Consider the following 144179-nt stretch of genomic DNA (forward strand, 5'->3'; position numbering starts at 1 on the left):
TTTTTTTTCAAGACTAGATATGGGTGGACAATAGGCTGTTTTTTAGCTTCTAAATCGCGTCTTCATTTCCAATGGAAATTAAATCTGTTCTTTTGGAATGCCCTGGGCTTTTTATGACTGCTGGGGTCAATGGGAGACGTAATACTTCTATAAGCTTATCCAATAGGGCTGCTTGTTGCACTGGAGTGCTGTCTGTGCGGAGGAAGACCCTCCTTTTCCAGCGTGACAAACCTGCCTGTAGAGTGGATGTCACATAGGCGGAGTCAGAGTACACCGTCTCTTCCTCATCCTCAAATCTCTGCAGCGCTTTAATGAGCGCCACAAATTCTGCAGTCTGTGCTGAAAAATTCGAGAACAGTCTCATATTCCTCACTACCTCAAATTCACCTTCTCAATTCAGCTTTATTACTACTGATACAGTATGCCTTTCCCCAGTTGGATGGTCAATTCTTGAAGAACCATCAATAAAAATGACTTCCCCCCTCCTGAGGGCATTTTTTCTAGCCTGAGGATTATCATTGTAACATTCAGTATACGTTGTGCAATCTTGTACATAATCATCCTCTCCTATTAGTTCTGCTATAAACGGTGCTGGATTTACTGTTTTAGATCTAACAGTTTGATGAAAGGGTTGGAAATCATCACCTCATACCCAGATGCTCTTTGTATGGGCAATGTACTTTTGGGTTTCTCTAAAATGTGTGAATAATGCATGCTCGACAAATAACGTTATTGGGGATCCCATTGTTATGCTTGAAGCCTTTTCAATTGTGAATGCAGCAGCAGCAAAATATTGCTCACAGGCATAGTGTCCCTTCATAACTGGATTTAAAATCCCACTATAATAAGCCAATGGTTTGTGTCCATGTCCTAATGGCATCTTCTGTGTGAGGACTGTGGTCATAACTTCTCAATTTGAATGGGAAAATAAATGAAATGCTTCATTATAATCTGAGATCCCCAACACAGGGGCTGTACTGATTCCTTTTTTAATTCTTCAAATCCTTCAGTCATTTCATCTGTCCATTTTATTGGGCTTTTATCCACCTGTGCTTCTTTAAGTCTTTTTAAAAGTGGTTGACTATATGTACTGTAATCAAAAACCCAGGCCCTGCAGTAGTTACCTAAGTCTAGAAACTGTTGCATTTCCCTCGCTGTTTTAGGTCCTTAGGTCTTCATGATTGCTTCTCCACTTTCAGGTGTCACTTTTCTCCCTTCATGAGAGATCAACCGTCCTATGTATAAGAGCTCTTCCTGATAGTATTGTAACTTCTCTTTATCTACCTTGTATCCTTTCTCTGAGAGCATAGTCATGAGTTTAACTGAGTCTTCGCTACATCGTTCTTCTGTCTCACTGCACACCAAAATGTCATCCAAGTACAGCATTATTGCAGTTTCCAGTTGGACATTACCCAGGTCCATCTGGAGGACTATGTTAAAGATTGAGGGGACTCACAATACCTCTGGGGCAAACAAGTATGTTTCAGATGTGTATCGCTATAGGAAAAAGGAAGCCAAATCTTGTGATTCTTCATGCAGGGGAATAGAAAAGAATGCATTTTTTTAAATCTATAACTGTGAAATATTTAGCCATAGATGGGATGTTACACAGTATTGTCGCAGGATTTGGAACTAAAGGAAACTTAGCTTTGACTGTATTGTTAAGGAGGCGTAGGTCCTGTATAAATCTCCACAACCCCCCTGCCCTTTGATTTCCTGACAGGGTATTGTAGAGGTGGAGCCAAGTACCCCCACTCAAAGCTCTGCCCCCATGATGCCTATATGTTGGGAGCCAGAATGTGAGACACGTGCAGTGCCAGTGAAAATACCTATACCGAAAAGAATCCTGGAAGTGAGGTACCCATTGAGGAAGCCATATATGCACTCACGACAATATGATGGTCATTTGAATGAAATCCCAGAGGAAGTGTGAAAACGAGCAAGAAAGAAGATTGGTGAAGTAATGCGAAGCAGAGCTGACGCATACAGAAAAGGGGCTGAAGACCATAAATATTCTATTAGATCTAAGGAGGAGATGTTAAAGATGAGTAGCATTTCGGGCTCGAGATGAAGATGCTCATGCTACAGAAACGATGAAGAAAATGCAAAGTCATTTTACAATTGTACAGACGCAGTAACGCAAGCAGACAAAGTATTCTCAAAGGCTCGCTACGTAGTGAATAGATTGTGGCGATGCACCAACGTATATGCATAGGAATGTATACACTATGGATGTTCCATAATGCACTTTAGCAGAGTCTGGACCCTTTAATAGAAAGGCTTTTTCAGTGTGGTGCAGTTGGAAAATGACTTAATGATGGAGGTGAATTCAAGAAAGGCTTGGCTGGCCTAGCACCAGGAGGTCAAGGCCACTGTGAGCTTGGATGTTCATGCAGTGTGAAAAGAACAAACTCCTGTCTGAGGTAAGGAGCAAGAACATTGAAGACATCAGAGGTTTATCATTTAATAGTATTTCAAATACAGAAAAGTTCTGACACATGGTTTCCAGTCATATGGTCAGATGAAAATAGATACTGAGTTGAGTTACATCGAAACCAAGAGACAAAGTATGCCTATACTTCCTTTTATTGTCAGGTACAGAGAAGATTTCCAAGGCCATGTTGAAAGGCTAATTGACTGGCAGGCGGCAAGAGTGATGATAGATGGCAGGCTAATTAGGTGGGAAGCTATGGTTATGACCAGCACCTGTGAGCCAGCCTCCGTGCTGCTAGCGTTTGTGGAATATTACAGAGGAGTACAAGTGTGCAAACCAATTGTAGAGGGCCATATAATAGAGAGCCCTATAGTTTATATAACCAATAGGACGTTGTGTATTTGATGACGTTCGTAGTGACTTGCACTAGAGGAGGTCTTAGTTGCCCCACCTGATGTTAGAGACCCAATCACTTTCCCGAACAAGTATGGAACGGATACCTAGATGTTCCCTTTAAGCCTATCACTTTCCCAAGTAGGTTTTTGTAGTTTGCCATGTGGATTGATGTCAATGATGATGAGTCTTTGCTATATATTGTGCATTTTTATGATACTCGCTGAGTGAGAAGATCGAGCGGATGTTCGTTGATGTTCGTTATCCTCCCTGTTTTAGACAATTGATATTAAAACAGACGTACCTTGTCAACTTCCTGAGTAAGTCTGATTATTGATGTTTGAGTATATTCTGAATACCCATCCATCTCAAAGTATTGCTACCTTGTCTTGAAGGGCCTAGTGTTGGGTGCACATGTTCAGTACACAGCCGTGTTACATGATAAATCTGATGGCACTAATATGCCTTGCTTCTTTAAAGCAGAAATGGTCTCAAATATACCTTCATCTGGCTCTCTGGATATGGGATATTGCTTTGCTCATGGCAAAAGGGCTTCTGGTTTTAGTTTAGTTTCAACTGCACCTATCCCTTTTAATAGATCCAAGTCATATGGGCTTGTGGTCCATAAAATCTTTGGCACTTTCTCCTGGAAGAATGACGGTCTTCTTTTTACTAACACCATTCTCTGCTGTATTTCTACATTCTCTACTTTAATCCAATAAGTGAGACTTATGAAAAACACTAGTACATCGTCAGACTGATCATCTGTAAACAGTTATTTGTCTGTCAAATCTGTCAGCCTATATCCTCCACTGAGGGCTATCACTGTTCTCTATCCTCTTCCATCACCTTCACCATCTGTCCCATGAAGCATCACTCTTTCTTCTCTGACCACTCCTACTTCTAACTGCAAGGGGATAATCTGTCCTTCCTAATTGTCCATGGGAATCTCTGGTCTAAACAGGAATTCATCAGGTATTCTAAATTTTGTATCTACCAATCTGGGTAACCCATTCAAAAATACTTCTGGATCTAAAGGAACTGCTCGTAATGCCTTCTGGCCTGTAAAGGCTAAGAAATATTCCCCCACATTCATATAGTATATCCCTGGAGTAGAATACACTATTCCTTTGTCAGTAAATGATATCGTCATGTCAAGCTTTGTCATCAGGGTAACAAAAGGGACTGCCCTCTGTGTGGGAGGATGAAGGGCTGGGAAGTTATACAACAAAAGGGTATCCTACCACAGGACGGATTTGTGACAATACATTGTTCATGGTATGTCAATTGTAATTTTTAGAAGTCAAATAGCTTTGAAAAATGTGCTATATGCACCCAAGCTTGACACCATTTCTGATGGGCAGGATCAATCTGCACAAGTATCGACAAACAGTTGTTTGCTTGTGATCAGGTCATGTCCTAATATGTTAACTGGGGTCTGCCTAGAATATAGTAATGGCATTGACATATAGTGTTCTCGTATAGAGATTGGCAATTTATCTGTGAAAGGAATTAAATACATTGCCCCAGAGAATCCCTGGGCATTCATGGCAGTACCTGACATTAGGTATTTTCCCTCACAGATACAGGAATGAGTGGCTCCAGTGTCTATGAGAAATTAACATGTATTGCCTCCTATTGTTATCCTGACCCTTAGTTCCTCTTGGGGGTCTGGTGTCACTGATAGTACTGAACACATCGGGTCACTCTGTGGGCTGTCCTATTTTGGGTATAAATGAATCCCTGTAGCTGTGAAAGGATTTCCTCCTATCACAGTCACACTCCCTAATTTGGGTGCGGGTGCTTGTTGGGCTCATGGGGTCATGTTCCATTGCGGTACCACAGCCTCCTGTGTCTGTGCTTGCTGTGGTTGTACCTGTTGTGCTTGCATGGGTACTTTCTGCAGTTGCCCTTGTGGTACTTGCATTTTCAGCAGCACTGGTTGCATTTCTTGGGGTGCTGCACATATGTCTGAGCATGTGTGTGATCTTGAGCATAATATTCCTGTGGTTCTGTATTATATTGTGGAGCATAACCCAGCCCCCTCTTGGAGCTTGCCAATTCTGTTGCATGCCTCCTCTGCTTCTGCATGTCCTGGCTATGTGTCCTATTCTTCTGAAATTCCAGCATTGTTGCGGCTGTCTGCCATTAAATCCTCCTCTTCCATGAGGGTTTTGAAATCCACCTCGTCCTACTCCTATAGTCTCATTCCCTCCTCCCCTTGGCCAAAGGTTGTACCCACTTTGCTCTGTTGGATACCTTGCATTATTTTGCTGCCCTGACTGCATTTCATGTGTCACCCCTTCTTCATTACTCGTCAATAGTGCTCCCTTTATGACTATTTTTGACTCTTCTTCTGGACTAACTTTGCTTCCTCCTGCTTTCTATTCTCAGCTATATTTTTAATCTTCTCTTTCATTCATTGGCAGTGATGCATGATTGTCAATTGTATTTCCAGGCATGGCTTTGCTTCCATTCCCACCTGTTTCTTAAATTGCTGTTGCACTGGCTCGAGCAGCCCCTGACATAAAAGTTGGTAAAATAATGCTACCATTTTATCCCACAGTTCACGGGTCTCCTGATGCCATCTATCTTAAATATCTTGAATATAAGCAACAGGGTCTTCATCCTCCCCCATTTTCCTGGTCATAATCGCACCCATGTCTGATGTATTGGGATATTGTGCTCCATTGTGTTTTGCACAGTCACACCTGCATATCCTGCTCGTTTCCAAATGTCATTAGCTCTCTCCCCTAGAATAACTGCTAGTAAGCCTTTTACATCACCTATAGCTAGCGACATTCCTGATGTTATTCTCTCTACCTCATGAATCAGTTTTCCCGCACCAGAAGCCAAACTCGGCAACGTACATCTTCAATTGTCTTTATCCGTCTGGGGCCACTGTATATATTGTCCTCCCCCTTGTCCAATAATGGGAATTGTGAAAATCCCGGTCCATAATCATACTTGCCTATACTCCTTGTCTTCCTGGCAGGGTTTGTCTCGCCTGTTTGTCTCCTTCCTGGTAGTAATCTTAATCTGTTCACATATGGCAGGGATATATCCCCTGTACTGCACGATCATACAGTATATTGTGTCGGTTCTGGTGTTTTTTCTTTAGGGTCCTCCAGGTCTGACCATTTTACCCCTAATTCTACACTTGATTCTCTTAAAAACCTGCATGCGCTCTCTCTTCACGCCCTTTCCTTCTCCTCCCTTACTTCGTCTGACATCATTATGCCCCAATTTGTGTGGCTGTTATTCCACTCTGCATCATCGAGATCTAACCAGTTTAAAGACAACTCGCCTGTTATGATGTCATCTAACCTACCCTCAGTTTCCCTTAATAGAGATCCCTCTGCGTTCTCTTGGACTTTATGCCCATCTTTATCCCTTAATTGCCTGTATAATTTCCCAAGTCTCTGCGCTGTATCTTCTGTGTCCTGCCCATCAGCCCATGCTGATCTCGCCAGACCTTGCAGCTCCCTCTGGGGCTGATGTGACCCTCTATCTTCCTCCAAATGCTCTCATGTATCAATCGGCACTATGCTCCTGTGACATAAATATTCTATCTCATTATCTTTTTATCCCCTATGTTCACTGCTTCTTCTCTTCTCCTCATCTCCCTCAATTCATCTTCCTCTCACCTTCTATGCAACCTATGTACTTTCATTCTTTGGACTTCTATCTCGTTTCTTCTCTTCTAATCTTTCCTTGCCTCATATTTTCTTTTTTCTTCCCTTCTCTTGCATTCTTTATCCCTCTCTTCTTTGTAGGCTCTTTCCTCTTCCTTCTCTTTTGTTCCCGCTCTTCTCTTCCCTCTCTTTTTCAAACCCCTTCAATGCCCTTATCATCTAGCTTAAGTAATATTTGTCCTCCCATCCAGTCATTCTGTGCTATTGTAATAACCTTAGCCTTATCCTTTATTTCCATGTTTCTTTGCTTCTTCCTCTGTCTCCATTTGTCTGTCTTGCCTGTCCTTTCTCTCATCATGCCGTTTACTTTCATCACATGTTGATATATCTTTGCGTTCTCTGTTTTTGCTCTCTTCCGCATTACCCTTGTTGCAATAAGCGGGGGGCTCATATGTTGGATTAACATACTCTGCTGCTTTTAATTCTTTTAAAGGGTAAAATCTCTTCTCCTCTGTATCTACGCTCTTATCTTCAGGAGGGGAAAGGGGAGTCGAAGACATTTTATCCTCTCCTTTATGCTGATTGAGCATCCACTCCCTCTCGACTTCTTCACTCTGATACATCTTACGTAATTCTAAAATGGCCAGCCTTATGTGCCTAGCAGTTCGGGCTGGGCTGCTAACTTCGGTGGCGGCAGCTGCTGACTGATTTGCACATGGCTGGTCCCCTTTTGCAATGGCGCAGACGGGCTAAAAAACGGTGGTGTGGAATGTTGCCCAGAGCAATTGCCAGTGGTTTAGATTAATTCAAAACCTTCCACCCATCACTTTTGTGGTCAGTTTGTTTCTCCTTGTGAGAGAGGGTATGCCCAGACGTGGGTCCCTTGCTCGCTGCGCCACAGGGAACAAGGCTGCACCTCACTGAGGAGGTCCAACAAGGCCGAAACATGTCTGGGGTTGCTTGGTTTTCTGTGCAGAGGGGACCTGGCCTAGCAGTTCGGGCTGGGCTGCTACCTTCGGTGGCGGCAGCTGCTGACTGATTTGCACATGGCTGGTCCCCTTTTGCAATGGCGCAGACGGGCTAAAAAACGGTGGTGTGGAAGGTTGCCCAGAGCAATTGCCAGTGGTTTAGATTAATTCAAAACCTTCCACCCATCACTTTTGTGGTCAGTTTGTTTCTCCTTGTGAGAGAGGGTATGCCCAGACGTGGGTCCCTTGCTCGCTGCGCCACAGGGAACCAGGCTGCACCTCACTGAGGAGGTCCAACAAGGCCGAAACATGTCTGGGGTTGCTTGGTTTTCTGTGCAGAGGGGACCTGGCCTAGCAGTTCGGGCTGGGCTGCTACCTTCGGTGGCGGCAGCTGCTGACTGATTTGCACATGGCTGGTCCCCTTTTGCAATGGCGCAGACGGGCTAAAAAACGGTGGTGTGGAAGGTTGCCCAGAGCAATTGCCAGTGGTTTAGATTAATTCGAAACCTTCCACCCATCACTTTTGTGGTCAGTTTGTTTCTCCTTGTGAGAGAGGGTATGCCCAGACGTGGGTCCCTTGACCGCTGCACCACAGGGAACCAGGCTGCACCTCACTGAGGAGGTCCAACAAGGCCGAAACATGTCTGGGTTGCTTGGTTTTCTGTGCAGAGGGGACCTGGCCTAGCAGTTCGGGCTGGGCTGCTACCTTCGGTGGCGGAAGCTGCTGACTGATTTGCACATGGCTGGTCCCCTTTTGCAATGGCGCAGACGGGCTAAAAAACGGTGGTGTGGAAGGTTGCCCAGAGCAATTGCCAGTGGTTTAGATTAATTCAAAACCTTCCACCCATCACTTTTGTGGTCAGCCTTATGTGTGGCATGGAAATAAGTTGTCATATGTCGCAATATGGTTTTCAAGAGCAAACCCTGCTGAGACCACGGCATGAGTGTCTTATTAGTCATGCCTCAGACTCATTCCAAATGACATTTCCTTATCTTCGCTGTGTATCTCAGCAATGTCATACGCAGATGTAAAAGAGGAGTGCCCCCCATGTTGACAAGTCGATTTTGACCATCAATAGTTGCCCGTTCTTTGATTCAATTCTTTAATTTATCAAATATACCACACAGATCAATTGGCGCAGGCATAAAGTGGAGGAAGGATAGCTCAGTGGGAACACGTTTGTCTTGGTAGCAAAATGACACAGCGCACAGGTTCGAATCCCGATCCTGTGCTTAGAAACCACTTGCTGGTATTAAGTGTGTTATAAATGAACAACAAATACAATAAATCACTGTTTATAATTCCAAAAAGAAATATTTTATCTGATTATTTTTTTATTTGAAAATATTATTAGTATTTTAAGAGTCTCTTCTTTATTTATATATTAATTTCCTTTCATTTTTACCCTACTGATTGACATCAATCTCTTGGTCCAAATGTTCACCAATCTCCTTCATTTTTTACTATTGTTTTATATTTGTTAGTCTAACCACAACAAAAGCTTTTTATTGCCATTTTGATAACCTCACACATTTGCACTTTTTCAATTTTTCTGCGTACGCCTTCTTTTACTATTTTAGTAAATGTATCCCTTCTCATTTTCACTCCATTTTGGAGTTTGATACACACCCGCGGGCCTTGCCACAGGAATCCTTAACACCCATATTTGGAGTCTTTACTTTAGTGCGTACTCTTCTGCCCCCTTGGATCAGGAATCGAGGTATCTACTTCTTCTCTTTATTATCTCCCAGAGGAATTTCATCAAAAGGGGAGCCTGCAAACTGAATCTTCTTGCACGTGACTCTGCGTGCCGATCTCCACAGGAAGCTCTGCAGTCTTCTGGCTAATGGTAGGAGCAGCCAAGCGCCCGGAGGTCTGGTTCTGGCCTAGGTCGATTAGACTGTAACCATCCGCACCGCTACCAAAATGTGCTGTAGCACCTTGAAGCGTTTTTTGTGGTAGATGGAATTACAAATAATGATCTCAGACTAAATAATTGGACAGACTTCAGGAATATTGAGTGCTCGCTGCTGCGATCTGAGCGTGATCTGCAGGTCGCAGGTTCGAATCCCGGCAAGGCCAACTCAGCCTTTCATCTTTCTGAGGTCGATAAATGAGTACCAATTTTGGTTGGGTGATATTGTATGTAAATATGTGTCTGTAAAGTGCTTTGGATTAAGGCGCTATATAAATAACACATCATTATCATCATTATTCTCATTTAATAAAGAACTAACAGGCATCGGACTGATGCATGCACAATAACACAGTAGCTTGATTGCATAAAGGTCTTATACCCCAATATATCCCATCTATGATGTCATTCTATGTGGCAAATTACAAAACCTACTGAGAGAAGGGATTGGTTAAGGGAGAATATTTACATATATAACATATATACGAATTAATACATCATTGGCTGTCCCTTGTCTGTAGGACACACTTTAAACTGCCTGTAAATATGTATAGTACTGAATATAGCGAACAAAATGGCAGTGGATTGGTCTACGCAACATTGTATGTTAGGTTGCCCTTAGACCCACTGATTGGTTGACATGCTATCCCAACCTTGGACTTTCGGCTCTTTAGCAGCCCGTTTGTGAAACGAAACTTAGGTGTTTGAATCCCGTCAGACTACTCACCGTTTTCCCAATTAGTCCATCATCTCTCATCGGTTGGCCATAAGCCAAAGTCTTCCATCTGTAGTTGACCTTGCAGCCTGGTCACTGTCCTGGAACATTCAAGGGAGTGTGAGCACACCACTATCTTTGTCTGAGGCTCTAATGAATAGCCCTTGTCTTCAACTTCTGAGTCAAATGTGAAGAGACCACAAATCTGTCCATTTCTGCCTCTTATTTACAGTTATTTGATTCAATTATGCAGAGTGCTGTTACTCCTCTTGGCCTCTAGAGACTGCTCACTCTACCTTGCATAGACTTCATACACTATTAATTGTCCAATACTTTGGCCGTTGCAAATGTTTTCTTCTTCTTTAATCTAAGAGAAATGTGCCCTTCGTTCATAGTTTACCCTAGTTAACTCCCGTTGTGCCTTGCAATTATTCCTTGAAATAGCATCCTTGATCCTATGCCAACATAGCCTTCCTGTTATTCTGCAAACAGAGCTTTCCAGCCTCTCATGATTCTGAAACATTGGTCTGTCTCTGAGGTAGCATGGTTGAATTTGACATGAGCCACTGTCCATTTTCCTATCATGGCCGTCGTTGCCAAGTTATACATTCCTCTATAGCAAGCCTCCGTATATGTTTCCTTTCTACCTTGAGTTACTGCATATTTACAATTATTGACTAGTAAGTTACTTCATGTTCTTTGGATTCACGATTACTTTAGCCTTCGGTACATATTGCTCCTGGTGCTTCAGTTACATAGTTACTTCTTAAGTATTTTTATATTGTTTCAACATAGGTTTAAATATCTTCTCCAAGACATCATTCTTCACTCATCAAATTTCACTTTAACATTCCACGATGTCCATAACTGCGTGCTGACATCCTTCCATGCGGCATCCTTCCACATTTTCAGTGTGAGGGTACATTATTTATGGCTGTCTGAGTGCATAACATCTCATACACTCGATGCGGTATAGGAGCAATACAGGGGATACCATTTACTGCTCTACTTCTACTATTTCAATATGACGGCAGGACGGGGCGGGAACTGGTGAGAAAGCATCCACCTGCTCCTCTACAATAGATGTAGCTAGAAGAATCCTTGCTGTAGTCAATCCATCGCAGGGAGAATTCAAGTGGAATAAGGATCCTGGTCTAGGGAGGTGGGGCCAAGATGGATGAGGTGCCCAGTTCATTTTCCTGAAAGCTATCTATGATGTTCGAGGAAGTGAGACTGTGACCTAATGTCAGCTGTATGTAACACTGAGATCCATACAGTGAGTGATCAAATGAAAAAAACAGGGGCACGTATTATTCAAATGTGTGGGTTAAGTAAACAGTTTGAAAGCATGCTTGAGACACCAAAACACGTCAACTATGCAACTCGAAATAATACAAATTGGGGAAGTGTTTAACCATTGCAAATGCTCGGGGTACTGTTTAAAATACCAGGTCGATATGACCAATGCTATCCAAGAACTACACTGTGGTGTCATGGAGGCCATGAGGCCAAAAGCTAATTTAAGCTACAATGTGGGGGTTCATAGTTTATAAATATGTAACAAACAGCCAAAACCATGGTAAGGTGGAGGACAAGTGGCCGTAAAGACATTAACTTCCCTCAAACAGTAATGAGATGTGGGCAATGCACATGGATTGTTAGTGTAGGCAAATTAAAGTGGAAATAGGTCTGGCATGAATAGGAAGAGCCAGTGGACAAAGAAAATAGAAAGGGATCATTGTTAGGAGGTTACGTCATGCTCCATGTGAAAATGTAAAGTATAGGAAGGGGAATGTGAAGAGTGAAGATTAACACAAAGACTTAGAATATATAAACAGGAATTGCACACATTGTTAGAGGTGGGATGGAGGTGGAAGTGTTAAATGTCTAAGAAGGGTTGAATAAGGAAGTGTATTTGGCCACTAAGAGGAAATCCATCTGTCTCTCAAAAAGGTGTAGAGTTCTTCATCAATGTTGTGACCAACTGACGGCTTTGCCCCAGGTCGATTATGCGAGATGTCAGAATGTGTATCCACATTGCCTCCTCTGGCATGTCTGGTCACTTTGTTAACTCCAATGAATTTCAGAGGTTCTGGATTTGTGTACTTCACATTTTATTCATTGAAGGTTTGAACATTCAATTGCACATTGATAAGCCTTGCACTTGCTACTTTTGTTGTAGCCATTCTGATTGTTATTTTCTGACAGTCGACTGGAGGGCATTTTCTTTCCTGGTTTTATCTAGCTGGATGCAAGCAGATTTTACAGGGAAGGAGACTTCCTTTATGTTATTTCCACACTACTTCCTAGCATGTCCTTGAAATCTTTATCGGACAACACTACATTCCAATGTTAGTTTAGAATATGCCTGATCAATTGTGACTTTTGATTTGAAGTTATCATCCTGATCTTGGGTTTAGTGATTTAATGTGAGGCTTTTGGGGTTTGAGTAGATCTTTGCATTGGTCAATTTTGCCTTTAAAGTCCAGATTCGATAATCTTTTGTGAGTACCCGCAATGGAGGAATCTGAGTGCAGCTGTTATTGCATTTGCGTTGAAGCCTCTGCCATTGAAGCAATTGCACTTGGTGTGCAGAAATTCTCCAGCGGTATTACTGGATATCAAATGTTTAGGATGATTAATTCCTGCATGGAGTATGGCAATGTAATGTGTAGGCATGGCGTATATTGTACTTTCTAGTGTGCTATTCTTCACATCCAGAAAGCTGGTGCTAGTTTTGTCACATTCCTCAGTGAATCCGAAAATGCATCGGTTGTTTGTCAGAGCTTTTTTCAAAATTGGTCAAATTTTGCACACTAGCATTGCAGATAATAAAAGATTGTCAACATCGCATAGCTGAAGTTCAACTTGTTGTTTATGTTCTTTATTTTCTGTTGATCCTATTTCTTTTTCCACAGCCCCTTTGTATGTTTTACTTTTTCAAGTGTTGATTTAATATTCAGAGCCACAATATTCATGTTCCAAAAGGGGCATGGTCAGTTTGGACAAGTACCTTGATGCACAGGTAAGATGAAAGTCTTTCGAAATGGAGGAGTGCATGGAATGTGGAGGAAGTAGCTAAGCAGGCACAAGATGGATGAGGTGTCTAGTTGCTTTGCCTGTTATCCGTCTATTAGGTTGGGGGAGGAGGGGATGTGATCTAATGTGAGATCTGTGGGACACTAAGATCCACGAAATGAGTGCTCAAGTGAAAACCCCAAAAAAAGGTTATTAAAAAGTGGGAGTTAAGTGACCAACAGACTGTATTGGGGAGCACGAATGAGGGCCCTAAAACATGGCAACCATCCAACTCTAAAGAAAGAAAATGAGGGTCATTGTCTCACAGTTGCAAAAGCAGTTACGCCATTCAATGTGTCCAATGCCAGCCAAGAGGATACTGTTGTGCCATTTGTATGTATATTACAGGGTCTGTGGTAGCAATCCTGTATTTATGTTGAAGTTGGACTCCTCATGGGAAGAGCACTTTTTGGGCAGCATATAACTTGGGAGCCTTTTGTTGAATCCCCACAAAACGTTTCAAAAGAAATATACATCCAACTCTGAATTTTCCTGGATAGTTTTGGGCAGTTACACCAAGTTTGGCAACGTTATAAGTGGGTCCCAAAACATACCTTTTCCCATTCCTTCACTATAGACTAACGTTTAGTCGTGCCTAGAGCCTGAACTGTTGGATGGATTTGAATGAAACCTTTGCGAGTGGTAAAAAGCAGACGCCTGGTCACCAAACCATGCTTTCACATATTTGGTAAGAATCCATCCAGTGGTTTCTTTTAAAAGTATCTAAAAGTAGGGAGAAAGGCTCCTCGCCAATCTGAGGTATTCAGCTTTGGAGTAGAGTGAGCGCTGCTTCTGTTCCCTCTCTAACGGCAAATACGCAAATACGTACTTGTCCTCGTACATTACCACTCACGCTACCCGGAGGTAGATATCAAACACTTGGTAGCCGCCGCTGCTGTAATACTGAAGTAAGAGGACATTCTGGCAGCACAAGGGATTCCAGAGGATCTGAAAACCGATATTGGACCTCCCTTCCAAGGTAGTGAACTAAAACAATGCCTCGAACATCTAGGAACTCCTCCCCGCAAAAACACCCCTTGTTAGCGCCATGCAGATGGTGACGCTGAGCACTTCATACACATCTTGAACAAGGTTATACGCATCGCAACGGAGAGCCAGGAAGACGTTGAGCATGAAGTATCCAAGTTTTTACGTAACTATCAGACTACCTCACACTAGTCTACAGCGTGCAGTCCAGCTGCCCTTCTCAAAACTGCAAAGTCAACCCAACGATTGCCACACACTACTCGTGGTTCCTTGCGCTGCTAGACCAAGCAGCCGTGCAAGCACACTGGCAACTGGCCAACGGCCGGGTGGAAACTACCAGCCAAGCCCATGAACCGGACGTTGAGGTTGGACATAATAGTCATTGAAGAGGAAGGGCTGACATGCTATTCGAGATGACCCTGTGGACTGTCAAGCACACAAGTAGGGGTCGACGAGGAAAAAGGTCCCTCTTAGATTAAACCTGTAATATCTTAAGAACAAACACCACCCACATATCCTAGCCCTATTTAACACCAAACTATTTCTGAGAATATAAACAAAAACTTTCAGAGCGAAAGATCTGCACCCATTCCCATACAAGTTATGCTTCAAAAGCCGTAAAACAACAGCATATGATGCTGTCCACATTCAGGAATGCACACGCGTCTGGATGCCCTCCTCTAAACAACCTACAACCAACCCCTGGAAGACTCAGCCCCAGCTGCCAGTGCCATCAGGGCAGTCTCATGATGCGGCCCGGGGACAGCATGCACAGAGCACGGACAATCTGGGATGACAGATCCACAACCTAAAAAAAATAACTCATGAATGGTCTCCCAAACCAAGCACAGGCACCCACTGCAAGCACCAGAGCACCTGGAACCAGAGAAAGAGGAAATAAAGAATATGGTGAATGCAAAGGGGCACCAAGAGCAGGACTGTCATAGGGTCTGGTGGGGACCAGGGATACACATTTGCTTACGCCCCTTTATTATTTGCTTGCATTGGCACCAACAGGACGCGCTAGAACTCTCCTTTGAATTTATGAGTGGAGGAAACAGATTTTGTTTTGCTGTTGTTACAGCAAATAAAAGAAAACAAAGTCATGTCCAAGCCAATCACCAAGGCACTGCTACTAGCTGCATATAAATATCAATCAATTAACACCGTCAGGGCACCATTAAACAACCATTAAGCACCGATAACCAGTTCCTAGGTGCAATTGGAATCAACTCTTTGCGTCTCAGTGGTAGTGCAGAAAATGGTATTTGCCACTTTTGAGAATGTAATTTTGTGCAGCATCACATGTATTGCATGCACTTCCTAATGCTTTCGTGAGAGTGGGCATGTATATCATTTGGACCCAAATTAATCCTTATTCGCACCCAGGGAATGGTGCTCAGCCAATCACGTGGCTGGAAATGCGGGCAAGAACACATGTGTACAGCCAGCATTTTTAAGCCACCCGATGCCCTTCTGTGGGTGGCACCTTTTTTGATTGTAGGAAGGCAACAGGGAGCTTCTCCCTGTTGCCTCCCCATGCTCCTACCCTCCCCTGGGCCCTCTGAGATATCCTGCACCCTTGCCCCAAGCCCTTCCCTCCTTCCCAATTTATATGCTGGACCGGAGCTTTTGCTCTACAGTCTCAGTGCTCCCTCCCATCCTAGGTACCCACTATGAAAAAAGAAGGGACTAGGTGCCTTTTCTATTTACTATGGAGGGGACATCTTATTTTTCTTTTCATGGGAGATTGGGCATGGTTCTCCCATGGAAAAAAATGAAAACATATTTGCACCCCAGACGGAGCCCCTGGGTGTGAATAGCAATCACCCCCTTGTTGGAGGTGTACAGGGCCGGTAGTAGCTCACATCCTTGGCCGAGACACCCTTGTTAGGAAAGTTTTTCCCTTAGGTACAATGTCCCCTCCATTTGTGAACCCCCAACATTTTTGCTTTTGTTTGGCTTACCTAACCTGACTTTTTCCCGTGGGGCACAGCCTTCAGCTGCACTCCTCTGGCTTTTCGCTCAGTTATGAGGAAACTGATATATGCTTCGACTATGTTGCCATTTCTTGGTAACTTTTTATCTATGTGCCAAGTACCTCCGGTACCGCACATAGGGGCCCTTTTGTTTACTGGCCCTAGCCACCCTCTAAGGATTTTTTGGTGTTTGTACAAGATTACCTAGGATGAACAAGTGGCAGCAGTTTACTTTTCAAGTATTTTTACTTTGTTTTTATGGACCATACTGCGTTTACCGCCTGTGCCAAGAAGTTTTTTGTTCTGTCGTTTCGCCATTTTGTCCCTTTGCCTCCACCCAGGTCGAGAGACCCAGTTATTCCTTGTTTGAGCATGCAGCCTCCTGTGAAAACTGCAACTTTTGCAGGCTCCTGCATGTCACATGTGCTAGTGCCCAAGAAGAGGCTTGGGACTGTCTGGTCCCAATCCACACTACTGGTGCCAGTATGTCTGGTAGGCCTGAATGCCTGGAACCACTGTCGGCCACGATTGGCCCAAGCCTGGCGTGCTTGCAAGAGAGTTGATCTTCCATTAGCTATCTGAGATTTGGGCGTGAAATGAATCTTGGATAAGAGAAGGAGCTCTGCATCCATTCCAGGTCGATCAACTGAAGCTCATACTGAACTACAGAAGGAGCCAAGTATCCTTAGCGAAAGAGCAGACTAGAGGAACCTCCGGAGACGTGCTAGGAAGGTTTGGCACTCTGTCCCCGCTGTTGTCTCGTCAGACCCCTGCTTTTGCATCATACCAAGAAGGCCTACAAGGGCGCTTTGACCCTTTGGAGTAGTGGGACCAACTACTCTCTGCACCTCCTGCTTACCCTCGCAAAGAGCCTCTTATTAAGTTTTCCTGGGCCATCCAGTGAACTAACCAGCTCCAACACAGGGTAACACACAGGAATGCCGCTCTCACAAGTTGAGACATGAGACTTTGGGAATCACTTACTTGTAGTCCTGGGTGCTCTCCTGCAAAAACTCATTGTCCTAGCTCTTTTGGGTCACCATTTATGAGAGTGTGCCATGCCAGAAGCATGTGTGGACCCTGTGTTGCCCCGCTGTGGTGACTGTTGCTGTAAGTACCTGCAGACATGCCCCACCATGTCATGTGAATGTTAGCATTTGCCACACTTAGATGGAATTCTTAACCTTAGCCTCCGTTGCAGCTATACAAATGTGAATGTTAGAACACTTAAATGAAACTGTGAATGATGACAAGTGCAACACTAGAATGGAATCGTGATCACTAGCCTATCTCACATCTAGTCAGAATATTGAAAATTAGCAAGCGCCACACTCCGATGTAATAGTGAATGATAGTAGGCATCACACCTAGACATAATTGCAAGGACAGCAATGCTAACTAACCAATCCACTAACAATTTCATCCCTCTGCATACTCCTCTCAAACTCTAACCAAACACAACCACAAGCCTAAAACGCAGCAAACCGCACAAACTTCACTACACTACAACAACAAAACAAACCGCACATAGACTTGCACAACAGCACACGATGACTATCGACCATATAACACCCCAAGCCCAGCCAACGGACCCAACGTGCTGAGGCTGCCAACAGCACATCACTGCTATCCAGCACTTTTCCAGTTCATTCCCACTAACCCACCCCCCCTCTCCCTCTTTCAGAGCCGCCAGAGCGCCAGGGGACCACTCCGGTGGTGATAGTGTGCGGTACAAATATCCTTTAACATTAACATTAACATTGAGATGTGATGCACCAGAACTATCCTTCTCTTTTCTTCGAGAGCTGAGAAAAGGCTTCTGTCCTGCCACGGATGATCGTCCCGTCCCGCAGCTGCTCTGAGTCAGAGCATCCTGTAACTGCAGGGTTGAAAAGTGGACTAGACTGGCAAAGCTTGCTCCGGACTGTATTGAGGGTCGGTGAGTACTTTCATCACTTACCGGTGGCCCACTGGCACTTCCATCTGTTTTCACGCAGGAGAATTGCTTAAAAGATACTCACTTTTGCTGGGCTAGCCTGCGCTCCCCAGGTATTCCCAAACTCCGAAAGTCGCTCTATCTGCAAGGGTAGACCCTCCTCAAGGAGTAGAACTTTATTCTTCATCATCTCACCCCCCTTCCTGAGCAGGTACAGATTCCTGAAGCGAACCTGCTTTTTGCTTTACGCACAACCACTCGTTAAAGCATTGCTGTACTTTGAGCACAAGGCTCCTCACTTCTTAGGACTGACTACATAAATTATGGATTGACTACGAAGAATTGCCCAATGCGATATCTATGTTTAACTTACCCCTTTCTGTTACAGGTTGTGGTTATTTTCTCACCTTTCATCAGCATTAGGCTAAACTCATTTTGTATATATGCTACATAGTGAATAAGCGTGTGTGCTAACTGTTTTCTTGATACTGTGGTTTAATTGTGCTTTGTTGTAAAGGCCTATAATAAATGTATTTTTGATATACATCTGTCTAAGAGTAATCTGTGGAGTTTTACTGGGTGTGCTCATTATGGGCTTCCGATCACTCTCACCCCTCCTGAGACTTATGGCCTCATTACGACCCTGGCGGAACGGGTTAACGGGCTACGCAAAAGGAGGCGGACCCGTTAAACCCGTTCTGCCACATTACGAGGTCCCCTCGTGGGACCCGGTAAGGAACCAGGCGTCCTTACCGGGTCCCGCGAGGGGAAGAGGGAGCAAACAACGGGCCACTTGTAATCAGCCCGCTGTTTGCTCCCTCTCCCATTCCCATTCAGCCCTATGGGGGCTGAAATGGGAATGGGGAAGGTCCGGGCCCAGGGTTCCTGCAGGGAGGAATTACCGGGCCCTCCGAACGCAGAATGGCCTGGTAATTCCCCATTCTGGGAACCCGGACGCGATTTCAACGGCAGCCATGCCACCAATATCAAGGCTAGTGTGGTCCAATGTGGGTGGTTAGGAATTTTGTTGGACTGTTGTGTGTCAAAACACATGTCGGCTGACCAACAATCATTTCAATAAAGAACAATTTACACACACTACCACTAACAAGGATATAAAGAGTATTAAAGTATTGCCAAGGGCAAGATAGCCGGGTACAAACAAACTCTCCTATTGACAATAGGTGTTTCTCAACGCATGACCTTGCAGCAGACTAGCTAAAAATCAGACCTCCAATAACTATGAAGTGGAGCGCAAGTGGATTCTAAAACCTAGTGCCCAAACACCACTACCGCAGAAGAATAGGTGGATTCCAAAATGATCAATGTAGCTGTGCTCTTCTGCAATGTGGAGGGTCCAGTGCAAGGAAGGAGACACGCAGTGCGCTAAGATTTGAGAAGGTGGCAAACTTCATGAAACAAAACACAGTTTTGCATAGAAACAAAGGTGATGAACTGCTAGATTTCATAAGAAAAAGAGACCACTCACAAAGAAAGCGTGGCCCCAGGATATGAATCTGCACACGGCTGTTGACACTTGCAGCTTCACTCCACTGAATAGTGCCCCCAACCTGATGTCCACAAGGTGAGAATGGTCGGTAGGAGGGCTCATGCTTAGTGCCTTTAGGCATTGAAAGAGACAGAGGAGGTAGGTGTATCCCTCTCCAGGTGCCCTGCTAGATTCAGAGACCTAGTTGGCCACAAAAGAAATAAACAGGCTCACTTGACACTGCACTATTGCTCTGAAGGCAGAGCAAGCCCTTTCCCGGCACCCTTCACCACCCGCCTGTTTGCACCACGAGACCCAGGGCAACTGTCCCCCACTTGATTCTGCTTGTGATGGTCCTGGCTAGAGGGGTAACATATTTGTCAAGCAACACACTTCGAGAACGATTTCAAGAATTAGGTCAGGGGCCAGCAACCTTCGGCTCTCTGTGTTTTTTAGACTTCAGCTCCCATCAACTCAAGCCAGCATAGTCCATTGTGAAGGATCATGGAAGTAATATGCTATGTTATGTTATGATATTTTATTTATATCGCGCTCTTAGACAAGTGTTTCAGCGCGCGACCAAGCAAACGGAGGGGAACAAGGGAGAACAAAAAATTAAAACAACGATCTTACTAGGCCCAGTGACATTAAGAACGCGCAAGTGCATGGAGAAGGGAAAAAGGGGGAAGTGCATGGAAGGGGGAGAAGTGGAAAGTGCAGAACAGAGGAGAGAAAAGAATAAAGAATAAGTTAAATTAATAAATACAGGCAATGAAAAGGTGGTAGTGCAGCCAGCAAGTGGCAAGTGCAAAATTAATCAGCTACGGTATATCTGATAAGTGCAGAAGAAGAGTGGGGGGCTATATGCGTCCAGATACAGAACCCAGTGCAATGGGAGGCCCAGAGGCAGTGCAGGAGGGAGTCAGGGTGAGCAGGAACCTGGGCCCGAAGGACAGAGGGTGTTGTTGAATCCTTGCATCCACTGGGAGCCAATGAAGGGATTTCAGAGCTGGAGAGATACAATCCCAGGGTTTGGGGCCAAGGACAAGTCTTGCAGTCCTGTTCTGGATTAGTTGTAGAGGGCGGAGAGTGGAGGCAGGTAGATTTAGAAAGAGCCTGTTACATTAGTTCAATCTGGAGAGAACCAGAGCTTGAGAGACAGTGAGCTTCTGGGTGAAGGAGAGGAAGGGCAGAGTACCTCTGAGGAGGTGAAGTAGGAAGTTAGACTTTTTAAAGACGTCAGAATTGTGTGCTGAGAAGGAAAGTGTGGAGTCAAAGATGACCCTGAGGTTCTTGGCTTCGCAGGTGGGGGTAGGAGGAGGGCCAAGGTAGGCTGACCAGAGAGTGAGTAGAAAGGATGGTGAAGGTGTAACGATGAGGAGGATCTCAGTCTTGTTGGCATTTAGACAAAGATTGCTGGCTGTACACCAAAGGTTATGTTATTTGGCATTTATATAGCGCTCTATTTATCATTGGTGTGGTCTCAAAGCGCTTGCGGGTTGAACGCCATTGGGGCCGTAGTCCAGGTCAGTCGAGTGACTAGGGTAGCTGCATTCTAACATTAGGTGCCATGATAGTGAGAGATCAGTCGGATGTGTGCAGATTCGTGGATGGTCTCTGAGGCTGCGTTCTGGTGGCATTAGGCCTGTGTAGGGCGTTTATGTGAGCAGCTAAGCCGATTTGTTGTGTGGGGTATAGCTGCGTTCTAGCAGGATGTTGAGGTGCTCATGGAGTAATGTTTTTATGTGGGCAGTTAGACCGAATTGATCGAAGAGTTATAGCTGCGCTCTGATGTGTGTTGGTGTAAAGTAGAGCGTGAGCAGAGCGGTAGGAGAGGTGAATGTCTGCAGTGGATGTTCTATTCTTATGAGCCCACAGTTTCATGGTTACATGTTGGGTCTGGGTGAGCTGGTAGCCGTCGTTTTCACGTTTCAAGGTCATTGCACTCTGAGGTAGAATTCACAGCCAGGAGCAGAGTTGTCCAGTTCATAATTCTGTCTTGGTGACTCATTGGCCGATTTCTAGGTCTCTTTGCTCGGGATCTTTGAACATTTGTCCGCAGCCTCTCATTACTCTCAATGTAATGGCATCGAGTCCAAAATGTCTAGTTGCAGAACGCCAAACTTGGTGAACTCTGTGTGAAGAACTTTGCTTGTGTGATTAATCCACCTGTGAAACATTTGCCAGTGCAAAATCCACCTGCTCAAAATCTATCTGCGCAAACTCCTCCGATGCATATTATTAAGGTGCACAAACCTGTGCGTTCAAAATCTCTCTGAACATCTGTTGGTGCTGTCGCCGGATGAGACATCCGGAGGAGACACTTGGCCCAAAACAACAGAACCCCAGAAATAACCTGGAAATTGCAATGAGCCTACTATTAGCCTCTGCGCCGCTCTACGCACGGACTGTGTTCACTTTGGCACTACCTGCGTGATTTGCCAATCCGAGGACTGATTGCGTATTGTCTGGTAGCTTAACAGAGACGCCTGCGAGGGAGATAGGTTGGCAGGTAGGAGTTGAGGGGGCGGGGGAGCGTAGAAGGGGGCGGGAATGGACGTCGGTAGTGCGAGGGAGAGGGCGGGAAGGAGGACGCGAGAGGGCGGAGTAACAGAAAGTGGGCGGCTGCGTGTGGGCTGCCTCGGCTTTAAGCAGGCGGAGCCCGGAGTACGAAGCAGATAGAGCGGCAGAGTCTGGGATCACCTGCTCCGCGCAGTCTGGAGGAGACGGCCCGGGAGAGAGTGGATGCCTATCCCCTGAGCCTCGGTGGGACCGCCTGTTGGGAGTGCGCATCCTGGAGGAGACACGCTTCGACACCCAGGAGACTCTGGACACTCGTCCCCTGAGCCCGGGACCGCCTGCTCCGCATACAGAGGCTGCAGAGGAGCTATATCTGCGTCCAGGAGGTTGTGGAAACTCGTCCCTTGGGTCTGGGACCACCTGCCCTGCAAGCTGACAGCCAGGACAATCATCCCCGGAGCCTGGGACCACCTGCTCCACAACCCGATTCCCCGGGGAAGACATTTACTGTGAGATCACCCCCCTCTAAGAGGCTCTGAGATTCCGCGCTGCAAACCCCAGGGAGCCAGGAAGGCAGTCTTCATTTGAATCAAGGAGCACCGGCCCCACAACCAAGGAGTCTGGAGGAAACACACCAGCTGCGGCTGGGATTGTTCATTGACCATCCTACATAGTCTGCGATTGTGCAACCAAGGGAGACTGCACCCTCATCCTCTGGGACAACTACTCCACATCCAAAGGAGTCTATTGACCTATGACCTGAGCCTGAGACCACCTACTCAACATCCAGGGACACAGTGGGTTCTGGGACATTGGTGGTTCCATTAAGGCAGCGGTTCCAACATACCGGCGGCTCCAGGACACCAAGTGCCGCAGGACACTGGTGGCACCAAGACAATTCTGCTTCAAACACTACGGGCTGCAGTGGCTGCAGGTAGCAGGAGGCTCTAGGACAACAAAGTCCCCAGGCTTGAGGACGCCAGGGGCCCCTGGCAGCATAGGCTCCCGGACACAAGCTTCTGCAACCTGAAGGAAATGTGCTTGATGGCACCCCTGTCACTGCCGAGAAGGAAAGGGGTGCAAGACTTCTGAGAGTGGCCAACAAGGTGACCCCTATCCCAGAGAGAGGTGTGTCACTCACTCCTAAGCTGAGCGCCCAGGCAAGCTTGACGCCCACCCGCCAGCGTCTCCACCGCCTTCATAGAATCATCACAGCCATATCGCCTGAAAAGATGTCCCTGCTGGTGCAGCCTCTTCTACATGGTAAGAGACCCTCACGGGCAAAGGGGTGCTGGTGTCAGGACTCAGGGGTGAGAGGGGCAAGTGTCTGTCTCCTGTGGGGGTCTAGTGTCTAAACTGAGAGCTTCTCCCATTGAGATCAGCACTACTCGTGACCTAAAAGAATAGCCACAGCCATCGCGCGGCTAAAACAGATGTCCCTCTCCTAAAGGTTCTGGCCAGGTGCACTGAAAGTGTCCACAATCTGCCCTTTGCCGAAGAAACCCGGTCTTGTCCTTACACAAGTGGGAAAGATGTTGGAGGAAGGAGCGGTGAAGATGTACCAAGACTCCTACAACACTGGGACCTCTAGGCCCGATCGCACCCAACTTGTGCCCTGGCATGGTTGGAGAGTATGGAGGGAGGAAGGTCCAGAGCCCTTCTTGACATCATTGAACATAGTGGGCCATTGCACGCCCCTCGATTGCCTGACATTGGTGGTCAATCTACCATAAAGTCCATACAGTCAGCAATTCACATCCTTGGCACCCACTTGCTACCAAAGAGTACAACTGGGGGAGCGGCTTTCCGAATGTTGCCCCTACTTAAGAACTCTCAAAGTGTCCTCTGTCAGTCGTGAGATGCTCAGCCACCCCGGACTATTCAGAGACAACACTTTGCGCCCTACTGCTTATAGTGGTATGTTTCCCATTCCTAATGCATAGGTATTAGTGCTAGAATACAAAGTGGAGTGAGCTAAAAAACCCGGAATGGCTGACCATCTCACAACGGAGATGGGATGAGGACTTGAGAGCTCGGCTTTAAGGTTCCTCCGAACCCTTCACTCCGGTGTCTGCTCCGATGCCTGCATCAGACCCCCTAATCCCTCCAGTGGTCCCACACACTGTTTGGCTCCACTCAAGATTGGGTGATACCCAAAGGTCCATCTGCAACCTCACTTTCAATGAACTGGTCAAGATCCTAATCAAGTCAAATGCTCGTCCCAGCAACAAAAAGCCTCTAGAAACCCTATGAATAGGCAAACAAAGCATGTTGCTGAAGTGGTGTAACCAAGAGACTCCCGTATATTGTATCCTTTCCTTAGGGGCTGGGAACCTTCTTGATGTCACTGCTGAGACTGTAGATGTAGCTTGCAAGGTCATCACAGGGTAGAGCAGCAGCAACAGATATAATACATCAGGCCAATTTGGGGGCACGTACTCAGCGAGGGGAGGCCTCCTGTGTTACCCCTGCCCTCGCCCTGGGCATCTGTGGGGGCAAGACGTACAGCAATGCTGGTCAACTGTGGGGGCAAGGCATGTGGCATGGGGAGTCTCCCCCATCCAGCAGCAATGCCTGGCATCCCCTGGTTTATTTATGATGGTGGCTTTGCTTTCAACGAGCATAGTAACCCAACCATGCAGAACAAGGCCTCAAGCCACTACCTTTGAGGCGCCTTTAAGAATCTTGTAAAATGTTTGTGCATTTATTCGCAGCTGGCTTGGTTATTCCAAGTGTCTCTACTTACCCCTTCTCAGAAGTACCTACCCAGCCACCATCAAACCTTTGATGGGGTGCATCCGGCCTAACACCAGAAGCTGGACCGTGGGTACCCAAAACTCCCACGTTTAGGCACCTTCCATTGCTAAGTAGGGGTCGGGGAAGTGCTGCATGTGGACAAAATGTACCCAGGGACCCCACCACTTTTGAGCGGGTGGCGGGGGGGCACTTGTCCTAATCCTCTGGTCATTTACCCCTCCGGCGGGGTCTCACTTGTCCTCTGTTCCTGAGGAGCGGAGGAGAAGTGAGACTGCTGGCCGCATCCCCAAGTGGACCTGCCAACATAAACCTCTGTAGAACTACCGGCAACTCTTCCACACTCCAGTAGAGCTATGGCGGCCCTCCAAAGAGGTGGCATGTCTGAGATCCAAGGTGAGTTGGGAGGGCACCACAGACACGCAGAGTGAGTGCGGCAGGTGGCTGACCTCGAACTAGCGTGAGGAAAATGAATGCCTGAAGGTCCAAAGAGAGTGCGGGGATGGGTGGGTGCTCGTCTCAAGGAGGATATAGGCAAGAGGTCACAGACCTGCAAAGAGAGGGAGACCTGATGCCACTCCTCAAGGGACTGTTTAGGGAATATGGCCTGCCCTCCATGGACACAATGGGCGAGGGGTCTCAGACCTGCACAGAGAATGGGACGGTGTCTGACCTCCAGAGACAGTGAGGTAGAACTGATGTCGAAACTCCAGAGAGTGGAGGGAGAGGGGGGGCTATCCTCAAAGGAGAATGAGGCTACTGTTCGACCTCTTACCTCTTAGAGACGTATGGGGGGAATAGGTGACACACCCTTTCTGGCATGGGTGCCGGGTGGTGTCTGGCATCTGTGGGAGTTGAGGAGTGAGCTGTCCACTGACTCCTGGGTGTTTTTAACCTGCTGTTGTCTAATCTCTGGCTGAATTCTCGCGGATAGTTGTGGCTGGCCTCTGATTGGATGGGGGTTGTATCTGACCTCTGGTTGCGCTGGGATCGGATGTCTAATCTCGGATAGGTTTAAGGGCGCTTGTGTCCGCCGCCCTCTAGGTGTTTGGGAGTTGGGGCTTTCGTCTGACGTCTGTTGGTAGTCGGATCTCACGGGGTGAAGTGGAGACTGTTTTTGATGTGGCTGCTGGTGGACGGGGGTGGGGGTTGGAGTGAAGAGGCCCGGCGCCCTCTGGTCCGGGACAGGTGCTGCCTACACCTTTGCGTGTGTCCTGAGAATCGCGTGCAGCAGAATAGCGGCCGAGTTTGAATAACTGGAGACGTTGGGAGGCGTGAAGGGCGGGTGGGGAATCAGGTGTCTGGAGACAGAGTTAGGTAACTCTGGTGCGGGTAGAGAAGGGTAGAATGCAGAGGGGAGAGGCAAGAGAGGCGGGGGATGGGGGGATAAGAAATGGAAACCTGTCTGCAGAAGGAGAGGGATAAATGGGAGGACGCCAGAAGGTGAGAGGGCGTGGTGACGGTGGAGGCTGAGGGATACAAAAAGACGAGATATTGGATTAAGAGGGAGCCAGCGAGCGATGGAAGGAGGTGGGAAGCGGGGGATAGACAGGAAGAGACCACCAGGAAGATATCGGAATCAGGGAATGAGCCTTGCTTTCCCGCCTTCTCCCACCCCTTGGTCAAGCACACCCCGACCCCCGCCCCCCCCCAGCCACCCCCCCTCTTGCTGCCTGTATCGCGGGATTATAAATAGAGCTGTGTTTCGTTGCCAAATTGGAGAGAAATCTGTTCTGTAATTTTCGTCTTCCGACATCAAGATAAAACGAGATGTAATTATTTCTTTACGGAAAGCGTTTATCCCCCTCAATATAGATCCCCCGGTTAATGCGCCTGTTGCAAAGCGTTTTCTTTGGAATCCAGTGGAATTACCACATCCGAGCACGATGAAAGATGTGACGGGATGAGTAATACAACAAGTATTGGCAGTGCCAACAGTTCGGACTTTTGCGTAGGCATGGGAAAGGCACTTACCAGACACTGCCGTAGTGGTATTAACTGCCATTTATGGTAGAAGGTGCACATTGGTGCCAGTACTTGGACATCTAATAGCAACATCTGACTGGCAAATGCAATGTTGGCTTTGCCAATGCTAGGTTTTAACAGGAATTCACAGTGCTTATAAACCGAGTGGCTGAAGGCAGACCTAGTTTAGACATTTTGATTACACCAGTAGCGTGATTGCAGCTTCAATTAAAACATTAACTCTCAAAAGTGCTTAAATAAACCATGGTAGGTTCTTCGAGTGCAAAGTTAGATGGTAAGGCTTGATTAAAGGGAGCTGAAAGGTTTCACTTGAAAAAGTGTTTTGGGCAGCGAGGAGCAGGTCGTGTGTGGAAATGGCCATAGGGATTAGCATTGCCATGGGCAGTCAATGGGTGGGCAAATAACCAAACAACACCATCAAGCTTTGTGTCCCCCCTTATATGCCATTTCTCCCTACCTGTAGTCTAATGAAATAGTTCTGGCTTGTAGGTGGCTCTGCCATGCAGGGCTTTAAGTGGGATGGTGCTGGCCGGGATCGATTCCCGGCAGTCTCGAAACAGGTCTCACCAGCCAGGGCCCTGTTTCGCTCTTTACTCGGAAACAAAAGGAGAGACCAGGTACCCCAGCCCTCCTCCTGTTTATGAGTAAAGAGCCAGCACCCAGCAGGCAGCCCTTTCACTCAAGTAGCTGCCTGATTAAAGGGTTGGTTACGACCCCCCGCTCTCCAGAGGAAGTCTTTTAACCAAGCTGCCCCTTGAATTAAGGATTAACATAGAACCACAGGTGTTTTTCAGCAGAATTTTTGCCGAAAAAATGTTTCAACGACTTTTTGGTGGGTGGGAAAGGGCATTTAAATGGTTGGGGGGTTCAGGAATTAAAAAATATGTAAATGACAGGGCATGGGGGAAGCCCCATCTCCCCCCCAATTTTTTTTAAAAAAATGTGAACACTTTTTGGGCCAAAAATTCTGCGGAAAAACACCTCTCATAAAAACGGGTGTCGATTAAATGGCATAGAACCATCCTTAGAGATAATTGCCAGAGAGGACCTAAAGAGGGAAGAAGGTTGAGGCACAAAACTCTCAGCAACGAACCTGCGGTCTGGTTCAGCAGAAATCAAGACCCCTAGTTCACCAAGCCTGTGGGCAGGGCCCATGAGCACCAGGAAAAGGCATTGGGAGAACAAATGGATAAGAGGGAGGTCCATCAGTAGTTCAAGGGGGTGCAGACAAGGGCATGACAACCAGGGGAAGATCATATGTGTTAAAAGGAGGCCAGACCCTGGAGTAGGCAAGCTATATTCCCCTAAGAAGCCGGATCGCTAACATCTCTACAGATGTAATGGGGATCCAGGAAACACAAAGTGCCCTTACTCCCCCCAGGTGAGCTCTCCAGGTGGAGTAGGTCAACTCCGACCCTGACCCTTCCTAAATAAACTGCAGTACCATGACTGGCTGCAGGTAAGAGGATTAAGAACAGTCATAATGCACCAAGGGCAAAAGGACTGCCAATATCAAGTGCAAGAGTAAAAGGGTGTCTGGGCGCCTCGATATCCAGAGCCAGCCCGCTCCAATTCTAACATTTCAGCATCCAGGCTGTCGACTGGAGGTGGCGTAGATTGGCTGATGGTAGAGAAGGCAATTGCATAGGGGCGGGCCCCAGATGGAAGGGAGCAAGGCCGCCGCTAGCTGAAAGAGCAGGGGAACCAGGGCTTCCTTGGCCAGAGAGGAAACACCAAGATTACCTGAGCATGTTGTCTCCTGCTCTGGGTGAGGGGAAATGAGGGGGGGGGCAAGATAAGAGCTGCCGGCCAATGGGATACGAGGACATCCATGCAGGTCACTAAGGGATCCCAGGACGACGTCTGGGGGAATAAAATCCAGGATGGTACCTTGGGCGAGTCAAAGCTGTGACAGATTTCTCTGAATATGGAGACCCTTGAGGAGTACTCCATTGAGGAGGGGAATGGTCTTTTGAGAGTGTCTCCTCATGTATTCTCCATCCTCGGAATGTTGGAAGCCTATAAAGAGTTTTCTACATGGCTGAAAGCTCTCTCCAGTTGGAAGACCAGTTCTCTAGTTTCCTGACCTTTTCCCACTAGATAGAGAACGGGCCCAGGGAGGCCCCCCACCTGCCTCACTTGTAGCCATAACGAGCATCAAGGGCTGGGGGGCAGTCCAGGAAGAAGCCCTGTATGAGGCGAGGATTGTTGAGCCATCAGGCCATGCTCTCCCTGAAGTGGGGAGGAACCCTGCTCATCTTGGAAAAGTCAATTGAAGCCGCATCGCAATGAGTCTTCAGGTGGATCTCCAGGGGCTTCAGATGATGTCTCGCCCAGGGAACTACAAACATTGAAGCTGCTACATCCCCTTGAACTATCAGCCACTGGTGAGCCATGGCAAACTTCTTCAACATGCTGGAGAGGTTGGTCTGCAGCTTGAGCGCCCTGTGAGGGTAAGGGAGATTCCCCAGGTTCTGGTGTTGAAGAAACCCCCAATGAACTCTCCTTACTAGGTGGAAACCAGAAACAAATTCTCGATGTTCAACACCCATCTCAACCTCTCCATGAGGCTGTGAAGAGTAGTCGTGTCCCACCACGCAAGCGGTAAAGTTGGAGCATGGATGTGCCAGTCTTCCAGGTAGGGGTGAACACTGATGCCCAGGGAGTGCCGCATCGCAACCATGGGTTGAAGGATCTTTGTAAACATCCTTGGCACAGAGCAGAGACCAAAGGGCAGCACCTGGAATTGGAAGTGATCCACGCAGACTGAAAATCTAGGGAACCTTCAAGATCGAGGAACGTCATGAAGTCCACCTTGACAATCACAGGGATAATATCTAGCATGGTTTCCATCCTGAAGGGGATGTCCTTCATGGACCTGTTGATCCACTTTAGGTCTAGGATGGGCCACCACTCCCCTAAGGCCTTTGCCAGCAGGAGGAGGATAGAGTGCACTCCCTCTGGCACCCGGCTCTGGGGACTCAACAGATTATCCCTTTCAGAAGGAGCGGCAGGATCTCCTCTTCTTCTCTGGGTCCCTTGTCCATGGAGTGACCACCACACCTGAGTCGGGGGGGAGTGTCATGAACTCAATGGAGTAACCTCGGCAGGCAGTGTCAAAGAAACAAGCATCTCCAACCTCTTCATCCCAGGCTTTGTTAAACAACTGGAGGACGCCCCCCACAAGCGAAACTGAGATGTAGTGATCCGGTTTCCAGGAGTCGGGGTGTAGGTGAGGCTGGCGAAAGAGCCTTGGGTTTGATGAGCTTGGAGCCTCCTCTTAACAGAACGTGGCACAAATGAAGCCCCTGGGGGCCTGAAAGAACTTTCTAGAGTGGTGACCATAAGGTGCCTTAGTGTGGGCCCATCTAGGTTTGGGGGGCACAGTGAGGGTATTATCTTCCTTAGCCTATTTAACAGAACCATTAATCTGGGATGGCCTTTTGACATGCCTCTCCGCCAGTACTGTTCTGTGGCTGACACCCCAAGCCATGCCCAATGCAATGGCTCTCATCATTTTGCAGGCGATGTTAGAAGCCAGCCTGATCTTCTTCTCAGTGATCTGTAGAAGGTCCTTGCAGCCATCACTCTCCTCTAGAGTGAACACGAGGGCCTAAAAGTCCCCTGAGGAGGGACTGCATGGCATAGTTGGAGTATACATCTGCCCTTAGTGCACACTATGAAGCTCTTCACTGCTGACTTCATTCTCTTGTTCACGGGATCGGATGGAGCTTTGGTCTCTTCAGCCACAGAGATGTGGCATGTGAAAGAGGGGGGGTGGAATCTACCTTCCGAGACGCAGGGAGTTCCTGGCCGAGCCCATGCCGAGAAGACAGGTTGGCTGAGCTCCTGGGCATGTCTGTCTTCTTAGGCTGCTTACAATCCCTTCTTGTCACATCCCCGATACTCTGTAACATGGGGAGCCCAGTCTTAGGGGTAGACACATAGATACTGTATACATCTGAGAAAACTTTCAGGGATTACAGCGACAGTAATGTCCTTTAAGTCCACCTAATGCAGGAAATGCATGGCCGCCTGCTCCAGGATCTCGCTCCTCAGGAATTGTCCTGCCATCGCCCCTTCACCCTCAGTCAACACTCCTTGTGGGGCTGGAACTTCCCCTAGTGGAGGGTCAAGGGGAGCAGCTGGCTGCAAGATGAGTTAGGCTGGAGGAGGGTTAGTCCTGCATCGATGGTCAGCTCTATTTTAGCAATGGTGATGGTTAGGGCAGGATCCGGGGGTGTAGGGCTCACTGACAGAAGGAGCCTGGTGGGAGCAGGACCCTCTCTCTCGGGGCATCTCCTGGAGTGCCTTCCCCTGGAAGTGTGTTCTGCTCTCACCTCTTCTTCGAGGAGAGACCTGGGAGGACCGGCGTGGCATTTCATCCATTGCACATCAGTCGCAAGTGCTTGTACCCAATACTACTGAAGTTCCTCCTCAAAAATGAGTGGACAACTCTTAACTGCAAAGAACTGGTAAAACCGCGCCATTCCTCCTGCTCTGATTTTCCCGGGCACTGGCTCTGTCCCCTAGCCCTGCTTTTGCACTGGCTCTGGAGACCTGTTCCCCAAACACACAATCATGTGGATAGTTCCTCACTGGGTTTGAACATTGCACTTCGCCCTGTGATCATTGTCCCAATCCGCTGTAGTGTCGGAGGGTCCATGGCCCAGAGACGGGCACCTGCAAGGCAGGATGTCTTACTGGGCTACCCTGCCTGCTCCATGCTGGCCGTATGGGCATCCATAATGTTCTTAGCTCTGGTGATCCTGGAGACAATGAGAAAAAGTACTGCATTAGAATACCTACCCATGAGTCATCCGAGGTGTGCTGGGTAAGTGCTGCCGTTGTACCCTTTAACTTGCTGGTGAGGAGTCAAAGGTCTTCCTTACCAGGAGAGGCTTTGCGATTGGTTAAAAAGATAAATTAGGGTTGTCCATTTCGAGAGGCAGATGCCTCCTATGGCAAGGGCTCGGACGAGGTAGTGGGATGAGGAGGTAAAAAGCCATAAGCGGGTGGCCGAGGAACACCGGGCAGTCTCTTTATCTCCCCTGCGAGAGATAAGTTCTGTAATTACAGTAACACCTACTGGCCAAAGCTGGTAGTGCTGCTGAATAACTTGTATGGAGAAGGATAGACAATGAATGCTCTTATAGCATCATCTGCTGGCTAGGAGTCTTCCAAAGTGGTGGAGCCCATAGAGCACTGATCTGCAGACTGCACCTTAAGAGGTGATTTGGACCACGGTTCGTATGGTCCCTTTCTATTGGCCATGCTGATTATGGTTGATGGGAGTTGTAGTCCAAAATAAATGGATGGTCATCGGGTGCAGACAATGAGAGGGAAGGTGGGCACCACCTAAAGATTCAAATGGTTACTACACCATCAATTAAGTAATGGTGCAAACCAGAAACCACAATAGGCAATACGGCAAGACAAATTAAGGGAGAAAAACGTATGAAAAAATGATTGCACACATACACACAAACGCGTGCTGAATATTACACAATGTTTATAATTGAACAGAGTACTACAGTATATATAATTCCATCATCTAATGGTCTCTTCTTCTTTAGATAGTCCATCATCCAGGTTACACAGAGACAGAGGAGTACTTGGCCAATGCGTTTCGGACTTGGTGGTTCTTCATCAGGGTTCACGCTAGAGAACATATACATCAGCTTGTGATAGCGGCTAGGGAACTATTATCAGTCTCCCCGTTTACATCCAAGGGGAACTGGGCCCTGGAAATCCCCTGCCCCAAGATCGGAAGACCCAGCCATAGGACAACGTTCACTGTCTTTATTAACAATTCAAATGACAGGGATCTCAGCATGAACAATGCAACATTCTCCAAGTGCTCTCATCTGTCCGGAGCCTGTCCTCTGGTTTTGTTACCACATGATGTCATGAAAAACGAGGTTACATCCCAAACACCTAACAGGGGAAGGGCTTGGTTAGTGAGGTGAACTATATACACATTCTATAGGGGATTAGTGTGCTTATTGGGTAAGCCATATCTGGTGGCTCCTCCTGAGACCACCGCTATTTGTTACAAATACAAAGTTACACGTTAGCAGAAGGTGATTGGCCAGCGCAACATAGTGTAAGCTCCGCGTGAATGGTGGCTAGGGATTGGACAAGAAGGGGACTTCTCACCCTTGGAGCTTTGGACATTTACCAGGCCAAGTGCTTCTATTCAAGGTAGTGGGAACTACCCCAAAGGTGCTGCATGTTCCCTTAAGTTGCCATCTCCGTTCTCCTAGGCCTTGAGACAGAACGTTTGGCTTTGAACCTGTATTACTTTTTGGATCCTCCTGCCTTTGGTTCGATGGGAACAGCCTCCTTGGTCTGGCTTGAATGAATAGGCTCTGTCTTGTAGGTTCATTTCACGTGTTTAGGGACCACGAAATAGTTTTCTCTTGCCTGTAATTGTGAGGATTTTCTGCTTATGTTCCCGGCAGATGCCCTATCTCTTCTGTTAACTTGAAACCTTCCTCCTCTCTGTGTCCTTGGCAAGGCTGTGCACGGTGTCCGCGCTGGAAGCCTGCTCTGCATGCTTCAGCAGGATCCGCCTGTCCACTCTTCTCTGTGTTCATGAGTTTGTCCTGCTTTCCCTTTCACTCCAATCTACCTATGGCTTCCATCTTTATTCGCCCATGTTATTTGCGGTTAAGCGTCAGTAAGCAGTTCATACGTATTCGTATGCGTCTTGAGGTTTCCGTGTAGCAAAAGGTATACGTGTGTCAGTCCTCTAACTATGTGAGTCATAAGCATATCCTTTGTGTATATCAGCAATAAAGCTAAATGTCTGTGTAACTTTGTGCATAGATGTTTATATGCTTCATGTCTAACGTATCTATGTCATGATGTCAATCATGACGTCATCAGCGTTCTTCGAAGTTGCAGTCAGTCAACTTGTTCAATTGATGACAGCTGTATCTCTTCAATACTGTCATCTGGGTAGGGTCTGAATGGGTGTCTAAATGAGTAGCATTTCTCACACCTGCGATACATCAATGAATGGGAGGAAGGGCCCAGAAGCGATGTACATCTCACGTTCCTCCGTCACTGGGCTGAGAGTGGGATGGGTGTATAACGAGGACCACGTTTCGGTTTCCCTCTTCAAGGTACAGACCCCTGCCGGGGACGGAGTGCAGTGAAAATGTCATGATACACCCTGCACGTTGACTCCCAATGGCGCCTTGATATTGAGCCCCTATGCTCCCACGATGTGGATAGTTTCTCAAAGAAATTAAAATGGTTGGGCTTCTAAAATCTATGCTGAGTGTAAATCTCAGACTGCCTCCAATGGGCTCTGTCAGAGGTAATATCAGTTTCTAGCATTCCGCTGCGTTTTTTATTTTGCCTGTAGAAAAATAACCTGCCCTACACAATTCAGGCTCTTCTCAATTGAAGCAATCTAGACACAACTGCTAGGCCCCTTCCACTCAGCACGAGAACCCAAGTAAACCGAGGCCTGTTTAAACCATGTTTATCTTGACTTGTGAGTTGGAACCTGAGTCCCAAAGAATAGCAAACTCAGGGCTCATGTTGGGGCGCATCACCTCTATTTGGAAGGACTGGCAAGGACGCCTAAAAGCAATGGATGGAAACACTTGACCCACTGCTTCTTAGTCTGTTCCCTATGTTGCTGAACTCTATGAAGAAACTCCCCAGGAGCGTTCTTCTCATAGTTTTTCCCTAATACGTTGGCCACAGTGTGTATCCCACACAGAGGAACACCAACCCTCTGAGCGCATCCTTTACACAAGGCTCACCCTCCACAGTAGGGGTACACTCAGGCCTTATACCCTAGTACCCCCTATCACTCTACACCCTCAAGGAAGAAGCTCTTGTTTGGCCACCAGACAGCTGGCAAGATCAAGGTACACCCTCATGAAAGAAGCTACTCTGTGCCATTGCATGCCATGCCTGTACAGGCACACGTGTGTTCTACGGCATGCAATATAATTATAATAATTTAGCATTTATATAGCGCTACGAACCCTCAGGTATCTGAGCGCTGCCCACTCTTTTATCGACCTCGGAAGGATGAGATTGGCCCTGCCAGGATTCGAACCTGCGTCAGCAGGCTCTGCACAGATGCCAAAGCGAGTGCTCTACTCGCTGTGCTATCGGACCGGCACATCCCAGGTTAAACACAGAGGCTTTCTTGTGCAGGAAAGCACTATATCACACAGAGACTGTCTGCACAAGGCTGACTGACAGCTCTTGATGATGCAAACGCCTTGCTGGGAGTCATCATTGAAGTCAGTGCAGTGACCTTAATGAAAATATGTGGGGTGACATGGCATCTAAAGGAAAGGGGTCCCTGCCAAACTCGAGGGACGAAATGGTGTGCCATGAAAGTTGGGGAGGACAAAACCACGTGCTCCCCTCACCCCTAAAATCACACCCATGATTGGATTATAGCTGGCATCCTTGTGTTTGGAGCGCGTATGTTTACCAATGATGGGATTGGGCTACATTTTCCACATTTGAAATCTGACAAAAATGGTCTTCTGATTCCAAATCTGAGCAAACTAAACGCCCATGCCCAGACTGTCACAAACGGCACACAGTGATCCGCTGTTTCCAGGGCTCACAGGCATCCCACGTTCAGAAGCGCTCTGCACCTGCTTGTTAGTTTTGGCTGTACGTTGGCATTGAAGTGCCATCTATAAGCGGCAACTATTGCATTGGAGTACAGCTCGGAGGGAGATGGGATGTGAGGAAGTGGAGACAGGTTCTGGGAGTTGTATCATTATTTACCCATCCATTCACTGGCCATGGTAATGCCGATGGCCATTCCCACCCACCACCTGCCCTTTCCCACCCAAAACACTTCTTCTTTGAGCTAGTAGTATCTTCAAACTTTGTGCTGCAAGTGCCTGCCAGTGTTATTTCAAGGCTGTCTTCAGAGAATGATTCACTTAATTGCAGATATAAATGTGATACTGAGGAAATAAAAATGCCTTAACCAATTGTGACTTCAGCCACTTCATTTGTAAGCAGTATCCACCCGTGCCCTTGCACTGAAGTCCTGCTGAAAACAAGCAAATGCAATGCCAACAGTGTTGGCTTTTGTATAGGTATTAGACAGCCATTTCCCACACACTGCTATCATATACCCAGGTACTCACTCCATTTTGCACCATTACCGTCTTATGGCCTGGTAGTACCATTATGGCAGTGCCTGGCAAATGCCTAGCCCAGGCCTACATAAAATCCAAAATCTTTGGTTTTGCCAATGCTTAATTTTTTAGTTTCTGGCTGCAGACAAGGCAAGTAGTGCATACTTCTATTGTCCTTTAAGAGGTGTGACTGGTGTGTAATTAGAAATGGGTGGGATGAATAAAGCTGCATGTTCTGTGACACAATTATTTATTATTATGATATTTATTGAGCGTGGACCTGGCTTCGAGAACAAACAGAGAGCTTTACAGAGGTATAAAACAATAGAGATACATAACAGAGCGCTTTACAGAGATAGACGACAGTAGGGAGCGCTTTACGGAGGTATACAACAGTACAGATGCTTAACAGAGCACTTTACAGAGGTGTACAACAGCACAGATGCATGATGGAGCGCTTTTCAGAGGTAACAACAGAACAGATATACAGCAGGGTGTAGAATACAGAGAGGCACAGCTGTATTAGGTGGCAGAGAGAAGAGGGGCGGGAGGCGTCTAGCGAGTGGCACGAGGGGGGTTGAGGAGGAGAGACATTTCGTTTCACTGTTTCTTTCCAGGGAGAATTTTTTTTACACACGCATAACTTTGCTTATTGGCTAATAGGAGGCTTCCATTTTGGATAGGGAAAATAAAGCTCGAATCATAATCTTTTTGCTTATTTATATTGTCAGGTCAAGTTATCTCTCTAAACGGAATGGTAAACCCATTGCTTTAAGTGGGATTGAAAATCGAGGGGGGGGGGCTCTAGTTAGGGTGTGTGGCCTAAGGATACAACCACTACCGAGAACCCCCTTCGATTAAGAGTGGGGGAACGGGACGGCTCGTAAAAGAGGTGGAGCTGGGGCACACTGGCATCATTTTTTTTAAACAAAAGAAGGGGCTGGGCGCACCAACAGGTGTGATACCAGTGTCTTCCAGCTCGCATGCAGCAGGCAGTCCTTTCATTCAAGGAGCCCGCTTTAACCACGGGCTCCTTGAATGAAAGGTCTGCCTGCTGCTGGTGTCTATATATTTGAAACAGTAGAAGGGCTGGAGGGCACAGTATCTCCTTTTGTTCCGAGTAACTAGTCATCACCCATCCTTCGTGCTGGGTGATGACTAGTTACTCGAAACAAAAGGAGAGCTGAGCAGTCCAGTCCTCCTCCTGTTTCCAGTACATACACATCGGCTCTCACTGCCTGGTTACACCCGCTGCTTGTAGGTGTCAGTACTTCGGTTTGGAAAAAAGAAAAGGCTGCATGCAGCTCGTGTAACCGTGCAGCCTCTTACACGGGCTGCCTGAGGTGCCGGCTGGCTGGGGCTAGTCGGGGGTGGGCCCCGGCTTGGAAGCCCGTTCTGGAGACTGCTGGGGCCCGGCCCCAGCTGGCCCCGACACACTTAGAGCGCTGGTCAAACCTGTGACTTGCTATGATTCCACCCCTTGACCCCCATCGCTCACACCTGCTGCCGCACACACACACACAGTCATGGCATGCGTTTCTAGTCACACACACACTATCTCAGTGGTGCACACACATATTTATTCTAATGGTCACAGAAATTAAAAGACAGGTGCACACATATTCTGGGCACACACACACCTATATATGTATATATCGCCACACATTCCAGGCCATGTACATACACAGAGCCTCATTCTTCGTCTTGCACAGACACTTAAGCGGTCACGTGCTTGTGCGCGCACGTGCATGCACCCACTTTTGTTCATGCAGACACATGGTGTCATGCACGTGCATTTGTGGTAATCAAGCTACAGTATACATCCCTGGCCAGGTGCACTTTTTATGTATGTATTTTGGTATTATATTCAGTATAACATAAAGTCAATTTTAAATACAGTTCATCATCTCAAAACTCGCGTTCTCCATGTTCTATTTCTCTCCTTTTCTCCTTCTCTCGTTTCCCCTCGCATCTCTTCTCCCCCTCAAACCTCCTCCCTGCCTCTGGACCTATTCATAGCCCTGGACTCAGCAGGCCTCGCTCCACGTCCGACCGCAGGCTAAATAATGCATGATGAAAGGAGGAGTCAGGTTACAGCTGCGAGAGCCAAGCTGCGCAGCTTACCAGGCTGCCATTACTGAGTGGGAACTGGGGGAACTCATTACAGACCCCGGGGGCCGTACCGGGGGCTCGTACAAAGAAGACGCCGCCCAGACAGAACCCGGCGGCACCAAAGCATTCACGCCATGCTTCATTCACATGACTCACAACAGAACCAGGATTCACTGGGACTCACACACAGAACCAGCACTTCCTGGGACGCACAGAACCGTGATTGCCTAAGACTCGCACGCATAATTGGCGTGGACCGAGAAAGACACAAGGCGAGCTGAGTCCCTGGAAATCAAGGGGCGAACTAGGCCCGACTGTTACTTAGACAGAACTAGAACAGATGAGGACGCACAGCCAGACAGTACCAGCACTGACTGGGATTTGCAGACACTCCCAACAGTGACTGGAATCACAGACCAAAGAGCCAGACGTCTCTCCCAGACAGAAGCAGTGCAGACTGGTACTCGGACAGAACCAGGGTTGAGTGGGACTCGGAGACAGAACCAGAACAGTCTGGTACACGCAGACAAAATCAGCATGAATGAAACTCATGGACATGACTAGCGCTGACTGGGATTCAGAAACAGAACCCGCGCTGGCTGGGACTCACGGACAGAACCAGGGCTGACTGGGACTCACAAACAGAACCCGTGCTTACTGGGACTCACAAACAGAACCAGGGCTGGCTGGGACTCACAGACAGCTGGATTCAGCACAGCATGGTACTCGCGGGCCGAGTGTGCACTGAATGGAACTCACAACCAAACCCAGTGCACACCGGTACTCACTGACAGAATCAACACTAAACGGGGCTCGCATACATAACCAGGGCTTACTGGGACTCGTATAACCAGGGCTTGCTGGGACTCGTATAACCAGGGCTTGCTGGGACTCGCTGACAGAATCCACACTGAATGGGGTTCGCATACCTAACCAGGGCTTGCTAGGACTCGTATAACCAGGGCTTGCTGGGACTCGTATAACCAGGGCTTGCTGGGACTCACTGAGAGAATCAACACTGAATGGGGCTCGCATACATAACCAGAGCTGACTGAACTTAGATAGAACTCGCTCCTACTGAAACTCACACACAGTTCCAGCATGGACTAGGACTCCTAGGGCCTCATTACGAGGTAGGAGGAAGCCATGGTGGTATTAGCACCATGGCTACCCCCTTACCGCATTCCCGGTCCGTGTTCTCGAAATAGGGAGTTACCGGGTCATTCCAACCTTGGAGGACCCGGTAAGTCCCCATTCCACGAACCATTCCCCATTCCCATTCGAGCCCCCATAGGGCTCAATGAGAATCGGGATGGAGCTAATAACGGGCCCGCTAATAGCTCCCTGGTCCCTTAGCGGGTCCCGCTAATGGACCTCGGAATAGGGCGGTAAGGGTTTACCGGCACCAGTCTCCTTACCGGTGCCCGTTAACCCTTACCGCCCACCTCGTAATGATACCAGCAATAGCTGAAACTCACAGACAAAACCACCATTGAGTGGGACGTACAGGTGGACATAACCAATGACACCACCAGCCAGGGCTGAACTGGTCACATAGACAGAACTAACTAGCACTGACCAGAACTCACAAACAGAACTAGCGCTGACTGGCAATCACAGGCAGACAGATCCAGAGCTAGCTAGGGCTCACAGACAGAACCAGCGCCGACTAGGAGTCACAGAGAGAACCGGCGATGATTAGGACTGATAGTCCAACTCTGCAATCACAGGCAGACCACACCAGCGCTCACTGGTAATCACAGGCAGGCCGACCCAGCACTGACAGTCACAACCTGCACTCCCAGGCAGACAAAACCAGTGCTAACTGGGTGGATGGCTTAGATTCAATCAGGAATACTGGCATTGCTCCGGGCATCCTTTAACACCATTGTGCAATTGCAGGAGTGGACCAGCCATATGCAAATCAGACTCAGTGCATAACAGAAGGGGACCAGCTATGTGCACCAATGGCAGGAATCCAGCCCAAACTGTTAGGCCATGTCCCCTCTACCTGGAAACACATCCAACCCGGTCACGCTTGGTTTCCTATAGCACAGTGAGCAAGAGATACCTTTCTGAGCATACTCTCTCTATAAAAGGAAGACAAACTATGCGAAGGATGGAAGGTTTTTAATGCATCTTGACACCTGGCATTGCTCTGGGGACCTGATTCTCAAGGTTCAGAAATGAGCCTTGCATGCATTGTGCATCTCCCCGCACTTTTCCAAAGGTTTCTTTTTCTGCAGATTGCAAAGTGCAACCTGTTATATAATTCCACATGCACTTTGATATGATAGGTTATTTATAACGCGCTTAATACCCAGAGGTTTCTAAGAGCAGACCCGGGGATCGAACCTGTGGTGTTCAATATTGTCTTGCTTCCAAGGCGAGAACGTTGCCCATGAGCTATCCACCCGAGGCTTTGGAAAGCACAGACATGCCCTCTGAGTTGTGCAATTGTGCACATGGGGCGGAAAGGGATATTGGAATGTGTGCATCTAATTTGCACACTTTCACATGCCCTTTGTGAAGATGATGCAACATGTTTTGCACAAGTAAAGTAGATGTGCTAGCACATCACCTGGAATGCACCAAGCAAATGTTGAGAATCAGGTCCTAAATCTCTATCACCTTGGGCATGCTTCTTTGTAGACATGGAGAAATGCATTTGCCAGGCATTGCCATACTGGTATTAACTGGCCTCAATTGAAGCAGCTACACAATGGCATTTGTACCTGGGCAAATAATCTCAGTGTCTGGCAAATCCCTAATACCTATACACAAGCCAAAACTGTTAACTTTGCCAATGCTTGTTTTAACAGGACGTCAGTGATGGACACACATAGTGCTTATAAATCGAGTGTCTGAAAGCAGACCCGGTTAAGACATTTTTATTACACCAGTAGCGTGTTAACAGCTTCAATTAAGTTAATAACTCTCAGAATACTGGTTAAAAAAACACTGGCGGGCACTTCAAGCACAAAGCGTGCTGGCAAGGCATGATAAAGCACGCTCAAAGAGATCCCAGGTGGATAGTCTTTGGGAAGGGAGGGTCAGGAAGCAGGGGTGGACTGGCCTGTAGAGAACTCTGGAGCTTTCCCGGTGGGCTTCTACACCCTGGGCCTCTTTTGTGTGGTATTTACAAATTTTCTCGTACGAAAAGCATTGAGCTTGCAGAAAATGTGTAGTATGGGAGCCACTTTGAACTTTATTTCCAGGGCTCTTTTGGTCACCAGTAATTATTTCCTGGGCCTCTTTTGGTCCCCAGTAATTATTTCCAGGGCCTCTTTGGTTCCCAGTCCACCCCTGGCAGGAAGTGGGTGGAAATGGCCATATGGATTAGCATGGCCATGGGTAAATAATCAAACAACACCTACAAGCTTTGCGTCCCTCCTCATATGCCATTGTTCTCTAGCTCTACTCTAATACAATTGTTTTTGGCTTATATGGTGGCACCAAAGTGAAACCTAATAGCCAAAACTCAAATTAAGCTGGTAGTAAAAAGGATAGGGATAGAGCGTGGGGATGGAGAGAGAAGGGGGAACATTGAATCAAGAAAGAAAGACAACAGCAGTGGCAGAAAGAAGGGGAAATAAAAAATAGTTGGAAGAGAAGAGGGGAAATTTAAAAGAGCTAAATAGTATAGAAATTTGAGAGGTGGAAAAAGAGGAATCAAGAACAAAAGAACAAAGAACATGAGAACAGATGAAAACATTAATGAGGAATAATGACACCAGGGATTTGGGGTTGAGGTGCCTGGCACCCTTATGAAGTAAGTAATAATATACCCTTAACCATACATAAAAAGTATTTTAAACTCCCCGGGGGGTTCACCCTTGTACTTCCACATGGCGAGTAACCTCCTCAGGGACCTGCAGTATCTGGATAGCGGGCAGCTGGGGGCAGTTCATCCTATGTATGCGGTACATGGGAGCCTGCTATTTTTAAAAAAAACCTGCATGCAAACCTGTACAATATGTTCTTACTAGTCTCGTTGTGACCTCACAGTCCAGACGCGACGTCACAGTGCCTTCTGCTGGACGCAGCACAGATAAGAATTCCAGCTGCCATTAGAGCTCTTAATTACCGCCAACTAGCTTTTTTTCAGAGTCCTTTCTTCTAAATGTCTTGATAAAGAACTGTCCATGGTAGTCTGTTTATGTTGTGCATCACTGCAGTTTAGCGCAGAAAACCAAGAGTACATCTCCAAGTTCTCTCATCTCATTTTTTTTAAACTACCAAAGGGCTTTTAAATGCATTCTATTCAGCTTCTCAAAATATGTTTTGTAACACATTGAATGCTTCATGTTTTTTTTTCTTTTTTTAACAACTAAAAGGGTTCTATATTGATTATATGGATCAACAACTGGAAGACTGTTGTAATGTAAGTCAGTCTTGTATTGTATCACTGGCCAGCAGTGCATGCTGATGGAATGTTGATGTATGCATGATGGGCAGCTCAGGAGAATGTTGGATGAGTGTTCTATAAATGTCAGTTGGGGGCCTGAGCTGGGAGTGAGAGGATGGCCGGTGGGTCTGTTCCATTAAGGTCCACTTGTGTCTTCCTGAACCTGTGATGTACATACTGCAAGTAACTGGGACTTATGCAAATGTACATACGTTCAATAAAGCTTCCAGGACTAACCTGCGTGGCTCCACAGCTGGTCTGTGTAATTGAAGTTAGAGCCCACCCTACGGCATAACAAAGACCTCTTGCATCAGAGCAAGGAAGAAAGAGCAGAAAGGAGTCTCCATGCATTGTCTGGGATAACATGCGTCTATGGTACATGAAAAGGATACGGCTAGCCCCCTCGGAGTTGTGTGGCCCTTGCCCTCCTTCCTTCAGTTGGTCGTGGATCTCCTGGGTAACTTGCAATATCTGTATAACGTGAACGAAGGTACTTTATCCTGTGTACTATTTACATAGTGCCTGCCGCAAGCTGAAGTGTGACTAGCTCTTTAAAAGTGAGGTGTCATTCCTCCCTGGCCTGTGAGTTTCCCCTCTGACATGAAATGACGTTTCAGGGAAGGTAGAACTTGAACATGGCGGCAGTGGGAGTGATCTGGCTGTCACACTTACACCTGAGTGGACGTGTGTTTGTCATTGTACTATTTTCCAAAGAAAGGCTAATTTGAAGGGGGAAAGAAAACTCTCTCTGCTTAGATGGAAAGTTATGCCTCTGCCCGGCGTATTCCCAGCAAGGGTTCATAGCAGCACACGGTCACTGGGTCCGATATGTATTAATAGACAGTGCAGGAAATGGGCAGGAACAAGATGGAGCGGCGCTCTGGCAAAACATGCCTTGCCGCAGTCCTCCAGACCCAGGGGGGTCCCAGACACGGCTCTCGCAGATCCTGTGCCTCCTGTGCCTCATGGAGCAGACCAAACAGGCTGCTCGTTAGGAGTGTTCAGAATGAGAGTTCAGAACAAACACAAAGAAACTGCGTCAGACTCACTTCACAGGCTGTTCAAACTGGTATATGTGTCCTGTATTTTACAGACATCTCTTTATTAGGGTGACCAATCAAAACGGAAGAGTCTATTATTTGCTTAAAAGGTTTTCTTAATAAGGCATGTTTAACATTTAATATTGTGGACATTATGGTGTTCGCATAATGCTCTCTGCATTGATGCAAATCGTTAGTATTGGGTTCTATATAGAGATACTGTGTAGTAGCGCTATCTGGCCTGGGTGCGCGCCCCTTGACCACGCCCCTTTGCCCCACCCATCCTCCCAAGGCCCCGCCCCTCCCAAGAAGTGACCGCTCCCCCAATAAATGTTTTCCATTTCCAGCGCTATTAATAGAGCGCCAATCAACAAAGGATAACATTGACTAACATGAAAGACTAGAGCATCTGACAGCAAATGACCATAGTTTCCAACATTAAAAACGAGAGCCTACCCCACACCGGCACATAGCCAAGGGGGCCAATATTGACCAATAGAGCCCAAGCTAGAACGAGGTTACGGGGTCTCGTTTTGAAGAACAGAGCCAGCACCTGTACAAAGCGTCCAACACTGAAAAAAGAACCCGCGCTAGTACAAGTTTACGGAGTCCATTATTTAATAAGAGAGCCCGCACCGGTCCAAGATCAGTGTCCAATAGTACTGAAGTCTAGAGCCTGCGCCAGCACAAGGTATCAAGGTCCAGTATTGACGACTGGAGACTGTGGCAGCACAGGGTCGCAGAGTTGAGTACTGAATAACAGACTGCGCTAGCATGAGACGGCAGGGTCCAATATTGAACAATAGAGCATATGCCTGCATGAGACGGCAGGGTCCAATATTGAACAATAGAGCATATGCCTGCACCAGACCGCAGGGTCCAATATTGAATAGCAGAGCATGCGTCAGAACAAGATCACAGAGTTGAGTCCCCTGTCGGTGGACGCGGGTACCTTTATGCCCCTTCCCCCTCGGCCCCCGGTTCCTCTCGCCCCAAAATATCATGAGCTTCTGGCAACGGGCCAGCATATCATCACACTACTGGCATGCCGAGACATCCAGACCCGCCCATCAATGAGTGGTGAGTGCAGTGACGTGGGCAACACCCAAACGCCCATCGTCGCTGCCCACAAGTTGGGCACTCCTTTCAAGATGCGTATGCACAGCTCTACACTGTGCAATGCACAGCTGGGATGGATGCACAGCTCTACACCGTGAAATGCACTTCTGGAATGGATGCACAGCTCTGCAGGACAGCATGTGTACACACTGCACAGCTGCAGACCTCAGATGATATGGACACACACTGCAAAGTTCGGCATAGCAGGATCAGAGGTGCAATCCTCGACCCCCCCTCCAGCCTCCACCCCCTGAAATGTTGGGCTACGTTGACTCCACCTGGCTGACCTACAGAGCCGTGGCCATACAGAACAGGACACAGATGTTAAACGGTGACTGTGCTTCCCTGTTGACAAAGGCCCTGCAATTGCGGACGAAAAGCATGTCATTGTTAGCACCTGCATGCACATGCATACATTTTTAGGCAATTGAAATCGTGATGCGCGGTTAGTACTTGCATGCCAGGGGAGTGGTTGGAAGGGCATCTGGTCATTGCATCGAATGCCATACCATTGAATGCCATACCATAGGAAAAAATGCATTGAAAAAAAAGCATCAAATGCATTTTTTTAAATGGTAAAGGGTTTCATTTAATTATAATGGGTTTTAAGGTTAAAAAGGGGTGTTGGGGGAACCCCCTTTAAAAAAAAAGGTTACAAAAATGCAGTCAATGCTTTTTTTTCTCCGATGCTTTTTTATTCTATGGTATGGCATTCAATGGTTTGGCATTCTCACAACAGTCCTTAAGTGGACATTGTAGACTTAAAGGAGAGCGTTAACTGCTTGTAACATTGAAGCTGCACTAGAATAGCCTCCGAAGACGTTCAGTGCCCCACACACAAATACGTTCGCCCTTCATCCACTGTCTCTGAAGTTAGCGCCCCTGCCAACATTTGAAGGGTTACCACCCCCCCCTCCTGCAACCATTCCCACCTCCCGAAATGTAGGTTTCATTCCGCCCCAGAGCAGGTCGCGCAGCTCTGCTGCACAGTGCGCAGTTCCGAAGGCCGCACCACTCCCAAATGTTTTCTCCAGAAAGCCAGCTGCTTGCAAGATTTGTTCTGACTTTATCTAGGTCAGGAAACATGCAGAGCTGTTAATCTTGGAGGGAGGAGAGATCGCGTGGAGGCAGGCGCGGCACTGCTGCAGGGAGGGTGGCAGAGAGAGGAGATGGTCAAGGGCCACATAGGGGAGAGAGGTCGCTGGAGAGTGGGCAGAGCACAAAGACGCGAGTGGACGAGAGGGACAGGGAGAGGGGAAGCGAGTGAGGTGGGCGAGAGCTGGGAAAGAAAGAGGTGTGGTAGTGGAAGAGAGTGAGGATGTTTAAGAGGTGTGGGGCTGGACAGGCGAGGGAATGACAGAGGGGTGGGCGCGAGCCCCACAGCGGGAGAAAGGGGTGATGGGAGATCACTCGTAAGGCGAGAGAGAGCGCAACAGAGAGAGAACAGGTAGACATGGGGGAGTGATGGAGGGGATGGGAGAAAGGAGGACAGGGCGAGGCAGTGAGAGAGGCCGCTGGGATGTGAGAAGGTGTCCTGTGCAGGCGGAGGAGGGGTGTGGCAAACGAGGAGCAGAGAGGTAGCGAGGGAGGCCGCTGCGAGGGAGGTGTGACGGTGAGGTAGAGAGGAGAGAACGAGGGAGCTTGAATTCCAGACCCTGGGATCTGTTGGGCCAGCAGTTCGGTGTGGTACTGCCGGGGGTAGTGATCAGGGGGTGAAGATAGCACCATTATTAACCCCATACATTGAAGGTTCCAGATAGAGGCGCCCACTCTACTAAGAAACCGCTCTGTATTCACACAACTAATGTCCTAAAATGATTAGGTACTGTTAAAATAATGATGCTAAAAGACAACGGACCTTTCATAAGTATAACTGTTAACAAGTTCTGACCACAGAACTGTCCGACCTCAATGGGGGCTAACCCTGACCTAGAAAGTGATGGCGTGCACTGTTTATTGATGAGTTGTGTGCGGATCAGCACCATGGACAGCTCCCTGGCTGTCTGCAGTGCTGAAAAGGACTGCACACATGGATTCCCACGGGGGACTTCTCAGGCGCTCGCGGCGCTGATGTCTACAGCCCTCTGCTTTTAGGTTGAGCCACACGGGTGTAAGTGGACCAAAAACGCAACGCGTGTGAATATAAGCCTGGAAGTGTTTTTGTGCTGGGGAGTGGCATGCGGGTGACACGGATGGATGACAAGTGTGACAAGACAGGCAATACGGAATGTCAGTTGCAGAAATGAGGAGACTGACGACCATGATGTGAGGTGGAAAAAACTTTGGCCACAAGCTTTATTTTAGTACAAGCCATGGTGCAAAAGAAAAACCAGCCATAACATCACATAAGGATAACAATACTATATTTTGGGGACAGAGGGAACAGGTGAGCGGGGGGCCCTAATCCCAATTAGGGGCCCGCTCGAGGCTGATCCCCGCCGCCATTCATATGAAAGCTTGTGACAATTGTTTGGCCACAGCGTGTGAGCTGTGACATGTTCATAATTGCTTGTCTTTGGAGCAGGTTCATCCTGCTTTCTCTTGTCCTTTCCAAGTGAGGTGGGTAGGTGTGCGCTTGTGTGCCTTTTACTGATGTCCAACCTGACCAGGTTTAGCACTTGCGCCCTCTCTTGCTCACAGGGTGATTTTCGCTGAAGTTATGGCTCTTGATCCGTATTTCTTGATAAAACAAAACCCCGCATTGTGAAGCCATTCACCTTATCCTCCGCGGGATGTGTTCTTGGAGCCATTTTGATTTTTTGGTCATGTGTTTTGTACTTTTCCACGGATGGAGGCGTTTTAGCCTCTTGGTCCACTCTTTGGAGATGAATTTGGCACTTTCTCCACACATGATCCACTTGAGTTTTTGAAGCCCCCACGCTCCGTTTGCGGGCTAGTTGTTTCCTCGGGGGTGGGTTCTAGGAGCCTTACTAGGGTCTTCCCTGCTCCAGATCCACTTGTGCTACGAGACCCCTTCTGCGCATTAGGCTGCTTGTTTTACAGCCGGGGTGGGTTTAACGAGCCTTACTGGGTTTTTTCCCTGCTCCCAATCCACTTGCATTGTGAGACCCCTCAGCGCTTAAAGCTGCTTGTTTTTACAGCCGGGGTGGGTTTAAAGAGCCTTACTGGGTTTTTTCCCTGCTCCCAATCCACTTGCATTGTGAGACCCCTCAGCGCTTAAAGCTGCTTGTTTCTACAGCCGGGGTGGGTTCAAGGAGCCTTACTAGGTTTTTACCCTGCTCCCGATCCACTTGCCTTGTGAGACCCCCTCAGCGCTTAGCGCTGCTTGTTTTTAACAGCAGGGGTGGGTTCAAAGAGCCTTACTGGGTTTTTACCCAGCTCCCGATCCACTTGCATTATGAAACCCCCTCAGCACTTGAAGCTGCTTGTTTTTACAGCCGGGGTGGGTTCAAAGAGCCTTACTAGGTTTTTACCCTGCTCCCGATCCACTTGCCTTGTGAGACCCCCTCAGCGCTTAGCGCTGCTTGTTTTTACAGCAGGGGTGGGTTCAAAGAGCCTTACTGGGTTTTTACCCAGCTCCCGATCCACTTGCATTATGAAACCCCCTCAGCGCTTGAAGCTGCTTGTTTTTACAGCCGGGGTGGGTTCAAAGAGCCTTACTGGGTTTTTACCCTGCTCCTGATCCACTTGCGTTGTGAGACCCCCTCAGCGCTTAAGGCTGCCTGTTTTTACAGCTGGAATGGGTTCAAAAGGAGAGCCTTACTAGAATGTTCCTTGCTCCCGATCCACTTGTGTTGTGAGACCCCTTCAGTGCTTGTGTTGTACTAATTTGCTGCTGGGGTGGGTTCTAAGGGCTTAGCTGGGAACTTCCCCCGCCCACGATCCACTTGCGTACCCCAGTGCGCTTATCTTGCATAAACAAAATTGTGAGGGGGTGGGTTCCGGAGCCTTACTAGGAACTTACCCTGCTCCTGATCCACTTGTGGTGAGACCCCCCCTTCTGCATGCATGGAGGTGGATACTTGAGGCTTACTAGTACATGTTTCTGCTCAAGTTCCTCTCTCCTTTTCACTTTTGTTATACCCCTAGGGCTCCCATCTGTATTGATGTTCTCTGGTGGATTCTGAGCGCCTGGGTCTTCTATAACTGTATTTTCCTGGAATATTAACTAATAGACAAAAAGACCCCCCGGTATTTTAAGAAGGCCCTTCTTGGAGTTTAATTTTTATGATTATTTTTTGAAGTGAGGCGTTTTAGCCTCCCCTGATGCTATGATTGTGTTCCATTTTCTACCTGGCCCTCGCTATAGCTTTTCCTTACGGTTATTTGTAGGGTGGGAGGGATGGTTTTTTAGACCTGCAGCCGTCCTGCTGCTGTTCGTGGCTGACGGGGAGGAAGCATGAGAAGGGCCACCTTGCCCCCGCCAGATAAAGGCAAAATTCGGCCTGGGGGCAAGGCGGCCCCTTCTTTGAACTTCAAAAGGCCCCCGCTCAGCATCCGCAGGATGGGAAGGGGGGTCTTTGAAGTATGGAGGGCGAGGTGACAGGGGGCAGCGACTGCCGGTTGTCACCTGCCCCTCTCACCTCACCCTCCTGTCTTGGAGACGCGCTGTCTGGGTTCCCATTGTAAAGGGACCCAGCAGCCCGACCCCACCATGTGCATGCTAAGTGGGGCAGCGCCAAAAGGCACTGCCCCACCGGACTTAGCACAAACCCCCCACCTCCCAGCTTACGGCCCCGGGCCTCCCATCCGGGTGGGCCCGGGTGTATAAGCCTGGAAGTGTTTTTGTGCTGGGGAGTGGCATGCGGGTGACACGGATGGATGACAAGTGTGACAAGACAGGCAATACGGAATGTCAGTTGCAGAAATGAGGAGACTGACGACCATGATGTGAGGTGGAAAAAACTTTGGCCACAAGCTTTATTTTAGTACAAGCCATGGTGCAAAAGAAAAACCAGCCATAACATCACATAAGGATAACAATACTATATTTTGGGGACAGAGGGAACAGGTGAGCGGGGGGCCCTAATCCCAATTAGGGGCCCGCTCGAGGCTGATCCCCGCCGCCACCCTGAGGGGATGCTGACCGGCGTCTCCCAGGTCCCCCCAAAATAAGAGCTTATGAATTAAGTACAGCCTCTGGCTGCCAGGGACCAGAAAATATTCCTGGTGAAATGTCCATACCTTCAATGGACAGGTGAACCCTGTCATTGCAGAACATGGCCTGGTTGTGTACCGAGATCCCATGTTTAATAAATTTGAGGCCTGATAAAAAAGGCAGAAATTGGCCACGGCTTTGTTCAGTTTGCGCTTAGAAATCTCCATGGCTTTGCTGCACTCTGCCTCATGCCACTGTTGGCGAGGGATGATTTCTGACCTCTTCACTTCTGTTCGAAGTCTTAGCATGCGTGCCAGGGATCTGAGGGAGGTGCCGATTTGAGCCAGAAAAAACGTCCTGCCCAGCTGAGGCAAGTCATTGCCCCCGAAATGGGTGGATGATGAGGAGATAATCAGGGGGGGGGAGGGAGGCAGATAATATTAAATCAAGTATTTCCTGATGTATCTTTTGTAAGCCCCCGATTCCAACCCCCACTCCCTTTTATGGCTTTCTCTTGCAACCCCCCCATCCAGGCTGAAGTGGCTGCTCCTTTCCTGAAGGAGTGGGATCCAAACTCAGTAGGATTCCATCCTATAGCTATTATAGTCTTCCTGAGGACAGACCTCACCTGGAATCTACTGAGGGCAGACCCAATTTTGTGTGTGAATAATTGCCCCCCCCCCCCCGGCTGGGGCGCTTGTTCGTGAAGGCCCTGGTGCTGCAGATAGGGCAATATTCTGTTTCCTCAATGCGGTACAGGTTGATTATCCTCCCTTTTCCTAATTGGTCAGTTTTGGGCCTACACAGTTTCACAGCCCTACCTCTGATCCTGTGTTTTTGAAGGCTATCTCGCCGATCCTGAACGCCCCAGAGTAGTTGAGTGTGAAGGCAGCTCTAAATAGAGAGCTCTCGTAGGCATTGTTGCATACTGCAGGGAGGGTGTCTAGCAGAATTTTGTAATTTAGCAAAATTCAGGGGGCGCCTGGTGTCTGTCTTGACCCCTTCCATTTTGGACCAACCGTTGAGAGCATATCTGGTTAGTGCGCCGTGGGTGGGGTCGGGTGCCACCGCTAATCTAGTGTAATATGAAACTGCTGCCAGATGGGAGAGCTGTGACCGGCTGGCTGGCGGGGGTTGCCTTGGATGTGTCCATGGTGGCCCAAACCTCTTCTGGAACTGCTGTCCTCCTGGCTTCTGCCTGTGGGTTTAGTGCCTTGCAAGTGGAGAACTGAAAAACGGGACAGAGCGTCAGCGGCCTTATTATCTTTGCCTGCAATGTGCCGCCCAATTATTACCATGTTATTTTCCAGGGTGGCTTTTTGTCATTTCTCTCAACACTTTTAGCACCAGAGGGCAGGAGGCAGCACCCTTGTTTAACATGTGTACAACCGCCATGTTGTCTGACCGTGTGACCAATTCTGTGCTGGCCAACAAGTCCCCCCTTAAATAGAGTGCCATCCATTATGGGGAATATCTCTAGCAGTGTGATGTTCCTGAACCAGCCCCCCCTCTGCCAGCAGGGAGGCCAGTGCTCAGCGCACCACTTGTTACCAAAACATACCCCAAATCATTTGCTGCCAGCCGCATCTGTGAACAACGACCTTTTGTCTGCTCCATTCATGGTTTTGCGCCATATCACCTGGCCATTAAAATTGTTAAGAAATGATTCCCATATGGCCATGTCTAGTGTTATTTCTTTGCCCAATCTGATGTGGTGGTGTGGCTTAGTAACCCACCCTCATTTTTAGTTCCACGTTCTTGTTAAAGATCCGGCCTAGGAACATGATTCTGGTAGCAAAATTGAGCTTCCCAGCAAGGGACTGTATTTCCCGCAGCGTCGCCTATTCCCTGCCTGTCATCAACCTTATTGTCTTTAGAAGGTCCTCTATTTTGTCTATGGGTAGGCAGCATTCCCTCTTGGAAGAGTCAATCTCTATGCCTAAGAATGGCAGGGTGGTGGAGGGTCCTACCGTCTTCTCAGGCGCCAGTGGAACCCCTAATGCCTGCCTGGTTTCACTGAGTAACTTAATGGATGCGCTGCCTATGGGAGACCCTGCTGGGCCAGTGAAGAAGAAATCATCTAGATAGTGTACCGTTCTGGCTCTAGGCGTGGCCTGTTGGAGTACCCTTTGTAGGAAAGAACTGAACTGTTCAAAGTAGGCACATGCGATGGCGCAGCCCATTGGGGGAGGGGGGGGGGGGCGTTTATCAAAACAGAATATGTTGTCAAAAAATGGAAACGCGGCCACTGGAAGGTGTTCTTGTGCACAGGCGGCAGCCTGAATGCTGACCTAGTGTCGGCTTTCGCCATGAGAGCGTGTCTACCTGACAGTTTTACTAGGTCAACCGCATCCTGCATGCCGCTGTAAGAGACAGTAGCCTCAGTGGCAAGGATGCCAACATTGAAAGAGATTCCGGGTGAGTGAGATAAATGGTGGATCGTCCTAAACTCCACCTGCTGTTTTTTGGGCACAATGGCCAGGGGGAAGCATAAAAACTCAATGAAAGGAGGGAGTTGGAAGGGACCCTCAATCCTCCCTAGGTTTGGCTCTTTACCACTTTATTCTCTTATTATGTTGGCTGGGGAAGAAGCAGATTTTTGGTTTTGGGTATAGTGGGAGATCCCTGGCCCTTGAATGGGATCTGAAACTCATCTTTGAAGCCCTGACCCAAGAATTATCTAGCTGCAGGGTCAGGCTAGTTCTCTAACATTTTTATTAGTTGGTCAATTTCTGTTGGTGAGGCTCCCATTTTATTACTAGTACATGTTTTACCCTCAGACTTTTGGGCTGGGCCTGGAGGGAGAGGCTTTTGTGCAGTTGTTGCTGCTGTGGCCTCCATTGAATGTGCTGCATAGGTGCTTGTATCTGCACTCAGAGCCCTTGTTGCAGGACCCTCTATTGAAATACAAGCAGGTCCCCGGGGTGCTCCCTTTGGCCCCACCGGTGCTGCGGTTGGCCAACTGCCCTTGGTTTTGCCCCCCTGGGGGCGATCTTCGAAACAGGGGGTTTGTTTTTGTTGGCCTGTGCACTGTCTTGCTGGTGCCTGCGCTGGTTATGCTGCCTATTTCTACCTCTTCTGTTATACTGATGCTCATGTTCTTTATTTCTCTGAGCGCTCCTAGCCGAGATTTCATTTAATACATGGAAAATATACAGTTTGGGCTCTTCCTCCTCCCAGCCCAGATCAGGGAATTTCTGCATCTCCTTCCTGAACTCTCTATCGTAGTTCAGCCATGATTCCCCCCCAAAAGGTATTGTGAATCTCCAAAATTCTGTGGTGATAGGCAATCAGTGCAGTGCCCTCTTCTGGGAATTTTTCTAAAATGATTGTTGACAGGATTTGAAAAGAGGCCTCCCATTTCTGGATATTCTTTTCCAAAGTAGGCCTCTTCGCCCTATCTTTCTCTTCTTCTTTCTTATCTTTTTTTGAAATACCGAAACCTAATTCTTCTTATTCCAATAGGCAAAACATATCAATAAATGGCTTCTTCCAAATCTTTCTCTTACTTTTGCGCTCAATGTGCCATGCAATAGTCTTTTTTAAACTTCTATTCACGCTTTTGCCGGCTGTGCGCCTCCCATATTTAGTCATTTCTGGGCTTGGGGACACAACATCATTGCTAGGCCCAACCCACGCTTTAAGGTGGCCCTGGACATCCTCGCCCCCAGAATCAGACTCTGTATCCGTGCTGTCACTCTTGCTGTTGGAGCTGCTCGAGTCATCCCTGTGTCTCTTCTTTCTTACAGCACCCCCATCCTTGTGCCATTTTAAAAATTGTTCTAGCATTGGCCCCAAAACATTGCTTTTCACAGTACCTGATTTTGCTTTTCTTTTGGTGTCGGGTGGGTTTCTGAAGAGGCGGGCATGCTGCGGACATCGAGGCGCTGCTTCTTCCTGGTCGGCTGCTCCATTCCTGCTGGCTCATCATCGCCGACATCTTCATCACCTAGTGCGCCTGCGTTGTCAGCATTGAAACTGGTTGATGCGAGCTCCGCCATTCTTTCCTGCACCAGATCCATGCCATGGACAGCTTCTGCTGCTTTGGTCCATTCCAGGAGTAGTGTTTCTTTTAGGGATAAAGCGTCAGCCATCCCTTTCCTCTTTGGGCCTCTGTGTGCTGGTTTGTAATAGGTGGTTCATGTGTTGCCCACTCGGCGTGCCTTGCTCCTGTGTGCGCCAAAAATGCTGTATGGCACCTTTTATTCTCCTTTCAGTTACCTGTTAGGTAAGTTTCTTGCTCTGTATCTTCCTGCTTACACAGATTTGCGGCTCTCGCAGCGTTGCGCACTGTAGGGGTTCTCATTAACGCCTGCCGGTACCGTGGTTTGTGAAAGAAAATGGCCCCGGTTGCTCCCCTGTGTGCTTGCCCTGTGATGGTGTGGCCTGCTTAAGGTAAAGAGGATTTGTCCATGCAGCTCCTCTCCCCCCGACCCCTCGAGGGTGCTCTGCGTCGACCTGCTTCCAACCAGGTGCCATTATAGCTTCTGCTCTGTCCGCGGGCTGCCCGATTCTATAACTGTTCGAGCAGCGTTCCCTGTGGGTTGTCCTGCGCTGCTGGCAGGCTTTCAGTGGTGCTGGAGGGGCTGGTGAGAATTCCGCCCTACCGCTCGCTTCCGTGTATGTAAAGTGATTACCGTCCAGCGGGAGATGCCTCGGCTGCGGTCCGTGTCATGCGTGTGACCGGTTGTGCCCTCGGAGTGCCTCACACTGGGCAGCAGCAATCTTCACCAGACCTGGCCTTCCTGTGATCTTAAATTCCAGCTTTGCCAAAACGGACTTTCCAGAGCACTTTTCCATGCAGACACAAGGGCCAAATGCCTCCTTACTGCTATTAGTATGCTGAATGATGACGACACTGCAATGTGACTGCTGCATGCATAGAAACCCAGTGCCAAAGTCAGGAATGCCAGCTGTTAATGCGCCGCACTCGGCCGATCTCTTCTCCCGTCTCCTTTGGAAACTTTTACTAGAGCGCTGCCTGGTCACTGGAAATCGGCCTGCCAATCTTAGATATGGCAGTAATTTTCCCTATTTCCTCCGTCAGCAGTGTTCTTCGCCTGCTTTGATGATGCCTGCGTGGCTGAGCCGACGCGCGCACCGCATGATCCCTTTGATGCCAGTATTATGATGACGGATCCCAATTGTGTCCTCTGCTGCAAAGAAACGTCTGCTGAGCTACTTCGTTCGGTGCTTCGTGTCGTCCTGCTTCCAGTCTCCCTGCAGCCGTCCTGCTGCTGTTCGTGGCTGACGGGGAGGAAGCATGAGAAGGGCCACCTTGCCCCCGCCAGATAAAGGCAAAATTCGGCCTGGGGGCAAGGCGGCCCCTTCTTTGAACTTCAAAAGGCCCCCGCTCAGCATCCGCAGGATGGGAAGGGGGGTCTTTGAAGTATGGAGGGCGAGGTGACAGGGGGCAGCGACTGCCGGTTGTCACCTGCCCCTCTCACCTCACCCTCCTGTCTTGGAGACGCGCTGTCTGGGTTCCCATTGTAAAGGGACCCAGCAGCCCGACCCCACCATGTGCATGCTAAGTGGGGCAGCGCCAAAAGGCACTGCCCCACCGGACTTAGCACAAACCCCCCACCTCCCAGCTTACGGCCCCGGGCCTCCCATCCGGGTGGGCCCGGGTGTAGAAACACCGATAGTGTGGCACCCTCGTGACTGAAGCTCTGAGTGTCTTGGGCTTCTAAAGAGAGTTGGGCTACCCGCGGCCACGGTTTCTGGGATCCTGACAGTTCAAATGGACACCACCGCGCGGGGTCTCCTTTGACGGCTGCACATGGCCCCTCTTGTTCAGCAGTGACCGTGTTCTATGGTCTCTGGGACCCCCTTGACGATATAAGGACGTGGAGGGACAAAGACCAGGGGACTATAGAGTGGACGGAGCCCCAGCCATGGTCCCCTTCTTTGGCTGACGTGTCTGCTGAAGGGTTCAAAATCACTTCCTTATCTCCAGGAAGTAGGGGACGCCGCAGCCCAGATGGAAACTGCTGGTCTCTGGTTCCCTCAGTGACGGAGGGCTTAGTTCTCAGACGGAAAAGTCATCTTTCGCCGCCGTGCAACCTCTACTTCCGTCCACTCATGGGATGATGCTGGAGATGGGGGTCCCCAGGAGAAGATAAGCCTCACAGCTGACGAGTGTGCCCTGGAAGCTGTCCTGGACACGGCCAAAGGTCCTGCAGATCTTCTCCACCTGTAGCTTCCACTACCTTTGCTTCTGCAGCGCTTCGCTGGCCGTTCTTGTCTAGGACTTCCTCTCAGAACCGGTGCGAAGCCTTCAGCACGTATGGTGCAGTCTCAGTGTTCTATCAGAGTGGTGCGTGCATTCAAACAAACAGGATCTTGGCCTCCGAAGCCTGGCATTGTCATTCAAACGTATTTACCTATTTCACGGGCTACACGGGTGGGGGGTTATCAGAGTGGATGCTATCCTCGTGAACGGAGGATAGCACAGGGGCAACGTGCTGGTCTTGGAAGCAAAACCTTGTGGTTCCTTCGAATCACGGATCCGCACTAAGAAACCAAACTCATGTATGTATTAGACGCGTTATAAAAAAAAAATAATAATAAATAAAAAATGCACTCAATGTTCTCCCCAAAGAAGAGATGGCATTTACTGCTGTGCGTCTGTGGATAAAGCAGACTGCACACCATCCTGAAGAGTTCTTCTGGAAAGTTCTTAAGGTGTCAACCCTTTGGCGTGTCAATCCTCTGGGTGATACAGGATTATTTCTGATTTTGGGGTCCCTTGACAAATCTTCTGAGCCATCAGTTCAGCATCCTGGTGGGCTCATGGGACGGCCACTCTAGTTGAAATTAGTGAACAACTTCTAATATTGGTTAGTACTATCATTTTTGGGGATATCTTTCTGAAAACGGGGATCCCTTTGTTCTAGTTTCTACTGTCACCAACATATTTCAAGAAGCTTGAGTAGGTTGGAAGAAGGAGGGGTGGTGTGTAAGTATCCTCAGGGTGCTCTGATGGGAAAATAATTAAAGTAGAGGAAGTTGTCAGGATCATTGGTGAATAACTGAATTCAAGACGTCCTTAAGTAACTGGGGAAGGACCTAAGTCGTCCACGAGGAAAATATGAATACTACAGACCAGTAAGGGATCGACAGTACATGGAGGCCAATTAGGGTTTATAGTGACTTTTTCGAACGTCACATTTTCGAAATACCATTTTTTCGACACCAAAATTCTGAAAAAAATGTTTTGAATGGTTTTTTAAATTTTATTTTTTAAATGGGGGTTCCCCCCAACCCCCTGTTTTTTTTTAAACTTTTCTTTACAAACAAAACCAAAATAAAACATAGAAAATAAAAATAAAACATTCCGAATTTTTTTTCGGCATTTATTTTTGACAAAATGGCATTTCGAAAATGTGTTTTCGAAAATGTGACTGGATACCACCAATTAGATCACAACCAGTACAAGACGTAAAATGGGATGAGGGGCTCAAAAAGGCAGAAATAGACTGAATATCGGGATCCTAAGAATAGCAAGTGCTTGAAACACGTCTAAGAGGTGTGATATTTTGGCACAAAAATAAACATACTTGTGACTATACAATGAAATGAAGACGATCATTCTGGAATTCAGCTCGCACAGCGTTTTTACAACACAAGCACCGAGACACTGACCATGGAAAACAGATGAACACTTTATTAAAAACATTTTTGTACATTTGTCATTTGTAAAAGTGGGAGATGTATCAGCCTACTTTAGAGGACACGCCACTATAGAATTGAGAATGTATAGGATCTGAGGACGAGCTGGGGGACTCGCAATCTGGGCTCGGCTGGTGCGGCTGAGCTGTATTTTTCATGCATCTTCTGTAAATCTCTGTGTAGCACTGCTTGCAACGGGGAGGCAAAACCTGTCCTGACCCTTCTTACTTGAGAGAGGCGTGTACTGCTAACCCTCTGTGAGCTGAAGGGAATCTACTGATCCTCTCTCCTTTGGTGTAGTGGGCTGTATCCCTACCCTAGTGTGAGGTACAGGGAATTTACTGATCCTCACTCCTTTAGTGTAGTAGACTGTATCCCTAACCTAGTGTGAGGTACAGGGAATTTACTGATCCTCACTCCTTTAGTGTAGTGGACTGTGTCCCTAACCCAGTGTGAGGTACAGGGAATTTACTGATCCTCACTCCTTTAGTGTAGTGGGCTGTATCCCTACCCTAGTGTGAGGTACAGGGAATTTACTGATCCTCACTCCTTTAGTGTAGTAGACTGTATCCCTAACCTAGTGTGAGGTACAGGGAATTTACTGATCCTCACTCCTTTAGTGTAGTGGACTGTGTCCCTAACCTAGTGTGAGGTACAGGGAATTTACTGATCCTCACTCCTTTAGTGTAGTGGACTATATCCCTAACCCAGTGTGTGAGGTGCAGGGCATCTACTGATCCTCACTCCTTTAGTGTAGTGGGCTGTATCCCTACCCTAGTGTGAGGTACAGGGAATTTACTGATCCTCGCTTCTTTAGTATAGTGGGCTGTATCCCTAACCTAGTGTGAGGAGCGGGGAATCTACTGATCCTCTCTCCTTTAGTGTAGTGGGCTGTATCCCTACCCTAGTGTGAGGTACAGGGAATTTACTGATCCTCACTCCTTTAGTGTAGTGGGCTGTATCCCTACCCTAGTGTCAGGTACAGGGAATTTACTGATCCTCACTCCTTTAGTGTAGTAGACTGTGTCCCTAACCTAGTGTGAGGTACAGGGAATTTACTGATCCTCACTCCTTTAGTGTAGTGGACTGTGTCCCTAACCTAGTGTGAGGTACAGGGAATTTACTGATCCTCACTCCTTTAGTGTAGTGGACTATATCCCTAGCCCAGTGTGTGAGGTGCAGGGAATCTACTGTTCCTCTCTCCTTTAGAATAGTGGGCTGTATGCCTAACCCAGTGTGTGAGGTGCAGGGAATTTACTGATCCTCACTCCTTTAGTGTAGTGGGCTGTATCACTAACCTAGTGTGAGGAGCGGGGAATCTACTGATCCTCGCTCCTTTAGTGTAGTGGGCTGTATCCCTAACCTAGTGTGAGGAGCGGGGAATCTACTGATCCTCGCTCCTTTAGTATAGTGGGCTGTATGCCTAACCTAGTGTGAGGAGCGGGGAATCTACTGATCCTCTCTCCTTTAGTGTAGTGGGCTGTATCCCTACCCTAGTGTGAGGTACAGGGAATTTACTGATCCTCACTCCTTTAGTGTAGTGGGCTGTATCCCTACCCTAGTGTCAGGTACAGGGAATCTACTGATCCTCACTCCTTTAGTGTAGTAGACTGTGTCCCTAACCTAGTGTGAGGTACAGGGAATTTACTGATCCTCACTCCTTTAGTGTAGTAGACTGTGTCCCTAACCTAGTGTGAGGTACAGGGAATTTACTGATCCTCACTCCTTTAGTGTAATGGACTATATCCCTAACCCAGTGTGTGAGGTGCAGGGAATCTACTGTTCCTCTCTCCTTTAGAATAGTGGGCTGTATCCCTAACCTAGTGTGAGGAGCGGGGAATCTACTGATCCTCGCTCCTTTAGTATAGTGGGCTGTATCCCTAACCTAGTGTGAGGAGCGGGGAATCTACTGATCCTCTCTCCTTTAGTGTAGTGGGCTGTATCCCTACCCTAGTGTGAGGTACAGGGAATTTACTGATCCTCACTCCTTTAGTGTAGTGGGCTGTATCCCTACCCTAGTGTCAGGTACAGGGAATTTACTGATCCTCACTCCTTTAGTGTAGTAGACTGTGTCCCTAACCTAGTGTGAGGTACAGGGAATTTACTGATCCTCACTCCTTTAGTGTAGTAGACTGTGTCCCTAACCTAGTGTGAGGTACAGGGAATTTACTGATCCTCACTCCTTTAGTGTAATGGACTATATCCCTAACCCAGTGTGTGAGGTGCAGGGAATCTACTGTTCCTCTCTCCTTTAGAATAGTGGGCTGTATCCCTAACCTAGTGTGAGGAGCGGGGAATCTACTGATCCTCGCTCCTTTAGTATAGTGGGCTGTATGCCTAACCCAGTGTGTGAGGTGCAGGGAATTTACTGATCCTCACTCCTTTAGTGTAGTGGGCTGTATCACTAACCTAGTGTGAGGAGCGGGGAATCTACTGATCCTCTCTCCTTTAGTGTAGTAGTGGACTGTATCCCTAACCTAGAGTGAGGTGCAGGGAATCTACTGATCCTCGCCCCTTTAGTGTAGTGGACTGTATCCCTAACCTAGTGTAAGGAGCAGGGAATCTACTGATCCTCTCTCCTTTAGTGTAGTGGAGTGTATCCCTAACCCCGTATGAGCTTCTGGGAGTCTACCCAGCCTTGCTCCGTCAGTGTAGTGTACTGTAGCCAAGTGGGAGGTGCAGGGAATCTACTGATCCTTAATCTTTTAGTCTAGTGGGGTGTATCCCAAAGCCCATGTGGGCTGCATGAAATCTACCGCTCCTCGCTTCTTTAGGCTAGTGACCTATATCCCTAAAACCAGAGTGGGTTGCAGACATTGTACTGTTAGTTAAGAGATATATTTGACTTAAACATCATTAACAAGTACAGAAAAATATCACAAACCACAAATCATTTCAATCTGATCCCATTCCAACCCTGCAGGTGCTAAAATATACAATCACACACTTTACTTAACTGCAGCCTCGTCTTGCACATGGTTCTTGCCACCGGACCATGGGGTATGTCATGGCATCTTATAGGCGTGCAACCAGAGCCAGCAAAAATGCTTGAGTATCTGCAACTGACTTGCTCAGGTTCAGACTAAAGTGCATGATCCCAACTCAACAGATTCTAGGAGCTAGGTGGAGCTAACCAATCTCCCCGTCCCCTCCCCTGTAAGAGCTGGTGCCCAATATATCCAGCCATTGCATAACAGCAGGGCACTTTCACAGGTCTCAGAAGGATCAGTAATGACTCATGTCTGATTTTAACCTCTGATTCTAAGACATTCATGGTCAATTTGGAAAAAAAATGCAAAATGCATGTAGGGGGTCACTAACGTTTGCACTTTGGTGCTGTGTGGTCCCCATATGCAATGTTCTACTTTTGCCAGGCCGACTGCAAGAGTAGAGAGTAAAACACGTTGAAATCACCTTTACTCTTTACTTTGACGCTCTGCTTTGCAGACAGCGTTTACTAACTAGCAGGTGCTAATGTGAGACCACCTCCACAGGGATCCATCTGTTTTACACCTGCATGAAAACCGAATGCAGGCATAAACAGAAGTGCTCACACAAGACGGAGGAGGAAGTCATGGGAGAGATGCTCGCCTCATTTTAAATGAGGTGGAGTGCTGATCGGGGTGTAAAAGCAAGGCGTAATGTGTGTACACCTCAATTTATCCCTGGACCCCATTTTGATGCAGTGAGGAGGTGCACAGAGCGGAGATCGTGATCTTTGCCATGCATTCCTCCTCCATCTTGTGAGAGCGTTTCGTTTCACGCCTGCACTGCATTCTCACGCAGGTGTGAAATAAAATGAATTCCTATTGAATCCACCTTGGTTTTGCACTTGGTCAAATCCCGGGCAGATTCCATAGGAACTCGGTTGTAAACACTCCCTGCAAAGCATATTTGCAGGCGGCATTTGCTTTTTTGCAAGATGGATGGAAAATGAAAGAGTAATCGCGAGTTTTTGACTTTTACTCTTTCCTTTTCTCCTACACCTTGCAAATGTTTACAATTACGTGCATGGGATCCAACAGCATAAAAGGGATCTACGTTTCAAAACTGAATCCAAAAAGCTTCAATTACAAAATTGCGAAGCCTACTTGTTCGCATTTTGTAATTCACGCTTTTTGGGATTTTTTTTTGCCCGCTGTCCATTTAATGTATGCAGGGTATACCCCTGCAACCCTGCTGCCCATAATACCGCACTAGGGCACGGGGGACAGCCATGCAACCCCCCCTCCCCTTGTTCGGTATTATGGGCTTCCATTATTTCTTTATTTTATTTTATTTTTATACCAGGCCGAATGCACAGTAAATATGCATTTGACCTTTTTTTCCAGTATTCTGGGGTAAACCCCATAAAAGTGATCCCGTGTGCATTTAACATTTGATTTAAAATGAGCCTAGTTATATCCGTTCCATCCCGTCCTTTGTCTTGTGTCAGCAGGAAAATGGGTTGGAGCAAAAAAAAGAAGCGTAAAAGGAGTGTTACGCTCCAACCCATTATAAAACTGCATCCATACTGTCTTATGTACTTCCTGTTGAGGTCTATTAAATCAGCACATAAACACAGGAAGTGCTCAGCAACATCCGCCCCTTCAGTTATACAAGAGCACAGCCCCTCTGTTTCTGAGCCATTAACCATGTGTCTACCCTTGCCTTTACTGGCAATTATGTCAAACCTGATCTGGTGATAGGTGTATGTGTGTGGGATCAGTTTACTTGCATTTTCAGAGAGGGACAGAATTACTGCATGAAGCTTTGAATACGGTATTCTGCTAATAGATATTTCATCTATTTTTCTTGTCAGTACCTGCCCTTTTGCTGCCCATTGGTCGGCTTGGGTATCGCCATAAGCAAGCAAGTGCCCCATTTAGCCAACACCCCAGCTGAACGGCCAACACCAGGAAAGCTCAGCAGAACATGGGCTATTCTGGCCTCTGATAAAACACTATACAGATGTGAAGCGTATCCCAGACTTTCTGTTCACACAATAGAGCACCCAAGGCTGCAAGGGTGCTTGAGAGCAAATGTCTCTAGCGTATTAGTGTGCAGGCTGGGGTGCCTTCGCGGGCGACCTGGAAGTGTGCACAAGAGTTTCTTCTGACACGTTCTGGAATATCAACTGGAGTGTATTCCTAGATCTGGAGCCGGTGTAATAGAATGGACACCACCTCTGTCGGATAGACTGTGACACACTCAAGTAGGGATTGACCCCCATATTTAGAGTGAGCTCTCCCCAGCCCTCTGCAGATTGAGCCAATCTATTCTTATACGGTCTACAGCTGACACATGTCACAGTGAAGTAAACCTATGATTCCATTCTTTCCCGTTGGCTATATCAGCATGCCTTCCTTTGGGGTGGACAATGTGGACCATCTCATCTGGGTCTATTCAGGGTAAAGTCTGAGGCGTTAAATCGACAAATACTCATGAATGGCTGTTACCCTTAGCTGAAGGCCATTCTGTGCTCAATCCCGAGCTGCTGAGGTTTCCCTATATAACAGCCCGCTTACTGTCTTTCTGCCCAATGTGCAGTTCCTGGCTCAGTCTATTGGCCAGTATCCCCAACCCGGGATGGGCTGTAGGGAATGTACAATCCTGGATCATTTAGTCTATGGGACAGTATCTTCAACCCAGGATGGGCTGCAGGGAATGTACTAATCCTGGATCATTTAGTCTATGGGACAGTATCTTCAACCCAGGATGGGCTGTAGGGAATGTACTAATCCTGGATCATTTAGTCTATTGGTCTGTATATCCGACCTGGGTGGGCTGTATGGAATGTACTGTTCTTGAATCATTTAGACTATGCGGGTCATTACAACCCTGGTGGAAGGGGGTTAACGGGGCCGGTAGAGTTGCCGGCCCCGTTAACCCCCTAACACCTCATTACGAGGTCCGCTCGCGGGACCCGCTAAGGACGCCTGATTAAACCAGGCGTCCTTAGCGGGTCCCGCGAGTGGTCCAGCATGCTAACAACGGGCCCATCATTAACGGGCCCGTTGTTAGCATGCTCCCCATTCCTATTGAGACCTATGGGGCTCGAATGGGAATGGGGATGCACAGGGTCTGGGTTCCCCGAAAGGGGAAATACCGGGCCCTCCAAGGTCAGAATGGCCCGGTATTTCCCCATTCAGGGAACCCGGACCCGGAACCCGGAATGGGAGCAGCCATGCCGCAAATAGTGGCATGGCTACCTCCAAAGTTGTAATGACCTCCTATGGGTCTGTATAGCCCACTTGGGGTGGGCTGTAGGGAATGTGCTAATCCTCGATCATTTAGTCTATGGGCCTTTTATATCCTACTAGGAATGGGTTTCAGAGAATGTGCTGCTCCTGGCATCTTTTGTGGAGACTGTAGCTCCTAATGTGGGCTGCAGGTGATGTACCATGTACTGTGACTAATCTTGTTAGTCTATTGGCCTGTATCTCCTACCCGAGGTGTGTTGAAGGGATTGCACTGACAGACTTATAGGCTGAGGGAGGGGTCGTAATTGTGGGATAATGACCCGCCACCAAGTTTTGCCTCGGGCCATAAGTTGGGGAAGGGTCATTATGCCAAGCAATAATGACCCGTTCTAGGGGTCTATACAGCTTTTAGCACATGGTGGTAGTAGCAATAAGTGTTTTGGAAATGTCATGGTGAAGTTAAAATTGGTGCTCTTTTGTGTCTTCAATAGCATGTTGCAGAATGTTCCCAGAGAGGAATTATATTGTTCAAACAAAATCTTGCCTGGAAATTGCAGTCTACTTCTGAAGACACAATGTTCAGAATGCAGTCAATAGCATTAGTTATTGACTGCACTGTAAACATTCTGATTGGCTGAGAGGTGGTCAATAATGATTTTCATGGGCTAATACCAGATGCTTTTGTCCATGGACCTGTATCTGCTGCCTAGTAGGGGCTGTTGTGAATGTACTGATCATGACTCCTTTACTGGAGGCTGCATCTCTAGCCCCCTGGGAGCTGTTGGAGATGTACTGAAACTTACCTCTTTAGTCTTTGGGGCTTTATCTAAAAAAATGTGTATGGGTCTTTATCTCAATATCTGTAACCCAGTGTAGGCTGTAGGGAATGCACTAGTACTTGCCTCTTTAATCTATGGGCCTGTATGGAATGTACTGATCTTCAATCCTTTCATCTGGGGGCATACAGGGATTCTCGTGATCATGGATCATTTCATCTATGGGCCTGTAGAGATTGTCCTGATCCTGGCACCTTTGTTTGTTTGTTTGTTTATTTATTTTAGTGTTTGACCTATATCTCCAAACCGGTGTGGACTGTAGGGAATGTACTGGACCCTGCCTCTTTATCCTCTGGGCTGTAGGAATTGTACTGATGGTGGCTACTTTCGCGTGTCTGGGCCTCTTTCTCTAACCCTGGGTGGGTTGTGTTAGGTAAGAATTGATGTAGTCACACTATGTGAGACTACACAACACTTATCTGCTTGCTATTAGGTAACCCACCTTTTGGTATAGGTCTTTACTACACAAGTTGGTAGTGTGACTGAGCAGCCAGGCCTAGCTCAAGAGGGGTAAATGCGAGCTGTAGAGCTGTACAAATGAAATCCGTAAATACAAGTAGCCAAGTAACAACTCCACTCAAGTTTTCAGTTATAAATAGTTATTTAGTTAATGAACATCAATTTTTAAATAAGCTTTCTTTAAAAAGGCAATTCATGTAACAATGTAAATATACTTTAAAATTACTTTTCAGAATCAGAACAAGTTAGTGGATAATCTTTGGATATGCTTCTTACACAATTCCTACACACTGAAGAGACTTCCATCACAAGAACAGTGATGGCATTTATATATCACACTAGTTATACTTTGAAGATTCTGAGGTTGCAGAAAGGAAAGGTTTTAAGGAAGGAAAAGGTTCTCAGTACATGTGAGGACAACCAAATCTTCCAATGAAATCTAGACATGCCTTTCCCAGCTGTAACAGTTTAAAACAAGTTACCACCTATGAGGGAAAAACAATATCAAAGTCAATGGGCTGGAAGAGTCTGCAGGGAGCCAGGACAGCCAAAGTCAATTTGAAACGGTCTATGGAGCTGAGTCACTTCTTAGATAAAAGTCTTGCACAAAGTTAGAGAGCTTGTAGAAAAATCACTTGTAGGGTCACAAGCTGTTAAGCCTGTAAGAAACAGAGTTGGAATCAACTCTAAACATAAGCCACTGAAAATATCGACTGAGAAATGCACAGCTTAAAGACAATGAGGTTAGTACCCCAAGTCCAAACAGTACCTCTGGTTTGAAGAAGAGTGGTCCAGCTGGATTCTGTCTTTCTACAGCGGGGCAGACCACGTGTTCCTGAGCCTCAGTCGTGGGAACAAGAGGAAGGACATCTGGAGGGCTCCTGCGGCGGTACTTGGGAGGTCCTTGGCAGCTACAGGCTCTTTTCGGTTCAGCAGCACTTCACGGTTTCAGAGCTTGGTAAACAGCCCTGTCCCGGATCTTGGATACCGGTTGCGCTTCCTTCACTCCTTGGGTCCTGCACTCTGGTTAGGGGAGTTGAGCGCTAGTCGTCCTGCTTCTGGAGGGTCCTTAGGAGACTTATGGTTTGGAGATTCAATCCGGTTGTCAGGCTTTGCACTCAGGATTTCTTGACCCATGGCACTCGGTTCTTGCAGCAGCGAAGAAGTACAGTCAGTCGGGGAAGATGGTCCAGTGGAGTTCCGGGTTAGTTGTTCCCACTAACTCAAGGGAAGAAGTCGTCCCTTCCGGAGCTTCTCTGTCGAATTGAAAAAAGAGTTTTCGCACAGCAGCAGGGCTTCACCAGGCAATTCAAAGGTCCAGGAGGAGGCAGCTAGCTCTGTTCACGGTTTCTTCATCGAGTATTTCTCCCAGTGGTAGACTCTGCCTCTAGTCCCAAAACCCTTGCCTTTTAAGCAGGTTCCTCCCATTTGTGCACTGCCTAGGCTGTCAATCACACAGCAGGAAAGGACAGCCAGCCAGCCAATCAGGACTGGTTGCATTTAGACATTCCTAGAGACAAAGGACAGGGGAGTTTCTGAACCCTCCCTCAATTCCTGTCCTTCCAGACACACTGGAGCCAGAGACAAGCTTCAGGGCTGAAGCCCGCCAAAGGCAAAATGAACAAAGGGCTGAAATCTGCCTTGACACACAGAGTAAAACCCAAGAAAGTCCACACAAACAGAAAATGGTGAATAAAGAAGTGAGAGGCCATTTTGACAAAATGGTCTCCCATGGGTGCTGTACTGCAGCTGAGGGTTCAGCCTGCGGTAGTACAATGTTAGGAAAAATGAACCACTGCCACCGGCCATTTAAAGTAGTGAGGGTAACCTACACATGTTACATGAGAATGTAGGATAAGGGGCTAATAGGTAACCCCCCAGCACTCCACATAAGATGGTGTGTGCTGGATCTACAAAGAGAAAAAGGTAAGTAAAGTCAATGGGCCTCATTATGACTCTGGCGGTAGCCGTGCTTTTAAATACCGGCATGGCTGCCACCAAAGTCATGAATTTTCTGGCGCCCGGGAATGGGCAATTACTGGGGCATTACAGCCCCGGCGATCCAGGTAAATGCCCATTCCTGGGCGCCAGAAAATATTACTCCCCATTCCTATTAGAGTCCCATTGGACTCAATGGGAAGGGGGAGGCGGGATGCACCGGCACCATTAATGAATGGTGCCGGTGCATCAGGCGAGTGCTGCGCGCTGGTGCCGTTCCGCCCGCCAGGTCAGACCTGGCGGGCTGAAAGGCACCCGCTCGCAGAACTCGTCGTTTGACGGTCCAGAAACAACAGTACCGGCAAGTTTACCGGTACTGTTGTTTCCGGACCAGCAAACTTGCAATGAGGTCCGATGTCACTTTGCTATTCTTGGGAACAGTAGTTCACACAAGAAAAGGTATTTAAACCTTATGAGAAATCTAAAGGATTTCTCTGTGACACTGCACTGAAAATGATGTGTGTCACCATACAAAAAGTAGATGCCTATAGAGTTTGTCAGACTCCAAATACAGAGGAAACACAACCCAAATCAGGTCAAAACACATGAGTGACAAAAAGGGCTCACTCACTTGAAGGTTACCATCAAAAAATCCTGAAGTTCAGCAAAAAAGGTGGGGGAATTAGCACAGAAATTAGAATTCTCCCTAACAGGCTGTAAGTAATGTGTACCTTCAATCTAGTGTATGTTGCCGCAGTTCTTTAAAGAGGCCTTCTCTACTGCAACTCCAGTTTCAGGCTCACTAAAGGAGGGTTTCGTTTTTTTTTGCTTCAAATCATATTGTTAACGAGAAATGCGGTCAGCTGGAGAGGGAATCATTCATTAGTTTAAGTCTCTCTATATAACATCAACCACAGCACACAGTGTGAACCAGCGTCGGACTGGCCTCTCGGCCTTTCGGCCTGTGGCCGGTCCGAAATTCTCCCTGGGTACTGGGGGCCGGTTTCTGGCCATGCCTGGGCCGATTTGAAAAAAACAAATGTGAATTGTTTTTTTTTTTCAATTTTTTTTTTCTTCCAAAAAGCCTTTCATCCTTCTTAGGCCGATAAATGAGTACTAACACAGGTTGGATGATATTGTATGCATATTTGTTCTATAAAAAAGAACTTAAGCGTAAGTACTATACAATAACATATTATCATTTGCCCTTGGACGTCTGCTTGGATTCACAGTAATTTAGTGTACCTAGGAACAATGCTATTTGATGCCACTTCCTGTTTTGTCAAGGGGACAAAGGTTGTGTTTCTCCCGGATTTCACTCTTGGGTGGGGGTCAAATGGCATCCCTTCTGGTGATTGCATCAGAGGTCAAGGGTTGTGAGGCGAGGGGTGCGCCCCTTTTTTTTGGGTGACGGGCCTATTTCTTGTCCCAGTCCGACCCTGGTGTGAACATTAGATTAACTGATAATGAATATGGAACTGATGACCCCACCCTCATTGGGTTACTAATTCGCAGCAGTTTCAATCTCTGAGTTCACTTCCTGGTTTAGTATTTGTCTAAAGCTCTGCTTGTTTTGATTATTCAAAATAAATGAGTACAAAGGATATACACAGGTACACGAATAAAGGGGCCTGCGCGGGGAACCCTTTTCCGGGCCCCTTCGAGATGACCCCACCCCTGCCTGTCAGCGCGCGGCAGTGAAGCCTTTCCAGGAAGAAGTAGGCCGCGTTGACACCTTCTCACACTCCCGGGCGCGTGGAGTTCGTGTCAGGATGTGCGGATGTGTAAAGCTGTGACGCTACAGATAAACAGAGAGGGATCCTGCGAACTGCCGTTTGTTCACACCTAGTGCCTTCCTTGGATGCCAGTGAGAGAAAAGACGTCACTGGTTGCGCCCGTGGGCTCAACAGCCTCGCGTGGCGTGCTTTCCTGATATAACGCTCCACAGAAGCCTCGCGCACAGCGGGAGGTCACGGTGACGTCTAAAATCACACACTAGTCGGCAGCAAGGACAGTTTGAATCCTGTGTCCCCAATGGGGAATACAGGGAGTGCCAGGACTTGATTGTGCATGTGCCGTGTCCTGTACCGTTTGAGGAAACTGATAGGCCCCTTGGTGGGAACACCTAAACTCATCTAACAGCATCCATACTGTTATGAGTGTAGAGTAGACGGTTACATTCCAGAAATCCCCGAAAGTTCCTTTGTAGCACCGTAGTGTTGTAGTTGAATAATAAATTGCGTTCAATCCCGGGCATCTGTAGTGACAAGGCATCAGAATGGGAGTGGCAATTAAGCGGTGGCGGCTGCTGAATTTTTTAACCGGTGGGGTGTAAATATTTCTCCCAGATATGCCATAGCAACGAGCGTAGCAAGGCAGTCCGTGGGTGAAAATGGTGCATTTTAGAGCACACTTAAACAAAAAAAATTGCTTAAAAAGCCGAACAGTTTGTAATTGGTTTTGGGGGGTAAGATGAAAAAATCCAATAGATGCAAGCCAGCAACAGTGCACAGGAGCGTTTTTCCTGCACATATTCATGATGCCTTTGCCCACAATATGTGCCAGTGTAAAACTATTTCACACTGGATGTGCCCATACATTTCCATGCTGACTGTACCATTATACCTTAGTATTCCCATTTAAGAATATACTCCTGTTTGCTTTTCGCATAATGCCAGTAAGGATACTCTAAGAGAACATATCCACGTTTGATCTGCCAATATATGGCAGTATCCCCACTCCAGTTGGCTTTACCATTAAAAAGGCATGCAACAGCATGGTAACATGTCCAAACTGGCTGCACCAAAATGCCAGTCTAGCTAAATAATAACACTTATGCCGGCTTTATCAAAGATGCCCAATACAAAATGGCATGCCACAGTATGAAATGGCTAGACTAGTTGCATAAAAATGCCAGTATTGCCTCATAATAACACTTTTCATGCTTGCTTTATCAAAGATGGCCATTACAAAATGTCATACCACAATAAGAAATGGCTTGACTGGCTGCATTGAAATTAAAGTCTAGCTATATAATGATACTTATCATGCTTGCTTTATCATCCATGCCCAGTAAAAAATGCCATGCTTGCCCCCTGGTGTGCAAGTGCCTTGCACTTGGAACAAATCACATTGTGATATGTCTGAGTGAGAGGTGCTGGGATCCAGGGGGCAGACCTGGGTCAGGTGCTCGGGTCCCAGGGTACAGCCATGGTATTTGTTACTGGCCATAGATGTCCAGTTACAACTGCCATGCCCACCCCATGGGGCCCCGATCGCCTCACAGGCACACAATCAATTGTGTGCGTGCGAAGTGCTGGAGAGGTCCAGGCATGGCATTAACTACTGGGCATCTATCATAGATGCCCATTAATAAATGACATGCCTTCCCCCTGGGCTCTCCAGCACCTCACATGCACAGATAATCAATTATGTTTGCATGCAAGGTGCTGGAGGGCTTAGGGGTCAGGCATGACATTGCATATGAGGCACTCAGAATGACACCGAACTGGGCTGGCGTTCTTTACTGGGCATACCCAGTCAAAAACGCCATGTCTGCCCCCTGGGCCCCAGTACCTCACACAATGAATGTGATTGTGTGTATGGGAAGTGATGGGGGGCCCAGGGGAAAAGCATGGTATTTTCTAGTGTACATCTATGATAGATGTCCAGTAAGAAAATACCATCACTGTCCCCTGGGCCCCACAGCGTCACAGAAGGAGAGCTGATTATAGCTGGTGGGGAGGGGGATTGTGCAACAAAGAAATTTTTTAAATGCCCTTTTTGCTCTACCCTCTTCCCCCCACTCACCAAAATCAGCTCCATGGCCAGCACAAACACACATACACACATTCACACAACATTCACACACCAAGCACTTGATCATTCACACGAGCACCCATCCTCATACATTCACTCATAATACAAGCATACACGCATCCATACACATATTTAAATAATAAATAAATGAGCATACAAACACACACATACATTCACACTTTCACACAGCATGCACCTTCTCATACATATGAGTACCCATAATCATACATTCACTCATAACAACACAAGCATCCACATATTTGAATAATAAATCAACATACAAACACACTCACACAGCAAGAAGCACCCGCCCATTCACATGAGCACCCATCATCATAAACTCACATATAACAAGCATAAATGCATACATCCACATATTTAAATGATAAATAAACATACATGCTTACATTCTGCCGCAGTACTGAAGCTTCCTCCCCAGCGCTCCAGCTCCTGCAGCATGAAGAGAAATCTGGAAACAAGAGCTTCCTGGTTCCTGCACATGCATGCAGGGGCCTAAGCGTGGGAGATGAAAAGCCCTGCTCCAGCCTGCTCTGTATGTGTGCAGAGGCGCAAAAATGCCTCTTCCCATATATAGACATGCAGTTCCCCAATCAGCATTTACAATGAGCTATGCAAGGCTGAGGAAGCAAAACTCCCCCAGCCTTGCATGGCTCATTGAGCATGCGCGACTGGGAACCTGAACTGAGCATGCGCGACTGGGAACCTGAACTGAACTGCCAAAGGGAACTGTGTTTCCTTTTGACAGTTAGCCAGAGCCTGCCAGGAGCGCTCCCTCAGCTGGAAAAAGCAGACAAGGCAGCGCTCGTTATTTCACTGGGTTGGCTCCTCGACTCCTCCATAGTCGGCGAAGGGGCCGGTGGGTCGACGCATCCTCGTGCATTATGGACGAGCCGCTCCTGCAGTTAAGGATGATCCACGCCTGGGATATTGCGTGAGGCTAGAGATCCTAATAAAGTTCTTTGGCGGGATTGTGAGCTTTACTGGACCACTCCAAAAGGGCTGTGCCTCGCATGGAATTTGCCCACAAACTGGTACTCGAACATAGTTGCCAACATGACCCACTACATTCTATAGGTGCTTATCCTGTCCTGTTTTTTTCTTTGCATGCTGGGACTTGTAGTTCTACTTTTCCCATTATAAAACTACTCAAGACTACAAGTCCTAGCATGCAAAGAAACCAACAGGACTGGATAAGCACCTGCAGATTGGAATGGAGCATGTTGGCAACTATGCTGAAAGCTCAGTAGATGTGCTCTAAAGGAGAAACTCCCATGAAGTGTCCTTGTTCTGTGAGCATTAGCAGACCCAGAAAAGGAATACTCGTGAGCCCATTGCAAGGGCCTGCATACACTACTTTTGCAAACAACCAATAAGACGGGGGTCAAGTCCTAATAAAAAGTAGGAGGCTCAACCTACAGAATGGGATGTGACTGTGACGAATCAACATCCGGGGCACCCGTGGTCCAGGGATGAATATCAGTTTCTAAACCATCAATCAACACCCCGCCTCCAGTACACCAGAAGGGATCTGAACAGATTGGAATACAGGTGAATTATAATACCTCCTTGACCAATTTTGGTAATGTGGATGGAACGGCAGGCTTGTCTGCACAAGGTCATGGATAATTGGTTAGTTCCAACACAGCAAAAAAAAAGTTAATACCCAATGATAAAAGAGACTGTCCAGTCAAGGTTGTATACAAATATCTATTGTATTATTACTACCACAGCCAGTTCTAGCACACTACAAATATGTCCACCCTGTAAAGGAACACAGAGGACAGACAGTTCCATGAAGAAAAAGGGTGTACTCTGGATACTGACAGGAAGGCAGTAGGTAAAGTAATTAGTCTTACAGTTCAAGGTTATTCGTTCCAGCACCAAGTGGGCAACGGGACGTAACTGTCTCTAGGGGCCTTCGGAGAAGCACCAGGTGGGCAGAAACACAATTTACCTGGTTCTTGATGCTCGACAGTGTCGAGGCGGTTCCAGGGCACTTTGCAACCCTTGAGACAGAGTTAGTGGCGGGAGACAGCTGCAGGTACCAGACGGCAGGTAGTTTGGAAAGCGAGGCTTGACTGATGTCTGCAGGCTGTCCAGCACGGCGGCTCTGTGCCAAGAATCCTTTTATCTGTGCTGGTTGGCAGATCTGGAATGCTGGTCAAGGCAGTTTGGATGGCTCTTGTGACTTTGGCATGACAACAGTCAGCAGAACAGCCGGATGCGGTTTGAGGGCTCGACTGTCTCCTTAAAAAATGGACGCTGGATGATGCTTGTGTGGCACTGCTCCTAGCTTCTTCACAGGGCTCAGGTCCTTTCAAGGCGGAAAGCCCAAAGCTCAGGAGAGTGATTGCAGGCAACTGTCTTGTCCTTTGTCCGGCACTTCCCACCTAGGAAGCTTGCTGAGAGAACCTAGCAGGGCACGGTATTTGCTGCCTGGGTACCAGTTCTGGAGCTGCTGGGCAGGCTCTCTGAGTCCGGTATCTCCCTCTGTTCCCTGGGAGATGTTTAGGGGAGGGATCATGCTTCCCTCTTGGAACTTCTGGCCTTCCTTCACTGGCGGATGATGTAAGGTAAATGGTACCTTCAACTTGGGTCCAAATGAGTCCTTCTGACTTCTTTCGAAGTCTTCAGATGATCTGTCAAGTGAGGGGTTCAGCCCTATCTTAACGCCAAAATGGGCCCAGTGATTGGTACAGGCTAAGCCTACCTTCGGGAACCAATCCTAAGTCCCCACCAACAATCTTCTGCTATGCATGAGGTCAGGACCAGAGTGCTCTGCAACAGGACAGACAAGGAGTGACAACACATGCCTAAGTCCCACTCATCTTCCTGTCTGTTGTAGATCAAAGTGTCTCTCTGGTTAACTGAGCCCTCTGTGACTCTTGATTAAAGTGCAAGTCTCCCTTGAAGTTTGTGATGGGAGCAGATTTCCTGTTCCTCCCAAATCACATCCTTCGTCCCTCTGAAAGGGGTCTACTCTGCAGGGACACCCGTAGTAACTGCTGGACCCAGACAGGCCATTCACTGCCTTTCATACAGAGAGGTGGGAACTAGTTTCAAGTTGACAGATTGCATACCAAAGGGGTGTTAGCCACGCCTTTCCTGTTGTCTATCCGGCAACCGAGCCCCTTCAGGCTTGCTTTCATTATTTCGTTGTTATGTATTGCCACCAGCCGGAGTAGACAAAAGGAATCCAGATCCATAGAGCCTTTGATATTTAAATTAGGCTGGCCATGGCTGAAGCAAGGTGTGCCTTTACCCCTTCTTGAGATGCTTTGATGTACCCGGGGCTGTCACATTCCAGCTGAATATGACAGGAGAAGACGGCGCCTGTAGGCTGCATCTTCCGGAGTACATGTGACTATGCATTTTGTGCAGGAAGCAGATTAAATGTGCGCGGAATGGCCTCGCACATTTCTCAGAGGCTGATCTCCCATCATTAATTTTCATTATTAAAAAATAAAAAAAGCCCAGGCGAGCGCACTCTCCCTGTGCGGATGGTCGAATTCCTCACAGTGACGTCACCAGAAATTAGCACATCATGTCAAAATATGCAAATGTCATTCAAATGGCTTTACATAACCATACAAATTGCACAGGACGAATGGAATTTGCCTTTCATAAAATCAACACACACGAAAAACAGACAATATTTTCTTCTCATAGTGTTTGAAAATGTTAAAAGGTGTGCATGTTTTAAACTCTAAGAATCAATACCAATGTTTGCCCTGGAACATTCAGGAACTAATAAGTGACATTTCAACTTTAGTTGTTTGTTATTTTCCCTCAGATTATATGTTGCACTGGTGGACCCGCCTGTACCCTCGACTTGAGCCCTCATCAGACCAACCTAGCAATCTTGGTAGCACTACCCGATTTCCACTCATTCACTAATGTATTGTGTCCTTTGTCCAGGGCTTAAATCATCGCATTATTAGGGTTCTGGTGCCCGAAGCCGCTCCCTGACAGCAAACCAGGACTCTTGGTTTAATTAGAACAGGTGAGCTCAGGGAAAAGGCTCTGTACACTGAGAAGGTACGGGCTATAGCCGAGGAACAGACTGGTAAATGCACACTACGCTGAGGGGTTACAGGCTCTTGACTAGGAGTAGATGGGTAAGGGCTCGCTAAACTGAGGGGGGGCAGGCATTAGGGTGGGAGCAGACAGATAAGGGATTGTTGCACTGAGGGGAATAGGTTGTACTCTTGGGGTAGACAGTCAATGGCTCGCTATTCTGGGAGGTTACAGGCTCTAGGGTGAGATCAGACAGGCAAAGGCTCAATGCACCGAGGGGGCGAAGGCTCCAGGCTAGGAGCAGACAGGTAAGGGGCCACTACACTGAGCCCAGGCGCTCTAGGCTTGGAGCAGACAGGTAAGGGGTCACTACACTGAGCCTAGGAGCTCTAGGCTTGGAGCAGAGAGGTAGGGGCCACTACACTGAGCCTAGGAGCTACAGGCTAAGAGCAGACAGGTAAGGGATTGCTGCACTGAGGGGCAATAGGTTTTACTCTTGGAGTAGACAGTCAATGGCTCGCTATTCTGGGAAGTTACAGGCTCTAGGGTGAGATCCGACAGGCAAAGGCTCAATGCACCGAGGGGGCGAAGGCTCCAAGCTAGGAGCAGACACCTAGAGGGGGAGGGTCAATACACTGAGCCTAGGAGCTCCCGGCTTGGATCAGACAGGTACAGAGTTACTGCACTGAGCCTAGGGGATCTAGGCTTGGAGCATACAGTCAAGGGGCCACTACACTGAGCCTAGGAGCTACAGGCTAAGAGCAGACAGGTAAGGGGTGACTGCACTGAGCCTAGGAGCTATAGGCTTGGAGCAGACAGGCACGGGGCCAGTACATTGAGCCCAGGAGCTCCAGGCTTGGATCAGACAGGTACGGAGTCACTACCCTGAGCCTAGGGGATCTAGGCTTGGAGCAGACAGACAAGGGGCCACTACACTGAGCCTAGGAGGTCTAGGCCTGGAGCAGACAGGCAAAGGGACACTAAACTGATCCTATGAGCTCTAGGCTTGGAGCAGACAGGCAAGGAGCCACTACACTGACCCCAGGAGCTCTAGGTGCAGACGGGTGAGGGGCCACTACACTGAGCCCATGAACTCTAGGCTTGGAGCAGGCCGGTAAGGTGCCACCACACTGAGCCCAGGAGCTCTAGGCTTGGAGCAGACAGGTAAGGGGCCATCACACGGAGCCTAGGAGCTCTAGGCTTGGAGCAGACAGCCAAGGGGCCACTACACTGAGCCCAGGAGCTCTAGGCTTGGAGCAGACAGGCAAGGGGGCACTACACCGAGCCCAGGAGCTCTAGGCTTGGAGCAGACAGGCAAAGGGCCATTACACTGAGCCCAGGAGCTCTAGGCTTGGAGCAGACAGGCAAGGGGCCACTACACTGAGCCCAGGAGCTCTAGGCTTGGAGCAGACAGGCACGGGGCCAGTACATTGAGCCCAGGATCTCCAGGCTTGGAGCAGACAGGTAAGGGGTCACTACACTGAGCCTATGAGCTCTAGGCTTGGAGCAGACAGACAAGGGGCCACTACACTGAGCCCAGGAGCTCTAGGCCTGGAGCAGACAGGCAAGGGGACACTACACTGATCCTATGAGCTCTAGGCTTGGAGCAGACAGGCAAGGAGCCACTACACTGAGCCCAGGAGCTCTAGGCTTGGGGCAGACGTGTGAGGGGCCACTACACTGAGCCCATGAACTCTAGGCTTGGAGCAGGCCGGTAAGGTGCCACCACACTGAGCCCAGGAGCTCTAGCCTTGGAGCAGACAGGTAAGTGGCCACTACACTGAGCCCAGGAGCTCTAGGCTTGGAGCAGACAGGCAAGGGGGCACTACACCAAGCCCAGGAGCTCTAGGCTTGGAGCAGACAGGCAAGGGGCCATTACACTGAGCCCAGGAGCTCTAGGCTTGGAACAGACAGGACAGGGGCCACCACACTGAGCCCAGGAGATCTAGGCTTGGAGCAGACAGGTAAGGGGTCACTACACTGAGCCTATGAGCTCTAGGCTTGGAGCAGACAGGCAAGGGCCCACTACACTGATCCCAGGAGCTCTAGGCTTGGAACAGACATGAAAGGGGCCACCACACAGAGCCCAGGAGCTCTAGGCTTGGAGCAGACAGGTAAGGGGTGACTGCACTGAGCCTAGGAGCTCCAGGCTAGGAGCAGACGGGTAAGGGGCCAGTACACTGAGCCTATGAGCTCTAGGCTTGGATCAGACAGGCAAGGGGTCACTACTCTGAGCCTAGGAGCTCTATGCTTGGAGCAGACTGGCAAGGGGGCACTACACTGAGCCTAGGAGCTCTAGGCTTGGTGCAGACAGGTAAGGGGCCACTACACTGAGCCTAGGAACTCTAGGCTTGGAACAGACAGGTAAGGCCTTTCTGACATGAGGTGCAACAGGCTCTGGACTAGGAGACGATACTTACTTCCTCACTACACTGAGGACGTACCGACCCTGGCCAGGAATAAACGAGCACAGACTCTTTATGCGGAAGGGTTACAGGCTGTGGGCTAGAACCCCGCCGTTATACATGATCTCTTTACACGTGGGAGCTAGGGGGTTAATGCACTATGGACCCCTTGTGCACTTCATGTACAGGCTCATTGCACTCGGGGGGGGTACAGGCTCTTGACTGTGAGCAGAATGGTAAGCCCTCTTTACTCTGATGGGTCAGGGGGGCTGTGAACTAGCCCCCCACAGAAAGGAACATGGCCTTTACACTGAGGGGCTACAGGATCTGCAGTCGAGCTCCACAGAGGAGTATGGGCTCTGTATGCAGGTTACAGCCTCTGGACTCGGGTTAGATGGGTAAAGACTTGCTACACCAATCGGGTAACAGACTGGTGGCTGGGAGCAGAGAGCAGGGTCCCTGCCCACCGGCGGGCCAGCCTTTAGACTGAAGCTCACAGACGGGGAATACTTGTGATGACAAATGTGTCGGTTGGATGTAGAGATAGCTTTTCATCCCTTGTACAAGTTTTAATGTAGCTCTTAATCATGCCCCCCGTGTCTAAGCGCTATAATACTAGGTGTTAGTATCACCCAACAGATTGGTACTTAATTTATTGAACCCAGAATGCGGAAGTGCTGAGTTGGCCATGCTGAAATTCGAACCTCTGTCCTGCAGACCGCACACAGATGTTTAGGACAAATGCTTAACTCACCAAATTCCCTCACTGCGAAATGAGAATGCATTAGTGTATCAGAAGTTGTCAGTTTGAGGAAGCGTAGGTTTCCCTTCGACTCACTACCAGGGATACAGATTTCAGTCTTGGGTTACTTGTTATTTGTATAGCGCCTGATGCCATTGTTCCTGTTTGAACTCTGAACTTTCCAGTAGATGACGTGTATGCACTGAATGGTAATGTCTTCTAACTGCTCACCTCCTGTCTGTTTCAGGCCCGGCCCATGCCGCTCTGCGTCTCCTGCTCCTCCTCCTCGCCTGCTGCCCAGTGCTGCCCTCCTGCCCCAGCCTGTGCACCTGCTACTTCTCTCCGCCCACCGTGAGCTGCCAGTCACACAACTTCTCGCGCGTGCCCATGGGCATCCCAGCCAATGCCCAGCGCATCTTCCTGCAGAACAACCTCATCACTGACCTGCGGGTGGGGGTGTTCGGCCCCCACACGGTCACTCTGCTGCTGTACTCCAATAACATCACCAGCATTCAGACGGGGGCCTTCTGGGACCTGCGCAGCCTTGAGGACCTGGACCTGGGTGAAAACCGCAACCTGAGGGCCCTGGACGCCGATACCTTCAGAGGCCTGTCCCGGCTGCAGGCCCTGCACCTGTACCGCTGCCAGCTCACCAGCCTGCCCAGCCTCATCTTCAGGCGCCTCTACAACCTGCAGTACCTCTACCTCCAGGACAACCTCTTACTGTACCTGCAGGTGAGTTTCCCCCCATTCAGAGAGGACCCTCCACAGGGAAGACTGGTGCTGGAGCCTCTCTTCACTCCCTCACAGAGGTCAATCCACAGGGAACACAAGTGCCAGATCCTCTATCCACTCCCTCAGGGAGGTCCATCCACAGTGAAGACAAGTGCCAGAGCCTCTCTTCACTCTCTCAGAGAGCACCATCCACAGGGAACACAAGTGCAAGGTCCTCTATCCACTCCCTCAGGGAGGTCCTTCCACTGTGAAGACAAGTGCCAGAGCCTCTCTTAACTCCCTCAGAGAGGACCCTCTACAGGAAAGACAAGCGCTAGAACCCATCTCCGCTCCCTCAGAGAGGTCCATCCACAGAGAAGACTAGTGCCAGAGACTCTCTCCACTCCCTCAGAGAGGACCACCCACAGGGAACACAAATGCAAGGTCCTCTATCCACTCCCTCAGGGAGGTCCATCCACAGTGAAGACAAGTGCCAGAGCCTCTCTTAACTCCCTCAGAGAGGACACTCTACAGGAAAGACAAGCGCTAGAGCTCATCTCCGCTCCCTCAGAGAGGTCCATCCACAGGGAAGACTAGTGCCAGAGACTCTCTCCACTCCCTCAGAGATAACCCTAAACAGGGAAGACAAGTGCCATAGCCCCTTCGCTCCCTCAGAGAGATCCATCCACAGGGAAGACTAGTGACATAGCCTCTCTCTGCTCCCTCAGAGAGGACCCACTACAGGAAACACAAATGCCAGATCCTCTCTCCACTCCCTCAGGTAGGTCCATCCACAGGGAAGACAAGTGTCAGAGGCCCCCTCCACTCCCTCAGAAATTACCCTCCACAGGGAAGAGGCCCCCTCATTCACTCCCTCGGAGAGAACCCTGAGTGACAAGGGCTGCCGTTTCCCTCTGTCACCCTCAGAGATGACCTTGCACAGTGAGGACAAGGGCCACATATTTCCTCTTTCCCTTTCATAGAGGACCTTGCACAGGGAAGACGGGTACAAGAGCCTTACACTACCCTGTCAAATAGGGTCCTGCATAGAGCAAAGGCCAAAGGTTTTTTTCTTCCATCAAATATGCCAAAGCTTTTTTCTCCCTGTTAGAGTGGACCATGCATAGGGTGGAAAAAGGCCAGAGAGCCGCCTTCTACCTCCACAGAGACACCCCTGCACAGGGAAGACAAGTGCAGGTGGGGAATAACTCATTGGCACCCCTTAAGCCCTCAGGGAGAACCATGCACAAGGAGAAGAAGAGCTGGAAGGGTAGGAGGCATGGGCAACTCTCTAGCCCTTCAGAAGGTTCTATGTTCCCTGGCCAAATCCCCTATCCCTAAATTCCCTTCCTGTCGAATCCAAGGCATGTCTTGCTAAATCCCTCCCAGCTAATCCACCTCTTTTCATTAACGAGAGGTTTCACCCCCTATACCTCCTTCCCCCCCACCTGTCCAAATCTTCCACTTATCTCCCACCTCGACTCGCCCTTTTCTGCCCCAATGGGGGCTCCACTCCTAATGCCCCCTACCTACTTACCTTGTGAACCCAATACCCACTACCCCCCTATGCTGTCCTTCCCTATTGATCGTAACTGCACACAATCCTCTTTCTACCTCTGCGCAGCTAACACGAGCCATAGAAAGTGTATCGCGCGTTCAATGGTCCACTGTGTGCTGTGCAGAGGACTCGGCAGGCCCTCAATCCTGCGCATGGGATTCTGTGGAGGGTGGTCCCTGGCTGAGGGTGAATCCATCTCCCCCGAATGCGGGTAATTCCCTTCAGAAAGAACCATGCACAGGAAAGGCAAAGGCTACAGGTGGCCTCTAGCTCCTCACAGAGAGAGGGAGCGCCCGATGGTAGAGCATGGATCCTGGTGGCTTCTCTAGTCAGCAGTGGTGAACCTTACAGAGCGAGGACAAAGGCTGGTGGAGCACCGTGTACCAGCTTCCCTCTACCAGTTTAGAATGGTGAACGCCATCGATGGAAATAAATAAAGGACAATAAAGGGCTGGTGTGCAGGGAGACCTGATCCTCCTCTGCTCCTCACACATGCCCGGGGCTGGGAGTGCATGGTCTCTGAGCTTCCATTTCCCTGCTTGGGGTGGTAAACTATACACATCAGAGGAAAGGCTGGTGTGTCAATGTTTTTGAGTTTGTTTCACTTGTTAGAGTGGGAACCCATACAGGAGGACGCTATGGGCTGGTGGCCTGAGAGGCAGCTCCTCTCTCCAACCAGAATAGGGATGGGCTGCAGGAATAAGGTGTGAGGACGACGTGTGAGGCGTGAGGAGGACCAATGATCATGTCTTAAAATGCACATTGTGTGATGACTGAAATGTACAATGTGTGACGACAGAGAAGCAATGGTTAGGAGGGGATATGGAGTGACGGTTGGCAGGTGAGGAGTTCATATCTGGTATTTGGTATTTATGGTGCATTAGCGACCGAAAAGTACCAATGACAAGCATACATACCAGCGAAGGAAAAGGCCTTCATGTCCTTTCAAAAGAGGCATAGTTCCTCAGTACGGCCGATCTCCTCTGTTAACAAATTCCATTATCTTGTGGCTAACGCAATTAATGCTTGTGCATTTAAAACCAGGAATCACCACAGTGTACCGAGCTCTGGCATGCTGCGGTCGCATGGTTGCGGTCCATTTAAAGCTCTTTTCCACATAGTGTGGAGCCTGACCACATAGGACTTTATGGCAAGGGTCAATGATCTGAACACAACCAAGGCCTTGGGGGTCATTACGACCCTGGCGCTAAGTGGTTAACGGCGCCGTTAACCACTTAGCGCCTTACTACGAGGTCCCTTTGCGGGACCCGACCTGAACAGCTGGTCTGGACCAGCCTTTAAAGTAGGGACCCGCAAAGGGACCTGCGCAGGCAATTACGGTACCGCAATTTGCGGTACCGTAATTTCCACCTTACCCATTCCCATTGAGCCCTATGAGACAAAAATGGGAATGGGGAAGGGCCATGGGGAAATACCGCCCCGCCAACCTTGGAATGGGGGGGTATTTCCCCATTTCACCATGGCGGACCCGTTACAACACCGGCACCAACCATGGTGCTAATAGCGCCATGGTTTAGCGCCGGTGTTGTAATGAGGGCCCTTGACTGGGAGCCAGTGGAGCCTCCTAAGTACTGAGGCCATGTGTCCGCACTTAGGTGTGTTAGGAACGATTCTGGCTGCTGTGTTCCGTAGCTCTTCTAAAAGACTATTGATGGTGCTTTGATTGGCTAAGAAAAGGGCATTGCAATAATCGAGCTTCACTCCAGTAATAGCTGGGTTGGTAGTTTCACATTGGGACTCACTCAGATGAGATAAGTCTCAACTGTTCCTAATAACTTTAAATAGTAATTATCGCAACTTGACCTGCTATTTTCTTGAGAATTCCTAGAGGGTGTTCTCAGCTTCTGCTGTACCGGGACGGGCGACTATATTGAAATTATGGTATAGCTCAATTTTCTTGGGCAGGGAAAGCAAAGAGGAAGACATCAAAATCACAGTTTTCTCTCGATTCAGTCCCAAGACAATTTTCCCTCCTCCATTTCTTAATTTGACAGAAGAGAGTGCTTACCTGAGTCAAATCAGACTCATCATCACCATCTAAACAGAATATGATCTGAATGTCGCCTGCATAATTTTGAAACACAGTACCCAGATACCAGAACAAGAACTCCATGATGAGGTTTAATGTGAATGGAAAATAGGAGAGGTGAGATACACGACCCCTGGGGGACACCACATGTCACTATTTCAAGGTTAGACACATATGCGCCTAAACTGATCCATGATGGCCTGTTTGTGGGAAAGAGGAAACTTGCTTATTTGACCTCCACTTACCCATTTGTCTGAGTAATATCAGTGGTGTCAAAAGCAGCAGAGAGGTCCAATAGAATGAGTATCCTCGACTTACCCGAGTCAAGGATGTGTGATAAGGTTAATTTGATGCCCAGAATGGCAGGATCAGTGCCCCCATGTAGACAAAAACCTGATTGTGAGTCGCCCAACAAGCAGTGTTCCTCTACAGATGTCTGGCGTTATTCGGTAGCTAGTTTACCTAAGATTTTCGAAAGAAATTACACATTGGTAATGGGCCTGTAGTTTGAACAGGTCTCTTAATCGAAGGCCAGTTTCTTAATGAGATGGGTGAGCCAAGGCTTTTTAGCTGCATTGGATATACTGGCATCCCTTAACCAACTATTGATCAGCTTATTGATTGTAGGGCAGATGCCCTATATGCACTCGTTTCTCACACCAGAGGGGTAGGGGTCACCTGAAAATTGGTGAGGTTGAAAGCACCCACAGTGGCGACGGCACCTGCTCTCATCTGGGGCTTTAATTCAAACTGTTTTAGCAGCCCCAAATTTACTGAAAGTCAGTGCCTTGATATAGATGTCATAGAATTAAGATTACTATTTTTCACTCTCATTTCCATGATTTTTTGTTGAAAAAAGTTTTGGATTTTGTTGAACATTCAGTAGATGGCTGAACCCTACGGAACCGAACAAGGGTTTTCTAGAATATTCAAAATTTTGGACAATGCTTTGAGGGAGCTGGCGGGAACCTCAGTTTGATGAGCTTAGAAAAGATTATAGGTGTTCCGAGTTTGCCGGAGCTGATAACAGCGAACAGGCTTAGGATTTTTCCTCAATTTGCTTTCTGTCATTCAAAACTAATTTAAATATGGCCTTCATGCCTTACCAGGAGGGGGGGCATGGCCTATAACAGCCTGCCAGCCCGAGCTAAGGCAGGCCCAAGCGAAGTGAGGGCCTCAGCTCGGGCTGTGGACTGTTAAAGGCTCCTGGCAGGGCATGAAAGCCATTTACAGCCCTGGGTTCACCCAGGGAGTGACTGGCTTTCTTAATTTTTTCATCGGGAGATCCGCACTAAGTCCCTTTTCCATGTCTATGGTGACATGAGGAGCGACGGTATTGAAGCGCAATGCTCCTGTCCCGGAGGTAAGTGGAGGGCGTGGCGGGGGTTATCAGCTCATTTTGGGGATAGGGAGACAACTTGGAAAGCCTCCCTGTTGCCTCCCCGCTTTGAAAGGAAAGAAAACGCCACCCGGGGAAGGGCCTCGGGTGGCTGGGACAGCAGGCGGGTATTGTGTATTCTCGCCCGCTATTTCAGCCGCCTGATTGGCTGAGCGCCCTTCCGTGGGTGCGACTGTTCTAAAAAGTTCAGTATTCGAGCTATTACCTTTTGAACTGATTAGTTTGGCTTTTAGTGGAGCGCCAATGTGTATAGTTTTGGAAATAGGACTATTGTACAACTGTACAATTTGGTCTGTCAAATTTGCGCTTTCTACTAATATTAAAATGTTACTAAGATGAAGAGTAAGACAGTAAGCTTGCGTTTATCTCTAAATGTAATAGATAGTTTATTAGGGGCTTCATAGTGACGGAACAATGGGTAAAAGACCATTCCATCCTTCTAGCTGCTGGGTCAACCAGATTGCTCTTCCAGTAGATGACCCAATCAAGTACGCAACCCTTGATGTGGGTAGAATCGGTGGCCATAAAACTGAGGCCAAATCCTTTAATGTCTGGGGAGGGAGATGGGCAAGTGAGGAGGGGGAGTGGCAAGGGAAGGAGAAATTAGACTGTCCTCATCGATTCTGTACTCGTGGGGTAGTGTAATTCAAGTGTGCGAGTCACACCCATCACTGTTGCCTAGCAGTGTGTTCCTACTTTTCCCTGGGTACTGTGCTACCTCCCAAAAGGCAATGTTTATAACCTCATCCTATGCACCACACTGGAGTTTATGGAGGAAACTGCAATGTTCTAGCCAGATATAACAGCTATTACATCCTAGGAGCCAGTGCTCCCTAACAGTCACTCAACAGGAAGCTTACTGGCCTACTGCCCTTCTCCAAACCCAGATACCCAAAAAAGGCTTGTGTTTCGACAGTGCATACCCCAGCCCCAAAATATTCCTTAATTTGTCCGGAAAACTTGATTGACTGACATTAGTACAATTCTAAAAGCATGCGTGTACCACTAAGCCCTCAACCACAGTTGAAAAAGAAAATAGTCATGAGCTGTGATGTGACGAGGACAAATACCGTAGTGTTTCTGAGTACACTGTGGTTAGGTTGAAGATAAATGAGACAACTGGGAGGAAAAGAAGCACTGAAATATCCTTCATCTGAACCAAAATCACTGTTGACCAACTTTTTAGATTTTCTCTATTGTATTCTATAGAATGTTTATATTGCACCAACATGCACCAAGGCCTCAGAGGGCTCAAAGAGACATACAACAAAAAACAAGGGGAAAAGAAAGATCAGTTAAATCTCAAAGTTCTTAGTCAACTCCTGTGTCAAAAAGGAATGTTTTCAAGCTCTTTATAAATTGTGCAATTGACGGAACAAGTCTGGGTGAACGCTGCAAGGCATTCCATGTAACGGGGGCCCATGAATCGAAGCCGGATCCTCCAATCATCTTGAATGAAAAACGTGGTTGGGCCAGAAGGTCATCCTATTTGGAATGCAGGGTGCGCCTGAAGGGCGCTCTCTCGATTCGTGAGCAATTATAAGTGGGAGCATCACCAGCCAAGCATTTATACATCAGGCTGATGCCTTAAAACCTATTCTCGGCTGAACAGGGAGCCAGTGCAGTTTCCGACGGGCTCTCTCTGTGCTCCAATCCACCATGACTAGGCGTTCAAGGTTAATGATCCCCTTGCGGTGTCCTAGATACACTTTTCGCATTGTTCACACTTTATCACTGTCCGCAATACTCATTCCTGTGAGAGGCTAGTTAATGTACTTCACTAGAAGCCCAAAGCTAGGTCCTTCCTCTTTGCCTGCAGAGTTTAGAAATGAGAAGTCTAGTTATTTGTTTTGCATTCAGAAATATTTCTGCATGATCATCAATCAACAACATTAGATGCCCATTGCCCCCAACTTAATGCATGTTGGCTTAACCTCACGATCCTAACCCACTATGAGCTATGCTGATTGGAGAACGAAGAAATCGCAGAGTGCACTCAACACTGGGCATCCAATGAACAGAGGAACTGTATTTGCCTCATTGCTTCCGCATTCCAAAGACGTTCCTAATAATAGTTTTAAGCATAAAGTACTGTGAACATTTGAGGTTTTTTTCAAGCCTGCGACTTGATAACTTTCTCTCGGTTTGGACTTCCTCATCCCGCACTGGCGTTATTTATTCCCCAACCTCTCGAGACCGTCTGTAAGTGGATGTAGTCAACCTTTCCTCCCAAGCCTACCTGAGCGCCTTTTCCATCCATGACTTGCCGTCCTGATCCTGATATCAACACTCTCAGCCTCTTCCCAGTGGCATGTCTAAATTACTCAAGGGGTCTCTGCTCGCTTCCTTGCAACACATCTTGTACACCGGTGAATCCGGCCCCTAAAAATGGTTTACTCCAGGGGTTATCTTATCGCTCTGCCCTTGCACTCTTGAGTGAATTGATTGAATAGAAGTTTAGTCGTTTTGTTACTGCTGCCCACCTTTGCGCATATTGATTTTGGAAGTGTGGGGTCCAAGAACTTGAATACAGAACCCCTTATCAGCATATTCCATACCATTCCTCTCTCGAAAGTACTGTCCATGCAAATTGATGAATGAATGAGTGTCTCACATGCGCTGTTCCACAATAGTACGTACTCAAATCCCGTAGCGTCAGACCTCCCTTCCCGATTAATGTAGTTAGTTTCTTCCAACAGCTTGGACCCGTTTAGCAGTGGCGTGTCCAGACTCTTTTCACTGGGGTGGCCCAACTGTGGGGAACTGACATATGCAGGGGTGGCATGAAGTACAAGCGTGCACGCCACCCCAGGCCACTCCATGGAAAGGAACAGACACATTCGTTTGTCAAAATGTGTCATTTCTTGAAGAACCATTTGGATGCATAGAGAGGAATGCTGTCTAATGGGAAGGCTAGGTTTGGTCAAACTATCTTCTTTAGGTTAGTGACTTTTTCAATGATTTATAAGAGGGAGTGGCTACACTTCCACACTTTAAGGACATCGCTTCTTTCCTCCAAGCGTTCAGAATGATTTTGCGTCATCATCACGTCCAGTTTTTGTGTTATCAGAACATACCACTGCCCCTTATCTCCCTTCATTTTTTCTTCAAAAAAAATGTGCAATGCACATATTGGACAAAACATAAATTAAGAACTATGAACATTGGCACAAACGATTAAGTGCCTTGTGCTCTGCAACGCCATGTTTCAGAAGAAAACCTGGGATTGGGAAGAAAGGATGCCCCTGTGCTTCCATGAGCAGGAATCAGAGGCCGGGAGCCACTTAATTGTTTTTGATACTTTTTTGTTTTCATAATATGTGCCAATTTATTGATTTTCAATCTTTTTTGCCTCTTGACTTTATTTTTTCTTCTGGCACCTGAATACACGAATATGTATTTTAAAGGGCTCCCTCGTGTTACCCCGTACTGTTGGCAATGCTCCGTCTAAGATGACAGCGGCACTGCCGAGCTGTGGCACCAGAACAACCGCACTCCTTCTCAAGAACCAAGATCAGCTGATCCTATTTCCTTTCATTTGCTGCAACCTGAACAAGGTTGGCAGAACTGTGCTCTGTGTCGCCTCTAACTTTGCCAGGTATTCCTTTACTCCGGTATCCTTCTGCAAAGAATCCATGGAGAAGTCCAAGTCCCTGGAGATACGGCAAGCATCTTCCTCTGGATTTCATGATGTCTGCTCCCTATTGTCTCCCGCTTTGGGGATCATCCTCTCTTAATTCCCTGGGCTCCCATAACTTTCATGGCCTCGTCTGGGATCTTTCTGCACATTTCGACAGGTCCATTGGGCGCCATTTTGGATCATCTAATAATCACACATCAAAACTCCTTTCCCTGTTATGGGTGCCTACCGTTGTAAATAAGGTCAGCAGTGTTAGCAGCTCACCCTTAGTTATTCCCACATGCATTGGACATGTGGGCATTATTATGCCAAGGAATAACAGAATGGAACACCCAGTTTATGCTAAAATAATTGGACATGGATTAGAGGTCAAGAGTACCGTACCGTTTCGCAATTCGTTATGGAGAACCTTTGTCTGATGATATGATAATTCCATGCAAAATCGACCTTCCTACATTTACTATAAACTCATCAAGATCTGAGACCTAAGCTGTGAAGATCCTGCCGTGGGCCAAGAATTTTTAGATTTTTCCCTGCCGATTTACATGGTTTATGGCTTTCACCCCACCTGCGGCTCTGATCCTCAGAGATTGTGGGGCACTGAAGCCTTTGGCGTCTGTGGGATGATGGGGTTACCCAAAGTATTCTTTATCGCAGATGGTTATGCTCAACTGCCTGGCCTGGTTGGTATCGGTTTTAGTGAGTTGCGGGCTGCAATAGGGCAGATGCACCCAGAGGTCATGCCTACTGGCAACTCCACTCAGATGGGGTTATGCCAACCAGCCAGACCCGGTTTCCTAACGCAGTGAGTAGGAGAGGATGCTAAAATCGTGGACTTTCCTTCAGTAAGCCTTCAATGATGAGATATGATATGATAGGTTATTTATAACACGCTCAATACCCAGAGGTTTCTAAGCGTGGACCTGGGGAGTGTTGTCTTGCTTCCAAGGCGAGTGCGTTGCCCCTGAGATATCCTCCCGAGAATGCTTATATATAGAGTTATTTTCATCTGTATGGCTTCCCAGGCTGAATCTGCATTACCCATTCACAGCTGGAAGCACATGTGTATTTGCCCGAAAAGATGAAATGGAGTCCTTATGAACCTGAATGGCCAGGATCTCCATTATTAGAATTAGAACGTAGGGCCAGTTCTCAGAGATCGATGAGAACCCCTGAAGAGAGACTATCCATGTTGCACCTTTCCATGGTCGCCACCCAAACCTGGAAAATCCCAAGATCATTCCTGTGCTTTTGTGCTGATCGCAGAAGCCATTACCCAACGAAAGGAGACCTGCCTTTACTGACCTGCACCATTCACGGACAACCCTAGAGGAAAGGAGTAGCTCAAGACGCCGGAAACAGAGAGCCTGCCAGATCAATATCTGGCACCTGCGCCAGAGGCCAGCATGGAGGTTCTCCATGCTTAGGTGAGTGCCAGATGGATCTGTGATCTCCGGCCTACTTCAGTATCCCCAAGCAACCTAAGCACCCTGTGCTGGTGACTCTGCCTGTGAAGGGGAACCCTTGCCGCAGTCAAAGACTAGCACCAAAGCACTTGCATGAGACTACTCCATGGGCCCTTACAGCAGCAAGTAAAGGGTTGTGACCCCCTTGCTGTACTCGCATACCCCACCGTTTCCGGCCACCTCAGCTGACCTCATCTCCAGCGTTGAGGTCAATCACTGATGCCTGGAAGTGTTACCTGCTGTCCCACCTGTGTATATACCATGAATGCCGCCAGCAATCGATGCCACATTCCACAGATTGGGACCTCGCTTCCTCTGAACTAGAAGACTCGCCCGCCACAGGCAGGTTAGTCTGCCTCTGCATCACCCCTTTGCACTGGTTCCTCCCAACTTTGAAAGTCCACCACTGTTGATAGTCACAATGGGCACTGGGAACCTCAAGCGCAAAGCTCCTGCCTCAGTAACTGTATGATGGACATCCAAAATCCCAGTCAAGAGGATGCAATAGGCAGTGAGCAGCGAAGACGTTGCAAAAGTTGCTGTCCGTGCTGCTGCGGCCCTTGTGTAACATTTCCGTTATGCATGAGCTTCCTGCCTTGGAAATGGTTCGGACCCCAAAGTGCATGGGGGGTTGAAAACACAGACCCCTGTGTGCTACAGCACCCTTCACCCATAGGAAATCATTCCTGACTTGAATAACATTGGTTCTCTGCTTTCCTTTGACCTTGGTAACCCCACCTTTGTTGCAGAAATTAAACCCCTCAAAGGATAAAGTTAGGCACTTCTAGTTTTCGCTACAACTCATTGACTTTGCTCCGTTTTATTTTTCGGGTTTCATTTTGTAACAATGACTGGGGCGCCATCTTTGTTGACTTTGGCAGTATCTGAGATATACTGGGAGTCGGGACACGCCACACACCCCTTTAAGAGAGCTTGGACCTTGATTGTTCGACCCCCACTGCAACAGGTGAGTGAGCAAGGGAGTTAGGGACCCCATGTCTAAGCTCTGGGGGGCCAGCAAGCAGGCTCTGAGCAAGAGGGAGCCCAGCAGTACTGTCTTTCTGCTAGCATCTGGATAAAAGCCTTTCTATATCACTATACAATGGATCAAACACAACCCCCAGAGGTCTGCAGAAACTGCCCAAAGCCACTATGCTCTGGAGTCCTGCATGAGCCGCATGCCTGCAATGCATTCCCAGGCGCGGGGACTTGCCTTGTTATATTTCGACTTGCATTGTTCTGCCCAGGCCAAGCTTCGACTACACAGCGTCACCCGCACAAAGCCTCGAGCATACGGTTCAACTGCTGCATTAAAGCATGCTCTCAAATTCACGCAGGAACTTTGGCATAAGTCACAGGATGCTAACAGCAGACCCACCAAAGCTCACCGAGGGAGCATCTGCTGCAAAACCTTTGCACAACGTCTTGCCCCTCGTGCAGCAGCGGCCTGCTGCAATAGGTGTCTTGCTGAGCTGCACGCCATTCCCGTGACAGGCCCTCAGCATTAAGCCGTGTACTGATCTGAATGACCCAACTCACCTCTGTATATATGGACAAACAGGTCCTGTTCAGGGTTCTTCTGAGCCTCGGGCCGTGGGAAATATCCAGGCAAACGACTTTGCCCAGATAGCCTCCACCACAGCGGAATCTAGGCCTTGTGGCACGCACTGCAACTACACATTTGTGAATCCCACAGGCATACAACAGTTGCATTTCCTGCATATTCCAATCGACATGCCTTTGGCACAGCTCTAGCCAAAACAAGGTGCAATCCATGGTAATATCTGTGGGAGAAGTTGCTATGGTAGCCGCCATTTCACATGTCCGCTGGGTGCATGCTTTATGTATTGCTCATAGCAATGATGTCTCGGGAAGTCACTGCATGCATGTGGTGAAATGCCAAGAAACATTCCACATGCATGCATGACTCATCGATCCTGATCCCACATGCATGCACAACTCTTCGATCCCAAATGCATGCAGGACTCTTCAAACCCAAATTCTTGCAGGACTCTTTGATCCCGCATGCACGCAGGACTCTTAGATCCCACATGTATGCAGGACTCTTCGATCCCAAATGTATGCAGGTCTCTTCGATCCCACATGGATGCAGGACTCTTCAAGCACACATGCTTGCAGGACTATTCGATCCCACATGCATGCAGGATTCTTCGATCTCACAAGCATGCAGGACTCTTCGATCCCACATGCATGCAGGACTCTTCGATCCCACATGCATGCAGGACTCTTCAAGCCCACATGCTTGTAGGATTCTTCTATCTCACATGCACGCAGGATTCTTCGATCCCACATGCATGCTGGACTCTTCGATCCCGCATGCATGCAGGACTCTTCAAGCCCACATGCTTGCAGGATTCTTCTATCTCACATGCATGCAGGATTCTTCAATCCCACAAGCTTGCAGGATTCTTCGATCCCACATGCTTGCAGGATTCTTCAATACCACATGCTTGCAGGATTCTTTGATTCCCACATGCATGCAGGACTATATGAACCCACATGCTTGCAGGACTATTTGAACCCACATGCTTACAGGATTCTTCGATCCCACAGGCATGCAGGATCCTTCGATCCCACAGGCATGCAGGATTCTTCGATCCCACATGCATGTAGCACTCTTCGATCCCACATGCTTGCAGGATTCTTCGATCCCACATGCTTGCAGGATTCTTCAATTCCCACATGCATGCAGGACTATATCAACCCACATGCTTGCAGGACTATTTGAACCCACATGCTTGCAGGATTCTTCGATCCCACAGGCATGCAGGATTCTTAGATCCCACATGCATGCAGCACTCTTCGATCCCACATGCTTGCAGAATTCTTCGATCCCACATGCTTGCAGGATTCTTCAATTCCCACATGCATGCAGGACTATATGAACCCACATGCTTGCAGGACTATTTGAACTCACATGCTTGCAGGATTCTTCGATCCCACATGCTTGCAGGATTCTTCGATCCCACATGCATGCAGCACTCTTCGATCCCAGATGCTTGCAGGATTCTTCGATCCCACATGCTTGCAGGATTCTTCAATTTCCACATGCATGCAGGACTATATGAACCCACATGCTTGCAGGACTATTCGAACCCACATGCTTGCAGGATTCTTCGATCCCACAGGCATGCAGGATTCTTCGATCCCACATGCTTGCAGGATTCTTCGATTCCCTCATGCATGCAGGACTATATGAACCCACATGCTTGCAGGACTATTTGAACCCACATGCTTGCAGGATTCTTCGATCCCACATGCATGTAGGACTCGTCGTTCGGGTCGATATGGTCTGGAAAGGGCCAGCTGCTGATTGCATGCAGTAGGGTTAGGGATATGTCCAGCCACGATTCGGAGCCAAACGCAATAAAACCCTTTTTGCTGAACCCACGGCCTCTCCTCAAAAACGTCATGCAGTGGAACCAAAGGGTACTTATTGAAAGCAAAGAAAGAAAGCATCGAACTGGCAGGAGCCCTCACCCCACACTGCAGGCTTTTTGCCCGATCATAATCGCTTTACTCTTAGGCTGAAAGAAAGTTTGTTTCGCTTCTGAGAATAGAGAATCCTGCTTTATCGCTGCAATGCGAATTCAGAGTAAAGAGTGAGGGTTTATTTTCTTCCGAACTGGTTATTTTGTAAATAACATTTTTTTTCAAATCGGTCAATTTTGTATTAACAAAATACGGTATATTTTTTGCAAACCGTTAGTTTCGGTTCAAAATTGGCTATTGTTTTAATCAATCTGCTTGTTTAACAACAAAAATAACTAAAAAAAAACTAATTTAATGAGGGTTGGTTCGCAATATTTCAGTGAAGAACATTTAAAAAATCCAAATCTCCCAAATTTGCTTTTGAGGTGAATTGAATGTGCCCACCTCCACTAACCAACTTAAAAAGCATGTGACGCTCTGGTGCACAAAAGGGACACAAATAAAAGCGGCGGGCGCACTGACTGATAAAGGCTGGAGCCAAGAGAAGAGAATCGGCGCCCATTCTGAGGTGAATTGAATGTGCCCACCTCCACTAACCAACTTAAAAAGCATGTGACGCTCTGGGGCGCAAAAGGGACACAAATAAAAGTGGCGGGCGCACTGACTGATAAAGGCTGGAGCCAAGAGAGAATCGGCGCCCATTCTGAGGTGAATTGAATGTGCCCACCTCCACTAACCAACTTAAAAAGCATGTGACGCTCTGGGGCGCAAAAGGGACACAAATAAAAGTGGCGGGCGCACTGACTGATAAAGGCTGGAGCCAAGAGAGAATCGGCGCCCATTCTGAGGTGAATTCAAACCTAGAAAAGTGGTGTTCCATAGAGGAGCAACACTGTTCTCAAAGGCATCCTATTCTGTCAAACTAAGAGTGTGGGGGACATGCAGCAAAACCTCCGTTTTGGCAGGTGCCTGATTTACGGCGGGACTGCGGCGCCAGTGGCCATCATCATCCGCTCGGGGCAGACCCTGTAAGGACGCCCTCCTTTGCAGAGCCCTTCATTTACAGGTTCAAACAAAGGACTTAAAAAAAACAGCACCTGTGAGGTGTCGTTAACATCTCTTCACAAGTGTTTCCTTTCAAGGCTTGGCTTTTCCTGGATGGCAACACCACTTTTCTAATTTAGTAAAGGCTCAGCCAGAGTAAGTAAGAAAAGTGGTTGATTTTTTTCAAATCGTCATAATGACGCTGGTGCACTCGTGGCTCCCACAACGTAGGGCCTGATTCACAGAACGTTTTCCTGTGGGATTGTGCCATTCTAAAACACTTCCATGAATCAGGCCCCGAAGATCTGGAGCTTTTGCAGCTGCAAAGCACGGCCTCTCCCCGCAAATCCTGCCACCCACCTCAGATGCCGGCTTCCCACTCCAGTGTTTGCCACATGTCCGAATCATACCCCTAGGTGTTTACTGTCGCATGTTTTCCCCGACACAGTAGCAGCACAAGTCTTCGACATACAGGTCCTTCCCATGCTGTAGTGGCAACGTGGGTCACATCGGCATGTCCGGGGAGGGTGGCAGGAAAGGGGAACGGGTGGGACACGAAAGAAGGGGGGTGGGAAGCCGGAGTGGGAAACTAAGGAGAGAGCGAAGGGAAAGAGGGAGCAATGAAGCCGAGATGGGCGACGAGTTGGGGGAAGCTGTCAGGGGGCGATGCCCCTTCCAAGTTACAGAGTGCATGCGAGGTGAGGGGTGAAGGTTGTGTACCCCACTTTGAGGCGTACATTCCATACAGCTCGGGAGCCCCTCCCCCAAACACAAAAAATAGCATGGCCAAGATCACTTTAAACACCCACGGTGCTAATGCAGCATGTGAAAGACAGTCAACCAGTGTCTACATGTATGGTTCACACATGTAGAATTCATGTTAACGTGATCAACGTAATATATATATATATATATATCCCTTTTCACTATTCATTGATATGAGGGCCATGGCTGATAAGTGATTTCACCATTATAGACCCAAGACAAAATTGAAATTCCACTGTACACATGGACCAACACTGCAATCTACTCAAAGTGAGGTCATATGATTTGCCTTAGTTCGGACAGTTTGTTAATATGTCAAAACATGGATCATAAACGCAGCAGTTTAAAAAATACATTTGTGGTACATTGCCAAATACAAGAAAACACCCACTCAGGGCTTTAGGTGGGCCAGGGCTAGCCAGGCCTCAGCCTTGGCAGTCTCCAAATATTGCCCTTGAGCAAGGGCTCTGCCTGAGTAGTTTAACGTATCTTCTTGCATTGCATGTGCTCTGAGTGGATTGGCTAATCTCTCTGGATCCGGCATGCTCTGAGTGGACGGATTCATCTCTTTGGGTGGCGCGTGTTCTCAGTGGTTGGATCGGTCTCTCCTCTGGATGTACTAGATGGATTGAAGCATCTCCCTAGATCTCAGTCTGCCCCATGAATATTCTGGGGGCATTCACTGGCTTCCCTTGCCCGTTTTATTCTCACATGCTCTCAGTGGATTGGCACAGCTGTCTCATGATACCACTGTAGGTCTTGAACGGGGGGAGGGGGGTCTGCAGGGATTGGCTGAGATTGGCTGGCTTGGTTGTGAATGGCCGGAGAATGACCGCCCACCATTTCTGTCAATTTTGAAGCGCAAGATACTTCATATGAGGCTAAATGCCTTATAAAATATGAGGAAAGAACATATTGGCAGAAAAAGTCACGATCCACAGCGCTTGTAAGTATAAATTAGACAAAGAGGGTCAAGGCTGCAGGTATCTGGGTAGTGTGGGTATCCTGCCAGTATAATTCCACTGAGGTAAGTACAATTGCAACACAAACAAGTCCCAGTTTCACTGCGCCAAGTATAGCAAAAATAAAAATCAGGAGTCCACGTGATTTGTATGAAAGAACAGCCTTTAAAGTCCAAGGTTTAGTACAAGCAACAGCCTAACACGTGTTTCGAGCCTTCCAATGTGCATTGATTTCTTCAGTCTGTCTAAACAGCCAACCAGCTTTAACTGCAATTTCAAAGACTTCAGAGTACTTTTTGGGCATTGTCCCTTCAGCTTAAATTTCAGGCTCTATCCCTATTAAGCCTCAGATGAAGAGCCGTGGAAGGCTCGAAACACGTGTTAGGCTGTTGCTTGTACTAAACCTTGGACTTTAAAGGCTGTTCTTTCATACAAATCAATTGGACTCCCGATTTTTATTTTTGCTACACTTGGTGCAGTGAAACTGGGACTTGTTTGTGTTGCAACTGATAAAATATGAGATTGCTCATAGGTGTCCCATGCCCTCGTGGAATATAAGTTCAAAGTGTTGCTCGTGGAGTCTGATACAGGGTGTGAGGTTGCGTTATCTTGACTTCAACTAACCGCTGTGAGGGGATTCTGATTTTTGTTCAATGGTTTAATTTCTAACTGCACATTGTCTTATACACTTTGAGTAAATTGTGCATAGCGTATTTTATTCTTTGTACAATGAAAGCATAAACTCCCTGCAGGCAGAGTGTATTAGGAATGAGGCACAGGTCTTCCTCTAAAAGTACTCTTGCAGTCCCACAGGAGGGCCGCTTGAGAATTGCAACAACAACGGGTGTGTAGGTATTGGATCACATCCTGAAACCATGTCAGACTCACAGTTTACAAGACCAGAGATTGCCCGACACATCCTGAAGGTCTCCAGATATGGAGAGAGCACAGGATATCCTGAGTCGGGAGTTGGACCCTACACATAGGACAAGAAATCCTGAGCTGGGTGGAGTCCCAGAAGGTGACTAGGTATGAAAATACTCCAGCATATCCTGAGACTAGGGTTGCACAGAGAGTTTGCAAGTATGGAAATAGGATAACACCTCCTGAGACTGGGTTACGTTCTGGAGGTCCTCATGTGTGGAGGTAGCACACCATATATTGAGTTTAGGCTTAGACCCTGAGCATTCCCAAGTATTAAAATAGTTTGGTGATAGAACAGTATTTCTGGAAACCCGGGGTTAAGCTCTGCAAGGTGTGCACTGTGGAGATAACAAAGGTGATTCTGAGGCTAACCTGAGATTCTAGTAGCTGTCTATTGTAATCAATATCGTCTCATTTCTTCCCCATCTGGTTTCCTCATTCAGTTTCTTTTTTTCTCTTTTCAATAGGATGACCTCTTCATTGATAACTCCAACCTCACTCACCTCTTCCTTCATGGAAACCGGCTACGGGTGCTCTCCGAGAATGTCTTCCGAGGCCTGATGGGCCTTGACCGGCTTCTCCTACACATGAACCGGTTGCATGTCATCCATCGCTGGGCCTTCCGTGACCTCTACAAGGTAACCATCCTCTACCTCTTCAACAATAGCCTGACCACCTTATCTGGCGAAACCATGGCAGACCTGCCCTCATTAGAATTCTTGAGGCTCAACAGCAACCCCTGGGCCTGTGACTGCCGTGCTCGCTCCCTCTGGAGCTGGTTCCGTCAGTTTCGTGTATCTAGCTCCAATGTCCTCTGCATGTCACCACCCGAGCGGCATGGTATGGACCTCCGCTTTCTGGCAGAGGAGGACTTCCTTTCCTGTCAGGGGCCAACCACAGGTCAGGGCAAAAACGGTGTCAAGGCAAAGTGGAAGCCCAAAGCATCAAGCAGCAATGATGTGGCCCCAGTCAACGGTGGCACAAGAGTCAACGGCTCCTCCAATAATCTGTACGGACTGGGGGATGGGAGGATAGATGGCGGGGCCCCTAACCCTTCTACTCTGTACAAGGATCTTCCGTCCAATGATATCTACAGCCCAAAGTATGATGGCCCGACAGAGGAGGACTACTGGGAGGGCTATGGGAGTGAGGGAGAACTGAGGGAGAACTGCATTGGCCTAGACTGTCCCATTGGTGGCAGCTCCAGCTTGTCCCAAGAGCGATTATGGATTGTCCACATGACAGCCTTTCTCCACCTCTCCCTTCTGGTACTAGCACAACGAGAACATTGACCCATTCTGGGTCCAACCCGGCTCCCCTTCACCTTTGGAACTCTGGAACTAGGCTGGACGTTCGAGGCGCAAGAGGCAACGGCCAAGGGACATGGCTGGCCCTGTGACTTTCGCAGTCTAGGTCTGTAGGAGGTTGAGAAACAGATCTGGCACAGGACAACCCAAAGCACGAGAGAAAGTCTTAGGTTAGGTGACCAGATTTTTAACCCATAAAAGTGTGACCAAACGTGACTAGGAAATGGATGTTCCATGTTCCAGAACTGCCTTTGAAAGTCTTTTCTCCTAGATCCCGTTCACGTTCAGGTCATACGCTCATCCTGCATTTTATCTGCATCATCAGAACGTCCATGGTCAGCAAGAAGCTGTTATTTAACGTACCCTTAACGAGAAGCTGCTATTGTAACCTGTTTTGAAATGGGGACTTGTGTTGATTCACATTTAGTGAGGCATAAACACATTTAGGACTGTTTATTGGTTGAAAATGTTATTTTTATTAAATTCATGTTTTTGTTTTTATCACAATTCAAATATTTGTTTGTAGGGGCCATAAGCCACTCAGAGGACGAGGTTTATGTGCAGAAGGGTGGGTAAAACATTAATCTTACCACTGTGGTAGGTCTTTTATTTCCATGTTCGGAAATCTAGCCACCATCTTGGAACAGGGCATTTTCCTGTACAGCGATGGGCAACTCTGGCAGAAAGGCCCAGTATTTCAACAGAATTGACAACTTTAAGAAAAAAAATGAAATACGGTTTAATGGCATTTAAAAATTGCTAGTAAGATTTTGAACTTGTTTACATGCCTTTCAAAGCACTGTTAAATTGTATGTAGGATGTTTTCAAAACTAGACACCATCCTACGTTTCCAGGCTCTCCTTTTGGTCTTGTTTAGAAATATATTGCTTCAAAGTGGTCTCTGGCTTCCGATCATTTTCTTTTTTTAGGGAATGAGCATGCCCATGATTGCACCTTGGTTTGACCAAGCCGTGTGTGTTCCCGGCATCAGTTGTATTCCCCAGTGCCCTATCTCACCCAAAGCAAGATGGCTGCTGAAGTGGACAGTTATATTTTCCAACGTTCCTCTCTTTTCACTCAGTGTTAAGCTTTAGCTTTGAGGATTACTGTGCCCACTTTATCTACACCTGAACCGCAGGTCATGGCTCCGAATCCTGTTAGGGCTAACTCAGCCTTTCATCTTTCCGAGGAAGGTTAAATGAGTACTAGTCAGTTGGCCATTGGCAACTGCTCCGGCATTGATTGCCTACTGCACCCCTTAAGTGCTAAGAGCGAGTATGTTCGTCCTGAATTCTCCTTAGAAATATTTATAGGCTCCGCCCACTCTTGCAGTTAAGTTTAATGTGGGTCCTTATGCCTTTGTTCAACGTTTCCTCCTTGTGTTTTGATCAAGGCCAGTCCTCGGGCCAGCTGCCCTTCGGGAGGCATTTGCACTTTGGAAAGTTAGACCAGCTGTTGAACACTGGGAAATGTGTTTTTACATTTGCTGACCTTCAGCTCTGAAGCAGAATGAAAAGGGGTGGTAACAGAATTATTATTATTTTTGGAGAGGGAGGCTTGTGTGTATATTATTATTTTCATCATAAGAGACTTTGAACGCATCAAATGGACACAATGGGGCAAGACAAATCTATTAGAAACACTTAACAAAAATTTGTGTCAAAAAGGTGCTAAAAAATGCCCGTTCTAAAATGGAAATGTTTTATTTGGTATTGGTTTCTGTACGTAGTGCTGTCTCTCTCATACAAAAAAATGCAAACTCTTTCTGCAATATCATCAACACTTTCATCACTTAAGAGGGCTATTCACGGCGCATGCTCATAGCAGGAAGCCCATTGCAGAATTCAGAGAAACTGCCCCAAACAGTGGGAATTCATCTGTTTGGGCGTGTGTGGAGCCATTGAGGGCGCCGGTGGTGTCATGACATTCTTAACGGTGAGAACTGTGGATAAGTGAACTGAATGACAATCCGCCAATGGCCTCAATGGGGAGCTGAAAGAGGAGTTGGACTCAGGACAGCATCAAAATCGAGGGTGTTCCTCCATTTTCAATGCAAAGCAAATATACTGTCTATTTTATTGCTGTTGACTAAAGATCTTTTAAAATGTTGTTAGAGTGTCTGTTTTTGCCACATTTGAGTTGCACCTTTGTCGAGTCCTCTTGCGATTTATGTACATTTGTAGTCCTCTTTTCAAGCAGCTTTTTGTTCAAAGGTATCTGGCATCTCTACTGGAAAAACTAGTGTGTCCACACTGAACATGCATGGCAACTATAGAAAGTTGTGTTTTCTTGATGGAACATCTAGGTGCGTGTTCTGGTAGGGCTCTCTGGGCTAAACTACAACAAAGCACCCAAGACTCACATTAAGTGGAAAAGGTTTCCTTAAGGTGACAGGCCCAAGCTTACAAACATTCGCTAACCTGGCTCCTCGGCCTTACAGACTCACCAAATAATCTTACATAGATAACCATCCACCCCCACCCCTAATCCCCCTTCTAATCTCCAACATGTTTATAACTTTTCAGCTTTCCTCTCCCTGAGACGACACCCATCCTCCTTCACTAACTCCTTCCGTTTCCTGTACCCCTGGGCTAGCTTGTACATCCGAACAGCATTAATCACCCCCTTAATGATATGATAACCCAGAGACTTCACCCAACCATTGAACTGGTCGAGCCACTTGCACCCACAAAAACCCTACCCACAGGTGTGTGAGCTTAGGTCCCTTTAGGAAAGTGCATGCAATGGATGGGTTCATACAGAATAACTCTGAGTCCAAACAACCGAACCAACTCAGGAATATGGCAAAGTACTGTTTTATTAACAATTATCTAAAACAGGGAGTTACAACGAACATCAACGGACTTATGCTCAATTTCTCTGTGATCTTTTCACAAAACAAGGGTTATATATCCAAAATAAGTCAGAGATTACTTTCTACTATGTGGCAAATAATGAAAAACCTACTGGCGATCGGAATAGGCTTAAGGGGAACATCTAAGTACACATTCTATAGGAACTATAATTGGGAATGGCTGCCATCTGTCAGGTGTATAACATATGCCTACCTCTAAAACATGTCATCTTCAGAAACATTAGCTACACGATTTCTCATTGGTCTTCAAACTATAAGGTCCTTCATTATATGGACCACTACAATTGGTTGGCATGCTTGTGCCATGTCTGTAACATTCGGTTCACTTAGCAGCATGTAAGCCAAGACCCAGGTGCAGGCATATGGGGCCTGACACCACCTCCGCAACCAATTAGCCCAGCATCTCTCATCACCCATGCCTTCTGCCATGAAGAATGTCTTTGAACTTGGCCTAGCAAAGTATCCTTGTCATCAGAATACATGCGAGTGTGGGCACTCACTATCATGTTCTAGGACTCCAAGTTTGAACTCTATTGTCATCCATGGCCCACGTGACAGGAAACCACGATTTGGTCCATTTTGCAGGTTTTAAATGCTCTAAATGAATAAAATGTGTCACCTTTGGTGTTATTTCTTTGCACCTTAACAAGGGATGATTCATCCTTTGCATGTTCACTCCTTTTCAGAATAGATGGCTGGCCTTGGCTGCTTCAGTCTTGACTCCAGGCCAGACAACCTCGCCATGCAGCGCCACGATTCAGCTTCTTCTTGCTGCAAGACAATTTTCCCTTTCCCCTTCATGGGTCCTGGCTTACTAAAATTCATGATGCCGATGTCCAGCTTCTATACAGGGGCGGCTTTGCCTGCATTCTATTCACTACATATAGCCAGCTTCTATGATAAATTAGTCTACCTTGTGTTTCACCATCTGTACAATTACTGAACGGTTGATTCTCTGCAGCACTTTGTGCACTTGTAATCTTCTTTTCATGTTTAAAAGTTCTCCTGATTCTTTACTTTGACATTAGTTTCATACATCCTCTTCAGCCAGTATCCTGATACGTTGTCCATACCCTCTTATGATGTCACAGGCTTCTTTCTTTGCTCTTTTTTCATATTCCTTCAGGGAGTTCCTCCCTCAAATTGTTGTCCCCTTGTGGCATACATTCAATAGGGTTCTCTCAATGGGTAACTTCTTTCGAACATACGTTGCAGTATTGACACAACTGCTGGTGTCAAACACAGCATAATCTCAGGCTTCCAACATGTGGGAGGTAGGGGGCGGGGTTTCCTGCAGAGGCATGCAGCTGATCCTCTACATTCCCCCCTCTGGTCGAGTCCTCAACTACATCCTCAATTGTTTCTACACCCTGATATTTTTTCTTGAAGAAGTGTTTCTTTGGTGTCCATATCTTCATCACCCCCCTCAGGGTGCCGGCTGATTTAACATGTTCATCTACACTCCAGGTCATGTAGTTACATTGTCCATTTGCGATACAATAGATGGATGTTCCCTCAGGTGCTACAATGTTGGCTGCTATGTATTTCCTGACAGCTTCATCAGTCAGCTCCTTGGCATTTGGTTCAGGTTTGACATCGATCAGGATCTTCATCCCTACCACTTTCTTTGCCATTTTCTTATATTGGGCAATCACTATCCCGACTACACAGAATCCAAACATCACCAGCACCAATATTACTCCAAGAACTTTGAATATATTTGCCAACCACTGTGGAATCAACGAGAACAGGAAGGCAAACCAACTGTCATCTTCAATGTCCTCTGTCTCATCTTCCATCTTATTATGCAGGTCTGTCAAAATACGTTATGGCCTCTGTCAAGTTTCCATTTTGTTCATCGTGAGAAGGTAGGAATGTGCAACATGATGGCCCAATTTTGGCACAAACTCCTCCTTCCATCGCTGTGATCATATAAAGGACGTATCGGTTCTGGAGGGTCAGTAGTATAGCCATTAGCTCTTCTTTAATAGCATTGAATCCCTTTATGGTAGCATTGATTGTCTGCAAAAGCTCCCATCTAATCTTTAACCACTTGAGATTCACCACTGTTTGGATCCCAGACATGAATATAATCATCAGTATTGTGGCAGTCTTTCTGAACAACCTGTGCTCCTCAGGAATGGATTCATATGCTGTTATTGATTTGGCTGAGAAATAATTTTCTCTTTTTGTCCGACAGAGAACTTCAGCGATCTTCTTTTTCTCAAATGGGCATCCACCTTTGGAAATTCACCAATGTTCAGGTCGCTCTGAGGAATAACTAATGCTGGAACATGGATGAGCACCAAGAAACATACTCCACCCCAATCCTTGGGCAACCTCATATAAGTTCTAGATCCACAAGCACAATATCGGTCCATAAGTATGTCTGTCCATTCTCCCATCCTGGGAACGTCAATTATGGTTTTGCATTCTTTGTTATATCCCATGTGATTCTTTCTGTGTCTTCGGAAGCACAGTGTTGCATTAACCAAAGGGAGTACAACTTCTGGGCCTGATTTATCTTCTTCCCATGTCAATAGTTTGGAGTGCTTCGCCCATGACTTTAAACATCCATCATTCACCTTCTGCACCTCTTGTACGTTCAGATGAGCTGCACAGGATTTCATTCCTTCTTCCCCTCCTTTCTTGGAATTCACTCGTCCATAGATCCATAATTGAGTTTGTTCTCAACATCCAGGTGATCCGGCTATTTCCGTCACATCAGGGCAATTCATTATCTTTATTTCTTCAATTATAACCTCATCCTGTCCAGCAGGATACACAAGCATATTGCACTTCCATCCAGGCTCCTTCTCCATTTGTAGAGTTTGTGATTGGCTGCCTACTGTCAGGTGGACAACATATGCCTACCTCTAAAACATGTAATCTTCATAAACATTAGATAAACAGTTTCTCATTGGTCTTTAAAATATAAGGTACTTTGTTATATGGACAACTACAACTGGTTGGCACACTTGTGCCATGTCTGGAACATTTGGTTCACTTAGCAGCACATAAGCCCAGACCCAGGTGCAGGGAGATGGGGCATTTATTTATTTGCATTTTTAAAGCGCTCACAAAGCCCATGGGCATCGAGGCGCTGTTAAAGTAATTGTTGTTTTTTTTTTAGCTGCGCAATTGTAATTTTTGTCTTAGTTGCATATCTATAACACACTTAAATACCCAGAGGTTTCTAAGCGCGGACCCGGGATCGAACCTGTGTTGCTTCATGTCACCTTGCTTCCAAGGTGAACACGTTGCAAAGGAGCTATCCTCCCAGGCATGCCACTACCTCCCCAACCAATTAGCCCAGCATCTCTCAACACCCATGCCTTCTGCCATGAAGAATGTCTTTGAACTGGGCCTTACAAAGTATCCTTGTCTTCAGAATACATGCGAGTTCGGGCACTCACTATCGTGTTCTAGGACTCCAAGTTTGAACTCTATTTTCATCCTTGGCCCACATGACAGGAGACCACGATTTGGTCCATTTTGCAGGTTTTACATGCTCTAAATGAATAAAAATTGTCAATTTTGGTGTTATTTCTTTGCACCTTAACAAGGGATGATTCACCCTTCGCATGTTCACTCCTTTTCAGAATAACTGACCTTGGCTGCTTCAATCTTGACTCAAGGCCAGACAACCTCTCAATGCAACTCCACGATTCAGCTTATTTTTGCTGCGACACAATTTTCCCTTTCCCCTTCATGTGTCCTGGCTTACTAAATTTCATGATACCGATGTCCAGCTTCTATACATTGGTGGCTTTGCCTGCGTTCCATTCACTACATATAGCCAAATTCTATGATAACTTAGTGTACCTTGCGTTTCAGCCCCTGTACAATTATTGAACAGTTGATTCTCTGCAGCACTTTGTGCATGTGTAATGTTCTTTTCATATTTAAAAGTTCGCCTGATTCTTTACTTCATCATTAGTTTCTGTAGGATCCATACATCCTCTTCAGCCAGTATCCTGAGGCGTTGTTTGTTCATATTCTCTTATGAAGTCAAAGGCTTCTTTCTTTTCTTTTTTCATATTCCTTTAGGGAGTTCCTCCCTCAAATTGTTGTCCCTTCAGGGATACATTCGATAGGGTTGTCTCAATGGGTATCGTCTTACGAACATACGTTGCAGTATTGGCACAACTACTGGTATCCAACACGGCACAATCTCAGGCTTCCAACATATGGGAGGTAGGGGGACAGGCATGCAGCTGCTCCTCTACATGTTGTTCCTGCCTCAGCCCTTCCTTAACCTTCATACTTCCCACCACCCCTTCCAACACCATCCTTAAATCCAGTATGTAATATTTCTTCCCCTCATGGAGAGATGTACCCCATCCTCCCTGAACAGATTCACTACCTCATATCTTATATCCAGGTGTTGCAGTACCTGCACCCCCAAACCCCATAAAGCATACCCATCTCCCTGTTTATTTTCTTCCTAGTCCTCTCTACCACTCCCACCTTCATCGCTCCCCTCCATACTCTCCTCAGTAAAAGCTCTGTCCAGTATGGGGGGGGTGGAGCATCAGAGGGGAAGAGATTGGGTAGTACTGATCCCATTTTAGCACACCCAAATGAGACCTCCTCACCAGTATGTTATTTTTGCTACACTCCAGCTGCATTCCAAATACTCTCCTCTCGGCTTGCTTGCCCACCCATGTCACCAGGCAATATCCGTGTATCCAAACTACTGGTATTCCACCCCTTATTTGCATTGCATGTGCAGAATGAAACAAAACAGTGAGAACCACTCTGTACTCCCAACCCACGTTGTATCCTCTAACTCATCCCCATCACAGCTTCCTAATGTAACTTTTGTATCCCATAAATATCCACCACCCCAGCTTCTTAATCTCCTGCTTCCCCATGCCAATCTCTTCCCCTCTGATGCCGCCCCTATGCTAATGGAAAAAGCCTACCCAATCCTCCCTCAGTTCCTTTAATGCCTTACGAAAGACACCCAAAACCTTCCCCGCTGTCACTCTCCCAACCTCTTTATGCCCTAACTTCTTCCCCTTTAACTCCCATTGCTCCACAGTGTTACCTTCGTCCTTCCCTCCTTGGGCCCCATTTTCCCTAATGTACACTCATGCTCCTACTCGCTTTCCTTCATCCCCTCCCATCGCCCCACCACCTTGTTGCCCTTTGGTATAGTTATGTTATGATAAGTTGTTATTCCACGCAATGTTACCACTGGCATAGTCTCAAGGCGCTCACACGGTTCTATAAGAGTGGGTTGGATAGGTTAGTGAGGGAAGAGGGAGTAGGATAGAGGTTGTGCTTTTCTGTGGTGCTTGTAGAACCAGGAGGAACTGGCGTCTAGTGCGGGTATGGTTTCTTGGTGTGTTTGGATCGTGCGCTCTTTGGCTATTGTGTCCGGAGGGGCAGCCTCCAGTGATTGGGTGTTTGTTTGCAGCAGTTGGTTTCATGGTGGATGTGTGGTTGTGTTTTTCAGTGGGAATTGGACTGATCTGAAGGATAATGTGAGGGAAGTGTGAGGTATGCTGGGGAGGAGTTGGAAGTGGGGGGTTAGTAGTTGGTGCCTTTTCTTCGGTCCTCATTTGTATTGCATGGTAGTGTCCATTTTTTTGTTGGTCATTGGGAGTTGAATAGCCATTTTTTCAGTCATTTTCTGAAGTGGAGGTGGTCTTCTGTTGTCCTAATTTCCTTTGCTATTGTGTTCCATAGATTAGCAATTAGATGTGAGAATGCGGTTCCTTTGAATTACCTTTTTATGTATTGTTTTGGTTCTCTTTGGAGGTCGTCGCTTGATTTTAGGTCTCTTCCTGGCTGGTAGCAGCTGATCCTGGCTTGGAGGAATTCGACTCCTTGTCCATGTAACGATTTGTGGGCAATGCGAAGGGCTATTTACTGGGAGCCAATGTAGGCTTCCCAGAGCTGGTGTGATGTGATCTCTTCTGTTTAGTCTCAGGAGTATCCTTGCTGCAGTGTTTTGGATTAATTGACTTTTTTTGGTGAGCCTCTCTGGCATTCCAAGGTAGTTGCATAGTCGATTCTTAATAAAACTAGGAAGATGATTGCGAGGGTTATATGTGGGAAGGAGAGGTAGGGGAGCATCCCTCGAAGTAGTCTCAGGCAGCAGAAGCATTTCTTTGTAATAGCGTTAACTTGTGGTCCCAGTGAAAATCGGTTGTCCATGAGTATTGCCGGGATTTTTACCAAGTTTGATGTCTTCAGTTGGGTTCCCATGCCAGGTGGCCAGTCCAGTAGTAATTTGGTTGCGCTGTTCTCTGGGGGCGATATAATTATTTATGTTTTGGTCAGGTTCAATTTGAGGTTGTTCGTTGTCACCTAGCTGTAAATGTTGGCAATGCCATTGTCAGGGTGTTGTTTGGGTCTTGGGTTGTGGCTATCTTGACAATGAGTTGTGTGTCGTCTGCGTAGCTGTAGGCAGTCAGTCCGTGGTTTCAAATGATTTTCATCAAGGGGGACATGCGGGCATTTAGATGTTGAAGAGGAGAGGGGATAGGCTGAAGCCTTGTGGTACTCCATCGGAGATGCTTTTGGTGTTTGAGCTGAAAGGCGGTAGGTAGATTCTTTAAGTTTGATGTGTGAGGAAGGATTTTAGCCATTTTAAGGCAGAGTCTTTGACACCTCATTCCTCCAGTCTTTCGATTAGAGTTGTGTGGCTGATGTCGAATGCTGCTGATATGTCCAGTAGTATGAGAGCAAATTGAGTGCTGTTGTCTGCATTTATTTTTAAGTCATCCCACATGGATAGGAGTGCCGATTCTGTTCCTATAATGGGTCTGAAGCCAACTTGTGAGTGGACGAGTATTCCATTTGTTTCTATGTAGCTAAGAAGAATTTTGTATAGATGGTTCTCCAGTATTTTCTACGATACCAGTTTTGTTTTTAATCAGTGGCTTCATGCAAGCCGATTTGAATGATTTCGGTACTGGTCCTGTGTTTAGGGATATGTTCATCAGAAGCCAGAAGTGTGATGCTGGGGTGCTGTGGTTGAGGACTTCTTTGTAGATTTCCAGGGGCAAGGGTTGGTCAGAGATTCAGCGAGATTGTTGTCCTTTATTAGTGTGGAGAAAACAGCTTGGTCTATCGGTTCAAATCAAATGAGTCTTGTTGTGGGTGGCGGATTGCCAGTTGTCAGTGGTTCTGTGGCTGTGTTTATAGTTGCCTGGCTTGCTTCAGCAGTGTGTTGGATTTTTCAATTTTTGTTCTAAGGTAATCTAAACCTCCCTTTCCACACTCATTGGGACTGACCTGTGCCCTCTCTGCTGCTTCACCCCTGCCCCACCCTACTACCTGCTACCTGCTGCAGACTGCCCCACCCCACCTCTGCCTTTCATAACCCTGCCCTCCAACACCACAGCCTGCACTGCCCTTGCCCCCACGCCCTAGATTTGCACTTGCTCTGCCCCTTTTGCTCACCCAGCACCTCCTTTTAGTCCTTTTGCCCTTACTGCCCTTTTAGTAATATCTACCCTGCTACTTCTACCCTCTTTCACCAGATCTTGTTTCCCTTATTGACCCCTCCATGCATGGGTTGCATGTCACCACCCTGGCCCGGTATCCTCAGCCTACTTCATACCCTCCCAGATGGCGCTGCACCCACCAGACACCTGTGCCCTCACTGCCCCGCAGGCCCCCCAGCCACATGATAACTAACCTTAGCTCCCCACCAGTGAAGGCTTGGGAACACCACGCGTATGTTAAAGGAACATAATATTTCAGTATTGAGTAATGCAATAGTACCAGGCAAGTTTCCCTGTAATTATTTTTCTCTATGTAGGGAAACGGTTGGCTGTCGTGCGCATATTATTTTCCATGTGCAGAACTGCTGACTAATGAGGTAAGCCAGTTTGTGAGCATGCGTATTTAGTGAACTACCATCTCAGAAAAGAGTTTGAAAGGGATTTCCACTTCCCAGCCACTGCAGCTATTTCAAATCTGTTTAAAAGGTGCATCTCACAACACTTTCTCCACACACATAGGCTAAACAAATATTTTATATGTGATTACAAAGTAAACTCATCAACCAGTCTAAGGCTTCAACATCTGCCACAGTACCTTGCAAACTTACTTTTGTTCAGAGAGAAATGTGTGCTTTATGCCATTGGAAAAACACCTGGGTGTTGTGACAAATCTCTTGGTGTCGTTATTTCTCCCCTGGAGAGGGGCCCTTCCCGTGGGCCTGGGGGTGGTACTCTGTGGGAGGATCACATGGGAGGGGACCCCCTCTGCGGGAGAAGGGAAGACTATCAAGGGAGAAGGTAGTATGTCAACCATCATGCCGTCATGCATTGCTCACCCAACAACACAGATAGGGCCCAAGCTCCCTACCCTCTCTGTCTCCTCTTTATTCTGTTAGTTACTTCATGCATAGTAACCCAGTTTATCAGACAATACTGTGATGAGAAAGAGTGAGGAAGGAGTGAGAGTAGATGGCTCCAGAAATACTGGCACGAAGAAGAGCAGGGCAATGAAGAGCCCTACGTGGAACCATGACAAACATACTAGCTATCTGGAATTTGAAAGACGGCTTACCATAAAAACCAACAAAGAATTCCCCTCAGAGTCAGTCCGACCCCAGAGGAGCATCGAGGTGGGCAGCGAAGCCACGCAGGGAGGACGTGTAGCAGATCCCGATGCCGGGAGAAGGAAGTCTGCGTCCTAGAAGGCTGAACGAAGGCTGGGAACCCTGACGTCCGGTGTCAGGAAGGAAGCCATCCGAGTGGTCCAGGAGAAACCCGACATAGGGCGAGAAACCAGTGCGGCGGAGCTGCTAAAACCGTAGCACATACTGTGAGAGCCCAGGGGAAGCCAAAGAAGCTTGCAGGTGTTGCCGAGAACCGGGACCCTTGTGGAGCAAGTTAGAAGGTATGTAGAGGGGGACCGGATAGGCACTGGGAAATCCTAGAGGCTGTGGTCGGGAGGAAGTGCAGAACCATCTTCCTCGTCCCACTGGAACGAAACAGAGAAATGAAACATACTGGGTGAGAAAGCACCCCAAAGAGACCAGAAGAGAGCGAAGGGTCTGGTTGTACATGCAAGAGAATGCCTGGCAGGATAGTGAACTGGGCCAGAGTGAGAGACTTTATAAACCTGAAGAGGGGGTCTGGAGTTAGGGTGAAACCTGTTACATAGTTTTTCTTTTGAACTGTAAGGGATGGAAATAGGTTAGAAACATAGGTAAGTGGACTATTTACTTTTGCTGAACGTTCTGACATTGTCCTTAGTTTTGTGTGAGGCAGGGAATCCCCTCTTAGTTATAGGGACAAATAGGGTTCTTCATTATTTTTCTGTAAAAAGTTTATGCCAACAAGCATGCCACCTTTGTGTCCCACCTCTACTTCTGCACCCTTTGCAATTGCAAAAACAAATATTGCTTGTCATAACTGATGTGGCTGTCAAACAATTCAGACAGAATACATTTGCAGATGGATTACTGGCAATTAAAAGCAATGTGTCAAAATAAAGTGCCACTTTAATGAAGCAATTCAAGGCCCAGGAGAACATGCCTTTATTAATTTGTGTAAGGATGATAACTGCATCCGAATAACTACACCTCAGAATATGATGATCAAACATTCCTGTGCCTCTACTTACTATCTACATTACGTTGCCCTGTGAATTATGCTAACACCAGCCTTACAACTAAGAGACATTATACACCATAGATTTTTACTCTCTAAAAAAAGGGAAAATGTGTCTGACAAAAAGATGAAACACTTCACATATAGGAGCATACCCCCCCTGCTTCATCCCACAAAGCTCCACTGATATATTTTCGAATTAGTGAACAGCAGAGCATTGACATAGGGAGGAAATCCGTACTAATAATACCCGATCTCAAGAGTATTTTTTGTAAGCAAAAAATCATTTGACTCTAGCAGGGAGCACAATCTGATTAGAGCCTTCCTTGTAACCCTGACATAGGCATTGAAATGGCAGGGTACATAATAAAGTCTATAGTTTTACTCACCCTTCCACACCGCAGCCTAGACACAATTAAACAAGAGCCTTACTGAGGTTTATTATGGAGCCCTGTTGAACAAAATCACATATATGCCTTTAAAATTAATAGCATCAATTCTCAGACATATAACAGATTGCATGCCTTCTTCTGCACCTAGGGATCCCTCTTCTGTAATTCTTTAGCAGTTAAATAAGCTGCAGTGAGCGGCTAGAGACGATACACACTGGGCACATGGTTATATTGAAAAGCCCTCAGCAGCTGAGCATAGACAGAAAAGAAGGTGCTGTTGCCTAGAACGCTGCTAGAATTTCCTATCCTTCAGCAAACAAACAACACATTTCCTTCACTGTACTACTGAAATGTCAGACTTGGTTTTTGAAAGTTGATGCTTTTTTCCTCACCGCAAGGAGTGTTGACCTGTGCTCTTCCACCCATGCCCTTCCCCGACCCCTGTGCATACCTCTAATACTACTTGATAGAGCACTATGAAACGAGAGGGTTTGTAGCAGTAAACACTTACTGGGATATTTGCAGATACACAATACTTTGCAAGCAAGGCATATTTAATGACTCACTATGATATTATGTTCGTTTTAGGAATATCCTGGCTGCATGTATACAATTATTTTGCATTGCATACAAAATGTTTGCAACATACCCCACCCATATTTCATTGTGTAGAATTACACAAGTGCTCAGTGAAACCATTTTTATATGGCAGCAAGTTATAATATAATGTGTGCAGGTCTATGCTCAATGGAACTCTGAACACTTGGAAAGGATGCAGATTGTGTGAAAAGCATTCTACTGTCTGAATATCCAGTGCCCTGATACTATAGACAAGTAATGCCAGTCATAGTCCCTACCCATTATGCCTTGTAGGCCAAGTAAAATGATATTGAAAGGGTAACGTTAGTAATGCTAAAGTAGGAGACACTGAGCATCACATTTGTCTTCTCAGAATCCTTAGAGAACAAATCCATATTTGAGTTTTATAATGTGCTAACTTGCAAGGGGACCGCTTCAAAGCACTTGCATGACATATACACAAAGAAGAGGAAGTGTTGGATGAGGTAACACATCCAAGTAGTTTGCTTACTTACAGTTAGTATCTAATATTTGAGCTGGTATTTCCATTACAGAGTGTGGGTGACACTGAAAGGGGCCACTAGGGGACCCTGACGTCTATGGAAACAAGGCGAGTCACCACACACGATAGATACGCCAGACACGAGGTTGTATTCCCAAAGCTAGGGTTTATTGCAAAGCAAAAAGTCTCCGTTGGCCAACTCGGTCTCACGCCCCGCGACGTGTATCTCTAGACCTCGAGGGACGCAAAAGAGCGAATTACGTACATAATTTACATATATACAAAATGCATATCAAACAATCAGCTATGACATGTTTAACACCCCCCTTTATTGGGTTTCTTTGAACTTGGTGTGATGATGGACATCTCCGACTACTATGACACCTTCAAACATCTATTCTAGTAACAATTTGCAATTTGTGAGTGCGAAGGCATCTTTCAGTTGTTGAATAGAACACAGCGCTTCTGTTCTTGGAAGCGAGCTACATACGGGGGGGGGAAGAGTTGCATTCCGGACCTTGCTATCTATTAGGTGCTATTTGCGTCCTGGGAGCAGACACGCTCTAGCGGGCTCAGCAAAGGGGGGCCGTAAGAAAAGCATAATTCAAGCCTTTAGCTGTATTATTCTAACATATTCTACCATATAACGAGACTGGCTGGCAGCTGCAAAATGATTAAATGCCCTGCAGCTCTGCTTCACGGCTACATTCGGGAGGGAGCCGGGCATTCTTCCTGGCGCTGCCTACGTTTGTGTTTCAATTAACTCTTGTTATCCTCTCGGCCCTGCGGCCTTGTCCTTTTCACATACAGACAACAATGTTTTACAGTCGAGCAGTGTAAGCGGAAAATATACTGCGAAGCAATAGGAACAGAAAGCAATGAGCAATGGTTAGAAAACAAAATGGCGATTCTTGTTACATCAAAAATGGCCGTTCATTGGCAAACTCGAAAACCTATATTCTGTCATATCGTGCATGAGACGGTTGGCCCACTGCCACCAAAATGCGTTTGCGGTCACAAAGTAGAGGTATCAATTTTTCTAGACTGACAAACCCTCCTTTGGCCGTATGCCAAACGTCTCATCTATTTATTGTAGCCTCCTCTAGTGATGATGAATCGGAAGTACTTATGTCTGAATTGTGCATGCTATCGTAGACATTATCGTCTTCATCAATATCTATTGCCATTAACTCTTTTACTGCTCTCATCTCATTTGGGTCTGGGCCAGTTTGATCATGAGATTGTTTTTTCTTTGTCATCATATGCATACATCCTTCCGTACATCCCTCAGTTACCTCAGCGCAAACTATGGGTAAACAATGTATACAACAACAGCACGTTAGGAATATTCCAAACACCACTACTAATATTGAGATCAACTTCCATCCCCAAGAACGTAGTATTCCCCAAAACCAAGATCCTATTCCCCAGCTCCCTTCTCCAGTAGGGAGTTCAGAGCTTAGGACGTGCATTTTCTTTATTGCTTCAAAGATCGTGGGGGAATAGTCATCGACATAAACGCAACATGCTGATCCCACTATTTTGCAAATTCCCCCACGATCAACCAGGATCACATCGAGAGTCATTCTATTTTGCAGCGTCATTAACCTGATTCCTCTTTCTTCCAACGTCATGTTAAATAGTATATCTGTTGTGTTTATTGTATTTTTTTAGGATTCTGAACAGTTGCCTTATATTATAGGAGTTCACTATCTGCCCTAAGAATGGAATGAATGATTTTGCTACATCAGTTGCTATTAAAACACCCTTGTCAGTCCTTTTGACTCTAGTTCTGGATATTCTGGCCATGGCTGCTGTTTCTAAGAGGAATACTCCTGGGAACAGTAGCCCTAGGTAACATGTACCTCCCTAGTTTCTGGGCAACCAAGGATATGCTTTCTCTCCACATATAAAATAAACTGGATCACCTACATATACTGGTTCTATTTCCCATTTTAATACCACTGTATCCATGCAACCAGTAAATGTTCCGACTGAAAAAGAGCCTTTCTTTTTTAGACAAAAAGGGACAGTTCTTGGGCTATAATTCACTGTGTAAGATGGGGGAATTGCATCTTTATCCCCTTCTGTTCTTACACGAAACGTCATTACAGATGTTTTTTTCTGGTGGGGACAATCTATCTCGTCTATTTTGTCATGTTATCTTTCGTGTACTTTTCCTCGTGGGCTCTGGGGCTATTACTTGTGCTTTATGGAAAATGGAACAACCAACAGGCTTCATTATTATCTCCTCAAACTCATTCATGTTGGTTCTGTCTAATTGACCCGTATTACTCTCATTCCATTTCCCACAGAACATTGCACCTAAAGATGCACTACATGCAGAACTTAATGGTAGTGGCTGCACATACCACCCTATTCCTTTCCCAGCATGCTGTGGGAAATGGTCACATACCCAGCAATTTGTTTTCTTCAGAATTGCATGTGTCATGTTCATGATCAATAGAAAAGTGTTATTTCCAAAACCTTCCCTGGGTCTTTCTTCCATTGGGGGCAGGGTCTAAGTGATCACCTGAACCGGGCTTTCAGTAGTGGATATATTAATTATTGGTAAAAACATTTCTAATGGGTGTATTGTTTCCACCCACCATAATATTAGGGCTGTTGATATTGGTGCTGCCACGCTCATAAAGCACATTATTATTGTCAGTACCAGCATACAATTTGTTTGACCATGCGTTTTTCTTAAGCTTACAGTCTTTATAATTGATTCATTTTCAGCGGTGGTGGTGCAGGACGAGGCTGGAACCGGTCCCGGCATGTTTCTCGTCGTCCTTCTTCTTTCTTATCACCGTTAGTTGTGGATATCTCTCTTCGTCTCGCTTGCTCTGATGTTAATAGGTTCAATGGAATTGTCACAGTTCAGTTCTGCCTGTCCTTTTTAGCCTGGATTCGATTATTCGTTTTTAGGCGAGATCACTTGTCCTTTCTTATACTGCTCAGAGGACCTTTGATCAGTTATCTTATCGCCTTAGTATCATGTGCGCCCAGCTTGTCCGCTCTGGTTCAGGACCCATGTACTGGTTATCAGTTATCTCACTTGCCATAGTACCATGTGCGCCCAGCTTGTCCGTTCTGGTTCAGGACACATGTACTTTTTATGATCGCACCGAGGAGCCTCGAGTCTTGAAACGTCCGACTTGCACAATTCTCACGCTTCTCTCCTCTACACCTCTGGTTCCTTCTCCGTCCATGAGCTGAACCATAGGTTGACATAAACACCAAAAAGAATTGCGGATCACTTTGTCTTCCGAGGCCGCAAGTTGTATCGCCTTGCTCCTGGTATCGTATGATCCGTGAACAGTGCCGGTGCACTTCCAGACTCAGGCTCAAAGTCAGCCTGTGGTGCTACTGCAGGTGCTGGTGTGCGCCGCGCCAATGATGCATATCCGTTTTTTGGCATGCTGGCAAGTGCTGGTGGGCGCCAAAGGGGTACATGATTTGTTTCTGCTGGTATTTGCAAGGCAGATTTTGCGTCGGCCAGCAGTGATGTCAATTCTGCTGGGCAACGTTGGGGCACTCTTTGCCCTTCCCCCTCTTTGGCAATCGCCTCAGGCTTTGTTTTGAGTTTCACTTCTCGTTTTGGCAGATTAGGTGGCTGCTTACTGGCAACAGTTTCTTTCGTTTCCGGGACCGCTGTCTCTTCCGGTCATCAGTGTCAGGCAAGTCTTTCAGTGCAGTTGGAATCTTCTTGGCATGGGTGGCATGGATCCATGACTTCCTTCCATCCACCCGTATTGCCATCTGCGTCGCCAAGAGTACTTGATAGGGCCCGCGCCACCTGGGTGCTAATGATGACTTTCTTTCAAAATTCTTTAGCAGCACCCAGTCTCCTGGCTCCAGCGCGTGCCCCGGACCGGTGTATCTCACTGGTAATGCCTCCTGCACCTGCTGATGAATCAAACGCAATTTCTGCATTAAAAGGCCACAATAAGTACTAAGCACAGGATGTTCTATCTCACTAAGTCGTTTTGGCTGAGGTGCGCACCAAACATTTGCCGGCCTCCCCATCACGATCTCGTACGGGGAGAGCCCAGTTTTAGCCTGTACAGACGTACGCATGCATATTAGTGCTATTGGTAATGCATCCACCCAACTCAACTTGCTTCCCGCACAAATCTTGCTAATCTTTGATTTAAGAATCCTGTTGTGCCTCTCCACAAGACCGGCAGAACTCGGATGCCTTGAACTATGGAATCTCTTATCAATCTGAAGACCAGCACATATCTGTAATACCACTGCACCCACAAAATGTGGTCCATTATCAGACCATAGGACACGGGGCAAGCCAAATCTGGAAAAGTACTCCTTCAACATTACTTTTGCCGTGCTCATTGCTGTGCAGTCCTTCAAGGGATATGCCTCCACCCACATACTGAATGCACAGATCACCACCAAGACGTATTTTAAGTTTTGGTACCTCTCCATTTCTATGAAATCAAAATGAATCACCTCAAATGGCATAGAGGGCTGTCCAAAACTGCCTGTTGGAGTCACTGTTCCCTTCCCCACATTGTGTTGCAAACACGTGATACAGTTCTGCACCAACCTCTCTGCATTCTTTTTTATGTTTACATTCTGCCAAACTGTAGAAAGGTGCTGTATTATTTTCTTCGCACAGATGTGCATAGGGCTGTGGGCCATTGTGACCATTGCAGTCACGTACGAATTTGGCAACATCCAGTTTCTAGTTCCCTTGTCCACCCAACAACCCTCCAGATCCAACTCAGCAGATCCCTGTTGCCACCCCTGTATTTCATCGGCCGTAGCTTCGGCCTGCATTTCTTTGACAGTGGCAACTCCATTTTCTATCATATAGGGTACTTCCTCAGTCTGAACCGTCATCATTTCGGTATTCAAATCAGTGGCAGTTTGTTTCGCAATTCTGTCTGCAAACGCGTTTCCCTCTCCTACTTTGCATGTTACTTTTTTATGTGCGTCGCATTTCACTATTGCTAGGCGCTTTGGAAACGTGAGTGCAGACAGCAATCGTACAATCAAAGGGCCATGTTGAATTCTGGCACCATGTGATGTCAAAAACCCTCTCTCAGCCCAGAGTCGACCAAAGTTATGAACCATTCCAAAAGCATACTGACTATCAGTATATATATTCACATTCAAATTTTCAGAAATCTCGCAGGCTCTAGTTAATGCTATTATTTCTGCGGCTTGTGCTGAATTATAGGGAATTCTTTTGCTTTCTACAACGCTCTCTAGGGTAGTGATAGCATACGGGGCAGTTGTCGTGCCATGTGGTAATTTAAAACATGAGCCGTCACAAAATAACTCTCCATCTGGCTCTTTCTGTGGGATATCACTTAAATAAACTCTCCCCTTGGTTTCATCCTCAGTGACCATTAAACAATCGTGGGGGGGTGATTCATCCTTCCCAATTTCTTTTATGGTTGGTGGCATTAATTCTGCAGGATTCAAAGCGCTACACCTCATAATTTGGATATGGGGCGTGAAAAAGATAATCTCATATCTTGTCAGTCTAGCAGAGGTGAGGTGTTGCGTCTGTGTCCTATTTAATAGAACGTCTATGGCATGTGGCACCATCAAAATTAAAGTGTGCCCCAATACCATCCCTTCCGTTTGTTTCACTGACGCAGCAGCCGCCGCGACAGATCGCAAACATCGTGGTAGTGCGCGCGCTACAGGGTCCAGCGCAGAAGAAAAATAGCCACACAGCCTATTTCTTCCACCTTGTTCCTGTGTCAAAATCGCCAATGCACATCCTTCACTTTCACACACAAATGGTCTAAACATTTTCTCATAATTCGGCGTACCCAAAACTGGAGCCGAGCACAATGCAGTTTTCAATCCATCAAATGCTTTCTGACATTCCTCATCCCACTGCAAAGGCATAACCGCATCCTTTCTAGTTAAATTCACCAACGGCTTCACAATTAACGCAAAATTACCAATCCATTGTCAGCAATATGAAGCCATGCCTATTATGGCTCTAACTCCTTTTTGTGTCTTTGGAATAGGCATACAAGAAATACTTTCTATGCGTTCTGGCGTTAGTCTTCTCCCTCCTTTCGAAAGTAGGTAGCCCAAATAGGCCACCTCCTTTCGATTATATTGAAATTTCTTCAAACTAGCTTTATGGCCATGTGCAGCTAGGTGTGACAGTAGTAATACAGTGCTTTCTTTACAAATCTCCTCTGTGTCTGCAGCTACCAATAGATCGTCTATGTATTGCAAGAGTACACAACCCACGGGTAATTCCAGCATGTCTAGCTGCTCCTTTAATGCTCTACTGTAAATACTTGGACTTTCCGTGTAACCTTGCGGAATCAGCGTGAATGTAAATGATCGTCCTCCTAATGTGAACGCAAACAAATATCTGCTGTCCTTGTCCACTGGAATACTGAAGAACGCGTTTTTCAAATCTACTACACTAAAATATTCTGCTGAAACAGGTATCATTGTCAATATTTTAGTGACATCTGGCACTAGAGGAAATTGTGGATCTACTACCTTATTCAATGCGCGTAAATCAATTATGAAACGGTATGGTACCTCATTACCTCCTTTTTTATAAACCGGAAGAATCGGGCTGTTGCATGTACTGCCTGTAATTTCCTCGATTACCCCTAATTTCACCAAATCAGTAACAATACTTTTCAATCCTTTCTCACCTTCAGCTGAAATTTTGTATTGGGGTATTCGCGGTAGGGTAACACCTTCTTTCAAAATGATTTTTACTGGCTCTATCTTTAAACATCCTACATCATTGGCATGCATTGCCCATATACTGGTTGGTACTTTACTTAGTTCCCCTGGTAACGCTTCAGACATGAATTCTGACACAGGGGCATCGTGTGGCCAAATCGTTAGGAACACTCCGTCTGCCGTGCAGTGTATAACGGAACCTAGTTTTTTCAACAAATTTAATCCCAACAAGTTCTCCCCACAATTTTCTGTTAAAAGGAAAGGACAATGTTCAGTAAATGGTCCTATGGTAACTTGGACTGGTTTGGACACTGGGTTTATGACTGGTGTACCTGCGAACCCTACAGAAATATTCTTTTGCCCTGACAGTGGTATATCCGGAACCAAGTGATGGTCTATTGAACACTTCTGTGCTCCTGTAACTACAAGAAAGCGGTGCTCCTCATTCCCGACTCTCATTTCTACGTAGGGTCCTCTCTGATTTACGGGAATAGACACTGGTTCCGACCCCTGTCCTGGGCTGTCCTATTGGGCAAATAACACATCGTCCGATGTGTAATCATTACTATTACTGTAATACGTGTTTGGCTGTGTATCGAAAATGTTCCCACTCTTTCCTCTATTTCCCCCACTCTGGTTTCCATATTGTTGATTTTGCTGTCCCTACCTCTGGTTTGGGGCATTTTGGTTTTGGCCTTGGTTTTGATTACCTCTGTTATTGTGATGCTGCTGCATACTATTCCTATTTGGTCCATTCGCTCCTGGGTGTCCTCTATGCTGTCTCCTCTGACCAGACCCATTTCTATTCTGCAGATGCGGACATTGCGCTCGCCAATGTCCTTCCTCCTTACAATACGCACACTGATTCGGTCCCACTGTTCCCCCATGCACACTCGAATTACTCCTTCCTTGTGCGTTCCCTCGCCCTCTATTATGTCCTACTACTTGCTGTATTAATACCTGTGTTCTTATTAGACATTCTTTCAAGTCTGCCCCACCTGTTTTAGCAACGATAATTCGTTCACCATCTCATTCTGCCCCGGCGATGGTAACTGCTGCCGTTTATTATGCGACCCCTTTTCCCCCTTCCCAAGTCTCCCGATATCCCTACTCCTGTACGCAGGTGTAGTAAACATTTCGATAGGTGTAGAAAACATTTCGACATAAGCATTATCTAATTCATCTCTAAGCTCAAAAAGTCTATATACATGTTCTCTCACTTCTTCATCCCTCTCCCTTCAGCGTGCTAATGCATTCAAATCTAACAATTGCTGCGGTGGTAATTTCCAAATTAACTGTTTCCATTTCTCCACCAAATATTCACCCATGCATTCCAACACTACCTGTCTTTCGTTGCTTCTACGGAAGTCATATATCGAAGCCAATGTTGTCGTCCCATCATTCCCGTCTATATACATCTCTGCCTGTTGCTGCAATTCCACCTTCCTTTATTTGCTGATTGCGCTGCGAGTTACCCTCGTACACCCCCGTTGGTCACTCCCGCCTCTTGCCCCTGTGGTTTCAACTTCAACCCCGGGAGGAACGGACGGTACCGAGTCTGTGTCTGAGATGGGAGGTGCGGATGGGACAATGGGAACAGGGAGTGTCTGTTGTGGGCCTGGTTGGCTAATAGCAAGTGTTACGTGCGTGGTCTGTGGCTGTGGGAGAGCTTGAGCTACCGGAGGGGGAGCTTGAGCTACGGGCGGGGTCTGGGCATTAGCTACTGACGTGTCTGGTCTTACTTCTGATCTTGGGCCTTGTTTTGTATGGGTCAATATATTTTCTATCAATTCATCTGCTATGTGTAATTCTCGTTGTGGGTATATCTTTTCTATATTCAACTGGTTACGCCTACCTGCCCTTCTTAGACTCTCAGTCCACTCCTCCTCTTCTTTCTCTTCCGCTACTTCACCTTTCGATTTATGCCTGCGCGCATGCTTTGCTCTGCTTTTAAATCGGAGCATTGCTTCCTTTCTCCAGTCTTTAATAGTCTCAAATGCTGCAGGACGTGCTTTCTTTCTTATCAACACCCTTTCCAGGTTGTCTATCCTCGCTATCTGAAAACTACCATTAATCGGCCCCTGATGGTCTTGTTGCTTTCTGGTTTGCCTATGCCAAGTCTCACAGAATATTATCGCACCCACTCCATACTTCACATACATCTTATAAGCCGGCGTTCCCCCAGGTGGTACAATTTGGCCATCTTCCAAAGATTGTCTACCACGGCAGAAAAACCCTGCTAAGGTGGACAATACCCCAGGCATGTTTCAACCTTCCCCCTGGTTAATAAACCTTACCTAGGGCGTTTGATTTTGCAAAGTCAACTCTCAACCAATATCAGGATTACTTTCAATCGGGGAATGACTCACCTGATAAATCAAGTCGTCTGTATACTGACGCACCAAAGGACGTCGTGTCTGCGTTTCTTGGCTTCCGCCTTGTTTCGGGACCCTCGCCTCCTTGTTCTCTAGCCAGGCACGTCGATCAGGGATCAGATGTGTGCAGATCTGCAAAGGAGTCTCTCATCACTTTTACAGGGCGCCCCGAACACCTCTTGATCCCGGCTCGATCGTCCCGTCCTCACCGTTCTCCACCTTACTCAATTACAACGTTATGCGATGGAACAAGTGGCGGAGGGTCCCTATTTGGGCGTCATCTTGAAAGGGGCCCGTAGGGGACCCTAACGTCTATGGAAACAAGGCGAGTCACCACACACGATAGATACGCCAGACACGAGGTTGTATTCCCAAAGCTAGGGTTTATTGCAAAGCAAAAAGTCTCAGTTGGCCAACTCGGTCTCAGCCCCGCGACGTGTATCTCTAGACCTCGAGGGACACAAAAGAGCGAATCACATACATCAGTTACATATATACAAAATGCATATCAAACAATCAGCTATGACATGTTTAACACCCCCCTTTATTGGGTTTCTTTGAACTTGGTGTGATGATGGACATCTCCAACTACTATGACACCTTCAAACATCTATTCTATTAACAATTTGCAATTTGTGAGTGCGAAGGCATCTTTCAGTTGTTGAATAGAACACAGCGCTTCTGTTCTTGGAAGCGAGCTACATACGGGGGGGAAGAGTTGCATTCCGGACCTTGCTATCTATTAGGTGCTATTCACGTCCTGGGAGCCGACACGCTCTAGCGGGCTCAGCAAAGGGGGGCCGTAAGAAAAGCACAATTCAAGCCTTTAGCTGTATTATTCTAACATATTCTACCATATAACGAGACTGGCTGGCAGCTGCGAAATGATTAAATGCCCTGCAGCTCTGCTTCAAGGCTACATTCGGGAGGGAGCCGAGCATTCTTCCTGGCGCTGCCTACGTTTGTGTTTCAACAAACTCTTGTTATCCTCTCGACCCTGCGGCCTTGTCCTTTTCACATACAGACAACAATGTTTTACAGTCGAGCAGTGTAAGCGGAAATATACTGCGAAGCAATAGGAACAGAAAGCAATGAGCAATGGTTAGAAAACAAAATGGCGGTTCTTGTTACATCAAAAATGGCCGTTCATTGGCAAACTCGAAAACCTATATTCTGTCATATCGTGCATGAGACGGTTGGCCCACGGCCACCAAAATACGTTTGCAGTCACAAAGTAGAGGTATCCATTTTTCTAGAATGACAACACTTTTGACAAGGCACCATGAGTAACAGAAATTCTGGTGTGTGAAGTTATTCATATTACAACAAACATAAAACAAGTGGATGTAGGTAAACGTGTGGTAATGTTTCACAGAGCCAAGAGAGGGAGAGTCAAGGTTGTCCGGTTGAATCTAATGTGGTCTGGGGCAGAAGTTAGAGCCGTAAGGTAAAAGAGTGGTAGAGTCAGGTTTAGGAGTCATGGGTGGAGAGGGAACATTATTTGGTTAATGTGTGCAGGCATATCTTGGTTATATTCTTCTGTTCATGGGACCACTTTTTCATACTAGTTTTTAACCTCTTGAGTGTGTATTCTGTTAGGGATTTTAGGTATTTAAGGTTACCCTTGCATGAGCACCACACACCGTGAGTAATAATAAGCAGCGCTCAGATACCTGAGGGTTTGTAGCGCTATATAAATGCCAAATTATTATTATTATTATTATAGTAGGGTAATGCAAACGAGCAGAATATCAAGACTTGTTAGTAATTTTAAGAGAAAGAGAATGTCAGGTAATTGCTGTGGCTTGTGACTTATTAAAGCTTTTTGAATAGGTGAGAATTGTCTGTGTATGCTGCTAAAAATCTTATGAACTGCACCCAGATGGAAGCTGGGCAAGCACACATGTGCATAGCTTAGAGGGAACATTGGCTCTTCTGTAAATCCCAAACTCCTCCCCCCCCCATTTAAATAAACTGGGAGTCACTCTGTCCCCCACTCGGATCTGGCTCGCCGACTGCATATAGTGCCTAAACCCCACCTCTCGCGGGGCCACGCATTCCTCTTGCCCACCAGGACCCACCTTTTCAGACTGCAACCTCCACCTCTGCAGAGCCAGTCAGCAGGGGAAAATAAGACAAGCTGTTTACTAGCAGTCGTAGCACAGTCAAACCTTCACACCACCGTTCTCTCCACAATGCCTATGGGGCAGTTACTTTGGTAGTGATTGTGGTGCGGATGGCTCACACTCTTTCTGGCGTGTTAAAGAAGGAAATACAATTACAATGTGTTGGGGATCTGCTAGCATCATGTGGGAAATTGAAAATGCAGACAAACCAGTGAAATGTTTAAATAAAACAACATTTACTCTAAGCACCCATTATAATTTGCAGGTCAATAAAGTAAAATTAACTACATGGCTATACAAGTTGAGTTTCCATGCATATAGTCTACCTATTATCCAGTGGAACACTTTTTTTTGTCAGCAGTAAAAAGTGCACCACAGAACAAAAGCAAAACTACCCATCTCCACTTCAAATTCAACAAGTCTATTGAGTATCCATTTCACCCCCTGCATGAATACATATGTATACAGTCTGAAGCTCCTCCTCTTTTCTTACTGTTGTAGTAGGTACTTATCCATTTGGGTGTCTGTTACAGTGTGGTGCCGAACTTGGGAATCTACCTTTTCTGGAGGGCGTACTTTGTTTCCCCTTTAAATTACATTGTTTACTGGGATTATAAGAGGTGAGCCACAGGGGTGCATCAAACATGGACATTTCGAAGGGGGAACAAATCCACCTCAAAGTCCAGAGTGCAGGGGATAAAATAACATTTACTCCTCCCACCCCCCACATACACACATTTCTGAGCTAACAGGGGCCCGCCGTGGGAAGAGAGATTTGTATTCACATGCCAGATCAGAGTGCCAAGTAATTTTACTCATTGTAAATCCTCAATTGTCTGGAGAAAATGTTGAGGAAAAACCAACATTGGTCAAACATAAAACCATGGCTTGGACATAATGTTATCTGGGGAAGGCGGAATAACCTTTTTTGATTTTTAGTAATAAAATGATGTGGGTAATTCTGTTTCTGATAGGGAGGCCTGCTAACACACGCCCCTTTCATATTGCCCCATGCCAAAATCATAGTGCACTCGTGTCTTTGTTCCGATCAGTTTTCTGACATCTTCAACAACTGCCCTGCAGTGGCAGCAGGGTAGGTTCAAAGGTCACATATGCCTTCCTGAGATATGCTGGAACACAAAGTTCCAACATGTATGGTATGGTCCAACACTTATTAAGCGCAAAACGTATTTCCTCTGACAGAGGCATCATGGCACTGAAACAAGTGGGCCAAAGAGGGCTCAAACAGAAAGACAAGAGCAAACCTGCCCCCCACGCCCTTCCCTACCTGCCAATCTTTGTCACATGGGGGGAATAAAAATGTCTTTAATTTATGATGGAAGTCCAAATGTCCCTCAATCCCCGGCAGATTTGAAGGTAGTGAGTTCCACAGCTGTCCTGCCTGCACGGCAAACAAGCAGCCTCCCCGTTTCACCCATCTAAAAGTGGGTTTCCAAAAGTAAATTAGTGGAGGCAGAACGCAGACATCTACCTGGAACATAGCATACAAGTTTAGCTTTGATGAAATTGGGTGATTGATCATACAATGTGCGATGTACAATGCACGTCTTGAACTTTATCCTGCTCTCCACCTGCAACCAGTGGAGGGCTCGCAAGATTAGCGATATGTGTTCTCTCTGACCAGTTTTCATCAGAACCTTGGCAGCTGCAATTTGAATTGTCAGAAGCTGGCCAATGGCTGCTTTTGGCAGGCCGAGGTGTAACGCATTGCAATAGTCAAGCTGACTGGAAACAAAAGCATTTACAATTTAAATTTTGCATGCAAAACCAAAAAGCTCCAACAGATATTTAAGGAACCTCAAGTGAAAACAATATACACTGGAAACATGCATTCTTTTGATTCTCCGAGGAGGATGAGGAATCAAGCCAGATGCCTGGATGCTTTGCTTTTTGCACAGGCAACAGCTCTGGTCTTAAAGAAGGGGGTCAAAATGTGACCATCTGACTGCATGCTTCCAATTTCCCGACAGTCCTGAGTCATGGGCTGATTATATGAGCAGAACACGTCAACAGCTCTGCCTTCTGGATATTAAACTTAAGTCTGTTTTGACACATCCAGATACAGACCTGCTCCAGACATGATTTCACCCTATTTTCTGTGACCTCATCATCCTCATCAAGCTGAAAAATTAGCTGAGTATTATCAGCATAAATGTAGACATCCATTACAATAAGGACCCTGGCACCCCCTGCTGTAGAGGTGGCTCTTCAATCATCTGCACCTCTGGTTCAAAAACATAATAATTGTGTACCCTAGTCAGACTGGTGGAATGTTATACTTTTAATATAAGCCTTATTTAGGTATGACATGGTGGCTCCTAGGATCACACAATTATACCACCACAGCATTTATACATTATATTCATGTGAGCTTGGTGATCAGTGCTTCAGCCAAGACAGGGCTAATGCATATTGGCTGTCTGCCCTCTATGTCTCCACAACAGCCATGTGCGGCAATGCACAGGAAGCTGCTCTTCAGATTCCCTGGAAGAAGGCCAACACTTTCCTCCCAGGTCAAAGGGACACTCACTGGGAGGTCATCTGGGAACGGGTGCTTCAAATACAGTCCTTTCACAACAAAGCCACTCTCCTGATCACTGGAGTCCTTTTAAAGTAGGCAGTCATGGAAAGGGGTGCAGTTATATAAGCCAGCGGATATTTGCAGGCAGAGAGGGGTGCCACCATCTTGGTTTCTGCTAGGGCTCTCTACACTTCCTGCCCCTCCCTCCCCTTCTTGCAGATAGACCACCCTGGGTATGATGTCAGAAGGCAAATTACAATTGTTACAGCAACTTGAATTGGATTACTGACAACAAACAGGTTTGCTTTGGACCAGTCTGCTGAAGCATTTTGCCTTTCTAAGGACGAGGACAGGAGACCCTGTCCTTATTTGATTCATCTTTGGACTTCAAGACAAGAAGGATTCACTGCACCGCTGGTGGGAATACAGTCTATTTCAAAGTCCTCTGCCATAGAGGTGAAGGTAAAGAGCGCCTAAGCAGAGGAGACCTCTGCCCCCTAGCCATCCCAAATTAACATTTTGAATGATGCTGCTGTGGACAAGGCATCTCTGCTGCCTGTGCACTGGGACCAGGATCCTAACACAGGAGGTGAAAGACCCCCTTATAGGTGTCAGATAAATGACCTGGAGTTGAAGTGTGGACTCACCTTGTCCCTAGGAACCCTGAATTGGGTCTCCCAGGATCCCAGAAGCAGCTTGGAACACTGTTTACCACATCAAGATATCCTCAAGCCAGTTTGACAACCCTATAATCACAAAAAGCAAATTAAGTTGAGGAACCTTTTCCCAATGGACACTTATCAGGGTAGACCTTTGTTTATCTGGCACAGGAATGAAAAGGTGTAACTATACTTTTACTATTAGTTTACAAAACGGAGTGGAGGAACCACGATTTCTCCGTTGTTACGCAATTCATGCGACAAACATTAGCTTCTCGGCAAACAGAAGGGCGCTGAGGTCTACCCTGATAAGTGTCCATTGGGAAAAGGTTCCTCAACTTAATTTGCTTTTTGTTAAAATCAGGACACTTTAGACCTTGCTGACCAGGACCTAAATCTAAATATCCATTGAGATGGCTGAATATTTGGAAACTAGAGAAGAGGATGATGTTAAGTTATTCACCCTTGAAAGGAAGCAATGTATATGCATTTACATCAAATCTGCCTAAACCACGAGAAGACCTACTCTATAAATGTATTAAACTTGAGAGAGCGTCATGTCGTGAAATAGATAAATATTGGGAAATCATTTCCCTTAAGAACTATATTAGTAAGGAGCAAATACCAAGGGGACTGAGAATTTCCCCTTTGTTTATCTGGCGCATGAATGAAAAGGTGTAACCCTATAATCACCTTGAGCTGCTACAGGAGTCATGGTGCAGCTTTTGGTCACCAGACAACAATTCAAACTATTGAAGTGGACCACCTTAACTTGACTCACTCGCCAACCGACACATATGCTGACTCGACCTGCTGGAAGCCATCGACTCAACCGTCTTAAATGCTGACTTCACCTAGCAGAAACATTGTCTCTCTGCCAACCCAAACTGCTGGAAGATATCGACTTGCCTGTCTCGAATACTAACTCAATCCACCGGGAGCCTGTACATTTAATAGACTCGACACCAACTCACCACTGGGAAGCACAACTCTACCATCTCAACACCGGCCTGACTGCACCCAGAAATCTGACTTAATGCTGTTGAACTCCAAAGACAAGCAACACAACATATTTGAAAAGGCCCTGTTGTCCTGGTCTGCCATAAATGGCCATAGAGATTTTTAAGCCCCCCTTCTCTGCCTTTTTAAAGCCATATCCATGTGCATTGATATTGCTGCTGAAATCCTTTGCCTGCGCACCCGTGCCTATTAACCCAGATTGCATTTTATTTTTAAACTGTGAATGCTCTGTTTTTCCTTTACAAGAGTGGATATTTTTAATTTGTTGATTTTATTCTTAGTTTTTATTAAAGTTCCTATTCCTCCAGAACCTTGTTTGGACATTCTTATATCTTGGTACCACCATACTATTGTTTGTATTGCAAATGTATCAGCTCACAGCCCCCTGAATATCAGGCCTACCCTCGGCCTGATCTACAAAAAAGAAGCAAATGGCATTAGTAAGTTCCTCACAATATCAGTGTGGTGAAAGATGCAGTCATTGTATTACTGCTACTATATACTTGGAATGAGGCCCACCAGAAAGTGCTATTCATGAACACTAACATATCATCAATATGTGATGGTCTAGCGCTTGCCCCTCAAAACGAGGCCTGGAAAAACTGGGCGGCCATCCCCAACAACAAGCATAAGGCATTACTCAGGAGAGGTGATTTGGTAGCCAGCTTTGAGGCACTGTAGCCAAAGTGTCAAGGTTCATATCCTGGCTTTAATACGGATGATATGGCGATCCTGCAAAGATCATCTCATCTCACTGTACTGTACACTAACGTGCCAACGTCATTGGAAAGGGTTTCAATCGCATATTATGGTGGCATTGTTTGCCCCATTGCCAGATCTTTCTTTTTATGAACGCCATAGACAGGAGAGAGCCTACCAAATGCCACAGGCCTCTGGTGAGCTTATTTGCAGGTTCCTTTATTTCACATTAAAAAGGTTTGCTTTTGTTTGAGAATTTTAAATTGTCCTCACATACAGTAGTAAATAACAATAGGCTAGAAAGTGACAATCAATGAATAAAAGCAGGTGTCCCGATTGCACTTTGTTTTGATAAGTGTATTCAAATCTTTGACATTCAGTGATAAAACCCAGATGCGATTTCTTTAGTCTCACATCAGTCAACATTCTGGTACATTAAGACTTCCATTTATGATGGAGGAAATAGAGGTACAATCATACTCCTTTTGCACAGTATGTTTTATAAGGATGTTTTATGTTAGCTCGTGTTGCTTTATCGTGTGATTTGTGTACAGTTCTACAGAACAGGATATTATTTTAGGTCTTGAAAGTTAAACATTAATAAAGAAAAGTTCCTTGCTGTATGACAAGAACAAGAGAAAAAACGTGGTCAAGTGCCACAATTACACCATGAGCACAAGTACAAGCATTACTAATTAACCCCAGTATACTATATTGGGCAACTTGTTTACTCTCATAGTGCCTAACCTGTTAACACTGTCAGTCCCCAAATATCTCAAAAACGGTCAACCCCAAATGTGATTTAGTTCTCACGGTATGGTCTTCAGAAAATCTACCTCATGGTTTAAGAGGCCTATAGTGTTGGTTGATATATATTACTGTTGACCATTGTAATAGGCAACGGGGTCAGCAAACAACTAAAACCAAATTGAAAATCTGTAGGAGCTTTATTCATTTTACCAAAGGGTCAGAGTGGGATAAACAAAGTCATGGGGTTGGATTTATTCCTTTAGGGCCGTGGTTCTAAGTTCTTCCCTCTATCCCTTGATTCAGGATTGCATCTTTGGGCAAGTGAATCAGTCACTCAATGTCTCTTGGAATATACTCTCCCTAACACTTCATTCTTGGCTATGCATCTTTATTGGCCTGTGCGGGGGTCATCATAGTCATGGGTTGGTCCTCCTGGACTCTGACATCCATTACCACCACCGCTGTACATTAGGTCATCTAATGGGGGTCATCCTTCAGCCAATGATAGAAAGGTTGGAGACCAGAGTACTGTAAGCTTTCCCCTCCTATTTGGTCTTGGACGCACTCTAGCTGAATATAGGGCTAGACAGTAGGTCATTCCCACAAGACCCTTATTTCCATTGTTCCTCTGATCCAGAATTTGGCCTCTATCCACCATTTTAGGAGCACCTTCCTGGCCCAGGTCTTGATTAGCTCCACACCGTTCATCTTCCAGTACTTTCTCCCCTTTTCGCCTCCTCTACTTTCTATTTTAGATGCCCCTCCACGCCTTCTTTTCTTTCAGACCATGTTGGTATTCCCCTTCCTTCCCATCATTGAATGTTCCTCTTCCACCTCCTTTCCATCGACTAGTTGCTCCTCCTCCTCCTTTTCTCTGCATTCTCTCAGCAGGTTTGCATTTCCAGACTCCTTTTATTGCTCTATCTCTGAGTTCCTCCTGCTTCTCCCCATGCATTTCTCTTTAGCTGTTTCTCCTTAAATTCCCCCATTCATCTCTGCTCCACCTCCTTCTTTTTCTATCCCGCACTCGGCTCCAACATCTCCTCCTCTTGACACTGTGTGTGTTCACCAACTATCTCCTAACTTCCCACACCTCCCTCTTGCGGGTCCTTCCTTTTCTATTCTATGCGTAATTGTAATTGGACTTATGAGCCGGAAACCCACAGCAGCTGTGCACATATTGGGAGTGGGGTTTCTGATGAGCAGGGACAAACTAAAATGTACCCAGGCGTGGCTGTCTCAGCTATGGCGAGGAAACGTCACGGCAGCCTGCCATCTTGGAGTCAGGCAGTTCCTCCTGCGTGGCTGCCTGGCTTCAGAAGAGCACCTCCGCCCCCGTGTCTCCTTCTCTACCTGTAGCCCCACCCCCTCCACTATGAGTGCCATTCACTTTCTTGTCTTTCAATGAGCTTAGATACCTATTTGTGGTATCTGGTTGTTCACAGAGCCCAATGTCTACAGGCTTGCACATCGCAAATCCTGTACTTCCAACATCCCTCCTTTGGAACTGCCATGGATACTTCCGGCGTGTCTGGGCCTGCTGGATGGAATAATATACAAGGGATGGGACATATGCACTGGGGTTTTCCCTGTATATTGCCTCTGTGGTCAGCATCACAGAGCAGACAACAGTCCCCAGTGCCCTGGTTCTCCCAATTCCCATCGCCTTGCTCTTAACATTGACTTTGTCACACAATCTATAGGATGCACTTCAGAGACATTTGTTTCTTGACTTACTCAAGGCATTGCTACTTGAATAACCATGGCCCTCTTCTAATTTAAGTCCATGTTTGAATATGGGCACATTTCCTGATAACCTCTAATACATTCAGCCTCATCACGAGTTTGGCGGTAACCATAAATGCAGAGGTAATGCTATTTCCGCCGCATTTAAGGGTCCGCCAAATCACAGGTTTGGCAGGATTTACCCCAGCTCTGAGCTGGGGGTAAATCTGCCACGAATTTGCTGATTTTCAGCGATATTACCTTGCTGTAATACCGCTGGCGGTAGCATCACCAAAAATTCCCCATTGGGCCCAGTGGGGAATGGGGAATTCCTGGATGGGCCCAGTGGGGAATGGGGAATTACCATTCCGCCAAACCATTGATCCAGTGCTTATAGCGCCAGGCAGGTTTGGCGGTAACGCCAATAGCCCCGGCAGTATCCCAGCGGTAATGCCGCCGGGATACCGCCCAACTCGGGATGAGGCCCATAATCTCTATTTTTTCTATAATATAGCCTTGGTGTTGCCGAAGCGATAAAGACCCCTTCCGAGGTCTATAAGGGTATTAGCACATGGTGGTAGTCAGGGGTGTTGCTAGGTCTGGAAAAGATCCTGGGCTACACTAATGTCAGGACTGGCGGGACTCGGGGCTAGCTAGTCTTTTGGTTGTAGCCCCTGAGCTTCTATCTGGGGCTACACCCAAAAGACCCAGGGCTATAGCCCTCTTAGCTCCACCCCCCCAGCAATGCCTCTGGTGGTAGTAGCAATACATGTTTTGGAGCTTTGGTGGTAAAGTGAAAAATGTTAAGTAAAGTAAATAGAGCAACTGGGTTAGTAAATGAAAGGTGCCTTGATTTTGTACTATTTAAATATCATGGTTGTTTTCATAAGTTAAGCATTTCAATTGCAACTTAGTTCAACTCGAACAGATTTAAGATCACCATGCACTAGGTCTAATGTAAAAGTGAACCTTTTCGCAAGTGAAAGGGTAGCCTGTGATTTTAATCAAAAATGTTTTAATGAGATAAGTTTTACTAAAACCAAAATATGGAGAAAAAAAACGAAAATAAGTTAAAATATATATATATATATATATATATATATATATATATATATATATGATGGGGGTAAGGGGTTAAAACGGGCGGAGAGTGGGTTGGTATGGGTTAAAAAATGGGGAAAGGGGGGAGGCTTTCGGTAAAACATACCTCGTTAAAACATTTTTCTTTAAAATCACATTTAGCCAGGGAAAGCCTTTTCAAATGTTTTAGCTTTCTCCTTTGTGTGTTAAATAGCATGTTGCAGCCGAAAAAAGGTTCCTGTTGTAAAAAATCCTGCGGGATATTGCATTGTTGTTTCCTTGTCTGCTTCTTAAGACAACATGTTCAGAATGCAGTCAACGCCAGTATTATTGACTGCACATACTCACTAGCACGTCAATAACGCTCTCCATGTGCTAATATGTGTATCCTCCTTGTTGCTTGCCATCTGCCTTCTTTATCCATGCTTGAGCACTTAGCCATTCTATGAATCTGCTACGGGCAAAGCGGGGCAGCACCTTTTTCAGACCCCGACCCGAGACTACGGCCTGTAGACATTTGTCTTCGCTTCTTTTGGTTAATTGTGTCCACCAGCTTTGCTGGAAGACAAGTGCCCCATCGTTACAATTCCAGCATGGATGAAGGGAGTCAGGAGACTGCAAGGGAGATCCCATGCTTATTGTGATTGATGCCACAGCGGCCTATCAAGACGGGGGTTGTGACAGGGATCTTAGGTGGCGAGTACATGGGGGCAAAAGGGGCAATTGCACACGTTCTCCTTGACCGACGGGGGCAGGAGTGGCATGTTGCCCCCTGGAGATTACACAACCGAAACTGAAAGAGTGCCGCTCTCTCCTATGTCCCTGGTCGCGGCGCAGGGTTGGTGATGTGTCAGCGTGTATCTTGCAGCATTAGAACGTGCTGCTCACTTCAAAGTGCGAAGGCCACCACATCATCACCTCAGCCTGGATTGGGAGAGGGGCCCACAAGCCAGAGCTGTTTGCAGGAGCAACAGAAGTAGGGAATGCGAAAGCAGCGTGCTACAAAGACAGCTCAGCAGGTTAGGCGCCTGTTGCTGAGATTTTATATATTTAGACCTGCCGGAAATGCCTGTGTCACTTTTTTAAATGTATGCTGCTAAATCGGTAATAAAATGTGTTAGTTCAACCTGGGAATGGGTATGGCTACCTCGTTTTGCTCAGTGTAGGAATTTCTGCCCAGTAGAAATAATCAATGTTCTTCCCCCATGGTGAAAATCAAAAGTTGGCGCCCATGAATGGGATAAAGGGATGGGGGAAGCAATCAGAGATCATTGGATCCCTTAATTACTTCGGTTTGAGGGAAATAGCGCTTAGCACTGCTGCAGCCCTGCTTTTGACTGTTTTACATTCACTGATCCTGTGGCATGTGTTTGTCAATCATGCCGTTTCCGCATCCACACAGCTGGGCCCTGCACTTTGCGTCACTGGCCAGAGTTGCTCCGCTGCAGAAACAGCGTCACATCATAGTTCAAGTGAGTGACTAGAGATACACTCCAACACAGTACGCACACTGCTGGATAGATAACCACTGTGATTTAAATCTCAGACCCTAGAACTAGGAGTGTGTCTGTGTGCAACAACAAATTGCGTGCCCCGTAGCTCAGTCTATAGCCCTCCAGGCTATGTTTTTTGCCGCAGGTGTTGCAGATCTCAGCATCCAGTCCCTGTGCTCTAAGTGAATAAATTGTACAGAGCCGAGTCATTTCTGATTGGCGAGTCTGACTGTGCATCATATTATATACTTATATTATAGTGTGGTGGTTGCTGCACTATTGGTAAGTTGAGTATCAAGTTATCAAGTTCCATAGGATTTGGGTGATATTTTGCAGATAAAACGTTTGCTGTCGGGAATGGTCTGGGTTAATTCTGTCCAGTAGGTATTACAATATTTGACCTAGGATTTCAAGATGGCGGCCAGACGGCGAGGACGTGTGAGAAGCCGGCCCTGTCCCCAAAGAGGCACAAACAATAAGCAGGGCACTGGAAGCGGATATCCCACCGACATGACTACTATAAGAACCCGAAATGAAATGTAGTGAAGGAAATTGCGGCGTAGAAATTTGAGTGCGGAAGGAGCACCCGGTGGGGGCACAGAGACCCGTCACTGTGGCATCGAAAGCGCCATGCGGCGGAGCACAATAGAGACGAATATGCAGCGCGGAGCACGGGGTGAGGAGGGACATTCCACGGTAGCACCAACGGGGGACAGCTCAGCACACTACGCCGGTCCAGGGTGGCCCTGAATCTAAAACACTCTGCAACACCTTGATCACCTCACGGACTGGTGCACATCGCCCAGAGTGGGCCTGCGTAGTCTGACATAAGACCGGGGGAGCCTGCAAAGCCTCCCTGCATGCTTCATTTGGAGCGGACCCTCACATGCCTGGTGAGGGGCAACGGGGCAGTTGAAGACCCACACAGTGGCCGTCCCCAGCCTGAGTAGAAGTCTCTCCCAGTGGCTCCTGCGCTTACGCTCCATCCAGCTGAGAAAGAGGGCACGGTAGGCCCCCACTCTGTGCCAGGAGCCCCCCCCTGGGAATCCAACGGGCAAGCCGAATCCAACGGGCAAGCTCACAGACATCCACATAAGGGAGGCGGCCCTAAACACTTATCGCCTCAGCGCAGCAACGGGGCCCAGGCATCCACTACTCCCCGGACTAGTAGCCTTCCACGGATAGCCTGTGCAGCCTACAGCAATGGACCCTCTCAACCCACCACCAGGCAGCAAGCAGCATCCCTCCCAGCTACCAAGAGCAGAAAGGGGAAGGCCGGCCAAGAGAGCGGGGAGTGGGAACACCAAGGGGATACCGGGCCGCCCAATAACCCTGGCACCAACTCCAGCATGACCTACTGAATCCCGCGGGATCTCCAGGGCTCCAAAAGGCAACTGATAACACCTCTCCAAGAAGCACACACAGTGAAAACGACAAGGCAACGGGCGGCCCAGGAAGCAGGCCCCCAATAAGTGCAACACCTGATGTAGGTGATGCAGGGGAGGGTTGAGGACCACCAGGCAACACACCTGCAGTGACAGCTAAGGCCTACGCCAAGGGGGCGGCGGACAAAAAGCAGTCGGAAGGGCCAGATCCAAGGGGCATTCCTGAAGCCAGGGGCCAAAGGGGAACACACATCCAGCAAGAGAACTCAAAGAACTACGGGACGTGAAAGCCCTATCCAACGCTGCTGGGCTAAGGAACCGGACCCTGGGGATCAGCAAGGCAAATCATAGAAGCTCCAAACATGCCTGAAAACGAACCAGGTACCCCAGCCCTCAGAAAGGCTGCCTCGAAAGCCGACATTGAGGCGTACTTCCTCGTGCAAAATAGATGTGGCCCTGGATGTAAAGACCGGTAGGGGGTGTCTGTACTTCTGCTCTCTATATGGTAGTGGAGAGGCACAAAGGACCCCAGCCAAGATTCTCTATTGTGGTAGCAATGGACGAGCAATCAAGGCCTAGCTTCTCAGGAGGTGATGCAGGCTGGTTCTTAAGTACAGTGTAGTCCCTGAACCTCCACAAAGGAATTACCATACACTGTATTACTGAAAACACAGTCTTTATATAATTAATATTCAAAGGCATGTACACGATCACAATAACGCACTTTGTACTTGGAAGTCAATAATGATAAATATATACACGTCTAGAGTGGTACCACTAATGTTATCAAATCTCATTAAAGTGCATCAACTGTACGGTTAAAATGTCACACAGATCAATAACGAGTAAACCAGCAATAGAGATAGGAAGGATCGCAAGATGGTTGAAACAATAGGCAGAATACTGACCCCTACCTCTAGGCACAGTTCTGTGTGGAGATCCCCCCACCTGGGCAACCTGTAAATAAAGATATATAGCACAAGCCCAGTCCAAATGTTCAATAGTCTTACTTCTTCCTGTTAAGGTTTTACCCCCCCAATGTACCTGGTGGAGTAGAGTTCTCCGTCGATGCACCGACCGATCCTTCTTGAGTGCCTCCCTTTCAGACGGGAGCCACGGATCGTCGAGAGGTCTCGGGGAACTTGGCGTTCGGTGTCAGGGAATCGACGGCCCTTCTTGAGTGCCCTCCCTTTAAGGCAGGAGTCACGGGTCGTCGAACGTCCGACGGTGATCAGGGTGAACTATGGCAGGGAAGTGGCAGCTGCGTTCATAGCAGTGCTCGTCGACGACAGAGCGTTGGCGTTCTGCAAGGAAGAGGCGTGCGGGACACCTTGGTGACAATAGTTCTGGAACGCAAAGAGATAATGAAGAATTGTGGCCCAGCAAGGGCGTCGAGTCGTCGGCGTCTCTGCGGTCTGTAGGTGGCGGGAAACCCACCGGTGGATGCTCCTCGGTGCATCGACGGTTGGGCCTTCTCCAGCGGGAGACAAGCGGGTGACGATGCAGACGAGAGCGTCCGATGATCAATTGAAGTTCTTAGGCAAACAGGAGCACAGCGGCCCCGGTCGGCGACGGCGGTCGTTGACAGTGGCGGACAACAGTCCGAGTGCTTCTCCTTGGAGTTCCGCAGCAGTCCCCGTATCGGGTCGGCAGCCTGTCGAAGGTCTGTCTACCAGGGAGCGTTGGCAAAGATCAGCTGTGCACAATGGTCCCTCGTAGCTCGGGAAGAGGGCGCCTTACCAGGTCCTCTCTGGCTCAGTCCTTGGAGGCACAGCAGCTTTCAGATTGTGAAGGAGAGCAGCAGCAAATCTTCTCGTCCAGCAGGGCTTCAAGGTCAAGCGTCAGTTAATCCAGTTACTCGTCGTAGTGGACTTCAGCTTCTGAACACGATTCCTAGCAGTGAGAGGTCCCCAGATATACTGTTGATCTTCCATTCATTCCGCTGGGTCACACTCAAGCATCCAATCACGACTACGGGCATTCATGCATGCAGGCAGCCAATCAGGCACACAAGGTATTCAGGCCATTTACTTCTCTCCAGACACTCACAACAAGTTATGTGTATTGGGACAAGTACCGAGCCATTCAACACTCCAAGCTGCATTCATACCGGTTTCGGTAGGGTTGTCTCAGTCATTGTGTCAACCACCAGATACTAGACACCCACAACACAGAATGTATATTCGTCACACACTCTATTCACCCAGGTCCCACCCCCAGGAGGTACCCACAACATACATCACCGGGAAGGCTCCAGCTAGTCTGACTGGGCCTTCACAACAACACCATATATGTCACTTCCATCCAACAGCCAGTCAGGGGGAAGGGACAGAGTCAGGGCTTCCCAGGTCTTTGGGAAAACAAGGTAATGGGTAATAGAAAGCAAGAGGCCACCGGGGCCATCTTGTTTTCCATCAGGAAGCAACTGATCCCAATGGTAGGGCCGGGGTATCCCAAAATGGAGGATACTCCGCGCACCTGTCAAATTCAGCATGGAGCTGCCACCAGCCCATACCCTGCTCTGTGGGCCACCCACAGGTGCCCAAAAACATACACTAGGGGCACAGGGTTGTACCCCCACCCATGGGTGCCATAAGGGTATCCCACAGGTCCGTTCACCAAATCAAAAGAAAGAGAGCTGCACCGCCAGGGGTCCCACATGAACTCCTGCGCGGAAAACATGACAGAAACCACGATAAAAAGCAGTAAAGGACAAGGATACGGAGGCCCTGTCCCTCCGATGCATTTCCAGCATCACAGTCGCCCCCCCCAGACTGAGGTGGAGGGTGCCTAATCTCCCACGGGATAGACACCCTCATCCAGATGGTCAACATACCTTCTGAAAAGGCCATCTGCATTATCGCGACTCTTCCCTGGTCTGTGCTTTAGGGTGAAGTCTAGCCATTGCAGGCTAATGGACCACCTGAGCAGTTTCGGGTTCTCATCCTTCATCTGCATAAGCCACTTTAGGGTCTTATGATCCGTTTGGACCTTGAAGGTAGACCCCGTAAGGTAGGGCCTAAAACGCCTAAGGCTCCAAACTATACTAAAACACTCCTTTTCAACAGTAGCCCACCTAAGTTCTCTACCCTTGGGTTGTCTACTGATGAATATGATAGGATGTTCTCTCCCTTTGTCATCTAACTGGGACAAGACAGCTCCAATTCCGGTGTCGCAGGCATCCGTCTGGACGATAAAGGGTCGGCTGTAGTCAGGCGCACACAACACGGGTGCCCGACACAGACTTTCTTTCAAGCCTTTAAAGACCCTCTGACAGTCTTCAGTCCAATTGACCTTCCTAGGCTGCTTGGGTGAAGTCAGAGCTGTCAGTGGTGCAGCTATGGTTCCATAGTCTGCCATGAAATTGCAATAGTACCCAGTGAGACCCAAAAAGGCTCTCACCTGGGTTTTAGTAGTAGGAGTCTCCCAGTCCTGTACATCCTGTACCTTACTGGGGAGAGGTTGGATTTGACCCCCTCCTACCTCATGACCAAGATACGTGACTTTCCCCTGAGCTATCTGGCACTTGGTGGCCTTGATAGTGAGGTGAGCCCTCTTTAAGGCCTGCAACACTCTACCCAGATGTGTCAAGTGCTCTTCCCAAGTGGAACTGTAGACGGCAATGTCGTCTAAATAAGCCACACAAACGGCTTCCAACCCACTGAGAGCATGATTGACCAATCTCTGGAAGGTGGCAGGGGCATTCTTCAACCCAAAAGGCATGACCCTAAACTGGTAGAGTCCCTCTGGTGTAGAGAATGCCGTCTTTTCCTTGGCATGGCCCGTCAGAGCTATTTGCCAATAGCCTGAGGTGAGGTCAAAGGTGCTCGCAAATTTGGCAGCACCTATGGTGTCCATGAGCTCATCAGCCCTGGGCAATGGGTGCGTGTCAGTTTTGGTGACGGCATTGACTCCTCGGTAGTCCACACAGAACCTCCAATCCTTGGTACCGGCCTGGGAACTTGCCTTGGGGACAAGGACCACTGGACTGGACTAGGGACTGGTTGAGGGTTCAATAACACCCAGATCCAATATCTTGGCACCTCAGCCTGGATGTGGTTCTTAACCGTATCTGACATTCGGTAGCTCCTGCTCTTGACAGGCACACTGTCACCAGTGTCAATCTCGTGCTTACACCACGGTGTAAGGCCTGGTGTCAGCGAAAACAGAGAGGCATACTGCTGGAGCAAAGTCCTGCAGGCCCTCTGCTACTCGGTTGTCAAATCTGGAGAGAGCTGTACTCCCTCCACTGAGCCATCCTGAGGGTTGCTATGCAGCAAATCAGGAAGGGGCTCACTCTCATCCTCTTCTTGCTCTGACGCCAGCAAGAGACATGAGACTTCTGCTCACCTGTGGAACGGCTTGAGCCTATTAACATGGAATACCTGAGGGGCTTCCCCTGGGATTCCCATGTCAACCAGATAATTGACCCTGCCCATCTTGGAGACTATCCGGAAGGGTCCAGTCCATTTATCTGCCAATGCCCGAGGCTTGGTAGGCTCCATCACGAGGACCTCCTGTCCCGGAGTCCACTCCCCTTGCAATGCTTTAAGGTCATGTCAGTATTTGTTCAATTCCTGGCTGGCCTTGAGATCCGCCGTTGCTTGTCCCATCATCTGTGTCATCCTCCGTCTGAGGCCTAACACATAGTCCCCCACCTGCTTGGCGGGACCGGGAGGGGCGGATTCCAAGCCTTCTCTGATCAAGGCAAGGGGCCCCCTCACGGGATGTCCAAAGAGCAACACAAAGGGGCTGAAACCAACACCCTCTTGAGGTACCTCTCTGTAAGCAAACAACAGGCATGGCAGTAGGAGATCCCATTTCCTCCTTAGGGGCTCTTGCAAAGCACCTAGCATGCCCTTGAGAGTTTTATTAAACCTCTCAACCAGACCATTGGTCTGGGGGTGGTAAGAAGTGGAGAACTTGTAGGTTACTCTGCACTCTTTCCACATGGTTTTCATGTAACTAGACATGAAGTTGGATCCTCGGTCAGAGACAACCTCCTTGGGGAATCCAACTCTGGTGAAAATGCCCAGGAGGGCCCAGACAACCACCTTGGCAGTAACAGTCCGAAGGGGGATAGCCTCAGGGTACCTGGTGGCATGATCTACCGAAACCAGGATGAACCGATGTCCACTTGACGTGGGAGGGTCAAGGGGACCGACGATGTCGATGCCCACCCTCTCAAACGGTGTGCCAACCACTGGCAATGGCTGCAGTGGGGGAATGACACTGCCTCCAGCCTTGCCAGACAACTGACAAGTTGGGCAGGTCCTGCAGTGGGACTCCACTTCTACTCCCATCCGAGGCCAGTAGAAATGGGCAGAGAGCCTCTGCTTAGTCTTCTTGGTACCAAGATGACCAGCCAAGGGCACCTCATGCGCCAACTGCAGTAGGAAGGGCCTGTAAACCTGGGGTACCACCAACCTCTTGAGGGCACCAGGTTCAGGCTTAGTGGGCTCACTAACAAGGAGCTCACCCTCCCAATAAATCCGGAAAGTCCTAGGCACTTTGCCTTGTACCTGGGACAGGGCCTGTTTCCTCAGACCCTCGAGAGAGGGACACTCTCTCTGTCCTTTACAGAAGTCTGCCCGGGAGGGTCCCCCTTCAGCTAACAAGCATTGAAGATCGGGATGATCCTCCGGGTTGAGAACCTCTCCCACAGGAGAGTCTTCTGGCTCTTCCCCCACAGGAGTTGAGACGGGGTTTACCACTGGACCCAGCCCGTCCGGAGCATGGATCCCAATGGGTGCAGTAGGAACAGCAGGAAGAGAAGGGGCTCCCTCCACAGAGGTGGCCTTCTTGCTCTTCCTTCATTGTGCCTTAGGCCGTGCCTTCAGCTCGGGTACCTGACTCACAGCCAGACCCGGTGTCACCTGTGACCTAGTGACTGCAGCAGCAGTCATGGGAAGACAATCCGCGATCAATCCCAACTCGACTAGATCGTTACCTAACAGAATGTTAGCAGGGACGTTGTCATGAACCAGGACAGGAAGCTTTGCTGTCTTGTCTCCAATTACGAGTGTGACTCGGGCTACAGGCGATAATTTGGGAGGCCCACCAGCTAACCTGGTGGTTCTCAGAGGAGCATCTACATAGTCCTCCGGCTTGAGCAGGGTCCTGTCCACCACTGTCATGCTTGCCCCAGTGTCTCTCAAACCAGTAGAAGGCTGGCCATTCAGGAGGACACTTCTCAAAAATATACAGGTGTTCTGTGGGATAGTCGCCAGTACTTCTGCGTACTGGTCCCAGGCCCCAAGGGACACTAAGGAAATCTCCACGGGAGCACCAAAGGTGATCCCTGTAGAGGAGGGGAGGACAGTGGCCTCCACCTCAGACATGGGGTAAGGGTAGGTCAGGCTGACAGCCTGTACTCCGAGTGCCTTACCTTTACACTTGGAGTCACCCCTTTTGTGATCCAGAGCCCCACAGTCCCAATAAGTGCCGGGAGTGCGGGGTACGGTACTGGAACCACCGGGAGCCTGCTTTGCAGCAGGTGGACCACTACTCTTATTCCCACCCACAGATGACTTATCCCCACTAGATTTTTGGGTCTTAGGAGAGGAGGGTTTAGGTTTATTTGACTGGGACTGCTTTTGGGACTCCTCAGCTTTCTGACAGCCCCCCTTTTCTTTGTCTTTGTCCTTCCCACTGGAGTCCTTAGGGGACACCCAGTGGGAGACCCACTTGTCAGCCAACCTAGCCAGCTTAAATGGATCCAAAATGTTCTGGTCAGCAACATACTGACGCAGCTCCGGTGAACAGGCTTCCGAAAAATGCTCGAAAAACAACAGGTGGGACAATTCAACAAAAGTTTTCACCTTGTAACCGTCAATCCACCCCATCATATTCATGTGCGCAGCACTCACCCAGTCGACCCAAGACACATTCTCTCTTTTCTTAAAATCCCTGAACCTTTTAAGGTATTGGGTAGGTGTCTTGCCAAACTTGGCAATCAAAGCAGATTTCATACACTCATACTGACCCCTTTCTTCCACACTCAGCTTCAGAATACAGTCATATCCAGTTTGAGGCACTCTGCTTAGCAAACACTTAGCCCAATCTCTTTTGTCAACATCATGAATTGCACATGCCATTTCAAACACTTCAATCCATTGGTGGATATCAGAACCCTCCGAAAACACAACAACCAAATCCTTCATAAATTTAGTGGCTGGGGACCTGACACTCTCACTGGGTTTCGCTGAAGTCTCCACTCGAGCTTTCTCTAGCTGGATTCTCTGACATTCAGTGTCCTTGTCTTTGAGTTCAAGATCCCTATTCTTGAGTTCAACCTGTTGAGCCAGCTCCTCTTTCTTAAGCTCAGCATCTATTTCCAACTTGCGATATTCAAAGGCCAATTTCAACCTTAATAACTCACGTTCCAAGGAATTGCTGGGGTTCGGAACAGAGGCAGCAGGAATGGCGGCATTCCCAGAAACAGATTCAGTAGACACCCCAGGGGTAGAGTCCTCATTGGTTGCATTCCCCCCTCATCAAGAGTTTCACCATCGGTCTGGTAGTCCACCTGGGCAGCTATCAGCTCAGCCCTAGACTTATCCACAAAGTATAACTCCCTGGCTTCACAAGCACTCTGGAGAGCCTCTAAGCTCATCCGAGTCAATTTACCATTTGCAATAGACTCCATTGCTTGTAATGCAGTTATTTTGTACACACCCAAACCTTAATCGAATAAAGTGCAGATATTTTGTAAGTGGCACGGTTATACACTGAGTCTTAAAACCATAAGCATCCCACCGCAGCCACCAGTGTAAAGAGCGGTAGGGGGTGTCTGTACTTCCGCTCTCTATATGGTAGAGGAGAGGCACAGAGGACCCCAGCCAAGATTCTCTATTGTGGTAGCAATGGACGAGCAAACAAGGCCTAGCTTCTCAGGAGGTGATGCGGGATGGTTCTTAAGTACAGTGTAGTCCCCGAACCCCCACAAAGGAATATCCACACACTGTATTACTGAAAACACAGTCTTTATATAATTAATATTCAAAGGTATGTACACGATCACAATAACGCACTTTGTACTCGGAAGTCAATAATGATAAATATATACACGTCTAGGGTGGTACCACTAATGTTATCAAATCTCATTAAAGTGCATCAACTGTAAGATAAAAATGTCACACAGATCAATAACGAGTAAACCAGCAATCGAGATAGGAAGGATCGCAAGATGGTTGAAACAATAGGCAGAATACTGACCCCTACCTCTAGGCACAGTTCTTTGTGGAGATCCCCCCATCTGGGCAACCTGTAAATAAAGTTATATAGCACAAGCCCAGTCCAAATGTTAAATAGTCTTACTTCTTCCTGTTAAGGTTTTACCCCCCCAATGTACCTGGTGGAGTAGAGTTCTCCGACGATGCACCGACCGATCCTTCTTGAGTGCCTCCCTTTCAGGCAGGAGCCATGGATCGTCGAAAGGTGTCGGGGAACTTGGCGTTCGGTGTCGGGGAATCAACGGCCCTTCTTGAGTGCCTTCCCTTTAAGGCAGGAGTCACGGGTCGTTGAACGTCCGACGGTGAACAGGGTGAACTATGGCAGGGAAGTGGCAGCTGCGTTCCTAGCAGTGCTCGTCGACGACAGAGCATTGGCGTCCTGCAAGGAAGAGGCGTGCGGGGCACCTCGGTGACAATAGTTCTGGACCGCAAAGAGATGATGAAGAACTGTGGCCCAGCAAGGGCGTCGAGTCGTCGGCGTCTCTGCGGTCTGTAGGTGGCAGGAAACCCACCGGTGGATGCTCCTCGGCGTGTCGACGGTCTGGCCTTCTCCAGCGGGAGACAAACGGCTGATGATGCAGATGAGAGCGTCCGATGATCAATTGAAGTTCTTAGACAAACGGGAGCACGGCGGCTCCGGTCGGCGACAGTGGTCGTCGACAGTGGCGGACAACAGTCCGAGTGCTTCTCCTTGGTTCCGCAGCAGTCCCCGTATCGGTTCAGCAGCCTGTCGAAGGTCTGTCTACCAGGGAGCGTTGGCAAAGATCAGCTGTGCACGATGGTCCCTCGTAGCTCGGGAAGAGGGCGCCTTACCAGGTCCTCTCTGGGTCAGTCCTTGGAGGCACAGCAGCTTTCAGATTGTGTAGGAGAGCAGCAGCAATTCTTCTCGTCCAGCAGGGCTTCAAGGTCAAGCGTCAGTTAATCCAGTTACTCGTCGTAGTGGACTTCAGCTTCTGAACACGATTCCTAGCAGTGAGAGGTCCCCAGATATACTGTTGATCTCCCATTCATTCCGCTGGGTCACACTCAAGCATCCAATCATGACTACGGGCATTCATGCAGGCAGGCAGCCAATCAGGCAAACGAGGTATTCAGGCCATTCACTTCTCTCCAGACACTCAGAAGTTATGTGTATTGGGACAAGTACCGAGCCATTCAACACTCCAAGCTGCATTCATACCGGTTTCCGGTAGGGTTGTCTCAGTCATTGTGTCAACCACCAGATACTAGACACCCACAACACAGAATGTATATTCGTCACACACTCTATTTACCCAGGTCCCACCCCCAGGAGGTACCCACAACATACATCACCGGGAAGGCTCCAGCTAGTCTGACTGGGCCTTCACAACAACACCATATATGTCACTTCCATCCAACAGCCAGTCAGGGGGAAGGGACAGAGTCAGGGCTTCCCAGGACTTTGGAAAAACAAGGTAATGGGTAATAGAAAGCAAGAGGCCACCGGGGCCATCTTGTTTTCCATCAGGAATCAACTGATCCCAATGGTAGGGCCGGGGTATCCCAAAATGGAGGATACTCTGCGCACCTGTCAAATTCAGCATGGAGCTGCCACCAGCCCATACCCTGTTCTGTGGGCCACCCACAGGTGCCCAAAAACATACACTAGGGGCACAGGGTTGTACCCCCACCCATGGGTGCCATAAGGGTATCCCACGGGTCCGTTCACCAAATCAAAAGAAAGAGAGCTGCACCGCCAGGGGTCCCACATGAACTCCTGCGCGGAAAACATGACAGAAACCACGATAAAAAGCAGTAAAGGACAAGGATACGGAGGCCCTGTCCCTCCGATGCATTTCCAGCATCACAGTCGCCCCCCCCAGACTGAGGTGGAGGGTGCCTAATCTCCCACGGGATAGACACCCTCATCCAGATGGTCAACATACCTTCTGAAAAGGCCATCTGCATTATCGCGACTCTTCCCCGGTCTATGCTCTATGGTGAAGTCTAGCCCTTGCAGGCTAAGGGACCACCTGAGCAGTTTCGGGTTCTCACCCTTCATCTGCATAAGCCACTTTAGGGTCTTATGATCCGTTTGGACCTTGAAGGTAGACCCCGTAAGGTAGGGCCTAAAATGCATAAGGCTCCAAACTATACTAAAACACTCCTTTTCAACAGTAGCCCACCTAAGTTCTCTACCCTTGAGTTGTCTACTGATGAATATGATAGGATGTTCTCTCCCTTTGTCATCTAACTGGGACAAGACAGCTCCAATTCCGGTGTCGCAGGCATCCGTCTGGACGATAAAGGGTCGGCTGTAGTCAGGCGCACACAACACGGGTGCCCGACACAGACTTTCTTTCAAGCCTTTAAAGACCCTCTGACAGTCTTCAGTCCAATTGACCTTCCTAGGCTGCTTGGGTGAAGTCAGAGCTGTCAGTGGTGCAGCTATGGTTCCA

At 47.5% G+C, this 144179-nt stretch overlaps 1 protein-coding gene across 1 annotated transcript; it reads left to right on the forward strand.

Moving 5' to 3' along the window:
* Positions 1-22187: 22187 nt before the first annotated feature.
* Positions 22188-99146, forward strand: RTN4RL2 (reticulon 4 receptor like 2). Its single transcript, XM_069629013.1, has 3 exons — positions 22188-23313; positions 78003-78490; positions 96198-99146. Exons 1-3 carry the CDS (start codon positions 23283-23285, stop codon positions 97020-97022), a joined length of 1344 nt encoding a protein of 447 aa, XP_069485114.1. The 5' UTR covers positions 22188-23282; the 3' UTR covers positions 97023-99146.
* Positions 99147-144179: the final 45033 nt, after the last annotated feature.

Source organism: Ambystoma mexicanum, chromosome 12 (assembly GCF_040938575.1).
Source record: "Ambystoma mexicanum isolate Mex_15411 chromosome 12, UKY_AmexF1_1, whole genome shotgun sequence".
NCBI lineage: Eukaryota > Metazoa > Chordata > Amphibia > Caudata > Ambystomatidae > Ambystoma > Ambystoma mexicanum.

What these genes read in the sequence shown, in the direction of transcription:
- RTN4RL2 (XM_069629013.1), top strand. Translation starts at nt 23,283, where the DNA reads ATGTCCCTGCTGGTGCAGCCTCTTCTACATG. An exon ending in GGTGCAGCCTCTTCTACATG is followed by an intron (nt 23,314 to 78,002) that starts GTAAGAGACCCT and finishes TGTCTGTTTCAG; the next exon opens with GCCCGGCCCATGCCGCTCTG. An exon ending in ACCTCTTACTGTACCTGCAG is followed by an intron (nt 78,491 to 96,197) that starts GTGAGTTTCCCC and finishes TCTTTTCAATAG; the next exon opens with GATGACCTCTTCATTGATAA.